The sequence below is a fragment of the Ixodes scapularis genome, unplaced genomic scaffold (assembly GCF_016920785.2).
Source record: "Ixodes scapularis isolate PalLabHiFi unplaced genomic scaffold, ASM1692078v2 PGA_scaffold0__279_contigs__length_252992795, whole genome shotgun sequence".
Lineage (NCBI taxonomy): Eukaryota > Metazoa > Arthropoda > Arachnida > Ixodida > Ixodidae > Ixodes > Ixodes scapularis.
Window position 1 is genome coordinate 11,006,491 of NW_024609835.1, and position 124,966 is coordinate 11,131,456.

Consider the following 124,966-nt stretch of genomic DNA (forward strand, 5'->3'; position numbering starts at 1 on the left):
CCGCAGAGAAAGTAAAAACACAAAAAAATGCTTCACTAAACGCGCGCGTGCACGACTTCGCGGCACCGCTCAATTTCGTCGATACGTGCTCCTACAACGTTTCGTCGAGTTTGTTTTGTTTCGTTCACCACGGGGATTGCATTATTGGTTTAATTTCGTTCGCCGCAAACCTACCTCAACTAAAGCGGACTTGCCCAGGCGACTCTGATACGCCACAAATGAATTGGCGATCGCCGCTTTCAAACCGTCCGCACTACGCGCTGAAACCCTTCGCTCCGCTCGGAGACACTTTAATATTGATCGAGAACATGTTTATTTACGCATATCGGATACGACCATACATTTCGCCTAAGAGCGTAAGCGCGAAACTTTACTCTCGAGGCGCGAACTCGCACCAGGCCTCATGCAAACCGCAACGGTTTCGTCAAGCTCGCATCGCCTTGGTCGCCGACCGAGGCGATATGTGCGGAAAGACGCTTCCGATGAAGCGTCGCAAGGTTGGTCGATGAAACGAACACGGGTACTTTTCGATGAACCTAAGTGGCATTAAAACGCTGCTGCGTCGACGAAACCATCTGCCGGTGTTATATCGTTTGTTTGATGAACTGATTGCCGCCGGGTCTAGTTTTGAAGTGCTAGGCCTCGTTTGCACGCTAACATGGACGAGTACGAGCCCGACCGCGTCAGAGAGCGAGCGCCTATCGTACAGGGTAACCCTGCGACTTTATGAAGTACGTTCTGAAATGACTATAACATTTCTGCTGCTCAACAAGTAGCCAAAGCAATCAAAACTCACCGTCCAATCGGTTGCCACTCCGACTGCATCCGACGAGGCTTCCACCGCACCGCCACAGGTCAACTGGGTCAACCGTCACCTCCAGTTCAAACTCGGGCGCGCGCGCGGCAGTCGGAGAGTAGGTAGCCTCGTCTCCGGCGCCTCCGCGTCGCTCGGATTCCGTTCTCATGTTTTTCACGGCCGGAAACATTCACCGAATATGCGCGTGTAGTCACAATTTCTAAATCCCGGGGCCAAAATCTTGTTTCGCCAAGGCTTCTTTCCAAAATAGCTACTCGAGTGATGCTTCGTCCACTTCATCGAAGGCTTGCGGCAGCCATTATTGGCGAGGGGACTAAAGTATTCGTTAGGGGATCAACTCCAGCGGGAGCAACGAAATGCCCGCGGGACGAACTGCTCGAGTTACCGCTTCTGAATAGAGGGCGCTAGGGTCGCGGGGATGAAAGATGGCGATTGGTCCCTTTGCGCTCCTTTTTTTTAAGAGTGTTTAAATCGACCGCAAAATTCGGTTTCTTAACCTATCGGGCTACGACTTTGTGCAGCATTGCCCACAGATGGTGCATTTTTTTTTTTTTTGTAAAATTTCCAAAGAGCGAATTTACTTGAGGAAAAAATAAAGAAAGAAAATGGCTTAGCTCCTATGGAAACGCAGTGAAGCCACCGGTCTTCAAACAACACGGCACCGTTTGCACGGGAGACAAGAGATGGCGCAAGCGGTCGCGACTCCAACTGCCGCCAACGAACGAGCATACGACGCCGAGAGCCGGCGTCTTTAGCAGACAAGAAACTGCAGTTCCTTGTTGTTACCGCGCCTGTTTTTTTTTTTCTGCGACAGTTGCCGCTTGCGGAACGAGCGCCGCTTTTGAGTCGGAAAACTCGTCTGCTAAAGACGCCGCCTCTCGGCGCCGTATGCTCGTTCGTTGGCAGCGTTCGTTGTGCCATCTCTTGTCTCCCGTGCGAAACGGCGCCGTGCTGTTTGAAGACCGGTGGCGTTGCTGCGTTTCCATAGGAGCTGAGCCTTTTTTCTTTCTTTACTTTTTCCTCAGGTAAGCTCGCTCTTTGAAAATTTTACCAAAAAAAATGCACCATCTGTGGGCGACGCTGCACAAAGTCGTAGCGCGATAGGTTAAGGAACCGAATTTTGCGGTCGATTTAAAGAGCCTGGCCTCTCCTTGAATCACCCTGTAGATTCTATTTTAAAGTGGTGTGAGCTCTGGTGAGTGGAACTAAATATTAACAAGTGCAAACTAATGCCCATGGCTCGTAAGGTTACTTTTACTTCTATGTATAGCCTTAACAACACAACATTAGAGGTTGTAAATTCTTATAAGTATCTAGGAGTGACCCTTAGCTGCGATATTTCTTGGAACCTGCATAATAATTATGTTACCAACAGCGCTAACCGTATGCTTCGTTATCTTAAACGTATTTTTTTATGGTCCCGTCATCATTAAAACTCTTTCTTTATAAGACATTAGTGACTTCAAAGCTTGAATGTTGAGCCTCCATCTGGGATTCCGGAACAGCCAGCATTGCTGACTCTCTCCAATTAAATAAGAACAGATCCGCACGGTTTATTATGGCTAATTGTAATCGTACCGCTAGCGTAACATCAACGAAAAATACTTTATCACAACCCAGTCTCGCACATATCCGAAAAAGTTGTGGTATTTGTCTCTTTCACAATATTGTTCATCACAACAGTGTACTAAGAAATCGATTGATAACTCTTTCCCCCCACCCCATCGTTTGTTTCTGCACGCTTGAATCACCGAGACAAAGTAAACGCTCCATTTTGCCATTTTAACAAATATTTTGCTTCACTTACCCCTGGAGTCAAATGGATGGAATCACCTACTTCCATCACTTACATCAATGGCTGATTGCGTTACTTTTTGTTCAAATGTTCCACACCAGGAATCCCCCCCTTGTTTAACTATTTTGTATTGTCCACTGTTATTTTGTTTGTTTTCCCACCCCTCCCCTCTGTAGTGCATCTGGCCCTAAGGATAAAACAAATAAATCAATCAATAAGGTGGCCCTGAAACTGCATTTCCCTATAAGTGTAGGTTTTTGCAGCAGGTATGAGATAAAGTGTAAGTGCTATTCATGAGAAATTTTCGTCGATAACATTGCCGGTAGCTTTTCCAAGGTGAAGAGTGATGCGAAAGAAAAAGATATGTACAAAAATTGCGAGTCTTCAACGGGTGCTCCATAGAAGGCGCTAGTGCGTTCTATTGTCGTAAGAGATTTTTAAGTGGTCGCTGCTCACACGGTCGTAAGCAGTCGCAAGTACGTGAACGAGTCTTCATACTCCTCTTTTACGGGCACGCCAATGGCCTTCAGATCGAACTTCCTTAAAGAACAGATGAAACAGCGCACGCGGATGGGCAAACCCAGAACCGAGGCCGCCAGGTGGTTTGCCAATTTTTATTAAGGGAGTCGTTTCCGAAGACTTTTAAAGTGACTGTAAAGCATTTATATTTAGATGGTGAAGATGATAATTGTGAATTAGTTCTGACGTTCCAAAGTTTACTCTGTTCTTTGCTCTTGCTAAGGTTCATTGGGAAACGTGGGTTAATGATACATTGGTTTACTTTAACACTTTTGAAACTCCTTATTGAAAATACAACTCCAGGAGTCATGACTTGACATTTTTATGGCTGATGATTGTCATTTCTAGAACTAGAGCGTATTTAAAGTAAGTGTCCGGTCGAAACCGGAAGCACTTCAAGTTGCAATAAAGACGTTTGTGAGATCTTCTGTTCTTGGGGTTAACTTATCTTACAAGCTCCAAGCATCCTAGAAATAAAAAAAAAATTATGCTTGTGCGACGTCTGTTTCTTTGCTAAAAAATATGATAGAAGTTCGTGCCACGCCTCCTTCTGAGCGGAAAGATCTGGAGCACAGAATTCAGCGGAGGCGCCAATAGCGTGACGACGGGCGCGTCAGCCAATAGCAAGCCACCTCTCTCCGAAAGGCAGCTTGCGATTGGCTGACGCGCGCCCGTCTTCACGCCACCGGCGCTTCCGCCGAATTCTGTGCTCCAGATTTTTCCGCTCAGAAAGGGGAGTGGCACGAACTTCAATCACAATTTGTGTAGGGAAATAAACCTCGCACAGGACAATAATTCTTCGATTTTTGGGATGATAAGATCCCCTAGACCTAGAGTGAGTTATCAGCAAGAATAGACGATCTCAGAAACGCCTTTAATGTTGCCAACGATAGCACTGTTTACGCTAGGATGCGATTGGAGTAGTCTAAAATTTAATTACTCATGCAGAGGGGCATATAAAATTCAAATAATGCGCGGACCGTGCGTTTGGAGGCAATAACAAGAATATTCTATTGTTTTCTCGAACATAAAATTTGTTCGGACAATCCCTCTAATGTTTCTTGGTGTTGACTACGAATATTTCCTTTTCATTTACTAGGTACGAGGGAGAGTCGGGTTCTGTTGGCACTTTCTCATAAATCTCCTCAGAGTGTTGTAACGCGGAACTCAAAATTTGTCAAAAAGATTTTTGAAACCTATTTTTTGGCAAATTCTTTGTTTCAAACGTACCGCTGGAAGTTAGATCTTAAACTAAAACGAGGCATAATTTTTTAGACGTTCTCTTTGTCTGTTCCTTCTACTGAAAGTTCTTCCGATTTCTTCCACCGCAGTCTCAGGTGTAATACGACATGATTAGCATAATTTTGTTTTCATGTTTTGCATTAGCGCGTTTTTTTTATTTTACATTGAGTGTAGTATTCACTAAGAGAATGCCCATTGACATAGAAGAATATTTACAATAAAAAACTGGAAAATAGTATATGCGATAATAACCACAATGTTCGAACAAACATTTTTCGGTATTGCTAAGTAAAAATAAAATTCGAAGAGGTGCTTGCTTTGTACACAAACACAACAGAGCTGCAAGGTTGCACGTGAAACTCAATGATATTTTAACTTCTGTTACTTTCGCAGAAACAAAATAGTAGTTACAAAGACAGTTGCATCTTTGCAGACGTATCTAGTTACAAATAGAATAATATCAGAATTATTCCTACTTTTCGAACAGGTTAGTAGATATCCGATTTTAAAATTTTCAGTAGCGATGACCGATTTGTCGTGCCCCAAAGTGTTTTTGGAAACATGCTCGGAATGTTGCAAATCAGTCCTGCTGCTGTTGGCCGGTGATATCGAAGAAAATCCTCGTCCTGACTTCGAGGCAATGTTCAACCAACTTCTCCTGGGCCAGAAAAAAATAAGTGAGGTATAAAAGAAATTCAGGAAAGTCAAGCCAATTTTCGTAGGAAATTGGAAGCAATAAACACCAGAGTAGGCCACTTAGATGAATCATTGAAAAGAGTACAGTCGCATGATTGGGAAATAGCTGACCTTGGGGAAAGTGTTAAAACTATTAGCATCCTTATCCAGTCAGAGCAGGGGCAACTGATTGATCCGGCAGACGGAGGCCGTCGTAACAACTTGATTGTGCTGGGTATTCCTGGGGCCTTTGAGGAAACTGATGCAGACGTAAAAAAGAGCGTGCTGACTGATCGTTTTGAAAACCGCATGGGTGTTAAGGTCAGCACAATTGAACGAGTTCGCATGCTTGGGAAAGAGAGCGTGAACAGGGCAAGACCAATTATCGTAAAGTTTTATGACTATAACGATAAGCTCGAAGTGTTTAGAAACTGCAAAAATTAAAAGTAACCAAAATATCTGTATCTAACGACTATTCGCCGGTCACTTTAAGAAGACGAAAGCAATTATGGGAGAGCGCGAGAAGTGACAAAGAAAAGCGGGTGTATGTAAGGCTTGTTCACGATAAGATTGTGATCGATAAGGAAATGTATTCGTGGGACGACGAAAGAGATTGTAGAATAAAGCTTGCCACCGAGGCGTCAAAACAAGACACGCCTGAATGACGACCAAATAACTTAAACAAGGGTTTGAAGCTGATCAATGTTAACGCGCGGAGTCTTGTAAATAAAGTAGGGGAGCTAGAACACTTGCTTATTCATTACGGTCCTGATGTGGTTATACTTACTGAAACTTGGTTACGTCCTAAGATAACTGATAGTGAACTGCTCCCGCCGAAGTATAAAATGATACGTAATGACCGCGCGGCACATGGCGGAGGAGTTTCTATAATACGGAAAGAAAGCATTGACTTCGTTCGAATACCAGATATCCCAGATAACGAAAGTGTCTGGAGCAAAATAAACTTTCTAGGCGCTTATTTTATCATTGGAGCCGTCTACAAGCCCCGAATCACTCTGTGTCTTTCCTGGAGGCAGTTCAGGATTATTTAACGAATAACATTGAAACGAACTCCTGCGTTATTATTGCCGGAGACTTTAATCTTCCAGAAATGAATTGGGTTGAACTGGACACGGGACAAACTGATGTAAAAAAATGTAAAAGCTCTGAAGTTCTCTTGGGTATCGCATTTGGAAATGGACTTGTACAAATTGTGAGCGAGAGCACGAGGCGGGAATCATTGCTTGATCTCATATTCATTAATAGCCACGCATGAAAACACTCAATTTCAGTGGAGAATGGCCAACCGGACCATACGCTTGTGTTCCTGTGCATGAAAGTGACCTTACCGCAACACAATATGAGAAAACTGCCCATCTGAGTATGGGACTTCAGTAGAGCGGACCACGTAAGCCTTTTGGATCACCTAGAAGTATCTTCGTGTATATTGCATGGGGCAATGGATGTCAATCGTTTGTGGCTTCGTTTTAAATGTATTGTCAATTATTGTTTAAAACACTTTTTCCCGAAAAGAAAACAAATTTGTGCGGAAACATAACCCCTGGATAAACCGTAAAATTATACAGCTAAAACGGAAAATGAAACGAAAGCGAAAAAAAAAACAGACGAGAAATCAAAACGAGGTTTACAATTCTCTCACGGACCCTGAAAAATAAGTTAATTCAAGCAAAGGAAAAATACTACGCAGAAACCCTAACTCAAATCATGGAAACTTCGTTGCAAAGGTTTTGGAATCACCCCGCCCCATCCCGAGATTCTTTAAAATATGCGCAAGTGAACGATGAAATTATTACCGATCAAGGTGAGATGGCTTCTCGATACAATGATTTTTTTTTTCACTCGGTGCTTCGTGACTCGCATTGTAACGTGGCGCCTCTGGAAAGTGTCTCTGTGGAAACGTCTCAGATTGATTTTATCCTCTGTATATCAAAAGAAGCTATTTTTTCTCTTTTATGCAACCTTGATAGAACCATGAAGGCCCGGACAATATTCCTAACGAATTTTTGAAACGTTGTGCAGAATGGTTGTCTGAATACCTGACAATCATATCTCGTGCATCTTTAGATCAAAGTGTTCTTCCCACCGATTGGCTAACCACTAGAGTCACCCCTGTGTATAAATCTGGCAACAGGTATAGTGTTGAAAATTTCCTACCAATTTCTCTTACTTGTGTCTGCTGTAAGATACTAGAGCATGTGTTATCGGCTTGTCTTTTTGATTACTTGGAGAACTTAGTTAATCCCAACCAGCACGTATTCCTGCAGAGGCTATCGACAGTCACACAACTGACAGAAACTATACGCGATTTCACGACTTCGTTGGATGAAAGGGGCCAGACGGATGCAATCTGTCTAAACCTTTTAAAGGCTTTCGACCTTGTTCCCCCTGCACAACCTATCCAGAATCTAAAAGACGCCAGCATAAACTTAAAGGTACTGAGATGGATCACGGCTTAGCTCACCAACCGTACTCGATTTGTCGAAGTTAGCGGTGCCAGATCAGCTATGTTAAAAGTCACGTCGGGGGTTCCCCAGGGGTCCGTGTCGGGAGCCGTATTATTCTTAGGTTATATTAATGACATCGCATACGACTTTGGCCCTAAAGTTACCACCCGCTTATTCGCAGACGACTGCCTAATTTTCTCTAGAATTACATATCATAAAGATCAGATCACTTTGAACAAAGCATTCAGTGACGAACCACGAAACATGCCTTCAACTAATTTGTGCGTGAATGTATGAATTCGTTTTCCACGTCTTCCAGATGAAGTAAGCCCACTAAACTATGCAGGAAAACAACAAATGCTGGCAATAGGACCCTCGTTTACGAGACCGGTTATTCGAGCCTCCAAGCGACGTTATAAAATTCAGATACCATAGGAAACATAATTTTTCCCCAAATCATGCGAATTTTGTAGCTGACCTATTGACCTACAACAAATTATAACGCTAAAAATGGGAATGACGGAGGTGTACGCTGCCAGGTAAGAAAGGGACCTTGTAACACCTGCAGGTAACAGCAAGATTATACGATAAATATCGTTCTGTGCGTGGAAGTGATCTACGTCGAACAACGTCGCTGCCTTGTAAGGGCTCCTTATATATTGTAATGTACCATAAATGAGTGGTGCAAGCGGACGGAAATGCAAACGAACCCAACAAAAACTGTATTTTCCAGGCTCACAAACAAGATTAAAAACGTTGTTGCTTATAACTACGAGCTTGATGATAAACCGTTGACGTTCGTCAGCAATTTTAAATACCTGAGTGTAATCGTGTCGAGTGATATTAATGCCGCGCGCCAAGTAGGCAGCGCGGCCGTAGCCTAACGGTTATCGCGCTTGCCTCCCACTCGAAGGGCCAGGGTTCGATTCCTGGCCGCGGCTACGCATTTTGTTGGCACTGTAATGTGATGTTCTGGTGAATTCGAGAACCGTCTAGCTGTTTCGAGTTTAGAATGTTCTACGCGTCGAACCTTCTACGTCGAATGCTTCAGAAGCCAACGCGTGTACAAAAGCGGCTCCGCCTGTCAAGCAAGGGTCAGTTTCGCCCCAGCGTTCGACTCTGCTGTCACGCCGACTTCGACGCCCGCGACGCTCTGTTATTATCTCTTGTACCCTTTTATTTTTCGGGCACAAGTTCGCCCCATTAAACGTTTCAGTTTCTCCAGTTATTCTTTGTTTTCTCGCATGTTTATTTGTGACAATATTAATTGGATATTTCATATCGACAATGTTGCGAGCTCCGCAGAAAGAACATTGCGGTTCCTAACACGTAACCTTAAATTAGTAACAGAGGAAGTAAAGCTTACAGCTTATTGAACATTTGTACGCACAGTCTTAGAATACACAATTGCGGTGTGGGGCCCATACAGAAAAAAAAAATTGAAAAATTAGAAAAGGTACAAAGAAGAGCTGCCAGATTTATCACAGCCCAATATCGAAGGACTCAGTCTGTCAGTGCGATGCTTACCCATCTCTGCTTGAAATCACTAGCAGAGCGTCGAAAAGTAGCATGACTAAAATTGCTTTATTTGGTACAAACAAATAGTTTCAACATAGACTCACTGCGATATTTAAAGGTTCGGACTACCAGAGGACTTCGAAGAAATTACAATGAAATGATAACGCCAATGAAAGTGCGAATCGACCCTTTTGAATATTCATTCTTTCCATGGACTATAGATGAGTGTCGCAGCCTACCCCAAGATGATTTTGAAGGTGACACCGTTGAGGGTTTCGAAGCCCTCCTGACAAGTATCGCCCAATAAAATAGTACTTAATTATCTTTTGTGTTTTTTGTTTTCTTTGTTTCTTTATATTTTGAATGCGTTCCTGTGCTGAAACGATCATGAAATGTATTGTTTGTTGAATGATGTGTTAAAAATTGGTTGTTTTACCAATATCCCGATTCTTGTAACAGCCTGAAGGCCAACAGTATGAATAAATAAATAAATAAATAAATAAATATTCTACTTCCAAATATCCCGTAACGCGGTTCTCTCTCGCGAAACTGTATTCCATCAGTTCTTGGCCGATGGCTCAGTTTCTAACGCAAGAATAATATTAGCGCACTTCTGGTATGATTTTTCATGCTGCTTGTTGTTTTGGCACCTATTGCTGATGCGAAGACCATAGTAGTGAAATTGTGATTTCACTACTCAGGATCAATGCTGAGTGCAGAAAGCTTAAGGAGTAAACGTTGGTGAGGTACAGGTTCGAATGTTTTTGAAAAATCAAGAAATATGGTGTCAGCGGTGATAGGCTCTATCAAGGTTAGAATGAATATAAATAACAAAGCAAGAATAGCGTTTCGCAGGGAAGCCATTTTCGAAAACAATGTTGATGAGTAGAAAAAGTTATTGTTCTCTAAGAATTTTGCAAGATGGAAACATATTATATGTTCCAGTAATTTACATGAAATATTGGTCAAGGATGGGCCTATAATTATCCACGTCAGAGTTTGAGCCTCCCTTGTGAACCGGATCGACATTACCAATTTTCCAATCAGATGGTACACTGGCCTGACGAAATACTTTGTGAAACAATATGTGATAAAAAAACATCCGGGATTTTTTTTAGTATATATTGATGATTTAGACCTGATACCATCCTACCTCGCTGATGAGAAAATTTTTAAGTTATTAATTAAATCTAGAACACCGTTGAGGGTCACGTCAACGTTTGGCATTGTATTGAAATTATCGCCTTCTGCCCCTTTTGATTTTATTTCTTCACACAACGGCGTATCGCGTATCTCCCTGGCTAAGCCCATTAAAGGAAGCCCGATAATTGCATTTTGAGTACATGCAGATACTTCAAGGAGCCTACTTGATTAGACTACGCTGCCAGATTTGTCCTTTAAAAACTTTATTTACAGTAAAACATGGCGTCTGAAGATGTGATTGCAGATGAACAGCTGACTCGTCTTCTCCTACCACCATCCGTGGCCGTAACCTCCTCCGTAGCCACCGCCGTAGCCGCCACCGTAGCCACCGCCGTAGCCGCCGTAGCCACCGCCGTAGCCGCCATAGCCGCCATGGCCTCCGAAGCTGACAAGAACGCCGTGGCCACCGTAGCCACCGTGACCTCCACCATAGCCTCCGCCGTAGCCTCCACCGTAGCCTCCGCCGTATCCACCTCCGAATCCTCCGTAGCCTCCGTAGTGACCGACGAAGCCGGCGCTGGTGAGGGCGAACAACGCGGCTAGGGCGGCAACTAGGAACTGTAAAAGAATGGAATTGATCATAATTCGGCCGAAAAATCGCAGCACGGACGGGATACGATTTCTGTTCATCTCAATGCGGAGTGCAAGTTCGTCTCCTTCTTTTGCAGGGATTATGATGACGTCAAAACGCCGAGCTCCGATTGGGTCTGATTGAAGGTTAGCAGGAAGACCTAAAAGCAGCTTGCCTTGAGGTCTATACCACTATCCTTCAATGAGAGCCAATCAAAGCTCGGCGTTCTGACGTCACCACCACCACTACACAAAAAAGCGGACGAACCTACCCTCGGCATAAACATCCGTACTTGGCCAGAGTCACACACTCTCAGAAGCTCCTTTGCACATACTTCCTCGCAACCCACTTCTCTCGCTCATTATTAGTCTTCCTTTGATCACTTCAGTTGTTTGTATACTCCAAAAGACGTTTGTGCGTTCAGTCTCCTGCAGAACACGGAGGCAGCCTTTCACGGCAAACAATACCAGGGTCCCAGCGAAATACGAAGATAAGAATATATTAGGCCGAAAAATGCGATGTACGCAGGGCCAATAACTGGCACGTTTCACTTCCTCACTGTCTCTGCGCACATTAAGATTGATATCTAATCGTATCCTCCACTTCGTCATTCAGTAGGGTTCGGTGTGATGGGTTTCCTCCGTAATCTCCAGGAAAGTGAATTCACAAGGTATAAAAATAATAAACTTATTTGGTGCTCTACAATGGCATGGCCATGAATGTGCGGCACTGCTTGCTATTTGTATGAGTTGACATTATCGCGTGATGACCAGTTACTATTTTTTTTTTCGATCTATCTCAACGAAGTGTACATTTTGATACAGATGAGACGGTGCATATTAACGAACATAAAAAAATGACAAATCGGTAAATTATGGCTGGAGAAGAAAACGTTCTACTGAACACTAGCTTTTAGATGGGTATGAACGTGAAAGTGACAACGCAGAGCGCGCGACGAATTGACTAGTTTGTCGAAAGATTGATAAAGAAACACTTGGGCATATGTAACACGCTGCCGAGCTGTGCTAGCTTGATTTTCCTGCTACTATATCAGAAGTGCGAAACTATCACCATTTTTTTTTTTCGAATAGAAAGGGACGGTTTTAAAAGCTGTCGGTTTAGAACTACTGAAAAGCGACATCAAAGGCGAAGTCCATCTTATGTAAATACAACCTCGCAGCATTGGGTTAAAGAGACAGTGAAGTGGGTTTTGAGTTCGAAGTTGACGACGAATATTTGTTTGGAGTATCCTCCCAAAGCTGCGGATAGTTCGAGGTGGGTTTCACAGCGCCAGAAACCGGTAAACCTGGCCGCATAAACGTAGTTCCGGGGCCTACACCCCTTAGCAATGAAAATATGGGGGAATACAGCAATGCTGATAGACTGGAAATGCGAAGGCGCAAGATACGCTGACAGTACACACAGACAAGCATTTACCTATTGCTAAATAACCCAAGCATCAAGGATAATTCTGAGAGTGTAATTCTACGCGCCGCGCGTACTCGCCTTCCCGTATAAAAGATCCGAAGGAAATAACCAAAACAAGGCGTTGAAGAGCCCGCGTGCTAGATGCCATGTGTTTTAGGTGTTTGCTTTATAAAGCAAACACCTAAAACACATGGCCTCTAGCACGCGGGCTCTTCAACGCCTTGTTTTGGTTATTTCCTTCGGATCTCTTCGGATCAGCAGGAACTGTTCTATAGAACAGTTCCTGCTGCACACGCCAGCCTGTTCAGTGAGTCTAGCAAAACTTAAAGCCCCTTCAGGGTTGCAAAAGCAGCGCAAGGTGCGTCCATGCACGAGGCACGTCCAGCGTGCAGCCCTTGGGAAGATCATGGCGGCACAGCCCAGCATTGAGCTAGGGTTTCAGACGCCATATTCTTCCCAAAAGTGGCGCGCTGCACGTATCTCGAGCATTTCCACAACAATGAATGGCGCCACTTTTCCCAGGATAGAAAGGCTTTAGCTAAACTCGCAGCATGTTCCTTGGTCCTTGGGTTTGTGTTGCAAGTGGCGTCATATGCGCAAAAACACGAGGTCCGTGCCTCGTGCAGTGGAAGCAAATGACGGCGCTGCACCGAAATGAATGGCACTTGGAACCGAATTGCGGCACAACACTCGCTCGAGGCACGTGTTTCGCGAGTTTGCACAACAATGGCTGTCGCTACTTGGAAGAAACGCGAAGCGTGAATTTGACCGATGGGGCTTTAACATGCGCGATCAAAAGCGTCGCTGTGGTCGGCCCGCCATGATTGGCCGAATGCTGATTATGACGTCAGGAAAATTTCTCATCGACGAAAATAAAAGGAATGTAAGAGCTTGAATTTTTACGGTGTTAGCAGTGTCGCTTTGAGAGGGTAATGACTTCAAGCTTCCACCATGCTAATTGCAAACACCATAGAAGTTGTTGTTCGCGAGGTAATGACGTCGCGAGAGGGAGCCATGGGAGTGCGCCGCCAAAACATCTCGCCTCTAATACATAGCTTGCACCCGACGTAATCCGCGGCCATGAAATTATTTTATGTTCCGCGAGCGTTCGTTTCGCCGTGTTAGTTTCAAATCGTAGGAAATGTAGTTCGAAGGAATCAGTAAGTAAAAATGACCGTCAGTAGCCAGCCAGTGGCGAGACTTCCAAGCTATGTATTGCTCTGTCGCAATTTTCCATAACCTAATGGCACCAGCTTGCAGCTTCGAAAAATGTTTTTTTCTGACCAAGAATGATCGACAACAATCACTTCAGACTGTCATTTCAGTCGAGTAAATTGTTCTAGTATCGTTTGAAGGGTGAAAATAAAAAAAGGACGACTCAAAAACCATTTTTTCCTCTGGGTGCAGCTTTCTGCAAACAAAGACCTTCTGCTAAAGTGTTATGAAAAAAAAAAAAAAAATAGCTTTCGTATGTTTTCGTCGTAATCGTAAAATACCTTGATTACAAAAAGAAAAAAAAAACACAGCGGTGATATTAGTTGTCTGCGGTGTCACGTGCCTAAAAAGAGAGAAAAAAAATGAAAGCCGCTTACAACTCCCTGTAACGCCGAATTAGAGCGCAGCTCTTGAGGAGGAGGAGGGAAGGGCACTGGGGGGGGGGGGGGGGGGGGTTAAACTAACCAGGGGGGGGTCACGTTACCTTGGGGGTCACGTGACCCCCAATGCCGATGATGTCATCACTGACGTCACTGATGACGTCATCAGTGACGATGACGATGCGGGTACCGATGACGTCATTAGTGACGTCACTGATGACTTCACCAGTGATGATGACGATGACGATGCGAATGTCGGTGACGTCATCAGTGACGTCGCTGATGACGTCATCAGTGATGATGACGATGACGATGCGGATGCCGGTGACGACATCCGTGACGTCACTGATGACGTCATCAGTGATGATGACGATGACAATGCGGATGTCGGTGACGTCATCAGTGATGATGACGATGACGATGTGGATGCCGGTGACGTCATCAGTGATGATGACGATGACGATGTGGATGCCGGTGACGTCATCAGTGATGATGACGATGACGATGTGGATGCCGGTGACGTCATCAGTGATGATGACGATGACGATGTGGATGCCGGTGACGTCATCAGTGATGATGACGATGACGATGCGGATGCCGGTGACGTCATCAGTGATGATGACGATGACGATGTGGATGCCGGTGACGTCATCAGTGATGATGACGATGACGATGTGGATGCCGGTGACGTCATCAGTGATGATGACGATGACGATGCGGATGCCGGTGACGTCATCAGTGATGACGATGACGATGTGGATGCCGGTGACGTCATCAGTGATGATGACGATGACGATGTGGATGCCGGTGACGTCATCAGTGATGATGACGATGACGATGTGGATGCCGGTGACGTCATCAGTGACGATGACGTCATCGGGGGGTCACGCGACATCGGCGGGGGTCACGTGACCTCGAGGAGGTCACGTGACCTCAGGGGAGTCACGTGACTTCGGGGGGTCACGTGACCCCCCACGAGGTCACGTGACCTTGGTGGGGGGCTCGCGCGGTGCATTATGGGACATTTCCCATGATGCACCGCGCGGTTACGCCGACGGCGACGGCGACGGCGACGGCGACGGCGACGCCGACGCCGACGGCGACGCCGCTCAAGCCGGAAACGGGCCCCTAAGAGCTGCGCTCTAAAAAAACCAGTCCCCCGCTTTTCTTACCAGGGTCTTCATGGTGCTGGCAGTGGTGGTTTCTCTCCTCAACGCTGCTGGCAAAGGACGGAGCGGTGTGTTTCGGACGTCGGTGTGCCGCCCTTATATACTCTCGATTTGGGCTGTCGGGAGCGGCGCACGCCTTCTCACCAGCCGGGCCGGCAGCCGCCGCCGCGTCGCAGCCCGCGTAACGATCTTTAATTGGGGCCAGGTCCGCGCGCGCTCAGCGACCACCGAACCCCGAGGAAGCAGGCTGACCCGGCACACTCGTCGCGATAGCCCCCCGGCCCCACCCGACTCGGCCCTCCGCACAGCCACACCACCACCGCACGAGGAATTGTTTGTATTATTTGGATATCTTTTTGGGCTCTGTTTACCGGTTTCAGTTGTTATCACAACAACCACTTTCACTTTGTATCGTGTTTTTTAGTCGTCGTATTTCCTCCCGGGCAGAGAGTGCGACACCGCAGCACGTTTGAGAAGAGTGTGAAGGGTGTTGGCGTTCACGCAACGTATTTCGAACTTTAATTGAGAAAATAGACTCATTAAAACCAAGAAAGGTCTTACACCATCGCTGTCTCGGTTATTTGTTTGTTTTTTAGAATGTCGGGCACTTTATAGGCTCGTTGTCAAATATTGCACAATGTCCTGGAATGTAATACTATGCGTGACGTGAGCAGGTGGAATGTCACGCTCATAGTGACATCGCAGACCTCGGTATGCGGTGAAAATTAATTTTCCAGCGTAGTCGCGCGCCGAGATTCTTTCGTATACTGTTGGGATTTAATTATTGAGTACTTTACGGGAAAGCGGACGGGTACTCCCTTTTTAATAGTCTAGGCTACAGCAAGATCATGCTGTCATCCATGTGTTGGGAATACAAGGTGTACAATTATTTACTGTTAGCTCCCACTTCCGTGTCGAATCATATACTTCGATTGAGCTTAAGCCATTCGCGTACACACAACTCTCAAACTCAAAGGGCAACTCCGGCCAAAACTCAAAATGAAATAAATTACTGGTATCGCTATAGTGACACAAAATACGACTCGCCGCGAGCCCCTGCTCCTTAGCGGGCGGCCAGCGGGTTGCCGATCGCTAAAGAACATTGGGCCGTGACGTCCGTATCGTTCTCTTTTTTTCCTCCGGTCCGAGCGTTGAGCGGAGTACGCTTCTTTGAGCCGCTACCACAGCTACTTCGGCTAGTGATTAGCGCGTTTAGCCGTTGCTTTTATCTGTAGCCCTTGTAGCTTCGGTATAGCCTTTTGTTTATTTGCTTGTGAGAACTTTAAGACTCGTTTTAGCGAGCAACTCGGTGCGCCCAAGACCACCCAGCTGTTCTTCGAAAGATGCCATATGCAACTTGTAGCGCTGTGGGCTGCTCAAACAACCCGCTGCGCAACACGGAGGTGCTTTTCCACGAGTATCCGACGGACCGGAAATTGGAGAAGGTGTGGGTGAACGCTGTTCGACGAGTGGACTTTGGACTTCGGCTTTTACGCGCCCGAGGAAAAAAGAACGAAAAAACAGTCGTGTACAGCCCAGCACACGTGTGTTCGGGCGCCGCGGCCCGCGCCGGAGAGCCTCAAAGCTTCGTGTCTGTTACTGACCCGCAGCGCGAAAGCGAGAGGGCCCCCAGTAACTGTACGTCACTGGCAGCGCGGCGTAAAGCAACGCCGCTCCATCCACGGAGCCCAGATGACAATTTAGGCCTAGCGACGAGTATGGAAGACCACACACACGGCGACAGCCGCCGGGCACGGCACCGAACGAGTTCACTCGTTTTCTAGTCGCTAGCTTTTGGGTATACAAGCGACGAGTACGGCATAGCGCACGCACGGCGGTAGCCGCCAAGTACGGCACCGTACGAGTTCACGGGTTTTCCAGTCGCTAGCTTTTGGGTATACGTACTAAATCTTGCTACATATGCTCGATAACTCCCACGTATACAGAATTAAAGCAAAATCAGCTTACCTCCTATCTGTAGATTGCTAGCGCAACAGAGGTAGGTGCCGCTGGGCCTGCGTACTCGTTGAACGAGAACGATCCTGACGTCACGTTCACATAGCGGCTGATTTCCAGCGTTGCCGGGGCCTCGAGCGGCTAGTGTCGGTTTTGTTGGCTTCGCTCCAAACAAAACTTTGAGGCGTCGATATATTTAAAACTACGCACAATAACGAGGAAAAAATTACACCTTGCAATTCAGGGACGCTGACTGCACTAAAAACAGTCATAATCCCAAAAATCGAAAGTATGGACCGGAGTCGCCCTTTAAAAGAAAACAGTATTAAGCGTAACAGTTTCTTACTCGATATCTTTTTTTTCGTCCCACGGCAGTTTTATTTTTACAGTTTCCTCCCCACGTTTGTTGTGTATTCAAGACTGTCTTTGTACTATCTCCCCTGATTTGGCACGTGAGAGCTTTGAAAGCACGTAATAAACAAGCAAATGATGCCGTAAATTAAGAGTATAAGGATGTCTGAAATATATCACAGCTTTGATAAGATGTTCCTCGAACGGAGGACAAAGATGCGCTTTGAGCACTCCATAGTATGGTTATTATATTGTGCAGTGAACGCCGAAAGTACTTGGAGCCTTTTCCCGCGTTCGATGCAATTCATAGTGGGCTCATTCGATATCCCTGCACCAGCCTGCACCGGTGCAAAAAATGCAGAGAAATGTACCCTTGGTTCTGTCTCCAGATAGGCTGCGCTTGTTAATACAACACGTCGATGTGCACCCCGTGCAGCTGGTACAAGAGGTGCAGATACACCGAACGTAGGTAGTAACTGCACATTTAGAGCTTTCAAAAATATAAAAATAAAGGAAGTGCAAAAACAGTAACTGAACGTTCGTCATGGTATGTTCAGTTCAAAGATGAATAGAGCGAAAGAAGCTCGGTGACTTCTTTTCTTTCTTTTTTTGTTAGTATGCAGCAACAAGGCACAATGCATTCGCAGAGATAAAGAAACATATGTTCCCAATAAAACGCTTTCCAACCGTTTCAACTGTTTTTATAGTCTTAACCAGAGCCGCACTTAGCTTTAAAATTTATAGAGTCCCAGTTATAGGGTCGCTCTTGCAGGTTAAAACGAATCTAAATTTATTCTTTATTTAGTATTTATCTGGGAGATAACGAAACGGGCTTTTTAGACAGGCTTGTAATTTGGATTATAATGTAGCTCACTCCCCCCATCCGTATTCTCACCCGCATACCTCACGGCAGAAATCGTCCCCTGCCCTTCTCACTACATTTTCATCCCTTAAAAAAAACTTAAGACGCTTTATCTAGCTTTCTTGAGTTAAAGCATTTATCGCTATCATCCTCACAGTATAAAAATCTCCTTAGAAACCATCGCGCGTCGGACTTAATTCACACATCCCCGAATGCTCGGCCATGGATCATATCTCATATCTAGAATCACGAGGCTTTGTTATTGTGTCACTTAAAAAAAAATACTACGCAGTTTTATATGTTTTCGAAAGCAGACAGATTCTCATTGTTCCGCAAGGAAATCAAGTACAGTTACTTCGCTCGCCTAAATAGTATTCAAGCACGTTCATCATTATCTAGTCTCAGGAGGAACACAATACTTTATCTCAATAGTGACGCGTTATTTTCTCGGTGATTGGAAATAGTGACCGCGTGAGTCAAAGGCATCCATGACGGTTTGTACGGACCAGATAATTATGTTTCTTATCCTATCGCTCCCTGATTTACTACAGAGGTGCTCGAAGGTGGTGCATACATTAATTGTGAGTATGATTACATGAAACCTCCGGAATAAGAAGGAAAATAAAAACTGTTTTGTTCTCTGGAAAAATTATCGCTAATCCTTGTTCCTCAGAATCATCGCGGAGTCATTCTGGGTTCCGCCGTTTATTACGACCGAAAAATTAGTAACACGGAAAGAAAATCGATTGGCTTGCCCATTCTTCAGTTCATTTGGCCGAAATAAACGCCACAGTGAAGCAAACTATTTTAAAGGTACATGCGATGTATAGGCAAAACAATATTCGTTTTTGTGATTTACTCGAGTGATCCAATCTTTCAAAGCTTTTAGCGAAAGCTTGCTCCATGTTCAGCACCTCTGTAGTAAATTCTATCGCGATACGTTAAGAAACCGATTTATGCGGTCTCTTCAAACAGCCATTAATACCTAACTGGCTCATGCTGTAGCTTGTTGCTGGTATGAAGCCAGACGCGAATGATGTTCTAAGATCAACTAAACACACTTTGATTTTGCTTTTGTTGAGGGTTGCGAGGAACAATCGGTAGGAAGCCTGGAGTAGGAGCGACGCTTACGCCATGTGCTCGCGACTTTACTCTCAAACTTTGAGCATGACTTTAACTGCTTGTCCATCTGGGCCTCATCGTCCCGTACATACAGAACTAATCGAAGTAGACACCAGTTTGGAGCAGCCAACGTTTCTCAAAATATAAAACTAAATACCGGTACTCGTCACTTTAAAGAAAATACACAATTGAATTACGATACCCGTTGTTGTTCGTAGAAATGAAGAAAGTCGTTACTTTGCAACAAAACAAAGTAAGGAGTAACCAGCAACGACGCTACTGTAACTCGTTGCGTCCTGATTTGTGAAGAAGCTCGGTGCAGGATGAATGTAGATTTAAGGTTTGTGTTTCCGCGAACATTGGCAGCTTTAAATACGGGGGCCCCACTTTCCTAACTCTTCGTACAAAATACAAAATACGCAATACATGTATGATAGAATTGCCGGTAAACACAGATGATTTTGTCGAGTCACAGATAAGACGACAGGCGCTGTCGCAAGGGTTGATTATACATATACAAGTATGTGGTTGCAGACACCTATGTATAAGAACTGAACCTTGTCTACTGACAGCTTGTCCTACCAACGAAATTAGGACGATTCCGTACGTGTACGAAAACCCGCAGCGACCAGTGAGGGGCTGTCATCGGGAAAATGTAACAAAAAAACGGGTTAGTCCAAAATAATTCAACGTCCCAATAAAAACGCCAAGGTTTTGTAAATATTCTCTAGAAACTGGGTTGTTTTGTGTTATGATGAGCTGCCGGTCACAGTAACAAGAAATTAAACACTGGATTCTACCCACGGCATATATGTTTGAAATCCCAGGAAGTAACTCAGTAAGCTTATTTTATTAGAAGACGTATTCATTTTAATTTTATGATTATTTTATTTTATTTATCGGGTTTCTTATTTGGGAAACTTGTAACGCTCACCCACGTAGTAGTCAGGCAATGTTCCGAAACAATCCAAATCTATCAGAAACACTCGAGGTTTGGCAGCTCTTTCTAAAGTTTCCGAAATCCGGGTTCAGGCCCGAATCAGGGAGAACGTTCGATCCATCGTTCCCTGGAACTACGATAATATGACAGAGGCCCATTGCATAGAACGCGCCGCATATTTTGTTCTTTGATTGACAGTCAAAAACTCCCTACGGGGATTAAATTTATTCTCAGACCTTCGCTGAGCCGTGTCCGACACCGAGCGCCGGTTTGACTCTTGAAGTCCGAATATTCGCTTTACCTTTCCTTCATCTTTTTCATCAAAAACACCTGGCCCTACAGTTTCAGTTTCAAATTAGTATTTTTTTACCCAAGGAGGTAGGGAGGAAGGGAAGGTTCCTTTGTGCAAAAGGTGAAACCAGTCGCCTGGCGGGGTATCAAGGCCAGGGAAAGTTTAAAAAAAAACAGGGAACGGGCAGTCTCCAGCGGCTCATACCTCAAAAAATACACTAAAAACAATCCACAAATAAATCTTTCTAAATTTATCAATATGCGCACACACACAAAAAATTACACGCAAAATATCCGAGGAATACACTTCTGATTAAGAAGGTACACATATTTAAATGCACAGAAGTTTACAAAATATTAAAAGATAACATTTAAAGATAGCACGAAATTAAAAAGCACCGTTTACAATGTTGTGTCAAAAAGTGCAAAATGTTCATTTAAAACACTAAACAACGCGAGAGCCGTAAAATTGCTGTAAAAAAGCCTCCATCATTAAAAACTTGTCAAAAACTAAAAAAAACTAAACCACTGAAAAAATTGCAAGCTTGTAAATAGCGAGTAAAATCTTTAAAAAAGTGAGACAGAAAAAGGTATGCGAAATTTTTGTTTTAACAGATCAGAAAGCACTCCCTGGAGCAGAAATATTTCACTGTCATCTTAAAGGGGCCATGAATTGAATTTTGGGCTGGGATAGATAATTTGAGATTGAGAAAATAAGATGGTAGAGAAGAAAGGGGGCAGAGACCCAACAGCCTGCATCTCGGTACAAAAATTCGAAAATATAGCGGACAATTTCGTATCTCATTTCCTTCGAAAGCTTTCCGCCTCTTCATTGTGATATCTGCCGTACCCAAAGCACGTCAGTCTACTTTAGGGGCCCTATGTTGCACGTCTTGGACTCCCACAGCGATTAGGGAAAAGGAAGTGACGTCAACAGCGCAGCAAATGCAGATTGGATGTTGACTGATCTCTCATCAATCAACATCCAATTTGCATTTGCTGCGTTGTTGACGTCACTTCCTTCTGCACAGTCGCCGTGGGAGTCTAAAACGTGCAACATAGCGCCCCTAATCACCCATTGGACACGAGCACTGCCTAACTCGGATGTATAAGCTCGTCAACGATCAATGCGTCAATGAATATTTGAATTCGCGTTCGTGGCCAATGAGTGCACTGACGGAAGTTATCGTCACTTGCGAATGAGAAGTTCATGATGTGCTTAAAAAATACGGTGGAAGCTTGGAGTCATCGCACCGGTGCCCAAACACGCCCCGATCACGTGATGTCTGATTTCGCGTAGAGTTGAGGATTAAAGCTATGGAGGAAGAGGTTGAAAAATCTTTTCATGGTTCGTTTAAAAAAACCCTGAAGAGAAAAATAAATGTTTTTATTTTTAACGTGTAATAAGTTAAATTTACGCTTAAAAAAATATAGGGTAATATTGACGGCGCGAGACGCGATTTAGTCGGCAGTCATTCCTTTTCCACTTGTTTTCTCTCTCGACACTTTGGGCGCGTGAAGGAGAGGTGGGTCGGCTTCGCCTTCACGACCGAGATGGTCATTCCGGAATGACTCGTGACCTCATGGGCTTCGCGCGCAGTATTTAAAATATATCTCTCGCCGTCAATAAAGCTCTAATCATTTTTTTTCTGTGGGGGGGGGGGGGGGGGGGGGGGGTAAAATTTATTTTTGACACGCGTGTCCCAACCAAACTGCTAAAAAAAATTTTTTTTTCTTTTTAGAGGTTTTAGAGTACACGTCGGCGCTGCTCGGCGTGTACTACTGCTGTTCGACTGGAGCTTTTCACGACGCAGAACAATTGCTAATGTGAAAAATTGTAGGTTTTCCTTTGCACTAATGCCTCTATAGTGTGTGCTAACCTCTACTTCCATTATTCGCGTGTTTTTGATGGAGATCATTTGATTAATATTGACGCCCCCCCCCCCCCTTCTTCCCAGTACTGACAGGTCGTCCAGCAACGCTATCACTTGGGCTGCACGCTTAATAGCTGCGAAAGTAACCACGCACTACTGATATAACAAGGAAAAATAGACAAACAAATCTCAACAAATCCCTCACTTTTTTAATTGTGAGAGGAACAATAAACTGGCGTAATGTTTCTTCTCATCGTGTTGCTGATGCGGGGACCAGCGTTGTGTAAAGGCCCGTTCACACGATGAACTTTTTCTCGCGCATCTAGTGTCGCGAAACGTAGTTTCGCGAAATGGTTGCGCCGTCTGAACGAGTCCGAAAAGGACGCGCGCATCTAAAAAACGTTGCGCGCACACCTCGCTTCTGGAGCGAGCTTTTGCTGACACTTTGCCGAGTCCTGTCAATCACTCTGAGGGCGCCGCCAATGGCCGCTCAGAAATGCTCTCACGTGGTCTTTGAGGGGGAAGCGAGCTGTCTGAGAGGACCACTTCACTGCCGGTGTTGTAGCCGAGCCAAATCCGAAAAAACCGAAACCACGAACGATGGATACTGCCGGCGCTTCCGCAAGCACGTCAAGCACCACTGAAGGAAAAGTGAGCAGCATATCGGAAAAAAATCCAGCGATGGACGAAGACAATTAGGCCTCATTCACACATCCGGCGTCTCGCCCCGTCCCGGCGAAAGCGCCGGGGGCGCCGTGCCGAAAACGGGACGGTGCGGGGACGGAGGAGTGTTCGAACCAGCGAAGACTTCTCAAAAGTGGTAATACGCTTCATCGACATATACCGCAACCACATGAGAGATACCCACAACGTAGTACGGAAAGAGGCTACAAAAGAGTCATAATATTGTCACGGGTGGTGACCAGAAACAATAGATAAACAGGAAGAAATAAACGTTTAATGTGGCGAACTTGTGCCAAAAACAAAAGAGTACAAAAGATAATAACAGAGCGTCGCGGGCGTCGAAGTCGGCGAAACCGCAGGATCGAGCGCTGGGGCGAGACTGACTCGACAAGGTCGCGGGCGGCCTCGTATCTAAGGTGAGTCACTATCTCGAAGATTCGGCGGAGAAGGTTCGAGCGTAGCGCGCTCGGGGCGAGAATGAACACGCACTTTCTGGAAAAACTAAAGCAGGGAGAAACGATAGAAGATACGTCTGGAACAAGAATAAACGAGAACTTTCTAGAGGTTCGTGATCGAGTGTTGCTTTCTCAGTCCTGCGCGCGGCAATATATTGCGGCATAGAATCCTAACCTCTTCGGCTTTGACGATGTGCACATAGTCCCGAAGGATAAGGCGCGGTTCAAAATGTATCTCGCACACGACTGATGTCTCGGCGAGACGTTTATCTTCTCGATTAAGATTTTTCCCCACTGTAGTCTGCGCGACTCCTGCTTTGGCGCACGAAACAGCGACGGTTTACGATCGCTGGTTCTCCAGCTGCCCTTGTTGACCGGGCCCGACTTGCATCCCGACGCGAAGCAGTGTGTGTGTCCGTCTTTTTTCCTTGAAATTATGACCAAGACGGCAACGGAACGGGGAAAACTCCCCACCACTACACGACAAAGAAAAGTGCTACAGTGCTACATTCGGGCGAAGCGTACCGCCTCAGCTTCGTCGTCTTCTTCGCTCATCGCACATCTGTCATCTGCCAGAAATTCTCCTAGGGCACGGAACTTTGACCGCCTTTACGCGGCCCATTGCAAGGGGGCGCCGCTCTTTCCTTCAACGCACATCGAGGGGCTTTACTTCAACTTTACTGGAGCAAGCTCAATTTCACAGCTCCGCCTGCGACGTGGGCTCAGTGGCGGTCACGAGAACTAGCAGCGCTGCAGTCGAGTCTTGCTTCCGGATTGTCTAGCCCGCCAAGCTTGAATAGCAATACTTGAGCTTGGGGGAGTTGTGAATTCATATTAACACTTCACAGCGCAAGGAAACTGACGCACACAAAAATAAATTTCAAACACCCAAGGAAAGAACACTCACAATGCGCTGACTCTGATCTCTGTGGCGTATTACAACTCATCTTCATCATTTTTTTTTTTTTGCTATTATACACATGAAAGTAAAAAAAAAAGAAAAAAAAAGGAAAAAGAAAAGGAAGCTCTCAACGCAGTGTTAGCCGGCAACGCGCGAGACAGGGAAGCAAGCTCCGACTGCAGCGCCGCTAGTTCACGGGCCTGGGCCACTCGCCTCTGCAGACGAGAATAGGGAGTTGCGAAACTGAGCTTGCTCCAGTAACGTTGCTTGCCACTACATCCTCTAGAACACTGTAGTTCAGGTCTCACGATGTTCTTTACCGTTGTGCTGCTTTCGCTTGTGATCTTCTCTCGCTGTACCATTCCATCCCTTTGCAATCTCGGCGTGAAGCGGCTATGCCGTTATTACGTTCCAAACAAATATGTCTCCAGAGAAGTTCGGATGTGACCATGGAGTAACCTCTAAGTTTATTTCTTTTTTAGCTTATCTTTGCACCGGTTTTGATAATGTGTATAGACGCTTTGCAGCAGCTGTGCATGGACGCCGCCATAACTGACCTTCAGTTTTTGTTTCCTCTTATTTCATTTATTTCACTTCATCATTACCATAGCAGTCCAGGTTATTGCCATATTAGATTCAACTGTGCCCTTTTCTAAAGCATCGGCCTTTGTAGAGGATCGTCAACTACCGTTTCAGTTGCTCGGCATCTCGGTAAGACAAGAGAAGGTCAGCAATGGCGGCTGTAATTTGGCGCGTGTGTAAAGCGTCTATAATTCTGCTCCAGTCTCAGGTTTATTTCACATGGTTGAAATTCTCCAGCTCACCTGCACCCTCACTATCAGTAATGAATGGTATGTAATATTGTCACGACTTAAGGCGACGAGAATGGCGAAAAGTGAAATGAAATGAAAAGTGAACTGAAATGAAATGAAATGGGCGAACTTGTGCCAACCAAAAATAAGTAACGAAAGAGCGTCGAAGCAGCAGAAAAGCAGGCGGCGATTCGGCGACGAATCAGAGAGCGCGAGTGAGACTGAGACTGACTCGACAAGGTCGCCGGAGCTGCTTATCTACCCTGCGTCACTATCTCGAAAGTTCGGCAAAGAAGGTTCGAGCGTCGCGCGCTCGGGGTGAGGATGAACTGGCACTTTCGAGAATAACAAAGCAGAGGGAAAGTTACGTCTGCTGCGAGAATGGCCGGGAATCTTCTAGAAGACCTTGACCAAACGTTGCCTTCTCGGCTCTGCGGGCGGCAATCTGTATGCTCGAAAAATATAAAATTTTCAGCCCTCTCTTCAAACATAGTCAAACGGAGTGAAATTGCACTCTGCGAAAGGGGACGCAAACACGACATCAGCATGACACTACCACGACATCAACTTTTTTTTCTGTGCGGTGCTTAGTTTTCACAGGTGCGATTTGGCCTTTGTTCTCTGAAATGCCCTGTATATCTATATACATATATATATATATATATATATATATATATAGAGAGAGAGAGAGAGAGAGAGAGAGAGATTGATATAGATGTTTTTAATGGCTTGACGCAAGTTATATTGTTACCAGTGTGCCTTTCGCTGCAACAGCCTATCAGTGAATGCTGGGGCCATCATTTTTAATGTGTGTGCATTAGTGCTCTGCACGTCCGTTGACCTGAGACTAGTTGGAGAGCGCGTATTCAAACTTCGCAACGTCGCCACGGGGTAGCCCCACAGTCCCACGTAACACCTATAAACCCAGTATCGCCAGCAACGTCCCCTTTGCCAATTTCGGCGCATCGTACTGGCGGCGGCGTGTGTACCACTGGGGTACGTGTCAACCCCCCCCCCCCCCCCCCGGCCCCCTCGTTCACTCCGCTTCGTCTACGGATGGCTCATCACGAAACAGTAACCCACATTGGGCCACCCGTAAACTCCGTCTCGCGGCGCCCCGCCGGAGGCCCAAGAACGCCCCAGCCCCGCTGTCCCCCACTGCACCTCGCGTGCTATACTCTGTTCACCGTTAAGCTGACACTAGAAGCTCCGCCTTCAGCGCGATCTCGCTGGCTTCCGCAGTGCTTTGGTTGCGCTTGCCTGCGCGTTCACACTTGTGGTAGCAAGGGAAGAAAGCTCGCGCTGAACGCGGAACTGGGTGAGCGGTGTACAGGTGTTACGTCAAGCGGCCAGCGTGCGGGTGCGCGCTTTCGACACCCTCGGAAGCTCCTGTCGGCAGCTTTGGATGCCTGTGTTCGCACACGAGGCTGCGGTTCCGTTCTTCGGCTTGCCATTCCGTTCTTGACGCGCAGTCCTTGCCACCGGGCCGTAAGCGCACGGGGTCGTCGCCCCTGTATGCATAACATGTAAGCACAACAACAAAAGGGCTCTGTCGTTTTCCGCGCATCGCGTGCACGTCATCCATACCCACACGTGACCTGATCGGTCTGTCTATGCTGGAACGCAAACTAAATGATGTAGAAAACTGCATCGGGCACTGATTGGCTATTTTCTCGGGTCACGTGACATGACGTTGAAATGTAGTTTTTTCCTATGCAGTTCGAGCTATTAGCGGCGAGATTAAAGCCCCTCGATATGTTTCCGTTTGTCTTGCAAGTAGCGTCAAATGCGCGAGCGCACGAGGCCCATGTCTCGAGCGGCCCTTGGAAGCAAATAGCGGCGCAGCACTGAAATGAACGGCCCTTGGAAGCGAATGGCGGCGGAGCGCCCGCTCGTAGCACGTGTCTCGCACGTTTCCACAACAATGGTTGGCAGTACTTGTAAAACAACGCCTTTATCAAGGGGCTTTAGGCGAGATGTCTTGGTGGCGCCCTCCTACGGTTCCCCCTTGTGACGTCATTACTTTGCAAACAAGTTCGATGGTGTTTGTAAATAGCACGGTGGAAGCTTGAAATCATTGCGCTCTCAAAGCAACACTGCCAACACCGTCAAAATTAAAGTTCTTTCATTCTTCTTATTTCCGTTGATGATAAACCCTCTTCTGACGTCATAGTCGACGTACGGCCAATCGTGGAAGGCCGACCACAGCGACGCTTTCGGTCGCGCACGTCGCCACTCATTCGCTTAAAATAAAAGAAATTAGATGTAGAACAGAACTGTTTAAAAATTCCTTTTTTCCAAAGAGCATTCATGAGTGGAATGCCCTTCCTGAACTTGTGGTGCCAGAAACCTCAGATGCCAGCTTTTCTTCTCTCCTATCGGACCTATAAAACTACCTCAGTGTGCAATATCCTGTATTGTGTTTATTAGTTATACTTGTAGCGTGTTTTCTGTTAGGTTATTGATTTGTAATGTACTTGCTGGCTGTATTCCTTCTTTCTTGCAACAGATCTTTGATATTGTTTTGCATTTTTTTGTGTATTGGTGCTTTCAAGCACTATGTTTTACTTGCGTTTAACAAGTGTGATGCAACCATATTTTATGTATTTTAACCCCCCTACTGTAATGCCCTCTGAGCGATGTAGGTACTGTATAAATAAATAAAAAATAAATAAAATGATTCAGTTGGCGGTGACGTCAAAATGTCGTCACGATGCACTTTGACGATGCAGTTAACTGAGTGGTCGATACGAAGCCAAAGATCAATCTGCATCGTAAAAGATGGCGACCCTAACATATGCATCTCTACTGTTGGGTTCGCCAGCGGATCGAGTTTTTAGAGGTCACCGGGATGCTTTCGAGACGAGCGATGCGAGCTTTGTGGGAGAATACCGGCTACACAAAGGGGTGACTCGCTGGCTGTGCGACCAGCTTCGCGCAAAGCTCCAGCGTTGTCGTGAAGGGCCCCGTGTGCTGACGGTCGAACAACAAGTCCTCGCAGCTCTACGCTTTTACGCCGCTGGCGGCTTCCAGGGAACCGTAGGGAGTGACGAAAACATTGGTGTTCTCCAGCGCTCTGTGAGTCGCGTACTTGGTGATGTCACCAACGCTATCGTCGATTGCCTCGGATCGAAGCGGCTGTGTTTCTAACAAACTCGAGCACAGAAGGCACTCCCAAAAAGGAAGTTCTTTGAGCGATGCAAGTTCAGCGGCGTTATCGGTAAATATTCTAAATACTCTTACACGATTTAACACGATTGCGTCTTCATTTGAGTGCACCCATGCATATAAGCGATTTGGCTGAGCGAAAAGCCAAGCAAGCAATGGTAAGAGGCTTAAGTTGAGCTACTTCGTTCATACTTCAGGTAGAGAGAAAGAGAAATATGCTTTATTTTAAAGCAACTTCTTCAGGTAAGGCCAGCTGAACTAGAATAAACATACACATAAAGAAAAGACCAAATACACCTTGGGACTAACAACTGATTTTCTTTTTCCTCCTCTTCTACTACGAACCCAACTTGAGAAGAAATATTCTCTTTTCTTCTTTTTTGCTTCCTACTTTACCGAAAATTTAATCCACGAAGGAACATTTTTGTCTTTCTCGTGCAGCACGAGAGAAGTTGCTCTAACGCAGTCAAACAGAGTCAAAAAGTAAAATTTGTCGTTAGTTGTTTATACAGCAGGAGGTTAGTTTGCGTGAACATAGCCACATTATTACCCACTGTAGATAAGCAATTTAGCCAGGGCAGTACGTCTGCTAGACCGGGGTCTTTAACGTGCATCACGCAGTAGTGATACACGACAGCACGCCGGTACGATGCTCATCCAGAACGAAACGGGCAGGGGTGGGGCTCGAACCCAGGATCCCGGGGTTCTGCAGCGCGAGCTTTCGCTCCACGTGCTCCAAGCTGGTGTGCGGTAGCCTACTCTCTATTCTCCGAACTTCCCTGTAGGGAAAAAAAGAGCGATGTAGTTTCAACTCAATCGCCACTGTTCGGCGACGTCACCGGACACGTCACGGTGCAGTTCTCTTCCGATGTAGTTTGTTGGCGATGGAGATTAGGCTCCTCCCACCGGCGACGTCACGATACAGTTTCTCCACCGCTTTTTCCAGCATAGACAGACTGCTTGCACCGAGGAGAACAGGAATTTCGGGAATGTTGATTCCGCAGAAAAGTGCTGAGAGTCTGCATTCGCCCTTTTTTTTATTTATGTAAAGAATACTGCGGCTTACACCTGTGAGCCATAGCAGGGGTGGTTTCATATTGACGTGGTGTGATGTCCTTACGAGCACTTTCTCGCGGCAGAAGCAACTGCCTCAACCAAACAAATCTAGTGACGGAAGGGTTCCCGTTTCGATAGACAAATAATTCCATTCGTTAATTGCCCGAGGGAAAAAAGAATGTTTGAAGACATCGTGCTTAATTTTATATTGTTTAATAGTCCCGGTATGATTTCGTCGAGCTGAACCTCTTGTTCAAAATTATATATTTTCTATACTTCTATTTATTTTTTATATTTGAATATACTTAGAATCAAATATAATCACTGGGCGGTACTGCGACCGCCCAGGTACGTCATCAAATTTTGCGAAGGAGAGTTTGAATGCAAATGATTTTTTTTTGTCCTTGAAATAACACCGCAACGAAGGAGTTTCGTGGCGAGTGGCGTTGCGTTCGAGTATCCTTGAGTCCCACTAGTGCCAGTAAGCTCGTGGAAACTGAAAAACGTTTAATTGAATATTGTTGCACCGCCCCTTCGATCTGGCCGTAACCATTGATACGAAATCCATATGATAAAATAAACTTATTTTGCAAGAGAAATGGAAGAGAAGAATAAATTAAGAATTCAGTACTTAAGTACAAAACGAACGTGTTGGTACCAGTAATTAAACATTGAACGGAAAACCTGATATAAAAAAATTGGCTTGCTCTTTATGTTTATACAGCCTTGATGGAGATGCGCCTCAACGGGTAATCGGTCTCTTAGCTGTAGATGAGAAATTTGGCCAGTGCGGTACAACCGCTAACCTGGGGTTTTTAACGTGCATCACGCAGTAGTGATCACACGAACGCGTGCCGGTACGAAACTCATCCAGATCGAAACGGGCGGGGGCGGCGGGGATCGAACCCAGGAGGTTCCCAGCGCAAGCTTTCGCTCCACGCTCCGAGCTGAGACGCGTTAGCCCACTCGGCCACTTCCTCCCCTAACCTGATATATTTTATATACGGCCATATATGATCATGTAAGCAGTCAAATATGGCCCTATTCCGCCATATATGGGAGAAAATAGGGGCATAATTCGCCATATAAATGGGCAAATACTGCCAGATGTGGCCGTATAAGTGCGTAAATATGGCCATATATCGCCATATACGCGTGCAAATATAGCCCCTGATAATGATATATCGGCCCGTTTCGGTCGTATAAGCAATAAGTCATATGTACTCGCTAAGACTCTAGTTGATTGATCTATATTGCATGAGTCTCATGTAATTGGTTAACTATTGTTAACATCCTTAAAGTGAAGTTATTCCAGGTATTTAGACCCATTAATCAATTGGGCATTTTAAAGATTGAAAGACAAATGAAATTTGGTTGTATGTTTGACGTGTGACAATATGACGAAGTGCGATCTGATTGATCTATATTGCATGAGTCTCATGTAATTGGTTAACTATTGTTAACATCCTTAAAGTGAAGTTATTCCAGGTATTTAGACCCATTAATCAATTGGGCATTTTAAAGATTGAAAGACAAATGAAATTTGGTTGTATGTTTGACGTGTGACAATATGACGAAGTGCGATCGGAAAGCGAGTTAATCAAATAATGGATTTTAGATCGCATCTCGTAGGCACCCGTTTCCGAGTTATGCGGCGTCGGCGTCGCCATTAGTGTAATCGCCCCGCTAAATTTAGCGAGAAATTGAACTGGTACGTATGTCACGTGACGTTAATTTTCCCGCTAAATCTAGCAGTGAAACTAATTTTGTACATGTTTCCCCGCTAAATTGAGCGGGTAAACACGAACCGTTAGCATACTGAAGATGCAAGACGCTTCTTCGTCGTCCCGAATCCTTTTCCCTTCGAACGGCTGCGAAGCCGTTGCGCCCGGAGTACAATACGCAGCATCTTTCAAAAACCGTTCGCGCAGCATCGCATCCGTTCGTTTGCGAGCGTCGTCGATTCATCGTGTGTTGGAAGTTGGATCATGTGCTGTCCGTGGTGTCTTTTATGTGTAACTCTTTTGTAAAAAAATTGAAATTTAAAACGCGAACCTAACAGTGTACGCATCAATTTAAATTTATTGGTAAAAAATATATATACATATTTATTTATCTATTTATTTGTGGACATCGTGCGCAAAAATATGGTCGCGTTAAGTTTTTCATTTAAAATTATAATGTGGGTTATACAGCATAAAACATAGTATCTTCAATGTCGCATCATTTTGGGTCACTTTCGAGCTGGACAGCTTCTTTGGAAGTTCAAAAGCTGGACTTCATAGAGCTGTATGTTCACTCGGTATTGACAGCAGGGTAGACGCTATGCGTGTTTTAGGTCAATCGCGTCTCCGGTTAGGGTCACGTGAGTACAGTCTAGAAGCTGGTGACAAAGCAGGACATGGTACCTGCCTGGAGCCCAAGGCCACTCATAGCATTCACTGCACTGTCAACCTTGGGTACAAGTGTCTAATCTGCTCGTTGTGGTCGTTGATGCCCCATAAGATAGTCCTTTTGTTCGTGCACTCCCGTTTTGGCCTGTCCTTCTCTCCTTTTCTCTCTCTCCCTAAGCTGAAAGCGTGGTAGAAGGTGCTGGTCACGTGGTTTGACGGATGACGCTTTAGCCGTTGGCTATCTCGGAAAGTGTTTCGCTGGACCTAGTTTGGCTTGTGAATTCGCCCTGCGTGGCTGCTGCGGATGTCTGCTTCTGCAAGCGATTGCTTCAAAGAAGCCCAAGAAATTTTTCTGATGCGTTGAGTGTTCGGTTCTGCAAATGGCAGCTTGTGCTACATTGTGTTGAATCCTCACGGACACCTTCCATCTCGTTTTTGTGTTTGAGTGGTGGTTTTGCCGTGGCCGTGTCGACATCTATCTCGGATTACACCTTTCAAGACGCGTCTCGTCAACGTAAGTGCGCTGCAACATACTTCGCGACAACTGGTCGTTTTCCTAAAAGTATTCTTCCAGATTACCTCTAGAATTAGTCCGTGTTTATCTCCTGGCAGCCGGAGAATAATTGTGCAGAATGTTTCGGCATTGGTGCGATTGCGCTACAAGCAGAAAGTTTCGATATGCCGCCGACAAAGTTTTGACCTGTCGCCAAAAACAACAACAACAACAAAGACTCTTAATTACGCGTTCTAAAATTTGATGAGCGGCTTTACGAGTCGATTGTAGAAAGATTATTACGATTTTGCGAAATACTGGTAAACAACGCTAGGTTACCGTCATAATCTAAACCCTGAGATGAGGTTATATCAAATAACGGACAACTCTCATTGACTCAGGCTTTATATTATGATGTTTTCTAACCGGCTTGCCTACATACTTTCGCTCCTTGCAAGGGTTACCGTCTCGCGGACGGCACAAACCGATCCCCTGACGGCGGCGTCTCGGCGAGCTTGCACGCACACGTGGGCCGCCGCCGACCGATCGCCGTCTGACCGGGCTCGCGGCGCGACAATCGCCCATGCTCAGCCGGGAGTTCCGAAGGTGCGCTCGAAGCGGGGAAACGGTGTTATGTAACGAAAGGCAAAGGGCATCTTCCGCGGACGTATCCCTCTCCTGCCGCTCGTGCTTTCTCTAACTTCATGGACACACTGTCTCGCGGTTCATGCCGACGAAATGATGATCGGGATACCGGGTAATTGCTACAGCCGAGCGCGGCACAGTTTACCATTGCTCTCTCTCTGAAGGGTCGAAGAGTCAACCACCAGCATGGTGGATACCGGTGTTCGACGTGCACAACATAGATACCGTTTTTTTTTTTTTTTTGCAGATCTGTTATAAAAGAAGCCGCGAAAGCTACACTTATGCGGTTTGTGCGGGTGAGTTTACTCCCAGGGGACATTACGTAGTTTGCTAATCGTTGCAATAAGTCGGCTAATTAATTAAAATTTATTGTTTAACTTTTAATTGGTGAAAATAGATATATGGTTTCAATAAGAAACTTGCTGAGCGTCGTCCAAAACCCCTAAACCAGTAATTTTTAGAAAGGCATTGAGCGCGTGTGAAGCGCAGTTGTGCGCTGAAGTTACCACTCGTGGACCAGGTACAAGGCTGGGGCTAGATAAGAGACGGAAAAATTGCGCGGGCGCCTTACCGAAATTGCTAGCCTTGTACCTGCTCCACGAGTGGCAACTTTAGTGCACTACTACGCTTCTCACTGGCTGAAAGTCTTTCTGAAAATGACTGATTTAGGGATTTTGGACGACGCTCAGCAACTTTCGTATTGGAACCATATGTCTATTTTTCCTAATTGAAAAGTAGTGAGTTTCAAATAATTAACCGACTTATCGCAAATATTAGCCAGCCACATAATGTCCCCTGGGGCGTATAACTCACTCGCACAAACCGCATAAGTGTAGCTTTCATAAATTTTTTTTAAAAACAAATCTGCAAGAATAAAGGGGGAGAAACACCCTGTATTTGAAGGTTGCCTTATTTGATTGGGGCATATCTGCCCTGATATGGGAGGCAGACATACCCCTATTTGGCAGACCCAGATATGAATATATAAAAAAATTGGGCAGATCTGGCTAAATAAGGCTTATATGAATTGATGTGCTTGATATTGCCAAATATGCCCAATTTTTATATAGCCATATATATATTTTTTTATGTTAAGTCCAGATCTGCCATTTTCGTAAGGGTCACTATTGACATTAAAGATTCCATTAATAAAGCAGTGTAAGTTTATCAGTCTGTTTATTTTCGCCCTAACCTCCAATGGCTGGATGTTGGATTGTTTCAGTAAACATGACGCCGACGCAGTATATCGCAAGTTATCATCTATAAATCTCCTAGCCAGTTTTACATAGCGTACATAGCTGCTGCGCGAAATGCTCACGGATCTCTTCGAAAATTAGCGTGGCGGCGGCAGCGATTTTGGTCCATTTTTATTTATTTACAAAAAAAAAAAGACTAACCGCGCCGAAGTATTAGAGCAGGTAAAGATTTCCCGCAGAGTACAAAACACACAACAATACGGCAGTCCCCGATACCCTGTCAAAGGCTGTCAAAAAATATATAGGAAATGCACGTAAAGGGAAAATATGAAAATCGGGACCACCGACCGATAAAAATTATCCCATTTCATTATCAATATATTAGGCTTCAAGCAACTCGTTTCACTCAGGAATTGTTTAATAAAAAAAGGGATGCTTTTCTTGTTTTTTTTTTTTTTTTTTTTTTTTTATAATCTATACGACAAAATCATTTTTTTAGCTTCCTCGAATGGTTTATCCGACTTGAGACGCAGGTTCGTCAATTTCGCTCAAATGACTTTTGTCAATTTCGGTCAAATTATTAAACACGACGGATAAAACCCTCAGTCGAAATTTTTACTGTCTTAAGAATAAAGGGTAGCATACAATTAAATGTTTCATCTCTGTTTTTTTTTATTTATTTATTTATTTATTTCTGGTTACCCCGCAGCGCCCGAAGACATTATTGCAGGGGGGGGGGGGGGGGGGGGTTATAGTTGTGAAGGTACAAATACACACGTGCATATGTACCATATGTACATATGCATATGCACATATGCATACCATAGGTACATATGCATATGTACTTCCATTTCTATTATCACCCGATACAAATCTTGCTAAACGGTTTTCGAGTTCTGACATTTTTTAGAAGTCACTTCTAATGCGGATCCCACAGAAGACACGCATACTCAATTGAAAGTCTAACCCAACGAAAATAATCAGTTTGCCTTAATTCTTTTGAAGTCTTAGGTAATAAAATAGTATTATGGAGAAGGATTGCGTTTCGTCACAAAAGTCTCTCGCACTCACTTTTCAGTATTCAAATTCAACTCCCGAGTTTTAAATTATTTCGATAATATGTCTAGGTATGATTGTAACACAGCAACATCACGAGTACTATCTACTCTTTTATAGAATACACAGTTGTCCGCGAACAGCCTTCAGGAGGAGATAATGTTCAATGCCAGTGATAAATACAAGAAATCAAAGAGGTCCCAGTACTGACCCTTGCGGCACACGAGACGTAACATCAATAAAATCAGACTTTGCACCGTTAATGATGACACGCTGCTGTCTTCTAACAAGATCATTTTCAATCTATCAGCATACGTTTTCGTCAAGATTTATGGACCTCAGTTTGTGTAACAACAACGGGTGAGACACGCTGTCGAAAGCTTTGCAATAATGAAAAAATAAAAAAATAGCGTGCGTTCACTTTTTTTTTTAAGCAGTTAAAACTAAACCAGGATAAAGTTCGACATGCTGTGTAGCGCGTGAGTGACCCTTCCAGAAACCATTCTGAGGAGGAGAAAAATAATCACTTATTTTCTGGCCGATTTGGCTTGGATTTGTGTCCCAGCTAGACAGCCAGGCCAAGCAACCAAGCATGCTTTATCGCTATGTGGACCCCTACAGAATAGCCTCCCGAATCTCCGACGTCATGTAAAAAGTCGAACTTCTGTAGCCCATGTTTGACCGCCGTCGAGCGTCAACAGACATCGTTCACGTTACTTGCATGAAGCCATAGCCCTTCACACCTTCGCATCCTAGTTCATTCTTCTCCAGCAGCCGAACTTTTCGGTCGAGGCGACCTAGACTTTTCCCCGGGCTAATGCCACGAGGAAGAGGAATGCGGGCTGTCGCAGGTACCGTGGAGCCTCAGTGGTCACGAGCCTGCGGTGGCCAGTTCGAACGTAACCCCGCCATTGTGCAGACGCCTCAACTCTAACTCCCAGTCATCGCCAGAATATCGGGATGTTCAACAACGCAGCTATTCATAGTATGTTCTAAAATCTTGCAGCATACACAGCTCGATGAAATGGGGCGATAATTCTCTACACTCTGTTTTGACCCGTGCTTGCCAACTGGCACTACATGCGCCATTTTCCATTAATTTGGCAACGCATTCCCTTCTAAAGATTCACAAAAAAAAAAAAGATATAAAGTTTGCAGGACACAATCCACGAGAACTACTTTAAAAAATTATCTGACAAACCACCGGGGCCTGTCGTCTTCTTAATATCAAGATCATCTAGGCATTTCTTTCTGCTTTTAACACTGATGACCGCGGGTGACATCTGATTAATTATATTTTCGTTGAGAGGGGAACTTTTTCTGAGTTTAGGGGGCAAAAAGAAACTGAAAATGTTGATTAAAATAGTTAGATGTTTTGTCACTTTCCTCAATTACTTTATTAAGGCATAACATATTTGGAATTCTCATGTCGTCCTTACGCGTCCCTTGTTGTTATTTCCAGAAATCTTTGCTATTTAGTCGCATGCTATCCGACAGTTTTGCTAAATACTCGCGTTTCGCCGTGCTAATGAATTCCTTCCGCGTTTCATTCAGTTTTTCGTGTTTTCCCAGATGCAGAATCCCATGGATTCAATTTATATTTCCGATAACCACCTCTGCGTTTTTTTTTTATAAGCCGTTTAACGGAAGTTGTTGTCCGTGGCTTATGCGTCTCTGCTTTCGTACGTAGAAGGTTTGCCGGAACGTATTTATCAGTTAGTTCTAATACACAATTTTTTAATGTCACACGTAGCAGCTACACTGCTTCCCAAAGCAAGTGGCTCAAGATGATTCAAGCATTCAGTTAAGTCATTTTCTGTGGCTTCAAAATATCCGTCATCGTCCATAAACACTTCTCTATCTTTTTCTCGATCACCGAAAAGCTGAGGGCGCATTAAACTATACTTCGTTTCAGCTGAGGTCCGAGCGCGGCCGATATTATGAGCCGAAGGGCCAATCAAGCAGCGCAAAAAGCGCAACGTCATGGCGCGCTCGCTGCAGTTGATAGGACCAGCCGGTATTCGCGTCTCTCTGTGCGTGCTCCTCCGCCGGCTAGTCTTATCACGCGCAGAGAGCAGACCATGACGTTGCGCGTTTTGCGCTGTTTGATTGGCCCTTCGGCTCATAACATCGTCCGCGCTCGGACATAAGGTGAAACGAAGTATAGCAGTGACCATGTTGTGGCTGCTAATTCCTGGAAAGACAGCCACATCATGAGAAGTTCCACTATTTCACAGGAGCAGATCTTATATGTTTTCGCCTCTATGTGGTTCCCGAACAAATTGGTAAAAACCATAGATAGACACCATACCACCGAATTCAGCAGACATGTACGACGCATACATATGCATAAAGCTTAGAACAGGCGTAAGGCATCTACGCAAACAATTTTTTCATAATATCCGTAGAAAACACCGCGTCTTTTGTTTGATGTATGAGCTGTGTCAGTGCGGCTGGATGCAGCTGCGTATGTCACCGTCTGGTGAGCAGCATGAGCCGATGTCTTATGGTGAAGCAAACGCACTCCCTTGGACAGATTTCCACAACGCTCGATGGCCTCCCGCAACCTCGTCAGGAGATCGCGGTGATATTTCCCTGCGACTTTTTAGTCGTTACAGGCATAATCTGCCAGAAGAACACCTTGGCAGACCTAGAAACGCTCATGATGACCTTCCTCGATGACGGCTGCGTCTTCGCCTTTTTTGGAGGGGGTGAATAAGCGCGATTTCATTGTTTGCATTATTCTTTCGTTTTGCAGTCGCACCGTTGCACCCAGTAATGGCGGTAACGCTTCACGAGTAACGCCATTACCGATAACGAGTCTATTTTTGTTTTTTGGCAACGCATAACGCACTCGTTACCACTTTCAAAACAGTAACGGGTAACGTACTTACGTTACAGTTTCGAGTAACGGGTAACATGCTCACGTAACTCGTTATTTGTTTCTTCCCAAAACTTAAAACAATTACACCTAACTTTTTTTCCTACGTCTGGCAGGGGACTGTTTTTGTTTGTTTTTTACGTTTTCTTTTGTGCATATTCTTGGTGAGCATTTAGGTAAAACCGCAAAATTGATAAGGCAATTATGTTCAGTTTCTGCATGAACATAAAGTTTCTTGAAATATGGCGCTTATCAATACCTGTATATATATATAGCATCAAAACAGTAAAACGTGTTGTTTCATAACGAAATATTTAACGCAAAAGTAACGAGTGTTACTTTTTATCTGTAGCAGTAACGGTAACGCGTTCCATTTGCACGTAACAAGTAACGTATTTGTTACTTTTTTTCTGTATCGCCTACAACACTGGTTACACCCAACACTCATCCACGGTGGTCAGACAATTCAAACTATGGTCAGAGAGTTCAAACAGTGGTCACGGTGAGCTTGGGAACTCTGCAACATTCCTGTTGCAGACTCCTTCCGGTGTTCTCTTTGCATAGGCATGAGCAATCGTGTAATCCACCGGGCGGCGGCTTCCATCGTGTGAAAATCATCTTTGCATTGCGTTAGGAACCGTTGGAACGTGTTGATTGAGACTACGGAGATGTAAGCTTGCCCCCAACGCAAGTAACTGCGATATTATCTAATTATTGTTTACAAACAATAAAACAAACTTTATGGCAGCCTTTCGCATGGTGCCTGATTTCTAACCAATGAATATTCACCTGCCCTTGCATTGCAGTTTTAAAAGGAACCTCGCGGGTGCCCCCAGAGGGCACCCGCGAACTTTTTGCAAGGAGACTTTGCACCTCCAAGACGCGTGAGCTGCCACTACTAGGCTTCCGGCAGGATTCTTCTTTGAGCTCTTCCTGGCAGTTTCGACCAACTTAATGATTGAGTTTAAGTTTAATTTGGCTGCTTTATGTTGATCAGCTCCCATCCCGCTTACTTCTTCAGAACGTATTTGAGTGCCGTAACGCCTCTATTTATGTTCGTCGCGGCTTCGATATTGTTCCGCTTATTTAACTCTTTTTTTTTTGTCCCCGACTGAGGTTCTATCCTTTCTTAATTAAAGCTTTATAGTATGGTAGCTTTAAAATGACACCACACACACACACAAAGAAAGGAGGTATAACAGTGCAACGGGCAATCCGGAACCACCCCGCTTTGCAGATTGATAGCGCCCTCTCTCCGTAAAAAATAACAATATTTAAGTTTGTTTTTCTAAAAATGCACCTAGTGCGCTGGACGTATGCTGTTGAGCATGCGCTTTAAGCATGTTATGATCAGCACTTCATAGTTATAAAACTTGTGCCATAAATCTAAAACAAAATGCGTGTGCACATTTATCTAAGATCTTCCAAGACGAAGTAAAGAACTTTTATTAATAGCGATCATCGTTTATAAGCTGATGACTGACAAAAAATGATAGCGGTGCATTACTGAAACCACTGCACAGCGATTGTAAACTTCACAATCCGAAATGATTAAACTGATGTGCTTATAAACATGTGGAATCGGATGGCTCACCTGTATTTTTGGCAAATAAGGTAAACCTGCTTTATTGTACCAAAAAGTTATGAAAGTCGCAGCTTTGATAGCTGTGTCTATAGGATGGAAATGGCATGAAGAGTCTTCTTTTGCCACAGATAATTTCTGACATCGGTATTAAAACAAAGACAAAAACAAAAGGCTGATATTCTTTTTTTAAATAAGTTAATGTTTCTTTTTGGCGTAGTTTTTCCTGGAGAATCTAAATATCACCAACATTTGTTCACAAAACAACACTAATCGTAAAAAGCAATCGGAAAATATGCAACCGCTCGCCGCCGCCGAATCTCATTGGTTGGTCGAGCCGTGATGTCATAAAATGAGCAGGCGCGAATCTAATTGTATCTGTCGCTCAACTATCAACTGGGAATCCTTTCCTCGTTTTGTCTCCGCTTCGCGTTAAGCTCCTCAGATTCGCTGAGGTGCCTACATCTTCCGTATAAAGATGCTCGTAACTGCTGGATTAGCAACCAATTACTGAAGATAAACTTCTTCCACCAGCCATTTGTTCCGGAATATAAAACTGACGGGTGTGAAAAAAGATCTTCCGTAAATGGTTGCTAGTCCAGCAGTGTGTTTGTCCTTTTTTTTCTCTCTCTCTATCTCTCTCTTCGTGTATCTTGGTACCTTCAGCTGGCATCTTTCAGGAGCATGAATCCACCAACTAGCTCAGTATGGACGATGTACGACGCTGGCTCTGCGAGTCGAGGCGCACGAGCGAGGAACCTTTCGTCACGTCATGTTTCCCCCTTCTCATTTTACTGTTCTTGCAATGCAACTTCAAAGGCGTCTTTCTAGGTAATGCAGGCATGAAACATCATACTGTTTTGCGTTATTCGCAATGATGGGAGTCGGATTAAAACAAATCAAGTGTTTTTAATCAAATTCGAAACCGGATCAGCTTTCCTTTTAAAGCATACCATCAGACGAGGAGCCTGGGCGATTAAGTGATGACAAAAATATACAGAAGCAGGTGTTGCCGAACTCTCAAAATTGGAGAACTCAGAAAACTCTGACGAAAATTTGGATGCGCATGATCGAAAACAGCTCAACCTGTTTTAAATCCCTAAATATGCTTTTCCTGTCAGACCACGTAAATATTTAAAATTTATAAATTATTTTATAACAAAAACGTTAATGCATTGACTCTAATTTTAACCTTTTGCAACTAGCTTTCAGTTGCACAACTTTCAGCTGTACAATTACGTACAGTGGTTTCGTAATTGTACAGCCATGTTTAAACATAAAAAAGTTCGCCGATTGACCGCAAAATGTTTAAAACTCATTTTCGGGACTTTTTACCGTCGTGCACGAAGTTTTAAGTTGAAATATTGCTCTGAAGTGCACCCATACGTAAAAAAGACAATTAGATAAATTAAAGCTTTCTTAAAGGCATAGATGGGACACGTCTTGTTTTAAACAATTTTCCACAAAAAAAAATAATAAAGAAATGTTAGCGAAATATTAGGTTCTTAACAAAATTTAGGTGGGGGTCACGGCCCGCTCTAAGCCCCGCCCACAGATCGGTGGCCCCGCCCATTCCTACCGGATTGGCTTGGATGCTCGTCCGAACACGCTAACAAGCCTAGTGTCCCCCTTTCGCAACGTCCGGTGCGTCTAGTCTAGCGTCTGACACCGCGTGCTGGTCGTGCGAGTAGACGGCCGGCAGCCTCCGGCATCGTGTGCGATTCCACCACCGTCTATCGTCGTCTGCAACGCTCATAAGACTCGTCCAGGAAAGCGGCGTACTAGCGTTCTATCATGCACGAGCCACGCTTTAATACGAGCGTCTGTCAGCGGCTGTCAATATCTAGTAAAAAGCGACCGTGAGGACTAAAACAATCAACATAATTAATATGCAGTCCCTTTAGCTTTTCTTCTCTTGTTGTTTTCTTGCATAGCGTCCGCGAGCAAGGTGGGTCAGCGTCGTCATGAAGACGAATTAAAACACGACCTAAGACTATTCGCTTTAGCAAGCCAGGGGCACTTCTCAAAATTTGAGAGTTAAGTGTCTCCCGAAGCAAAATGACGGAAAGATACCTGGACAAATTAGACGCGAGGCAAACGTCCGATCGCGTCCAGCCAAGTGGCTCGCAAATTCTTACCTGCGTAGGTACCTTGTCGGATGTCGAAACCATGGTCGCAATCATGTTGGTTGCACAATTGACAAAGCAGCGGGAAGGCTTTTACGGGAACTATCATCTTTATTCAGCATCAAGACGCGCAAACGAAGAAATCAAATCCTATCGTGCAAAATAGTTGTTGTTGGACGCAAGGCTGAGGCCAGTCCCGCTACGAGAACAAGCGTTCGCACAGCGCTTCCGAATACGCGTAACTGCTATAGTTGTTTGCTGCAAACTACGTCGGTTGATGATGTCTTCCTCGAAACACCTCTGTGAACTCAAAACGACTCGCACTTATAGGATTTGACGAGCTCAAAGAGCATACCTCGTTGGACGCTCTATAACACGCCGGCAGCCCACGTTTGTTATCGTTTCAAACAAAACCGGAAAAAGCAATCTGGGAATACTTTTGAAGACGATAATGTCTCTATCTAGAAATTTGTTTCTCAAACGTAAAAACGTTGTAGATTAAAATAATATTACGGCACCGAGATACAATTCTACAACCAACCTTTCACACGTCAATCATCTTTCCAGCCAATGAGAGATGTAAGCACGGTGTAAGCACGGGGCGGGGCTTAGCGGGCTGCGACCTCTATCTTTAGCACCTAAATTTTGTCTAGCGGCGTATATATGACTAAAAAAAATTATTTTTCGTGTTAATTTGTTTTAACGCGTGTCCTACCTATTACTTTTTTTAAATATATATATTTTTTTTTCTCATATTAGTGTTTCTTTAAGCACGGCAAATACGGCGCTTTACAGTTCAAAAAGATCTATATCCAATCTGCCTTTTTTAGGACTGTTTCTTATTTGTTCATCTCAGAAGCTCCTGCATACGTACGGTCTGCCCTTGGTGAAAAGCAATGCTTAAACAATTTACTGATTTTGTATGTATATATATATATATATATATATATATATATATATATATACAGGGTGTTTTTTCTTATTCTTCCACATTTGTTTAAAAAAAACGTGAAAGCTACACTAATGCGGTTTGTGCAGGTGGGTTATACGGCCAGGCGGGCAGTAGGTGGGTGGCTAATCTTTGCGATAAGTCGGCTAATTAATTAAAATTCGTTAATTAACTTTTTAATTACTGGAAATAGACATATAGTTTCAATTAGAAACTTGTAAAGCATCGTCGAAAACCACTAAATCAACTATTTTTGGAAAGATATAACACCGGAGAAGCATTTTACGGCGTTCTGTCAAAGCGTGCCATTTGGACGCATTTCTAGATTTCGGTTTCTTATCGGAGCGCATCACCGCGCCCGCGGTCCTACTCCCCAGTGGCTGAGACGCGCAACACACGTGCGCCCTACTTCCCTCCATTCTACGAGGGAGGCGAGGAAGTGGTTTCGCGTCGCGACCACCGGGGAGCAGGATCGCGGGAGCGTAGATGCGCTCCGATAAGAAACCGAAATCTAGAAATGCGTCCAAATAGAGCGTTTTGCAGAACGCCGTAAAATGCTGCCCCGGCGTTATATCCTGCTAAAAATAGCCGATTTAGGGGTTTTCGATGATGCTCAGCAATTTTCTAATTGAAACCATATGTTTATTTTAAGTTATTAAAAAGTTAATCAACTAATTTTAATTAATTAGCCGACTTATCGCAAAGATTAGCCACCCACATCATGTCCGCCTGGCCGTATAACCCACCTGCACAAACCGCATTATTGTAGCTTTCACGGTTTTTTTAAACAAATGTGTAAGAATAAAAAAAAAAACCTTTATATATATATATATATATATTCAGTTAATTTTATTATACTTTCAGTAATTGAAATATACATTTAGTTTACTCTTAGTGAGCCTCGCATTTTGGTGGTGCCCTCTAATAAATACCGGCTCGTCTACTTCCCCGCAAAACCCTCAAAGATCCAATCTCTGCTATCTACGAAATCAGTTCAAACTAATCATGAGGCGGAACATCCGTTTAGACCTAAAAATGAAGTCTGCGCTGTGGCATTACGCGATACACAGCGTCATGCTTGCATTGCGTAATGCCACCGCGTAGACTTACTTTTGAGGTCTAAACAGATCTTCTGCCTCATCATTCGATGAGGTGATTTTGTACATCGCAGAGAGTGGCTCTTACAGTGTTTTGCGGGTAAGTAAACGTGCAGGCACTTCTTAGAGTGCGCGGTCCACGCGTCGACCCATTCTGGCAACTAAAGCGCGCATACTAATTGTGCATAATTGATATACGATTCGTAAACTAATATATTAAGTATACTGCGCAAAGTGCTCCATAAATGTACAAAAATTAGTATACTTTTAGTGTTTTACTTTTCACCGTCGATGGCGATACCCTGTCAACATCATTCGGTGCTTTTGTTCGTTCCTCTAGTCGATATGAACGCCGAGATGTACGTCCCCAATGTGCATGCAGTCTTGGCGGCAGGAAGGTGTCCGCCCGATCTCTCCACTGAAAGGGCACGACCATCGGGGAACAACATACGACCCCCCTTCTGATAGCCGCCGACATCTCAAGAAATGCAGGGTTTGGTTTATTATCTTATCGCTTCTTGCTACATGATTGGTTCTTTGACGTTTTTATCTGCTACTTACTCAATCTCATTGACTGCGGAGTATAATGACATGCATAGGGACTAGCCCTGCCTTTGTTAAGCTGTCGTGGTCAAACAAACTGGGGCAAAACCAAAGATCGGCGTTCCGAGCGCATCGAGTATACGCGCATATATGCTTCTGGGAATGTTATCCCTCTGCCTATCCGTGTTTACGGTCTTTGACTTGTTTGTGTCTGATGTCAACGCTTTGACCAAGGTTGTCGTTTGAAAAGTTTATTTACAAAAAACATGGTTTCTGAAGATGGGGTCTACAAGATGAATGGCGGATCGACTGCCTCGCTCTACCACCAGCCGTGACCGCCATAGCCGCCACCTCCGTAGCCGCCTCCTCCGTATCCTCCTCCGCCGTATCCTCCTCCGCCGTATCCTCCTCCGCCGTATCCTCCGTGTCCGCCGTATCCGCCGCCTCCATATCCACCGCCGTAGCCGCCTCCGCCGTAGCCGCCGTGGCCACCATACCCACCGCCGCCATAACCGCCGTAGCCTCCTCCGCCGTAGCCGCCGCCACCGTAGCCTCCTCCGCCGTAGCCACCGCCTCCGTATCCGCCCAGGTAGCCGGCGCTAGCAGCTGCCAAGGCCGCGAAAATGGTGGCCAGAACGAACTAGATGCGACGGGAAAGGCGGAATAAATATTATTCGGAAATTGTACACCGTTCAGAGCAGCCTAGACTTTAGATGTCCCTGATTGTATGCTGCACCGCAATACGCGGGAAGTCCAATTTAGCTTTTGGGAATTCCACGCCAAACCAACGAAGGGCACCTGGCACGCCCCAGCGGAGGACTGGGGATTCATTTTGACTGCCCGGAGATCTTCCAACGTGCAACCGAAAACTCGGTTACACGGCGCGTTCTCCGCAATATGCCTCCGCCATATTGCGTGCACCTCGGCCGGGTTTTGAACCCGCCAGCTGGAGATCCGTAGGCCGGCGCTTTGCCTCGGAGCCGCCAAAGCGTGCAAGGCGTTTTCTTTTTTTTAACTTTTATTTTGGAGTCGTTGAGTAAGAACAGTCGTTCCTGTTCCGTCGATCGGCTCATAAAATGAAAAGCACAATCGGTATCATGTTCGTGAAGTTTTTGATGAAAGAGATGGATACTTTTTTGCCAAAGTTACTGCGTGTCAACTGGTGCATTATAGCGATTTTCCGTCTAATCAGCAGAATACGTTAAAGGAAGAGATAATGATTGATGTTCTGAATGCATTGTCTAACACTGTACATGCTGGGTCTACTCAGAAGTGCTAAGAATTTACTTAAATATCGAAAGAAAAAAAAAACAGATTTAACGGTAAAAGAAAATGCGTTGCTTTTCTAGGTTGATGTTGATGTCAATTTTACAAGTTTCTATCTCGGAAGTAGTTATTCACCATGTCGAGATTTAATTTAACAAATAAGGGGGTTTAAAAGCGTGAGGAATATGCTACCATCATCTGTAGACTTGGTCCATGATATACAAAAATAGCCCGCCACAACTTCTTTTTTTTTTTTTCACTTCGAGGTATGAATTTCGTAATTAAAAGAGCCAGATTTTACGTATTACTTTTGTTAGAAGGAACCGTTTGCACCAACGTTTGCCCACAAACGATTCAGCACTTATGCGTGTTTTCGTTGTAAGTTAAGTGGTGTGGTCTATAGCAGGAAAACGACTACTGGCGATACAGCCAAAGTAAAAATATAGCGTACGTGCGTACACAAAATCCTCTGTACGCGTGCAAGACTGATATGCAGCGAGAAGCAAAGGGATTTATGGCTGTCTGAAGGGGCTATATAAATTCGTTTCTGAAGATTTTGTACAGAAGTGGCAAATAGAATGTTGACTTAGGTTATAAAAATATAACTGAACGAACTTACCTGTGTAAAAAGATAGAAATAAAAAACTCAAAAGGTCTGCCAAAAAAAGAAAACTGTCGAATTTTCGCAAACTTGGCTGTTGCGAAAGTGTGAGTTCGCAGGCGGCCATGGCGGGCGCTTCCTTTGAGCCAGAAGCGATGCGCTGTTTCTTCGCGAATTATCGGTGCGTGATTATCTTTTTCTACAAATAAAACATATAACAATGAAGATAATACGAAAACAAGAAAACAGATGTGTTGCCTCATTTTTTCAACAATAATTTTCGGCCACATTTCGTCATTTGTTTTGCACTCTCTGGTAGTCACCGCGTCTCTTTTCTTGTCTGCAACCTGTATTCGTGCTGTTTTGTTGTGCAAGTCATCTTCATACTGCGCTTAGCTCCCATAGAGCGAGTGAAGTTTGCTTCGGTTCGGGGAGTGCCAGAGGACAAAAGTGGTCTGCCGCAATTTTCGGGCGGAGTATTGATGGCGACCTCCGATCTCCCCTACCATTCTACGCTGGGTGAGGCGTCTGAACGAGGAGGGGAACCTCTGAAACAAGCCAGCGATATCAGTACTGTCCCCAACCTGAAACGGAAAAAGACGGTACTCTGCGCCTTCGCAGGCGACTCCCACCTGTCGATGCGGGCAGCACTACCTCCATCTATCGGCTGTTGCAAAAATCAGACGCTTTTTTTAACAGACGGACGCCGTAGTTAGGAATTTTAAGTTATTGATTGTTCATTTCGTTATCAGGTAAGTTAGTTCAGTGAAATTTTTATAACATTAATGAACGTTCTTTGGCCAAGCCTGTACAAAATATTAGCTCGATACAACCTTTCAACCAGTCATCGAATACATTGCTTCACGCTGTATACCTCATATAAATATCGGAGGAATTGGTGACGGGTTTGTGAACTCACCCCAGCTAGGAGCACGAGGAGCGAAAGCTCACGCTGCAGAACCCAGGGATCCTGAGCGCAATTCTTACTCCCGCCCGTTGTGATATGAGAGAGCCCCGTTCCGGCGAGTGGTTGCGTATTATTACTGCGTGATGCTCGTTAAAAGCCCCATGCTGGCAGTGGTTCTACTCTGGCTAAATTTCTCTTTTACATTGGAGACATTATACGGCCACCGAGGCTCACTAACTTACCGCTCTCTATATATACAGACAACACAATTACTTCACCAAGATATAACTGTGCATCGCGCAAATATCGCAAGCACATTAAAGCGGCAATGGATACTTACAACATTTCAAATATATAATTGACAATCTGTACCTCTTATAATAATCCCTTCTTTTTCCCTCTTCCATATTTGGTAACTTGCTTTATTTTTTGGGGGCTCGATATTTCGCAAATTTGGCAAAGTGTGGGTTCGCGAAATATTTTAAGGGCACTAAATTTCGCAACTGGGAGAGGTAAGAAATGTTTTCGTTATTATTGGGTGATTTGTTCATACTCCTGATCAATATTTTGCAATGTTTTTTTTGTTTTGTTTTGTTTTGTTTTTTTAAGTCTCGTATTTGGCAAGAGTTAGGCCCTCGAGAAAAATTTTGTCGTTTACAGTAAATGAAAAAAATGTATTCAACATTGAGATAAAGAAGTATGAAACATATATTTTTGTACTCTTCAGATAATACAATGAACATTACGTTTTCATTAGTGTCCAAATCATAATTATTCATGGGCATTCCGCAATGACGCGGTAAAATAACTTCATCCGTCGTCAAAAAGCCGCCTACTGTGGTGTATAGGATCTTGTTATCAAAGTGCAATATCATTGGTTGTTTAACTAGATCTAGACATATCAGCTGGGGAATTCAGTAATGCAACACTTATGTGTCAGCTTTAAAACAACTGCACACCTCTGTATTTTTTTTTTAGAAAGAGGTCAGGTCTGATGTCCCTCGATAGCGTGTATCGTCCTGTATAAAAAAAACCCAAGCAACGCTCCTGACAAAGAGTGCTTCACGGGGAGAATACGGAGTCTTCTAGTTCAATCTTCTGCTGTACAAAGCAATTCGCTTACTAGACCCCGCACTGTGTGACGGCAGTTGATTCTGCAAAAGCCTCGCTACTTCTAAGAAGCACGAGGTGGCTCAAGTGCCTCCCGGCTTAATTTAAAGGACTTAGCTAAATTTCTGAACCTATTGATACGAACTTCGTGTTTTATCAAAGTTCTCTAGCCAATCTCCCTCTGCACCTGATTGCACACAGCCCCTATTTGTTAGGGTTCCTTACGTTACTTCTGAAGCGTCGGAATAGCTACGAATTGGACGGATCTGTTTTAGTTGCGGCTACAATACACTCCGTAAGGATGAGGGGCGATAGCGCCTGTCTCCTCGGTCGCTTACCATACTCCTCATGATTCTGGTATCTCAGTGGTCCTGGAACGCTGCTGGCAAAAGGACTGGATGCTGCCTCGTGGTGACTGCGGCTCTTATATACCCTTTCCAACGGTTGCACCGGGGCGTGTGATGTCGCCCTTTCTCGCCGATTCGACGAGCCCTGCGATAAAAGAGGAGCGATCATTAATTGGGGCAGCCCCCCTCCGTTTCCTTCCACAAAGCCCACCAGCACGAGACCCGGGCGAAGCACGCGATCCCGCCACAGCCGAGCCTGTAGAGTGCCCTCGCCACCCGCGATGTCCTTTTTTCCCTTTCGGACTTCCTTCTTGGCAAACCTCGCGTCTTTCTCAATCTTGTTCTGCGCGTGGTGTCGTTTCCTAGAAGGTTACAGGGCATTGCTTCCGCTCTCGGCCAGGCCGGGCAGGAGCGCGCCGAACTGAATCGCCATCTCGACTGTAGTCGCGTTGCGGTCGCGCGGACGCCCCCGTGTCCCTCGTTGATCATCTCGGTCGCTCGTTAAAGGGATACTGAACCGAAATTTGAATTTCGCAAAATAAGACTCTAGAAGCGTTGAACGGGGCTCTACGAACTCCGAAACATTGCTCGTACATCTATATCTCAAACGGATGGCTGCACTTTTCGAAAAGAAGGGCGCGATCAAGCGAGGCCTCTGACATCACTGTCCTCCGGGAGAACTTGAGAATGAGGGGGAGCGGCCTCGCTTCTTTCCTCCTCGCTTCGGTTCACCAGCTCGACACGGGACGTAGTGAGGAGGAGAGGGAATAAGAATCGTGACGTCCCTTGCCTTGTCGGCCTCGTCGGCCGGGTTCAGTCGGGAGCTTCTTTTCTAATAATATGGCGATCCGTTAGAGATATCGCTGTATGAGTGATGTTCTTGGGTTTTGCATCGTCCGGCGTATCTGTCCAGCCTTGTTTTGTGAGTTCGAAATTTCGGTTCAGTATCCCTTTAACGTCGATCGGAGGACGCAGGGGGAGGCTTTGTGGACACTGTAAAGCGGCAGAAGCTTTGGTCACGCGAAAAAGAGGACCAGATAAAACACGTACTAAAACAAATCCATCAAAAAACAACCGCATCTTTACGTCGTGAATGATGTTGATTGGGGCGAAGCTCTGGTGGTGCTTGTCTGCGTAGACGCTGAGCCGCAGCATGCCGAACCTTTTATTGTTTTCATCCATGTCACGCTGCGGTCAAATGCTCACATGCGTCGTTCCATACCACACATTCTCTTTCTGACATGGATGAAATCGAAGGAAAGGCTCGGCATGGTGCGGCTCACCGTCTACGCAGACAAGCACCACCAGAGCATCGCCCCAATCAACATCATTCACCACGTGGAGATGCGGTTGTTTTTTGCCCTACACGAGCACGGGAGCACGTGCTCGTGAGCACGTGAGCGCGTGAGCTCACGAGCAGGAGCACGTGCACCCGACGGCGAACAGACATACGGACATGGATAGTCCCTAAGCAGCTTCGCCCCTAAAAAAACATATATATATATATATATATATATATATATATATATACATACATTATTAATGAACTCTTTAATTGTTGAAAATAGCAGGGTGTCGAACCGAAACCGAAACGAAAACCGGAACCGAACCGGTATTTTTTTCCGGAACTGAACCCGAACCCGAACCGTTATATTGTTATCGCGATGAACCCGACCCGAAACTGAACCGGAAAAAAAATAACGGTTACCGGCTCATGTCAAAACGGTTCGGCCACGCGCTGTTGACAATGAATGTGCTATCAATGCCATTTGTTTTTTAAGTGCCGTCAACTGACACACACCTCGCTTACATATTTTTCTTTGTAAAAAAAAAATTAAAAAGCTGTGCAAAAAAAAAAAATTGCGTCATGGGATTTTATTTTCCTACGATCTCGTAAATCCTAAATGCTGCTGTGTGCTCATTTCATAACACGTTTTTAGAACGCGCGAGTTCTTGAAGCTTGCTTCCATCGGAATGAGAAAAGAAAAGGCTGTGGAGTTTGATAATAATGCATCCGGTTTCGAATAGGCACTTAGAAGCTAACATATTTGTGAGACAGCGAACTCTTCTATTTTAATATTTATCCTATTACGTCCTTCTGGCGTTGCGTTCGGTGAAGTGTTTTTCATATTCCGTATCTTGTTTAATGAATACTTCTTTAAGGGTCTAATTTGAGTTACCAAAGGCTAGTTCAAATAAAGAAAGCTGTATTTTGTCCCCACTGTTCCTTCAATCGCTTACACGCCGAGGTAGCGGGATAGTTAGCGAGTTCTACTTGTAAGTGGGTTTGTAAGGAGGTCGCGGATTTTACAGCTACTGCGTCGGACCCAATTAGATGAAGTCCGAATGCGTAAACGTCGGTGAGGTAACCTTTGAGTGCACATAAAGAAACCATTCCTGGTAGAAGTCCCTGAGCCTTACACTACGATGTATCCCGTTTCGTAAGTGCTGATTTCAGATGTTTTGTTTGTAATTTATTTTGATGTTGCAATTTGTCATTTATAATTTCCGAACCGGTTCGCGAACCGGTTCAGCGCCCCGAACCGGTTCGCGAACCGGTTCGCGGATCGAATTAATCGATCCGGAACTGAACCGGAACAAAATAAATTTACCTGAACCTGAACCGTAACCGAACCCGTATTTTTTTCGGTTCGACACACTAGAAAATAGACATATGGTTTCAATTAGAAACTTGCTGAACGACATCCACAAGCACTAAATCAATCATTTTCGGGAATACTTTGAGCGCGTGGGAAGCGTAGTAGTGCGCTAAAGGTACCACTCGCCCAACAGGTACCAGGCTGGGGCTCTGATAAGAGAAGGAAAAATCGCGCGGGCTCCTTACCGCACCGGTAGCGTCGCTCCTGCTGCTCGAGGGGTTACTTTATCGCACCACTTCACTCCTAAAGTGCTCAAAGTCTCTCTGCTGATGGTTTTCGATAACGCTCAGCAAAATTACAATTACAACCACTTGTCTATTTGCAATAATTAAAAAGTTAATTAACCAATCTTACTTAATTAGCCGACTGATTGTTAGGGTTAGCTCTCTCTGCTATGTATAACTGGCCGCATAACTAACTCACCTGCACAGACTGCATAACCACAGCTTTCATAACTTTTTTTTTTAATTAGTGCCTTGAATGAAAAAAAATTCCTGAAGTTAATGTATTCCAGGTAAAAAGATAATTTTCTCGGGACCGAATTACTCGTGGTGGCGGACGTCCGAAAATGCTTTACACTCACTACTTAATTCCCTAATTAATTGAAAATGACTAATTAACTTTTAATTTGTGAACATAGACATACGGTTCCAATAGACCGATCTCAGCAAGCGTTCGGCGCATGCGTGACGCCGCCATAACATCGATTCATAGGAAGCAGACGGCAGTGCACAAAAGGCCTCGTGCCGCTTGTGATCGACGCGCGCAGAGCTCCAGCGAGATTGTCGCACGAGCAGAAAAACTAAAGTTCCCTCGATGCATTGCGGCAGCTGTAGCGTGGTCAGACTGCCTGGTGAGATCGGTCTATTAGAAACGTGCCGAGTTTCGTCGAGAACTACTAAATCTGCAATTTTTAAGAAAGACTTTAAGCGCGTGAGAGGCGTAGTAGTGCGCTAAATTTACCACTCGTCGAGCAGGTACAAGGCTAGTGGTTACGGTGAGAGCCGAAGCCTTGCTCCACTAGTGGTAACTTTAGCGCACTACGACGCTTCCCACGCGGTCAGTCTTTCTAAGAATTACTGATTTAGTGGTTTTCGATAACGCTCAGTAAGTTTTAATGGGAACCATATGTCTATTATCAGTAATTAAAAAGTTAATTAGTCGTTTTAATTCCTTAGCGAACTAATTAGTAAGTATCGCGCATCTTCTGACGTCCTCCCCCATGGTTTCATACGGTCCCCAGAAAATTATCCTTTTACCTCAAATACACTAACTTTAGGAATTGTTGCAACTCTTACGTGAAACACCCTATATTTATATAATATATAAATACAGGGTGTTTTTTTTTTTTATTATCACAGATTGGTTTAAAAACTAAACTTGAAAGCTACACATGCGGTTTGTGCGAGTGAGTTATACGGCCAGGAGGGCATTATGTAGGCGGCTAATCTTTGCGATAAGTCGGCAAATTAATAATAACTCGTTAATTAGCTTTTAAATTAATGAAAATTGACATGTGCATGGTTCAAATTAGAAACTTGCTGAGCGTCATCGAAAACCACTAAATCAGCAATTTTTAGAAAGACTGAGTGCGCGAGAAGCGTACGAGTGCACTAAAGTTACCGCTCGTGGAGCAGGTACAATAGTGGTTGCGGTAAGGCGCCCGCGCGATTTTTCCCTCTCTTATCTAGCTAGCCCCAGGCTTGTATCTGCTCCCACGAGGGGTAGCTTTAGTACACTACTACGCTTCTCACGCGCTCAAAGTCTTCGTGAAAATTACTGATTTAGTGGTTTTCGACGAGGCTGAGCCAGTTTCTAATTGGAACCATATGTCTATTTTCATTATTTAAAAAGTTAATTAACGAATTTTAGTAAATTATCCAATTGATCGTTACGATTAGCCCCCTATACTATATCCCCTTCGCCGTATAACTCCCTCGCACAAACCGCATAAGTATAGCTTTCATGGCTTTGTTTAAACAAAATCTGTAACGAACAGAAAAAAAAACACCCTATATATATACAGGGTGTTTCAGAGAACGCAGGCCAAATCGCTCCTGTGAAAACTAAGCATCGCACAGAAAAAAGGTTGGTGCCGTTTTGGTGTCTGCCAAAGAGCCCATTCAGAAAAAATAACAACGTTTAGAATCAATAGTTTTTTAAGCTTTTTAGAAAGTAACTTTTCATTTGTTCCTTTAAACGCCATAGTTTCAATTAGAAACTTGCGGGGCATCATCAATAACCCCTATATCGACTCTTTGTAGACAAGTATAAAGCATGTCGAGCATTTTACAATGTTTCAAAAAATCCTTCAATTCTGACGCGTACTTTGGTTTCGGATTCTTATCCAAGCGCATCTTGGCGCCAGCTGTCCTGCCCTCCGACGGCTGAAGCGCAGAACCAAGGCCAGACAATTCGCTACACTTCGTTTCAGCTTCGGTCCGAGCTCGGCCGATGTTATGAGCCGAAGGGCCAATCAAACAGCGAAAGAGGCACAACGTCATGGCGTTGTGCGTCGAAGGGCAGGATTGAGGCGAAGTAAAAAGAAAAGAAAGAAAAGGTTTGACTTGAGCGCGCTCCCACGGTAGGGCGGCGGGTATTAAAGCTAAAGAGGCGTCTACGAGATCTCCGACACTGCGGTGGGCACAGGCTCTGGGACGACCTCTTCGGTACTAATTGTGGGCGTCCGCTCTCCGCGACGGCCACCCCGCCTCCCCTCGGGTGCCGCACGCCGCGGAAGAGAGGGGAGAGGGGAGCAAGGAGCAGATCACGGGGCAGGGGGACGCGGGGGAGGGGTAATGCCTCCCGGATAGTTGCAAAGCCGTCGTCGTACCGGACAGTGAATTAAAAATACAAATTGAAAAGATAAAACATTAAAATAAAAATAAATACAGAAGCCTAGGGTCAAGACCGAGTAACGTTGTGTGCAGCAGGACAGCATGGTGCGGAAGGCACAGATTTGCTTCGGCTTTCTATGAAAAAATATAATCTTAAAGGATCTCGCACATGAGTGGGTAAAATGAGGAAAAGGGAAGGGCAGCGTGTACAGAAGCGCGTGTGGAAGGCTCACCGTTTCGTACACACACACACGCACACACACATACACACAAACACAAAAACACAAAATATACTTATACAAAATATACGGAAATATACTTAAACACGGTAGACCAACAAGTGTATGTCAAGGTAGAGGAGGTGTCTGCAAAGTGTTTTATGAAAAGATTTGTGGATTATATTTTAGTTTGCTTTGTTCAGGAAGGGTTGGACCAAGTTTTGGAGCAAGTAGTAAGGGCAGCGGCGCCAGAGTTGAGATTCACGTTAGAGAGGCCGAGGGGCGAGGTCCTGCAGTTTCTCGACCTGCGTTTACATTTGGAACGAGGTCTTTGTTGGGAGTATGGGAAGGAAAACCCAAAACCGGTTCTGTCAAAGAGTAGCTGTCACTCGAAAAATGTAAAAGCCGGGGTAGTCAGCTCTTTGATTAGTAATGCTTTGGTGAGATCATGCATGCATTTCGGACCGGAGGCACTAAAAAACCAGTGGGAAAGACTGGTAATGGCAGGCTATGGGGAAGAGTACATCAAAAGGCAGATTGCCCTACAGTGCAGGGAGAAAAAGGGGAAGACGCAAGAAATCAGGAATAGGTACGCTGTGGTTCCGTATTTTCACGAGGTGTCCCACAATCTTAGAGCATGTGCAAAAAAATATGACGTGGATGTCGTATTCAGCACGGATTTTAGGTTAGATAGATTGACACCTTTTGAAACGGTTCAGAGGGGCTGTCAGAAGGCGCATAGGGAAAAGTCGGTGCCGTGTAGCGTAGGCGTGGTGTATGAGGTTCCTTTGGCGTGTGGTTTTAAGTATGTAGGCCAAACGTCTCGGTGTTTGAACGATCGTTTAACAGAACAGAAAAGGAATGTTAAAAATAATGCAGCAAATTGGGAGTTAGCTAAGCATCTGGAGGAGTGTAGAAACTGCACAACGGATTGGTCTGGAACGGATGTAGTTGTTAAGGAAACCAACGATGTTAAAAGGGTAGTAAGAGAAACAATTAGGATTAGATCGTTGGGAAATTGCATTAGTCAACCTTCCACGCAAATAGGGCACCGCTGCAAGCAATTTTTATAGTTTTAAGTGTTTTTTTTTTCTAGTCATCCTGAAAGGCTTCTTTGGTGTGTATTGTCTGTGGTGTGTATTGGAGGGTATTGTCTGTTTTCTATAATTTTGGAGGTGACCGGTTTTGAGTGGGATGTTGTTGTGGGCTGTTGTCCTGTTTATTGTGAGGACACAAAAGGGTTGCTTGAAGTCTTTGTGAGGCATATCTGCTGCTAGAACCTTTTCACTTGGAAATGTTGGGAGTGTCCGCTTCTTTTGTGATAGAGTGGAACCTGTAAAGTCACGGGGCAGAGGACAAGTTGTATGTGATTGGTTTATGACGACGAGAACGAACTATATAAGAGGAGGTTGTTGAAATAAACTTGTAGCTGAGTTTGAGACCTGTCTGTTTTTTCTGTTACTTCTGCTCTTCTAAAAAAAAACCAGTCTCAGGGTAAACGACGAAATGGTTGACTTCCACCAGCTAGCCTGTACCTTGACTCTTTTCTCACAAAATAATGATCCAATTCCAACCGCAAATACCGTGCCACTTTGTCAGGGTGAGCATTGGTGTTCCTTGTTAATTTTTAGACAACATTTTAATCGCTGCAAGTGTTCCTGGATTTTTATTTAGTCCTTTATCGATCGTGTTGAATCGGCGTATGAGATGCGATTTGCGCTGCTCCCTTTCGCGGTCTGACTTAAAATCCGGTTTCAAGTATTGCTACCGAAAGTTTTTCGAACGAATGATGTGGAAGGCTAAGGTGTTTTGAAAGAGGTAGGCTTGGGAGCGATTTTGAATGAGATTTGCGATTATTAAAGCGTTTCCTGAATGCTGTCTTCGTTTGCCATATATATTGCATTTTGCAGACACTGCACTCAAGCGAATAAACCACATTTGAAGAGTCACACGTCAGGTTCCCACGAATTTTTAAGGAAAATTCCCATTGTGTGCTGCTAGCGCTGCTAGTATGTTGCATGTGTTTGCAGACCAGACATCCCAGTTTCATGCACGGCTTGCACTCGTCATTTGACAATGACGAATTCAGTCGAGAGTTTAGAAGTGAAGGCCCGTTCACACTCTTGCGACCGAGTAAGACCAAGAGAGACCGAATCCCGGACAAAAGCTCACCGGACAAAAGCTCACCGGACAGAAGCTCATCGGACAAAAGCTCACCGGACAAAAGCTCACCCATTTTTTCACAGACCCGGACAAAAGCTCACCCATATGTTCACAGACCCGGACAAAAGCTCACCACGAGAAAATTTCATGTTGGTCTTAACACGAGTGTGGACAACTTAGGTGCATGCGTGCGACACAAAAAGGCAACGATAAATTAAATCTGACAGGCGCATGGTTTGTTGATTTTAATAAAAACAAGTTTATTTATCGATTGGTTAGAAGCGAATGCAGTGCCCCACTAGCTCCAGCAGTCTTGGTAGATATCGATGTACATCAAGCCCTCGCAAATATTTCTAAGACAATTCTGCAGGTGCAGAGTAATTTTTCGCACCCGCTTTACGGTGGGCTCACCTCTCCGGGCTTTTGTCAATGCCGTGGCAACGAGCGCCTGATTTTGCTGTAGGCATTCAATCACCCTCAAGACGCTTGGATGGGCGTGGCCGACGGGCTTCTGGAACCCGGTAGTCTATCTTTCGCAGGTGAGCTTTTGTCCGGGTCTGTCAAAAAACGGGTGAGCTTTTGTCCGGTGAGCTTTTGTCCGGTGAGCTTCTGTCCGGTGAGCTTTTGTCCGGTGAGCTTTTGTCCGGTTACCGAGAGACCAGGCCGGTTTCTAAGCCTCTTGCGACGCCTTAAGACCAGCTCCGCTGCAGCGGAGGTGGTCCTAAGAAGTCGCAAGAGGCTTAAAAACCGGTCTGGTCTCTCTTGGTCTTGTTCGGTCGCAAGAGTGTCTTAGGTTACGTGATCGTCTGTAGACCACACCGGGGGCGGACGGAAACGCACGTTTCAGACGTTCGCTTTATTCTAGAATATTATAGTGCCGTCTTAGTATACCGTTTACATTACGAAAGTTCGTGCTGTAAACTAGACATAGATTCGTGCGTTGTAGGTCGGGTTTGGGGGGGGGGGGGGGGGGGCGGTTCGGGATTAAGTCCTCGCGGTTAAATTGTTTAGGTTTTTGAATTGCGTCGTCAATTACACGTAATGAATATTTTTGTTTTCCAAGCATGGTGATTAGGTTCTGGGCGCTCGCATCAAATTCTTCCTCTTTCGTGCAAATTCGTTTGAAACGGTGGGCTTGGCTGTAGGGGACGCTGTTTTTACAATGGCGAGGGTGGTCGCTCTGGTAATGAAGATAATGTTGTCGATCTGTTGGTTTACGGTAGAGATTTGTGGAGAGTTTACCATTTTCAATTTTTACAGTTACATCTAAAAAGTTGATGTCCGTTCGAGAGTAGGCGTAAGCAAAGTGAATGTTGGGGTGTACAGAGTTGTAACAGTCTACGAAATCCAGCAGTTCCTCCTCGCTGTGTGTCCAAATGAGAAAGATATCGTCTATGTATCTCTTGTAGAAAGTTGGCGTTAGGGGGAATTCAGAAAAACGTTTGGACTCTAGCTTTCCCATAAATAAGTTGGCATAACTGGGGGCCATCTTAGCGTCCATAGCGGTTCCGCTGACTTTCCTAAAATATTCATTATTAAATTCAAATGCATCAAGTTCTAAGACCAGCCTCGTTAAACAGGCAATGACGTGACTATCCGGGGTACCTGGTTCCTTATGAAGTTCGTACTTGTCAATTAGAGCAGCTATTCCGTCGTCGTGGAGAATGTTTGTGTATAGAGAAGAAACATCGAGAGTGACCAGATATGCTCCCTTAGCTACGCACATATCCGAGATTTCTCCTACAAACTGGGTGGTGTCTTTGACATACAAATCGAGAGTTGTGGGAATATTGCGTATTAATTTGTCTGTAAAGCAGGAAGATAGGTTCGGTCATTGTACCTTTGCCTGGTATAATTGGGCGCCCTGGGTTACCAGTTTTATTAATTTTAAGAAGCATGTAGAAGCGACCTGGTCTTGGATTTAGTGGTTTCATCACATTATGTTTATTAAGGGTTATGATTCCTGTGTCCAAGAGATATTTCAATTTTGACGTTACGATGCGTGAGTAGTGAATCGTTGGGTCCCCCTCAAGACGCTCATACAACTTTGGATCATTAAGTTGGCGGTATCCTTCTCGAGTGTATTCGACAGTGTTGAGGATCACAATTGCTCCCCCTTTATGAGCTGGCTTTATCGCTACATCGGACCTGGTTCCCAGAGTTTTCAGGCAATCCCTTTCCGAATTTGTTAAGTTCTACCGTTTTCCTTTCCGCTTCTGGTATTCTCGCATTATGTCTCTTTGTACAGCGGCTATGTAAATATTGAGGCAGCCATTGCGATGAGGTTTCGGCGTCCGATTGCTCTTTCGACGTTGTTGCGTGTTCTGAGAGTTTGAAGGCCCCCCTAAGAAATATTCCCGCAATCTTAAATTTGTTGCAAAATTATAAAGGTGTCGGAATAACTGGGATTCATCAAAGAAGCCTGTTGCTGAGCAAAATTTTAGCCCTTTTGAGGGCAATTTTTCTTCGTTGGATGATAAGGAAATTTCAGATAAGTTAACAATTACGGTGTCACGTGGTTCGGTGATGTTTTGTTTATCAGCTGTTTGCTGTCTGGGCGGTTGGATATTGCTACTATATTTATATGGCGTCAGCGCAGGTAGTGTGGGGTTAGGAACCTTGTCTCGTTCGAGCTTACGTAGTTTGGTGGTTAGGATACTTCGGTACTTCATTTCTTCAAACGCTTTTAAGGTTGTTATGTGTCGTGTCCGGCGCAAAACTCTTGTCGACAAAAACGCGTCTGGACAGCTACCGCCATCTATAAGCGAGGGTGGCAAACACACAACCAGTATGGTTGCCGCCATCGCTCGTAGGTGGCGCCAACCTTTCCAGCTATCATACTCCGTTGTGGCGGAATCTGACCATCTGCCACTTCTCCCACCGAACAGGCGAACCGACTACACGAAGGTGTTCCTCCTCTAGCGACAGCGCTGGGCTTCTCGACAACAAGCGAGAGAGCCAATACTACTGAAGGCTTTTGGAAGACCATCGAGCAGACGAAAAGACGACTGGAGGCTTGGTGGCATTATACACAACACAGGGGGCGCCGAATTTACCCCCAGGCTTGGTCACGATTAATCTGGAGTCACTAAATAAAACCACGCTTTCAGAGTACCGAAACTCCCAAACTACGCTTCTGAAAACGCGTCAGGCGCCGCCATCTTGGGTCCACGCGCAGATGGAGGAGTGACTGTAGCTGAGTCAAGCCGAGCTGTAGCCGTCGCTTGCGCCAGCTGCCGTAGCCGCAGCTGTGGCAGCGAATCAGGGTCGTGCTGTTCGTATCTCGACGTAAGAAGGAAAAAATGCTTGCTGAGCGACGGACTTCAGCATGCGCACGCAGTAAACAATAAAACAGCAGCAGGCATCGGATCGCTGGACCTAAGATGATGGCGTTGAAAGAACACGATGATGATGATAGCGACTCACGTGACAGCCGCTGTCTAATGATGCCGCAGCGAAACAGAATATTGTTGAAACGAGCGACTGTACTGTCGGCAAAATGCCAAAGAAAAGGAATGCTGTACTCTGGAAGCGTAGCTTATTTAGTGACTCTAAATTAATCGAGCCCACCCGTTATAAAGGGAGCAGCCGCATCATCATCATCATCATCATCATCATAGAAGAATGCATCTAGTTGGGCGGCACGTTGGTGGGAATTCATCGTAGGAAACAGCGCAAAAAACAGAGGTTGGCGGTCACAATTACTGATCTATTGTTACACTTCACTGCACTGGCAAATATTCCAGCACATCCGGGGCACTCGTCGTTTCATTTAATTGCCTGACCAGCTTCGCGCAGTCTAAATATCACACCCGAACTTTTCTAAACCTGATTTCGTGAAAACCAGTGAGGCGTGAAAACGTTATTTGAAACTGAAACTGTGGCGGAACATGAAAACCGGACTTCGAGCTTTGCTCACTTGGACTTAAAAAAAAAATCGAAAACCTTCGAAGTTTTTTTTTTTTTTTTTCGAATTTAGGATTAAAAGAGAATCGAAACCTTCGAACTTTCCGAACTTTATGTAGAAAGAAGTTCGAAATCTTCGCATTTATCGAACTTTAAGTTTTTAAAAATTCGAAACGTTCGAAGTTTTCGAAGGTTAGATCCAAAGAAATTCGAAACATTCGATTCTCTTGAATTTCAAATTAGGAAAGTTCGAAATCTTCGAATCTATCCAACCTCCAGTAAACAAATATTCGAAATAATCGAACCCGAACTTTTAGAAACCGTGAAAGCTTGGAACTTTTCGAATTCGAGACCCCACAATTTTGGAAAGTTGCGAATTTTTCGAATTCGAACCTCCCTACGGTCGAAAATATCGAAACTTTTCGAAATCGAACATCAGTTTGGTTCGAAAATATCAAAACCTTTCGAATTCGAACCTAGGGTGGTTTGCGGCATCCCTAGTTTCGATATGGATGACCGTCGTACCGGCGGGCGGTCGTGTATCACAACTGCGTGGTGCACGTTAAAGACCCCAGGCTAGCGGTTGCACCTCACTGGCTAAATTGCTCATCTACAGCTGAGACACCAGACGCCCACTGAGGCAGACAAACTTCCGGCTGTATAAACATACACACAACAATTTGCTTTAGTTTAGGATGGGTCGGCCGCGCGCCCTTTCGGAGAAAGAAGGCTGGCTGCGGAAGGAGCGGCGACGTACGCAGCAGCGCGAATGGGTCCGTAACCGCCGCAAAGCCGCTGTCGCCTCGACTTCCACTGCGTCCAGCGCTTCAGATTCCCTTGCCAAAGAAGAGCACATCGCTCGCCTGGAAAGCCGCCGCCGAGAACAGAGCCAGCGATGTAAAGGGCGCCGGCGGGCCAACGCCACGGTCGACAATCGTGCCACGGAGGCCAAGCGCAAGCGCGAGGCCCGGCGACGACTGCACTCCACACGGGCTGAACAGTTCTCGGGTGCGACGGCGATGCTCCGGAGATAGTTCGTTGATTACCCGTTTGGCGTCACGTGCGCCGTGTGCGACCTAGAGTTCCTCGATATGCTCCCTCGAAGGGGGAGCAGATTCGCGCATTTGTTTTCCCCGCGCTGCCACGCCGCTATTCCCCGAGATCCATCATGTGAGGCGCAAAGCATCCGGCGCCGTGCAAAAGAGCCACCTTTACGGTCGCTCCGCCGACGTGGCTCGCGCCCCGGCCACGGTGTAGCCCCGGCGTGTGTTCCCCTGCTTTCGCCTCCTTCTCCTCTTTTTGTGTTTTCCACGCGCGGCGGCGCGGGCGGCGCCGCTATTCTCCAAATTCAGTCACGTGACGAGTAAAGCATCCAGGGCGTGCAGGAAAGCCAGCGCTACGGCCACCCGCCGAGGCTGAATGCGCAACTCTGCTACCTTAGCAGAGTTGCGGTCGAGAAGCGCTATTATGTTCTCCAAGTTTCAGTACCAACTCGCCAAGAATCCGCATTACCTTAGGCAGCTTTATATAGGAACTCTAGTCCGACCGACCCTGGGTCGTCGAAGACGTATCCACGATCGGCGGCGTGTCGGACGAGAAGAAGCGGGAAACGGGCGCGTGCGCGTTTTGGGGGTGCATCGAGTACAGCTCCGCTGGTCTTCATTCTTCACGAGAGTGGAAAGGCTGAACGTTTTAAACTTAACAAATTTGTTTTAAAAAAGCCGTGAAAGTTACACTAATGCCGTTTGTTCAGGTGAGTTATACGGCCAGGGGGACATAGTACATGGGGCTAATCGTAACGATCAGTCGGCTAATTAATTATAATTTGTTAATTAACTTTTTAATTAATGAAAATAGACTAAGGTTCCAGTTAGAAACTTGCTCGGCGTCATCGAAAACCACTAAACCAACTTTTTTCAAACGGATATAACGCAGAGGCAGTACTGCGTTCCGTAAAAGCGCTCAATTTTGACGCGTTTCTAGGTTTCCATTTCTTATCGGAGCGCATCTCTGCGCCTGCGGTCCTGTTCCCCAGCGGCTGAGACGCGCAACACAAGTGCGCCCAACTTCCCTCCTTGCTACGAGGGAGGCGAAAGGTGGGCTTCGCGCCGCGACCACCGGGGGGCAGGACCGCGGGCGCAAAGATACGCTTCGATAAGAAAGGGAAAAATAGAAACGCGTCCAAATTGAGCGCTTTTTTAGAACGCCGTAAAACGCTGCCCCTGCTTTATATCCTCCTAAAAGAGTTGATTTAGTGGTTTTCGATGGCGCTCAGCAAGTTTCTAATTGAAACCATATGTCTCTTTTCATTAATTAAAAGTTAATTAACATTTTTTATAAATTAGCCGAGTGATCGTTACGATTAGCCCCCTATACTCTGTCCCCCTGGCCGTATAACTCACCAACACAAGCCGCATAAGTGTACACATCGCGACACAGCGCGAACACGACATCGGCGCATTTTCACATTTTACTTCTAAATAGTATTAGCGAGCACGCAATTTTGTCGCTTACATTATAGAACTAAATGAGCTCTTTCCGTAGCAATAATAACTTGGATGACATCCCTCGGTTTCAGAGAGAAAAACTGGAAAAAACCGGCGATCGCTTGCTCGCGCTAACAGAGAGAGAGAGAAATTAGCATTTATTGAAAGGAAGACAGCGAGGTCAGCCAGCGCTTTGTGCCGGCTTGCTACGCTGTGAAAGAAGATGAAATTAAAAAAAGAAAAGGAAATAAAAAGAAATAGTATAGACAAAGATAGCAAAGATACGAAGAAAGAAGCTAAAGAGATGAAAAGAAAAAAAAAGCGCACGCACACAATACACACACACATACAAACTCACAAAACTGTTATGTTGGCAAGTGTTGGCTCACTTTGCAGCACACTGGACTGCAGTTCCTTAAAGTGTTTGTTGAAGATGTGTCTTCTTAATGAAATGTAAAAGAGCTTCAGTGGCCTTGTAACTGTCTGCAGTGGAAGGCCAGGGTCCAAACAGAAGCTTCAAGTCCACCTGGTCCTCTTCCTTTAATTTCAGGCGAGTCTTCAGTGCGGTCCTTTCAATACTGTAATCCCCGCAGGCACACAGGACGTGTTCGATGTTATGAATTGTTCTACACGATGAACAATCAGAAGATTCAGCTTTGCCAATTTTATGAAGATAATATTTAGTATATGCAACATTGAGCCGCAGACGATGTAACACGGTCTCAAGTTTCCTTGGTAGTCCTCGTGGTATCCGGAATTCGAGTTTAGGATCAATACGATGAAGGCTGTAATAGTGATATTGTGGATTTTCCCATAAAGATAGTGAGATTTCATTTCCGATACATTTAATTAAATGATTGGCATCAGATCTTGAAAACGGAATAGATACAGAAATTGTGCTCTCGTGGGCGTCTTTAGCGGCTCTATCGGCGCACACGTTTCCAATTATCCCGGAGTGGCCCGGTATCCACTGCAAGATGAAGTGATGTCCTTGATTCGATGCATACTGAATAGCCTGTAAAATATCATGGACTAGTTGTGAGTTAATGTTGTCTTTTCTTATCGAAGATAGAGCGTACAGCGCAGATCTGGAGTCGACAAGTATTGCCCAACATCGTGGGCTTTCAGTGCCCGCGTGTACAACAGCTGCACGAATAGCTGCTAGTTCTGTCGCTGTTGATGAGGTGGCGTGGCTTAGTTTAGCCTTTATGTATGTGGCTGTGGATGGAATGTATACCCCCAGGGCTGAAGATGTGGGAATTGTAGAACCATCGGTGTAGATATGAGTAAATGACTCGTAAGTTCTTTGAATATATTCGAGAGATATCTGTGTAATTACCGGGGAAGGAGCTGAATTTTTTTTAGTGATTCCTGGTATGCTTGTTCTTATTTCCAAGTGAGGGTACTTCCAAGGTGGATATTGTGGAATCGCAGCTGCCTCAATTGAACTTGGCATATAGTCTTCTAGTACCATAATAACTTGCGCAAAGCCAGATGATGGTCTATATTTGACAATGTCTACCAGGTGGTGTTTATACACTCTGGTTTTGTGTCGTAGATGAGCTCGCAGTGTTTCTTGCGTCCTTAATATTGCGGGAGATTTCGCACGAGATTCCGCCAGAGTTCCAGAGGTGGAGGTACATTTTGGCAATCCAAAGCAGGCACGAAGTGCTTGAGCTTGCACGCTTTCAAGTTCTTTAAAACAAGACCGTGAGACACGTTGCATGACTGGCAAACTGTAGCGCATAAGACCGACAAATAGAGCGTTATACAGAGCCATCAGCGCCGATACAGAGCATCCCCATCTGGTTCCACTGATCATTTTGATTGTATGTGTAAACGAGGTGAGCTTTTTCTTTAACCGTTTAATATGGGGTCCCCACGTCATTTGCCTATCGACGCGCTAACAGTGTCGCGCTCTCTACCTTTCACGTCTTTTTTAAAACAAATATGTTCATTTCAAAACAAACACCCGGTATATATATATATATATATATATATATATATATGTGTGTGTGTGTGTGGGGGGGGGGGGGGGGGGGTGGGTGGGTGGGTGGCTTGAGCATTTGCCCGTCATCAACCGTAAAATATTTTTTTTTTCGCGTAGGATGGAGATTATTTGAATTAAATAAGCTGGGCCTCCGATTAAGAGTGTGGAAGTCGGTCACAATTCCAGCCGTTCTTGCGTTCATGTTGTGCCACGATACACTCGGAATATCAATCAAATACCTTCCTTTAATCATCTTTGTCAAGCGAAAGGGAGAACTGTTGCCTGCATCACGAATTCACGATAGAATAATCACGCGGTGTCAGTGCCGCAAAGGCGTCCACTTCCAACGTGACAGCATGAGGAAGGGAGCGTGGTAGGGATCGCCTTTGAAGAACCAACTAGAGGAATACCACTTGACTGGCGTTGCAAGTGCTTTGCGGGGAAGTGCACCGGCTGGATCGTCCGAGTGTGAAGTGTTCCCAAGTGCTAAACTTGTTGGCAACTGGATTGAACATCTTCGTTGTTTAACGAAAAGTTTAGTTTCTCCGCAAGCTGTTTAATATTCTGGTGCCAGATCTGACGATTGCTTGTACTTTTGTAATCAGCCTGAGGTCTTGTCTAAAGCGGCTTTGTATTTGAGGAAAAATACTTAAATTGTCCTTATCTGGCCTCCAGGGTCTCGAATATCCAGATCATTTTTCAATCTGGTACTCGGTGGCTGGAAAAAAATCATTTTCAAAGTACCGCTGAAGCCACACTTTTTCGGGGCGTGACGTAATATTAGGAGTTTTAGGAATCTCCGCTCTCGCGCATCTTCAGCGCCTATTAAAGCTATGCACGCGCACTCTCCCTATTTTCGAAAAGGTTAGAAAAATACATCTGGTGTCAGTGCGGGGGAATATACACCTTTCCATAAAAGCGTTTCAAGGCGCCTTCATTGCTGTGTTTGTGTCTTATGTACAGGGTGTCACAAAAGAAAATTTACACGGTCTTTTTTACCGCAAAAATAAACTAGGCATCGCCGAACGCTCATTCTCCGCCCAAAGGTAGAGCTAGAGGTCACAACCAGATGCCAAAGTTTCAGCCCGATCCGATAAATTAATCAAAAGTTATAAGTGATTTTCTGAAAAGTTCAATAGGAAAATGGAGCCCATTTTTGCCTGTTTTCGGTTTCTGGTGCCATAGAGCCCCATGTGTTTGAAAACTACGTCGGCCGCCATTTTCCCATTGAAATTTTCAGAAAATCACTTATAACTTTTGATTAATTTATCGGATCGGGCTGAAACTTTGGCATCTGGTTGTGACCTCTAGCGCTACCCTTGGGCGGAGAATGAGCATTCGGCGATGCCTAGTTTATTTTTGCGGTAACAAAGACCGTGTAAATTTTCTTTTGTGACACCCTGTACTCGCACTTTCTGGCTATCCGCAATTGAGCGCGAGCGCTGGGTGGACTGTGATTTAGCACGTGTAGACTGATTTTTGTAAACAGTGGAAACCTCTATACCTGCCAAGCTTGCAATAGACCTGTTGCTATATTACCCAAGCATCAACGAGAATGCAGGGATTGCTGTTCCACGCGCCGCACGTGCTGGCCTCAGCAGTAGTAACTTTTCTAAAGCAAACAGCTAAAACAAATTGTACCTTGCACGCGCGTTCGTCAACGCCTTATTTTGGTCATTTACTTCTAATTTTGTGTACGGGGAAGGCGTCCGCGTGCGGCGCTTGGAACACCGATCCCTGCATTCTCCCTGATGCTTGGGTAACATAGAAAATGGTCTATAGACGTATTGCTAAATTATCCAAGCACCAAGGAGAATGCAGGGAATTGTGTTCCACGCGCCGCCCGCGCACGCCTTCCCCGTATAAAACATTCGAAGGAAATAACCAAAATAAAGCATTGACGAAAGTGTGTGAAAGATACCTTTTGTTTTAAGCTTTTCCTTTAGAACAGTTACTGCTGCAGGCGCCGGCGCCGCATGCGCACGCCTTTCCGGTATTAAAGATTCGAAGTAAATGATCAAAGTAAAGCGTTGGCGAACGCGCGTGCAAGATGCCATTTGTTTTATCATATCCTGCTCTATACTGAAAAAGCCTGGCAGACCACTACGAGAAGCGGCCGCCGAAATCGAAAAGGTAGAGCGGCAGACAGTGGATGAGAGGAGAGGCATGTAACGGGCGCCCCGCTGCGGCGAGACGCCGAAACACACTTCTCCCGAGCGATGGAATGTCCGCTCGTGCTCCTTGCGCTACCGCTTCTTTTCTCGTCGGGTTTGAAAACCAGGTTTCGGGTCCTCGCCGCTGCAAAAGCTGTGTGCTGACGTCCAGGTTCCCCGAGAAATGCTCTGTGCTACCAGATGCTTGCGCTCCAAATCTGCGACCGGACACTCTATGGCTTTGTCATCGAACTGCCAGGCTTTGTGAGTATAGAGGAAGCTATGGTTTTAGGTTTTTGCTTTAGAACAGTTACTGCTGCAGACGCCAGCACGTGCGGCGCGTGGTACACCGTTCCCTGCCTTCTCTTTGATGCTTGGGTAATTTAGGAATAGGTCTATTGCACGCGCTGCCCACACGAGCGACACGTGCTTGGTGGCTGAAAAATCTGGTCATGACGTAACGACTCGTCAGAGGTATTTTTTTGTTTCCTCGCGTTTAGTTACATCTTCGGGGAAAACGAGCGTCACGGGATAAAAAGACTCTAGAATTCAAGACTAACTCGTTTTTTTCAAAAACCTCTTCAGCTTTTTTTTTCAAGAAGTCGGCGTGTGTATATTGACGATGAGCTCGGACCGTCTATAGACCTTTCCGGAATATCCCAGGAGACCTTGCAACGAGGGGAATTGCGGGGCTGTTTGGATGTACGTTAGTGCCGGCTCTAACGCTTGGTATATTCCGGTAGCGGCACGTTTCATTCTTTTTTATCATTAGAAGCTCAGAACAAAAATACAAATAAAGCGAACGGAAAAGAAGGTCATCACACAATCTATTTTGCTTTCCTTCTGCTTTCTCTCCGTTCTGAAATCACGAACTGTTAAACCAACGTCAACCTCGTCATCGCTTCTCGAATAATTTCCCGTGCCGCACATCTGAACGTCACGATGCGTAAAGCAGACGCTGGGGGCACCAGATATTACCGGAAATGTCTATCATTAGTCTTCTTTTTATGAGCTCAACCAAACAAAAAGCGATTTGTAGTGCTCTCGTGTGGCAACGCTTTCTCAGCAGAACACATTGGCAACTGAGACGGCAGTAGCATTGCGACACTTAACTACAGTGTACTAGAATACGGGGTACTGTGATTGGAGCGGCGCGACTCGACAATGGGAACTTGCGAGGCTGCGCGTGTAGGCAACAATGGCGGCGCTGCAGCCGACAGGGCAGCAGAAAGTCGCAGCAGTCCGCACGTGGCGCCTCACGTGCGTGGACAAGCGGTGCAGGCGCAAAACCTAAAGTCCCTTCATGTTTCAAAAGTAGCGTAAGGTGCGTCGATGCCCGAGGTACGTGCGACGTGCGGCCTTTGGGAAGATTATGGCGCCACAGCACAGCACTGAGCTAGATTTTAGACGCCATGTTCTTCCCAGAAGTGGCGCGCGGCACGTGTCTCGAGCATTTCCACAACAACGAATGGCGCCACTTTTCCCGGGATAGAGGGGCTTTAGCACAACTACCACCATAAGAACCCTGCAGCCGATGCGTCGGTGTCGACACCTATCGTGATCTACACCTCACGCCTCACGCGAGCCGCTCCGGTCCCACCACTACCGCGTATTCTAGTTCACTGTAACATAACCATGTGCCATTTTCGTTTGCTCAACCTCAGTGTCAGAGCGCTTCATGAGACAGTGTGCAGAGGACCGTAGCTGAGAGCATAGTCTATAATAGAATCAAGCTAGACGCAACTTTTAATTTAAACAAATGCATACGCAACAAAAAAAAAAAGAATTATAGCATCTTGATCATGCTGACGAAGACTGGTAAGCGCAGAATGCGTGATAGGCTTTCCAGGGAGGAAGAAAGGTGCATCTGGGCGTGCGAAGCGCGAGACCGCGAGCGAAGCGCGCCGTGCGAGTAACTTCGTTTCTGAATGATCGGGCCCCCCCTCCCCGACCCGTGGATAGCTCAGTCGGCAAAGCTAGGGTGCCTTCATGTGCGCTTCGCTTAGGGTGGAGACATCTGGCCATTTTGTCCCACACTTTTATTTTTATTTTTTGTTCAGAAGCGGGTGAAAGAGCGTGTCCCTGCACGCGTTTATGGCGCTGACTGTGCTATGGCGACATTTTGTTTTCGTCGATTTCTTTGTATTTTCCCCGTGAGCGCGTGCTGTCGGTATCGGGTACTACAAAGGGTGGCATCACCCTAAACAGAAGGACATTGAGGCACCCTAGGCAAAGCAGTTGGCTGACGATTTCATATCCTGCCGGGGGTTGAAGTCATGTGGTTTCCTATGGGCGCAATGACTTGCGGTGTCGTTACATCGAGTTGCGAGGCCACGTGCACCGCATCACGGTTGCTTGCTATACTCTGTCCACCCTGAAGCTGAGACTACAGACAAAGCTGCAAGCGCGAGCTAGCTCGCTCTCCCAATTTTGAGACGGGCTTTTCTAGCGCTAGCGCTCGTTCTGCGGAAGAACATTGCAAAGCTGCGATCTCGTGCTCTCCTGGTTGGAGTATTGGCTGCAGTCTCAGCTTAAGGGTGGAAGGAATATAGCAAGCATCCGTGATGTAGCACTTTACCTCAAAGCGCGAAGACGTTTGCTCCTCTCTGTAGAAGAAATCTCCGTCGTGAGTACACCATAAGAATAGGAAGTTTCCGTTGATCTTACACCCCGAACTGCGGGGCTTGCGGGCGCGTGTTCAATTCGTGCACAAAATGGCGGCATGCACGGGCCCCCACTTGAAGCGCAAAGCTCCTGTGTACGATATACAGGCTTTCACAAAAAAACATTTACACGGTCTTTTCTACCGCAAAAATAAACTGGGCATCGCCGAACGCTCGTTCTCCGCCCATGGTAGAGCTAGAGATCACAACCAGATGCCAAAGTTTCAGCCCGATCCGATAACTTAATCGAAAGTTATAAGTGATTTTCTGAAAATTTCAATGGGAAAATGAAGCTCATTTTTGCCCGTTTTCGGTTTCTGGTGCCAAAGAACCCCATGTGTTGGAAAACTCCGTCGGCCGCCATTTTCCCATTGAAATTTTCAGAAAATCACTTATAACTTTTGATTAAGTTATCGGATCGGGCTGAAACTTTGACATCAAGTTGTGATCTCTAGCGCTACCTTTGAGCGGAGAATGAGCGTTCGGCGATGCCTCGTTTATTTTTGCGGTAAAAAAGACCCTGTAAATGTTCTTTTGTGACACCCTGTACAAAACATCCCTGCCGGGGATCTTCAGAATAGGATGTCTAAAGGCTTTGCGCATGCAAAGAAGTGACATCGTTTTCATACTTTGATCCATAGCGCGGCTGGGGCTCGAAACGTGCGCGGTCAAGACGATGCTGTTTCATTGCGACGCGAAGTTTTTGGCTACGCTGTTCCTCAAACTCGCTAATGAAATGAACAAGACACGTGCGAGTCAAGTAAATTTGTTTCCACACTAACCCTGTTTGAATTTCGGGTGGCAGGGATTGCTTGGTCTTTTAAAACAATGATGAACGATTATTTGATTTTTCACGTTTCATAAACAAACTCGGTCGTGCGCCGCGACGACCATTCCTTTCCCACTCTAGGCCCCTATTTTTTTCTCCGTTTTTTTTTATATTTTAGCGTAGAGTTCTGGAGAATGTGCGGCGGTTTTCTCGGACACCGTTAAATTCGCCGTTTCCAGAAGGCAATCCCGCGGTTCCGCCGTCGCGAGTGCAGAGCGTGAATACTGCGGCGATAACGCCAAGAAACCGGAAACATTTTGGAACTCGCCTCTGCACTGGCGACCCCCCATCCGCGTCAACTCACGCGTGTTCACGCGTGAAGAGGCCAAAGGACAGACTGGTTACGCCCGGCTGGTAACAGTTTCGATATTGTTATTTTCCGGAGTTTCGTTCGGGTTTTACGGCGCATACTCACGAAGGAATGCCATTCAAGGAAGGTTAGCCCCGAAGGGAGGGGGGGGGGGGGGGGGGGGTATTTTACGTCGGTTTAGTTTCGAACAGGTAATAAACCGCTATAAGTAAATGGCTGACTCGAGAATATGACGTTTTTTGTTTTTTTTGTAATTCCACTATACATATCACTCCTTTAGGCGCCTGCGTGAAGCCTGCCCTCAGGTCGCTATACAGCGCTCTTCACAAACGAGTCCCCTTTTGCCTCCAGCAGGGATGTGCACTGCGCGTGCGTAGACACCAGATTCGCGTCAAGTGGGGCGTGTGCGCAAGCGCCGCTCCGACAGCAGTGCCCGTCTCTGACGTCCTGACGTCGCAGCCGCGAGTTGGTGTATATACACCGGCGTCAGCTCTCTGACGTCTCACCGGTGCTGTGGCGCTGCTGTCGGTACTGCGCATGCTCAGACGTTTCATCTCACGCGGATCTGCGCACGCCCGCACCTGGTGTAGGCAAACGCGGACTTGTTGGTAAACGGCGTTTAATTAGGTATATATATGTCGGTATTTCTTCAGTCAGTTATCCATTGGCAAAGCCAAAAAACTTTGCCATTGGTCCGAAAGGATTGCCGAGAGGTCCGAAAGGACTGCCGAAAGGATTACTGGGAACATCCTGTACGACCAAGGCGCCCTTGAGGCGACTGAGGTCACTCAGGCGAGAGGCTGAGAGTGGGTAAGCAACTGCTCTACCATCTTTCGCTCTCTCCATGTATAACGCGGTGGATGTTGCGCGAGCGAGGAGTTTACGGGAACTTCCAATAATGCACTGCGCATTCAGAGCTCAGCCTTTTGGATTTTTGCAACTGGTCTGCTCCGCAGCCTCTGACAGAAAGTCGTACCCCGTTTTGTCATTGAAACTGCATTATGGTTGCAGCATAATACCGCCTGCCCTTCTCAGTGGTTAGGCTCATTGAAGGATGAATAACGATGATATGTGGTTCGTGTACATCGCTGTGCAGCATACATTCAGGGACAAATCCGTAACTTCAGAAACATCTGAAAACGACCGTGGCTCTCTACCGGTTAGGTAATAGGAAGCGTGCGACAAGGCAGTGGCGCCGCGGTGCGGCTCTTGGCAGAAGCAAAATCATCCTGTGTAGCAGACAACTTTTTTTTTTTTCAATGAATGACAGCTATTTGAGCACAGCGCGATGCAAAACGTTCAATGCCATACTCGCCGCTGTTTTTTTTTTTTTTTTTATATATTTCTTTGTTTACACGCGACCCGAAAATTAAGAAGTCAGGTCCCCAGATCTATAAGCGCCGGCGAAAACCGCCACGATCGTCTCAATTTCACTACGCCTACCCGATCCGCCGGCGAGCAAAGAACAATATGATAATTAGAAGAGCGAAAATTACTTCTCATGTATACTTTATCAATTATTGGCACTGATGAAAGTTTTACCGTAGATATTCCAGGACTGTCCAGCTCGCAAACGCTTTGAAGGGGATATTCCAGTGCGGATAAAAAAAAACAAAAAAACATGCATGGCGGTGTGTTTCCGTCGTTCCTAACTATGGGGACACACGATGAAACGTGAGAACCGAGCAACTCCTCCTGCGGGTCGAACGACATGAAACACGTACAGAGCAACGCTGGACTCGGTTCAGGTATGGGTTCCGGCGCGCCCCCTTTGTGTGTCTCTCGCTCCCAATCGACAGTTTTAAAACAGGGCGCTGCCCACGCTTTGGGAGCAACTTGGGGTACCCGAAGAGTTGGAGCCCCCTACTCGAAAACTCTCGCGTATCCGTTGACTGGCACAAAGAAACAAACACTACTACGATTGCGCAGCTTGCGTCTTCTTTGACAACCAACATTAAAATGCTTTTCGCAAAAAAAAAAAAAAAGAGACAAAACGTTTGACAGTGGTGCCTGTTGCTTTCATAAATATGTGGATATTCATCGCCGCGCTATTGCATAAATGCCTAGCAGGCGCTGGAAACGAATAATCGCATTATCGAATACCTCCCTTTGCTTCATGCATACTTGTCACTGTATTTTGATATCGAATTCGCATCGATGCCCCAGTTGCGTGACCAGATCCCACTGGTATAGACTGATTTTCTGTTTCACTCAAAAGGCGGAAGTTGAGGCGACAGTTCAACGTTTTGCCGCGAACCTAGCGATTACATCGGTACTCTCAAATCACCCAAATCGGACATACGGAAGACCCCGGGCGTTTATCAAAAACAAAATCGATTTGAGTGATTCGACAGCTCTGTTTGCCTATCGTCTCGACGGAGAATTCACGCTGTTTCAGTGTGCACTTTTAAAAGGGCCGGCATGCAGACTGCTCCGGGACACGCTTGGTGCAGCAGTCGTTGGCGCCTCCTTCGATCAGTTGAACCATCGAGGAGGGCAATCGGCACCGAGCTCTAAGGGCACGCTGTCTGGGTGACAAAAAGATGTCCTCCCTTTTTTGACACAGAAATCAGCATTGGAGTTCGATGAATTTGAAACCAATTCTCCCTTTTATCGGTTCGAGGGATTAAAGGAGACCAATAATTGGCATTTCAAGTGCACTGCGGTGTAGTATACACTGATTATCTTCTGAGGGTGTTTCGTAAAATCACAGCAGTTGTATCGAAGGCGTAAGCTCTCTACAAGTCGACTACCCCGATTCGCACACTCGGTTGGTCGATCACTGCGACCTGAGTGCTTCAAACGAACGGCGAAGCACCAGGGAAAAATAATTTGAAATTGAAACCTGGCAACGACAATAAGCAAAAGAAACGTCGAAGCACAATCAATGTGAATAAAAAAAAAAAACAAAAAAAACGGCAGCAGCATACTGCAGCGAGAACGGACGGATATAATTGGCTAGAGCAGGAATAAAGAGCGCTTCTGGGTGAGCGTGATTTGTCGACTCCCGACACGATCCGATAGCCTATCGTATGTACGTAACCACCGCCATTGTTCCAAAGCAGGGCTGAGTTAATCCTTCAGCATTGTTAGCTGGAAGTCAGAGGCGTCAGAAAAAAAGGGGGAGAGGGGGGGTGGGAGCGGTTATGACCGCTACGCTTAAGATATTTCTATTAAACGATGCGGGGAATAAAAGCAAACACCCCTTCGCCCATTTCGTGCCCCTCTTCCAAAGATTTCCGAAGTCTCTGCTGGACGGACACTGTGGGTCGCAGTGATCGGCCCTCCTACCACGTGTTACGAAGGTAAGTGGGTGCGCAGGCATTTCGCTTTGGAGTGTAGCATCCGGAGGCCGCTGAACGCATGTCCGCACGAAGCAGAACCTCGCGAGCCTCGTCAGGGACACGCGCCGGCGGGAGAAAACAGTATTACGCACGAAATGAAAGGGGGCGGAAGGGGGGCGAAACCAAAACACCGCAACGCGTGAGCGCTTGTGCTCGGAAAACAAGAGTGCTGAAGCCGCTCCGACGTGGGCTCGGGCGACACGCGTCTGGCGGAACACTGGACGCTGCAGGATGTCGATGGTGGGAGAGGGAGGGCCGGGAAGAGGCGTCTTGCCCACCACGCAATGCCCAAATCAAGCGGAAGCGACGGATGCATCGACTTTCGGACGTGATCTATGCGGGACGCTAAGCGTGACTAACCCACATAGTCGACGCGCGCGCGGCACGTTGTCTCCTCTTTGCTCAAGGATTACAACTTCCTCTCGCGTTGCTGCTGCAGCAGGGGGGTTCTTGGTGGTCGCGTCACTCTCCGGCTGCGCGCTTTGCGAGTTAGTGCCCCCTCCCATTGTCGCCGTGGGTTGGCCTGCATGGGCCGCAATAGGCAGCCACCCGCGGCGATGCACGACGCACAGGCTTACGAATTCTGCTCTTACCTCGGAACCTGGAAAGAAACCTACCGGAAAGGGGAACAGCCGAGGTTTCACTACAATGATTACCCAATTTCTTCCCCTCACAAACCTTAGTGAGCGAAGTTCGACTCCTCCCAAAGCGTCACCAACTTCATCTTTATTTTTTGGGGAATTTAGATACGCGTATCAGCATCCAAGATGCATTATCCTTTCATCAGATCGTCAACATTTCAAACCCAGGAGGAATAGTTTGTTTCTTTGACAACGAAATGTCGTAAGAATTCACACACTTGCGAAGGCTTACGACTGAGTGTATTTCGACCACTTATGATCTCTTAACCTTTTGCCTACCGCAAAAATAAAAAATAAACTATTTGAAAACACCGAATATTTTTATATGCCCTATAAATTTAATATTCAATACAAAGGCCAAAAACAAATGCCAAAATGTTTATTATATGAAAAATCTTTGAAGACACTGCAAAAGAAAAAGGAACTAAAGTTCTGCTTCACTGCATTACAACGAACAGTTCACATCGCCTCGCACATGAATGTTTAGGCCGGGCGTAGCAGTACTGCAGACAGTTCACATCACATTGCACGCAAAGTGAACGCAAAACATGGAGGGGCTGGAGGGGGATTTTTTACATCGATTCTAGTCCATGCCAACACGCCGACACAATGTTCTCCCCGAAATCCGAGTCGTGTAAGCTCAAATCCAAAAACTCAGTTGCATTGCTCTCACTGTTCGATGAAAGATTCATTTCCTCGTCTTCTGAATTTGAAGAGACGTCACGATATCTTTGTTTTCGCCCCAATTTTGAGGCAAGAACGTTGCTACGAACGCCGCGACCAGAAGTTGACGTCGCCATTTTTAAATCCCCTGCTACCTGCGTTGGAACAATTTTCTTGCAAATTCAGAAATTTACCAGGTTTTTATTTTCCGTGAAGCGCCATCTATCCACGGCAAAGCTCACTAGAAACACGTGGACTAGCCCAGTTCGTCCATGGTGGCGTATTGGAGCCCGAATCAACGTGAATGAGCCCAGCTCGTCTTCGGGGGGAGCGGTGCAAACAGTGTGGATGAACTCAGGTCGTCCATGGTAGGGAAGGGGTGAGACGAAAGAACGCAATGGCACCGTCTATCGGGTTGCCGTGCAACAGTTACGAGTTATATATCATGATACTGTTGTTTTTTTCTCGCGCGCGGTTTTTACAGCGGAGCTGTTAAGGGATAGTTTCCCCGGGATCGTGTACGTCCGCAGAGAAATGTTGACACAGCACTCTGGTTGCCGCCGTCGCTCATAGATGGCGGTAGCTGTCCAGATTGTTGTGTTTGACGGTTGTCTGCTTGCCGCCGTCACTGATAGATCGCCGTCAACCTTTCCAGCCTTTCCACTCTGGCTCGCCGACTTGCGGCCGGCCATTACTTCATTCCCACCATAGTACAGCTTCGCTGGTCTTCTTTCTTCACCAGAGTGGACAGGCTGAAAGCTTTTTTTTTATATATAATTATTACTGATTTGAAAATTTTATGACAATGTTATAAACGACCATTTCTTATAAGTAGTGCGTTCATTTGATCACGAAAATACTAAAGAAACGTCGCTCTGGGGAAATGCAGTTTCAGGGCCCCCTCATTCATGGCGCTAGCGTGCGAGCCTCTTCTTTCGACGTAAGATATCATAAAAGGTCGTAATGCGCACTCGGTCATGAGCATTTGCATGTGTGTAAACGAGCCTTTACGTGCCATACTTGTTCTTTCTTGAGATGTAAAGAAATATAGCTTCATCGGGGGACCGGTGCATCTCTTAAGCAGACGAGGGCCGCCGCTCTGAAACGCATAATAAAAAAATAAAAGAGGAGGGAAAAAAAAACAAGTTTAAACAGAACCAAGTGCTGACTGTCAGCGCTTGAGACGTCCACAGTAGAGAGCCCTAATGTCCTTCTGTTTAGTCATACTATAGCCTCCTCTATACTCACAAAGTCTGGCAGTTCGACGACGGAACTAGTGAGTGCCCGGTCGCAGATTTGCCGCGCGAAGATCTGGTAGCACACAGAATTTCTCGGGGAACCTGGACGTCAGCGGACAACTTTTTCGACGGAGAGGACTCGAAACATGGTTTTCAAACCCGGCGAGTAAAGAAGTGGTAGCGCGAAGAACGCGAGGAGCACGAACGGACATTACATCTCTCGGGAAAAGTGTGTTACGGCGTCTCGCCGCAGCGGGGCGCCCGTCACGTAGCTCTCCTCTCATCCGTGGTCTGCCGCTCTACCGTTTCAATTTCGGCTTCTCCTGGCGATCTGCCAGGCTTTGTCAGTATATAGGAGGCTATGGTTTAGGGCGATGACATTCTTTGTAGTTCCCCATACCGACAGCAAGCGCTCACAATAGAAAATACAATTAAAATTGCCAAAAACAAAATGTCGCCGCAGCACAGTCAGCTCCAAGAGCGCGTGCAAAGACCCGCTCTTTTACACGCTTCTGAACAAAATGAAAAATAAGTGTTCGTAACAAAATGGCCAGACAGTATGCCCTAAGCAAAGCGCGCACGGAGGCACCCTACTCGACACCACCCTCGTTGCCACCTGCTTAGCGCGACAGAGTTAGTACGCGCAAGCGATAGCCGGCGTACCAAGTATTTTTTTTCAAAATTGAGATGTCGTTATGAAGCAACCACGGAAACCTTAAGGAACGCAGGGTTCCGTTCACGTTTCCTGCCCCGTGATTTGCTCTCTGGCGTAGGCTAATTCTCATTAGCAGACGCCCCGTGATTGGCTCTGTGGCGTCTACGGTACGAAACCGATAGATGCGGTGGGAGGGCGGACCTCCCTCCCGTCTGCCTGGAGAAGGAGAAAAACGTCTCATTCCTCTCCTCTAGTGTCCGCTTGGGGGCGCGTCCGTAGAAACAAGAAAAACGCGCCGTTGCTCCTTTTTCCGTCCTTTTTTTTCTTAGAGTGCATAACGCCTGTTATCGCATCCCACTGAGCGCTCAGCTATTTACAAAGAGGTCCCAGTATCGAAACCCGGTGAAGGCGGAATTTCGCAGCTGCGTTCCAGTCGCCTTGAAAGCGAAGTTCGCCCGTTCTATGCTGAATATTAGAGAGTTTTAGTATTACGTGTAGGAGCAAACGCAAGATCTGTGCGTTAGCACATGGCTACGACGCATGCGCGTCCTTGCCATGTCCCAATATAAGACCGTAGTTCTGGCTCCGCGCACGCGCAGTGTCGAACACAATTGCACAGTGCTTTCTTTCGCTCGGATACAAAATTATACTAAAACTCGCTATTAACAGGAGACAAATGCTCTGTGCAGAGTAGAAAGTGTGGATATATACATCCAGATATACATCCTAACCAGCTCGCCTGCATATTTTCGCTCCTTGCATTTCGATCCGAAGACTTTCTCTCGTTTTCAAAGCGTGCCGGAAAGGTAAAAAGAACACAGCAGCTTTGAAACGTGTTTATTATTCTCATGGCAGCGCGGGCCGAGCTACTAATCGCAGTTTTCAAATAATGTCAACGCAGCTGAGCATCACGTGAAAGGTAGGGGAGTACTGTCGGCTCTAAGCCTTTCGAAACTTGAATTGATAATAATAATCACAGAACCACTCGCTTGCGCAAGCCATAATACCTATAGCTGCTCTCTCAGCCAGGGCGAGATTTGATACCTAACGTACGACTAGAAACACTTTTTAAGGACTCGCGCCACTCACACAAACAGTGGTGAAGAAATGACAAGGCGAACAATTCGTATCCCTGCCCTACAATGCGAGCAATAGTAAAAAAAACCACCCACTTTTTTCTTTTTCCTTTCTCAAAGTGCATCGTTGTTGAATTATGACACCGAGCACTCTCCCCATTCACTGCATTAATAAAGTGTATCGTTGCCTAAAAATCGGGCTTTGTTTGGGCGGCAAACAAAAATCGACGCTCATCGTGTTATTGGGACAAAACCCGCAGTGGGACCATTTCTTGGAGCCTGCAGTTGCCTACGTCACGCTCGTACCTTCGAACAATGCCGTTGAATGAAAGCGGAAGCCTCGTATCAGGACGTCCAGAATCCAATCTAATCCGTCCTTTAGACGACTCCCCAAACTCCAGCGCAATTTCGCCGGGAGACGGGCGACAGGAGCGAAGCCCCACAAAGTCCGGTGTTTGTCCGCTCTCGCGCGGTTCACGCGGGTCACTTTAGAGCCGAGTCCATGCACGCGTGGCACATCATTGCAGACTTCCTGTCCTGGCCGGGCCGGAAGCCCAAGGCGGGCGGGAGTGGCCACCGCCTCAAAGAACGCCGGGTATTTACCCTTGCGACCCAATTTTCGGGCCTCGGGGAATCCCGGCGAATTCCTGAAACCCGCCAACGCGGCGCTCTGTAACGGCGAGGCGCCCAGGCGGACGGTCACGTGGTGCCGCCAAAGCAATACCCTGGACCCGACCGCCCGACGAGAAGGTGCATGCTTCGTGGAAAGGGTGTTCGAGGATGCTAATTTTACGCTTTGCCTGAAAAGCGATCATCATGCGATATTCTTCACTCTAAAAAAGTCAGAGAGTTCACTTTCTTGCGGAACGGGGAGGGAGCCAGTTAGGCTTAACAACGGAAGGGTACCAACGAATAACGGAACTCAAAGTACGATTGCATCTCAAAAAGGCCATGCCCGCAGAGACAATGTGAAATTGAAGCGCCTATATAGCTTTACGTCACTGCTCACATCTCTATTTTTTAACCCAATCATATTCGGACTTTCGTGATTCGCTGGGATCCTTCCACTCGAGTGCAAGTTTCATAATTCTCTAATGAAAATAAAGAGGTATTTTGTCGCGTCTATACGCACAAGCCAGTATTGGCTTGATGTGGAATTTACATTTGAACTGTATTTTAAGAGCAAATAACGATTGTTTTGTATTGTGGGGTATTATTCGTCGTGATTGGCTGCCTCGGCGTTCTGCAGGAAAGTAAACTTACATACGTTTTGGGCTGATTGAGCTGAACGGCTGGAGATGGACAGCAGCTCGTGAATCTTGCGCGGATTCAAGCTATGCATGTGCACTCTTCGCGTCCCCTGAATTGCACTAGAAAAGCGCTGGGCATGCGTGGAAACAGCTTGGCGAGTTTGATAGTCCCTCGCGTACGCCGTGCAGAAAGCTTTCGAGTTTCTCGCATATTAAAAAAAAAAAATTTCTAGAAAGCATTTGCAAGTAAGTCTTTACTGAATTCACGCTTATCGGAAAAAAAACGTCAATGTGTGTAAGCGCAATAGCAAAAAAACACACAAAGTGGGCTGCGACTGACAGTGGCAGCTGTTTCTTTGTTGAAAAATGTGGTTCGGGAGATTTTCTTTTGGTCCGTGTGCTTTAGGATATGATTCCAATTAGAAACATGCTGAGCGCCATCGAAAACTACTAAATCAGTAATTTTCATAACGACCTTGAACGCGTGAGAAGCGTAGTGGTGCGCTAAAGTTACTACTCGTGGAGCAGCTACAAGGCTGGGGCTCTCATTACAGACGGAAAAATCGCGCGGGCGCCTTACCGCAACCGCTAGCCTTGTGCCTGCTCCACGAGTGTTAATTTTAGTTCACTATTTCACGCGCTCAAAGTCTTTCTGAAATTTACATATTTTGTGGTTTTTGATGACGCTCAGCAAGTTTCTAATGGGAACCATGTGTCTATTTTCACTCATTAAAAAGTTATTAGTAATCTTGAAATAATTAGCGAACTAATTAGTAAGCATTGTGCACTTTCTTACGTCCGCCACCGCGAGTAATGCGGCCCCGACAAAATTGTCTTTTTACCTGGAATACACTATTTGGAGGCTTTTTTTCACTCTTACGTGAAACACCCTTTCTATATGATATATATATATATATATATATATATATATATATATATATATATATATATATATATATATATATATATATATATATATATATATATATATATATATATATATATATATATATATATATATATATATATATATATATATATATATATATAACGAAAGTGGAGGAGATCCAGGAAAGGCCTTTCTTTACTGCACTGACGTTTCAAGCGGGGACCGCTTTTCTTCAGGGTGAATAATTGTGAAATGTCCTCTTCTTCTTGTTGATGTTTGTGTGGAAGAGGAAGAGTTACTATGAAGGGTATTCAAAATATTCAGAACAGGAGCAAAAAATTATCGTAAATCTTTGAAATTAGTAATTATAAACAAGGTTAATCCAAATCAATAAAACGAAATAAATTGATTTGTAGTATTTGGCAAGTCTTACTTCATAGTTCATAAAAAACCGCCACGGCACCCTTGCGCTGTCTAGATGTCCGCTCTCGAAGCGGTGTTAATCCCGAACACATCCTCATTGCTACTTTTGTGTGCGCTCCGGTTGCTCGGGGGTGATTGTGCTTAGGAGCTGTAACAAAGACTGTGCCAAATACTACAAATCAATTTATTTCGTTTTATTGATTTGGATTAACATTGTTTATAATTACTAATTTCAAAGATTTACGATCATTTTTTTGCTCCTGTTCTGAATATTTTGAATACCCTTCATAGTAACTCTTCCTCTTCCACACGAACATCAACAAGAAGAAGAGGACATTTCACAACCATTCACCCTGAAGAAAAGCGGTCCCCGCTTGAAACGTCGGTGCAGTAAAGAAAGGCTTTTCCTGGATCTCTTTCGTTTTACGTCCAACCGGCCCGTTGAACCTTCTTACCGTATATATATATATATATATATATATATATATATATATATATATATATATATATTGTGGGAGCCGGGGGTGAAAGACGAGGCATAGAGCACGTGACAGGCGGCCGGCGGAGAAGACACGTGCTGGCACGAGACAGTGCGTACTGAGCGAGGCTGTTGCTGGACAAGGAACGTCGAAGCCAGGCTGCCCGGCCTGGCCCAGAACGAACCCCGGAGCGGTCCACCAGCGAGGTCTGGAGCAGGACCGGTGGAAACGGCGAGCCCGGGCCATATGACCTTAGCTACGACGATCCCGGGGTGGTTCTGCAGCGAGACTCGGGCATTGCCCGGGACAGCCAGCCTACGCAGCGCTGGCCTGGGAAAGGCGATCCGCAGGCCTGGACACGGACCCCGACTGTGAGCTCTGATCGACGGGCGACAACAAGGGTCGACGGGCCCGGACTACCGGCTCTCGACGACGGGCAATCTACAGGTACAGTAAACCCATTCGCTGTCATCTCGTTGCTGTATGTCACTTCCTGAGTGACGGGCGGAGCGCATACCGATCGGGCGGGATTATTATAGTGGACCTCTGTAAAGAAATCCACAATATATATATATATACGTATATATATATATACAATTATATATATTTGTAAGGCGCGTACGAAAGAGTTAGTTACGAAGTCGCACTTCGAAGCGTTGCATTTAGTGAGTCGACGTTTCGGCCTGCGTCAGGCCTTTTTCGAGACTTTAAGGCCTGACTGAGGCCAAAGCGTCGAATCCCGGAATGCCAGCAGTGAACACCAGGGCCGGTTTGCTCATCTTGCGGCTGCGGACGCGGCCGCGGCCAGGAGGGATGTTTACGTCACGTGACCAGCTCCATGGGGACAAGGAAGTACCTAGCGTCCCTGCCTAATGGCGTAGAGATCCGCATCGCTTCAAGCACAAAAGCCTAATTTCGCTCGCAGAAACTAATTGGAGGGACTTTCAACTGGAATCTAATTGACCTCTCCTTTATACTGTAGGAGCGGCAGGTAAAGTTACGGCCAGGGAGGGCGAATAGGAGCCAAAATAAAGAAAAAAACCTCACGAGATAAAAGCGGTAGCAGTATTTTTATATACCTCCGCCGGCGCCGCGCCTCGCGCTTTCTGTTGTGGTCGAGAGGTTAAAGCGCCGGTACTTGTCGTCGCGGCGTGAAAGTTCCGAGTTCAAATCGCGCTAGGGGCTTCTTTTCTTTTTTTTTTTTTTTTTTTTGTATTTTGCGCGTGTCTTATTTTTGAACTGTGATCCTTTTTGGTAAATCATTCACTTGCACTACTGCGCCTTACACTCTTTTACTGTTAGTCCCACCTGTTCAATCGAAACACCGGGAAGAAGAAAAAAAAGATCAACGCAAGTTAACGCGCTAATGCAATCATTTCGTAATGTTCATTAAAAGGAAACCAAACTAACAGCATCAGTATGGCTTTCACACAAGCGGAGCCGAAACAAGCATCCTTTCCCCAGCGTTTACAATTTTATCTGTTTTCAAATAACGCTCTTGCTGCGATTCCTTTCAATAACAAGAGACGCCTATTTAGGACTAATAAAACTGCAGTTGTAGCAATTAAAAAAAATAAAAAAAATAAAACAAGCAAAAAAAAAAAAGACTAGCAGCTGTGGATACATTGATTGAGCGAAATCCTACAGGCAAGGGGTCAAACGTCTGAGAAAGTAGTAAAACTGAACTAAAAGAGATCATACTTTTCCTTGCATGGAATGAGATAAAAAGTATATTTATACTCTTTACATTTTGTTGTGGCAATCGTTTTGTAATATTAACACATTACTTGTTGAATTTTAGTTAGACTAGCAGACGATCACGACCAAATGCAAAAATGAATCAGGCATCGACCATCGCAAGCCCGCTCACTCATGCAAACACCTTAACTGACTTTGGATCAAGAAATGGAATTAATTATAATTAATTCCATTTCTTGATCCAAAGAGAGAGGGTTTGCGATGGTCGATGCCTGATTCATTTTTGCATTTGGTCGTGATCGTAAAGTATAAAGGGGCGGTCAATTAGATTCCAGTTGAAAGTCCCTCCAATCAGTTTCTGCGAGCGAAATTAGGCTTTTGTGCTTGAAGCGATGCGGATCTCTCCGCCATTAGGCAGGGACGCTAGGTACTTCCTTGTCCCCATGGAGCTGGTCACGTGACGTAAAAATCCCTCCTGGCCGCAGCCGCGTCCGCAGCCGCAAGATGAGCAAACCGGCCCAGGGTAGCTAAACTCGTCGACCACAACTTTCCGCCGAATTCAGAAACCTCACTCGAACTACACTCAAACTGAAGGGCCCCTCCACTTCCTCGAGGAAGGCGCGAGGGCCGGCGGTGGCCAATCGCGAGGACGGATCCGCCGTCGCGATTGGCCAGCGCCGGACCTCGCGCCTTCCTCGAGGAAGTGGAGGGGCCCTTCAGTTTGAGTGTAGTTCGAGTGAGGTTTCTGAATTCGGCAGTTTGTGTCCAAAAGTTGCGGAACGCGCTAATTGGACTCTCGCGATGCTGACGTCAAGCCGAGCGAGGTGTCAATCATACAAGCTCTCTCGGTGCTCAAATTCCAGCGAGAATGTAAAACACAAAGTCGTAGCGAGCTCCACCGAAGCGCGTGCGAGCAACACCGTGGTGCCAGCCGATTGAACGGCTGCACTGATGACGTCTCGCCCGAGTGTCCCTACATCCCTACGCCGCGTCAGAGTCAATGATGCGTAGATTGTACCTAGGCGGCCGGTAAATACTCTGAACTTTCTCGTCGCAAGATCGTCGTTTGTGGAAGTTATTGATGACGACAAAGTGACGTTTCACAACTTTGGGAAGGAGTTATTTGAGGCCAAAATCTTTGCTTCGGAATCGAGGCGAAGATTGAACTTTGTGATGTGGAGCCGTGCGCGGTGTACGCGGGCGGCTTTATAGAGCTCATCTTCCGCCACTGTCAACAACGCCACCAGGGTCACCCACAGGCGGTTTGTGTAGAGACGTCGGTGATGTCTGAGAGATGAGGGGAAACGGGGTATAAAAAAAAAAAAAAAAACCCGAAGAAAGGGAAATAAAAAAAAAATTAAAGACGTTTACAAATTTTTGTAATGCGAAATTGGAGCTCAACTCTTGAGGAGGAATAAGGGAGGGTACGGAGGGGAGGGTATGCCCCTCCTCCTCCCCTCTCCCTCTCCTCCCCTCCTCCTCCCATTCAGTTTCTCCGCTAAATTTAGCAGGGAAAAGGACACCACATGACAATCTAGCGGAGATGTGAATTGGCGTTGAAGTCACGTAGCTGGGAATAGACCCTTTCTGAAAGTCAGTCTACCCACCTTGTGCAGAGCCAGACCCGACGCTCTAATGGCGGAACTACACCGTTTCTCCACACCAGAAAAATCGAACGTCTTCGAAAGCATAAAGCAGAAAAAGGAAAAGATGTTGGCCGTTTCCCGTCACCTTCGATACACGAAATCGAGGGTGCTTGATTTAGTCGCGCTTGATCTCCTATCACCGCCATTAGAGCGGCAATATTGGAGCTTTTTGGACTGCCACAAGAGGACTCTGACTTTTGAAAAGGGTCTATTGAATTGGTGTTGGAGGTCATGTGACGTCAATTTCGCGCTAAATTTAGCGGGCCGGTTAGGCCGACGGCGACGCCCACGCCGCGAAACCCGGAAACGGGTGCCGAAAAGCTGCGCTCTAAAGAACGAATTAAGGTACGACCAACACACACACACACACACACACACACACACACACACACACACACACACACACACACACACACGCACACACACACACAGACACACACACACACACACGCACAGACACACACACACACAAATAAATAGGAGTCTCAAGAAGGGCCGTAGAAATTGTTCGGGAGAGAGAGAGAGAGAGGAGGTGATGGTGGTAAAGAAGGAGGATATTCCTTTGCCCTAATATTTTATTATAACTCTGAAATGCTATGGTGGTTCGGGTCTGGGGCGATACCCCCCCCCCCCCCTTTCCACCCTTATGCCCCTTGCCCCCTCTTTCGACGCAACTGGGGGAGGGGGGGGGCTAAATCTCCCCCTCCCAATCCTCCTGTTTCGACGACTCTGCTTAGAGGTGTTCCAATGAGCAATGACGAGGAACAGCACAGCCTGCAATTTTCGAAATAACGGTTCAAGAGATTCTGGAATTAAAACGGCCCGCGTTCCATGAACTCAAGAATGGCCATGACAGACTGTCAAGCGAAAGACTCGTGCCAGGGCACGTATATAGTGTGCGGGCGCGTCCAGTGACGTCATTTTATAGTTGATACCTTTGACGATGGAGTCAGGATTATCAGTTGTGAACGACAAATTTGATGGTGCGTGTTCAAATCGACGATGTCAAGTTTAGTGCCCTTGCGTTCTTGAAGCATCACCGCCAATATTGAAAACCTGACATTACTTTTATTTCTTTATTTCCGTTGCTAAACATACTTAATCCCAAACTGACTGATCTTCGAATGTCTACCATAAGATGATTTTATCCCGCCGATGAAGGGACAACTGCCCGGAGGTGAAATTCGCCCGAAAGTGGACAACGGTAGTCGGCTGGTTGTGACCTAGCCACGTCGGGGTACACTTTGGTCAGATTCGAAAGGCCGAGATAAATCAAAAGAACGGCAGGGACGCTTTTTAGAAAATTCTGCTTTATTGGCGGAAATAAGAACGATACCAGACTATCAACTTCGACGGTGTTGATTTTAAAATGCAATTCCCAAGCATCCATCGTGCTTTTTAGAGACCATCAAACATGACGGTCGCAGCTTGTTGAGACGTCACACGTATGAGCCACGGTCGTCTCCGCGCGCTCTCTAGTGCTGCTCTTGTTCGGTGCCTAGGGAGGCGTAGGGATTTTTCGTCCCCTCAACGAAAAACGTCACGAAGACAGACGGATCTGCGGGTTTGTGAGAAAAGAAAACTTCGCAGCAATCTTTCGGCTCCTCCTCCAACTATGTCATAACACGAAGAATATTTTTGTTGACGAGTTTAGCGACCCAGTATGCCACTCTAGGCTGATCGGATTGCATGCGGAGTCGTGAGGCCCTTCTTCGGGTTGAAGACACAGTTTCGATTCAGCGTCGTGTGTGAAAACTACGTGACATGTGTGTGCGTGTGTATGTGTGTGTGTTTCTTTTTCGGACGCCATAGATCAGTGTGATCGAGCACTGTGAAGTCCGTTCTTCACCAGAGAGCGAAGAAAGAAAGGCCGGCGTTTCGGATAGCGGGCCCGCCGGGAGATCGGCACGCGATAGCGCCTCGGCACTGGGCCAGACACTCATGCGCGCAGACTCCGTCTTGCGGCTTCGCTGCAAAAACATTCCGCGGAACAATTAGCGAGTGAGTGGCAGCCGGTGATCAGTTCTTGCCGGAAACGCCAAAGTGCGACGACTGCAGGATCGGAATCAAAAGTCGCACCGCTCAACAAGCGTGCTCCGAGCAACTTCGACAATTGGAATACTAACCTTCTTTTTCTTCTTTCGGGAGTGAAGCCGGTTGTCGCGACCTCAACTCCTAACAATGGAGAGCAACGAGAGTAGTTTTTCGATTCGATTCGTCATCGCTCCTGTCTTGCTTGTCAAGGCGCCCTCTCCACCAATACAGCGCTTGCAGACGTCTGGCACGTGACGATTACAGTAACCCGTTATTCTACATTTCTCTTTTGTAATAACTAACGATAATGAATGTGTTACCTATTTTTTGCGAACGTGACCTACGAACGTGGTGTCTTTCGGCCGAATAACATGAAACAGTGTCTATGACTCACTTTATGTGCGAGCGAAGCCGAAGCTGCAATCACAACGATGTTACCCTGGACGACGGTTTTACTCTAGTTGCACTTTTCGCCTCGCGTTATTCTCAGTCACGTGGGTTCCGTATCTAGTGTGCGGGGCGAAAAAATAATAAAACATTTCAACTCGGAACGTGGGAGAAAATATAGGTGAGGCCAAACAAGAATGTGTGGCAATCGCGCCTTTTCCGTACGCACCTTCCAGCGGTGTGGACAGATCAAAATGGTGTTTTACCGCATACCCAGAAGTGACGATATTCGAGATGGCTGCGCCCTTGTGGAGAAGGGGTATTCGAGTCCTGTGCTTGGCGGGGAGGCTGGAAGCCCTGAGCTAACTCTTGCAGACTCTTTTTTACGCCCGCACCTCGAAAGAAACAGAGTATGGACGATTGCAACCAGGGCGACTCGCCGCCCCCATGGGTCTGCTCGTCCGGACAAGCCCGTGCAATCGCAAGCTTGTCGAAGCTAGCTACGTGCTTAAAGCACTTATTGTCAACCTAGGCTGTATATATGATATATCTTCACGTCGGCACCGTCCAGTATTCTAAATTGTACGGTAACGGGAAAGGTGACGCGTTATTCGAGGTAAATAGGAAAGTGCAGATGTAGAGCTCGTGTAGACTCGTTTCATTTCTTAAGGATACTTTGTTGCCTTCGTTCAGAACGGTGTGAACGCCTGGATCCATCACGTCTGCGTTTTGACCTGCGTGTCTCGACGCAGGCGTTCTTGCTACCAGGGTAGGAGTGATCCTCTCAACTCCTTGATCGAACGTCCCCAACTTTCTTGGACATCAAAGACTCGGAGCATGCACTAAAATGAGAATTTCAACTGAACAACAACATACATCGGAATGTTCCCCTGGAATATATTAGATGGCAGTCATAAAATATTGATAAGCAGTAATAGCACTTTTGTATGCGTGTAGTTGTTATTCTACAGCCATACGTTTTTTTAATGAATCGTATTGCATACACAAAATTGTCAATTTCTGATTTTCTTGAGAAAAGATCGTAATGTTCTCGAGGACTGTAATTGACTGGGCCTCAGAACGCCAATCAATTATAATTTTGATATTTCATTGAAAACTTTTTGAATCCACCGTATGTCCCAGAAAGTTGGCCAAGAGGCGCGCCTGTGTCCCTTAGTTCCGTGGGCATGGTCCCGCCTTCACAGAGGATCGCCGTCGGACTCGTACATAAAACAACACCACGTAACAGGCACCGTTTAGAATCGGATTTCTAAATTCACTCTCCTCCGTAAAAACCGACGTTTTAGAGTTTTTTGGGATACTCCCGTGCTTTCACACGCGTTTATTTCTAGTCTGGGCGTGCGTGCGTGCTCGTGTATATTTTTGTGAGCGTTTTCGCGTGCGTTTGTGTATCTGAGAGTGTTGTACTTTTGTGACTGTAAGTGTACGTGCATATGTTTGGGCATGCGTGGACGTGTGCACGTACGTGCGCATATGTGCACGCGAATCCTCGTGCGTTTGGACATGCATCTGTGCGTATTGGAATATGTGTGTGTGTTCTGTGAGCGCACGCTTTTTGTATAGATGCGTTTGTGTGCGTGTGTGTTTATGATGCATTTGTGCGTGCCTGTGAGCGAGGACGCGTGACATCGGGCGTTTCGATTTCGACGCAGTCCGTCGGGAGGAAAGGCGACGAAAGAGCTCTCGTTTCCGGCGACTCGCGGGTGGACTGATTTCGCGGCGGCCACTTTATCCTCAAGTTCAGTGTTATCAGCCCCGGGGTGGAAACTAGCGGCGTGTTTGAAATTGCGCCGCTGCGGTTCGCGAGGGAAACTTTCTCTTCGCACGAACTACCCACCGATTTACGCATAATACAAACACGAAAGGCGCGGTCGTGCCCAATTTTTTCTGCGCCATTATTTGTTTCTTATTATTATTTTCTGGGGCGGTCACGCGGAGGGGACAGTCTTAAGTGTCGCCCAGCAATGAATTACGAGTTAGCTCGGGTCGGTTCGCGCAATGCGGATGCGTTTGTCCTCAAATCCGTACGCGTTTTATTTCTCTCGCTCTTACCGCGGGCAGACACTGGGGCGTGACGCGCTGTTCGGTGAGTACGCGCGTGTGTGTGCGCGCGCAGTGCGCGTCGTCCCTGGTTTCGCGTGGCGCAATGCGGTCATTCGGGGGGAAAACGCCGAGCGTTGTTTGCTCAGCACGCCTCGGGTTGCGCAGGGACACGGCAATACCACGTAGAAGACAAGGCCTGATAATGACGTCATCGTTAGTGGATCCCCGACCCGCCTCGGGGCTTTGTTGTGAGACGCTGAACGACACGCAGGCGGCGACGCTGGCGCGTTCTAGGAGGAGCTTCCTTGACACACTGGCGATGACGTTTGTGGGATGGCAAAAAGGTGGCCTTGTCTACTTTACGTGGTATTGGACACGGCTCTGTACTCTGCAGCCCCCGGCGTCGGTCTCTGCGTCTGTCTCGCGAACAGATGGCAGCCGAGATAAGAGTCGCGGCTCTCTGTGCTCGCGCAGCCGCGAGCCTCCCCCCGCCTGTCGATTGTATAATGGATTTACGGTGGCGGACCGCATTTCTGTTTCCCCGTGTCTGTTGGTTTCTGCCCAGTTGGCGCTGCGGAGAGAAAAGTGGACTTCCTTCCGCCGTTACCGCCGTTGATGATTCGATAAGAGGAAAAGAAACGAGCGAGGCGAATTTGCATAGCCTCTCGCTACGGACTGTTGGGGCGGTTGTCCTTTGGTTGCGGTGGTGATTGCTCCAGATGCACAGCGGGTGTGCGGTTGGGAAAGCGCCCGACTTGAATCTTTGTCTCGGTTCGTACGCATGTCTGCCGCGGAAAAAACAAACAAAAGAAAAACATTGTCACGCTCGAAAAGTTCGGTCCTGATGAAGGAGTAGCGCCGAACAGATCATCATCGGACGTTTTAATGCGAGACCGGGTCCCGGGGTAATGGATGGGAGCTTGCGCTCTCGAAACTTGCGTGGATTGTTTGGAATTTGACATTTGATTGAGCGGGAGATTAAAGGCGCAGTGACAACACCGAAGCCCCCCCCCCCCCCCCCTTTTTTTTTTCTTTGTCTCACGCGTTTCAGAATTATAACATAACCCCCCCCCCCCCCCCCCCCTTCTCTTCCAAAAAAAAATTAAGCGCGCATAAGACATTTATGAGCGTTACAACGTGTAAACTTGTTTTACGCCGGATTTTTCTATCTTTTGCTTTTGGTACGACGTATTTGACGAAATAGTTAAGAGAAATCGCAAGCTGCCTTTGTTGTAACAGTTAATAATGGAGTGTATGCACTACGCCGCTTCTTTAAGCATTTTAAAAAGAGAACGCGGAAGAAACAGAGGCAAAAAAAAAGTATTCCGTCTTTTCTTGGCATGTGGTTCCTCTCAATACGGCGGCTTTGGACTGCTTAAACAGCTGTGCTGTGAATAACCGAGAAATTAACGGCGACTCTCTTGACCAGACATTTCCATGCTACAAGTGACCTTCACACTTTAACATGGATGTTATCAATTACTGGGTGAGGTTGGGTTTGGTGTCATAAAGTTATGTTTGATCGAAAGAAAAGTGATAATTTCCAACAAAGGCGAATACGGAGACGAAGACGGTGCGAAAACGATGCGAAAAGTGCACGTGATCGCGTTACGTCACTTCCGTTTTGAGGCACCAAAAATCAACAAGGACGCATCCGTTGGTCGTCGACCACACCAACTCGAGTTGGTGCTTCAAATTTGAATTTAAAATTATTTTTTTACTGCAATTAGATATGTTTTTTTGTATGCTTTTTAGTTGTTTTTGAGAGTGATTATTAAACGTCGTGCCTGACAATCCTAACAACATGTGGTTTGGATAGTCCGTATGTCTATATGACTCGCGTAATTTTTCTACCGCCTTGTAGCTTTGAGGGTTAATGTACCTATTTTAGTTTAATTTTAGGTCCTGAGTCGCTTGACGAGTGAATTCTTTTCACCGAACAAAATTTAAGCTGATTTTGTTTTCGGGGGGGGGGGGGGGGGGGAGGTTGCAGCATCACCTATATAGATATGCAAGGCATTCGGAAGAGTTTTCTCTTTATTGGTTTTGTGGGTTCACCGTGTAGGAAGCAGAGATAGAGTTGTGAATCCTGACAGAGCCTCTGCCCCCTCAGAAGCGGATGATTATCACATAATGTTGGAAACGACAATTATACGAAACAAATCAAAGCGAAAACGTAAACAACTAGAGAATTCATTGCGTAGGACATAGAATAAATAAATATCCGTAAATTCTTACTTCGTTCGGGCAAAACCTCCTTGTGAGCCGAGGAGTGCTATAAAGTAGTTTTCAGTCAACGTTTCAAACACCTCCTTGCATCAAATGAAAATCACGCTATCCAGAATGTACCGCATCATTTTTCACTCGCGCAGTGGACTGTGTCAATTCCTGGTCGATCTTCTGCTCTTGAGGCAAAAAAACAAATATTGAAGGGTACCGCACTCGCAAGGGCCGGCTAACACACGGTAACCATGTCGCCTACTCCGCACCTCGCCGCAACCGCTGGTAGTACTGCACTGTACGATGGTAACAGCTTAGACAACACCGCACGACCGCACGGCGTCCATTTGCAACCCATGGCCCCGCCCAAGCCCCACCGCGTGCGCAGACCTTTGCCGAACCTTTGCCGAACTTTGCCGAATCTAAAGTGCGGCAGATTCGTTTCATCACTAGACTTTCCACCGTCTCTGGATGAGCCCGAAACCCCGAGGGGCTATCGCACGGCGATGGGCACGCAGTCGCAGTGGTAGAAAGGCGCCCCGCTCTCCGGGGCCTCGCTGCGATGGTCACGCGGCCACTGAGACCAGGTGGCCGACGGAGCACGATACCGATTTCCTTTATCGTCGCTTTAATTGGGTGTCGCAGTGGTGGTGTTTTTGTGCGTTTTGCAGAAGACTCGGGGACTTCTTAGGGTCGACATTTTGTGTGTTTGTTTGCGAGTATATCGTAAAGTTGCGGTCACACTACTAATACATCACGCAAAGGCTGGCTGCAGACATGTCTGAAGCACGCGTGAAGAAAGCATATGCTTCCAACATGCGTGAGGCGTATCCGCCGCTAATTCTTCCATCGCGTCTGCCGGTGACTCCGTGTCTGCTAAAGTTATATGAAGAGCATAACTGCGGCTTTAAAGTAGGACCAAGACACGGTCTGAGGATAGTCTAGTAAATTTTGTCTATTTTTCCTTCGGAGCCATTCTAGACACAACCTTATTTTCAGCAAGAACAGCGGTGGGGCTCGAAACGTTTTCCGCCTTGAATTTGGTTACCGCGGCCACGAAAACTATAAATTGTCAACCTCTATCTCTCTCTCTCTATATATATATATACACGTAAACAAAACAAAACCGGAAATGGCATTTCCTAAACAAAATTAATGAGGGCAATTTTTTTTTTTTACTGCCCATATTGGTTTGGGAAGATATGGGCGCCGGAGCCAAATCCACCGCGCATGAAAGAAGGAGCGTCGCGGTAGAGATAGCCATCCGAGTCCCTGCGAGTCTTAAAACCGACTGCCGGAGAGGCAAGACTCGCGAGCTCTACCTGCTCGCTTCCCTCTGTCGCATTATTTGTTGCGCGGAGCTTTTCTTCGCGCACGAAGGAAAAAGCCGCGTGCAGAATTGACTGGGAGCACGGACGGGTAGAAATAAAATATGGGTCGCGTCGACACCTCGTTTTGCTTCTAATCCTTTAGCTAAGTTCTTGCGTTGTTTTTCTGCAGATATTTTATGGTTTTGTTGTTATTGTTCTTGACTGCACTCTTTCGGAAGCACCTACTTCCACATCCCCCTTCCCCGCGATGCATTCGGAACACCAATCATTGGTCTTCTTTTAAAAAGTAACTTAGCCAATGAACGTGTCTCTCGGTGTCGCTCCTAACTGTCACGCAATCTCTCTGCCAAAATGGCGTCCCCTATGTGCGCAGCGTAAGCAGCATGACCATCTTCGATTGCATTTTTATTGATTTGTTTGTTTACACTCTCTGCTTCCTTTTCTGGAAAGGTGTAGTAGCCCTGGATATTCGGTTGATAAAAATATGAATATAAAATGTAAAAAAAAAAAAAGAGGTTTCATTGGGACAAAAAAGAATTTTACATTTAAAATTATCAAATGATTTTAAGAAACCAAAATATTAAAAAAAAAATTTTTCGAACAAATTATACTTATAGGGTAAAAAACACGCACGAACGAGGCACGTTATTTGTCCTTCAGGAGCCTCTGCTAGAAAGCAAAGCGAGCGGTAAGTGGCGCATAATCACCTGGTGCATACACTGACACCGAAGTCTCGCTGCCTTGGAAGTTCTCACAAATTCTCATAAATTAAAAGCAGTGCAGTGCCATTGCCGCAGACAGTGAGCAGCCGCACACAAAACGGGGTAATTCTTTCACACCATATTACTGATCACGAAATACCGCAGGCTCCTGTAAACCGTGAAAAGAGCGTTGCTTTAATATACTTCACAGATACGGCATTCACAATTTCAAAAAGCAATTTATTTCAATCTCTTACAGTTCCAGGGTAACTGTATATCGTACTAAAATTAATTCCAATGTTTGAAGGGTTTGAGAAATCCAACGTATATTATAACGTGTTCACTGTATACGTATACCGGAGTATGTATGTAAAAAGCACCAAAATGTAAATCTAGTAAATTGAGATTTTGGGGTGTTTTGCAAGCTTCTCTGTGCGCTACTTGATATCGGTAACAATCGTGAACCGCCAAGTGTATGAACACCAATTGTGCTTAATTGCGAAAGAGTAGCCGGTGCGGCATTCAGTATATAATTTTTATTCTTTTTTTTTTCTCTCAATTATTAAAAAAAAAAGGAAAAAAAAAACGTAGTTTTATAATGTGACAATGCAAAAGTTTATCCTAGAGCAACACCGCAAAAGTTTTGGAGGCATTTGGCACCAGCTGTGAATTCGGTTTCTGAGAGCAAAACGGAGCGAGGAATTATAAATGACAAGCGAGAGACTGCAGTTCAATTCACCGAGTTCTTTGCAAGCGTATTCACAAATGACGTTAAGCAGTCCGTAGAGTCTAGGTCACCTTCTGAAATTCCACGGCCTGATGATGACCTGCAACTGCCAGTTGAGGGTATTTTGGCTTTGTCGCTTGACTTAAAAACTTCCAAATCCATGTTGCCGGACGAAATTCCAAATTCTTTTCTAAAGCGATATGCAGAATGGACGGCACTGTATCTACACTTAATTTTTAAAAAGCCGATTTTGACTAGCACTGTACGATATGACTGGAAGCTCAGCAAGGTAATTCCAATACTGAAAAGGGGAGATGCTAAGTCAATATCCAATTACAGGCACATCGCGTTAACGTCTACATCATGCAAAGTTCTTGAGCATATCGTTTCTAAACATGTCCGACAATTTCTATTATCAAATAACGTTCTCAGCCAGTACCAGCACGGCTTCCGTAATGGGCTGTCAACGGCCACGCAACTTGTAAAAACCATGCAACATTTCTGTGTGGTATCGGATCGTAAGGGACAAACAGATATCACATTTTTAGGCTTTAAGAAGGCATTCGACAAAGTCAATCATAGAAAACTCTTAATTAAATCGATTTCCATCTTGGGAGATAATAAGATTGTTCGGTGGAGTGAGGCCTTTCTAAATAGTCGTCGACTGTTTGTAAGTATGGAAGGGTTAGCTCGGATGAATGTGTTGTGAACTCGGGTGTTCCACAGGATTCTGTTCTTGGTCCCTTACTGTTTTTGGTTTTTGGTAATGACCTTATCGAAGATTCACCTATAAAAGCCAGATTGTTGCCGATGATTGTGTAATCTATACTGAAATAAAGTCAGTTAATGATCAAATTATGCTAATTGAATATTTGTCTCAGATAAATGAATGGTGTGTTAAGAGGCAAATGTCGTTAAACTTAGACAAGACAGTATGCATGAGGATAATACAGCCGTTAGAATATGTGTATATGTTGCACGGAAAAGCACTAAGCCGAGTGTCAGAGTTTAGATAGCTTGGTCTTACACTAGCCTCAAACCTAAGTTGAATGTAACCGGAAAAGCTAATAAAAGACTAGGATACGTCAGGCGCACTCTTAAACTCGCTTCCTCAGAAACAGAACTCACAGCATACAAGATGCTAATAAGGCCTTTATTCGAATACGCGTGTGAAGTCTGGGACCCGCATGTTAAATATCTCCTATCAAATCTGGAGCATCTTATAAAAGGGCAAATCTACCACTCCTTCAAGTGCGGAGGACGCAAAAGCGGCCTAAACTTTTTTATAACATTATGAGTAACCTGGTTCTAGTAAATAAGCAACAGTGCATTAATGAGAGCATGTCGCGTATAACCCGCGACAAGCACACTCGGTATGTGGAAGAAGTTTTCCCAGGACTGTTTTAGGTACTCGTTCTTTTTGGAAACAGCGCGAGAATGGAACAAGCTACCGGCACATGTCGTGACCGCTGGAACTCGAGAAGAGTTTAGTTTCCTTGTTTCAGAGATTTCTGACAGAAGTACCTGGAGTTGTGATTTCATCGTTGTGTTGAATACGTGTTATTGATCTGTGCATTCTGAGCGCGTGTATTTTTTGTGTTTTTCGTGTTGGTGCAAATCCACTCCTATCTTGGTCCTGTGTAGGACCGATAGTATTTCAAATAAAATAAATAAAAATTAGAAGTCGTCATAAGAATAATGTTCTGTAGATGCTAAGGCGTGGTAGATTCATTGAATTTATCGTTTGCAACTGATGATAAGTAGCCGCAATCACAACCATTCAGGCATAGCCTGGTAATAACGCCACGGGCAGTAGCTATGTGTCTTCGACGAATAACGACAAATTTGATGGTCTGTGGAAAAAGCACGTTGGAAGCTTACAGTATGCATCGCGCTCTATAGTGGAACAACGTTAATTTCGCGCCTTCACATTACGTGCGTTTCTTTTTAAGTTTATTTAGAAAAAATAAATGCGCGAAAGTCACGATAATGCGGGGTATACGGGTGATTTATACAGCAAAGAAGGCATAATATAGAGGCTAATCGTCGTGATAAGTCACATAATGAACTAAAGGTTAATCATGATGTAACACCAGAAACTGTGGTGCGCAAAAATTATGAAACTTTCAAGTCGAAGAAATGACAAAAGTAGGAGGACGTCTATTGAGAAGTTCTCCTACAGTGGTCTTTTTTTTTTTTTTTTTTTTTGCAAAATGAAATTTTTTTCAGTTTTTTGGCACCACAGCTTCAGGTGTTACATCCTGATTAATTACCACCAGCTTGCTCACGATTTTTCCTTTCAACTAAAAATTGTTAATTAGATTTTTACTCGGTGATAGCGAACATATGTTTCCAAGTGGAAACTCGTCGAGCGTCATCGAAAATTACTAAATCAGTACAGTTTAGAGAGACTTGGAACACCTGAGACGTGTGTCCTGCGATCTGTGAAGTGCCGTGTTGCGCTGAAACTACCACTTGTTCTACAGGCACTGGCTGGCGGTGCGAAACACGCATGATTTGAAACGTAAATACCGCGCCGGTGCGTCGAAGTTGGATGCACTTTTGGGACCTAGAAGTGCAATGCACGTGCACCAAATCTATCGTCAATTGACTGATTTATAGTGGCTTTTAATTACACTCATCAAGTTTTTAATTGAAATTATGTTTATTTTTTACTAATTAAGAGTACACGAATTTTAGTCCATGAATCGACTCGCAGTAACAGTCACCTATATTATGCCCTCTGGTCGAATAACGTTCCAACACAAATATCATTAGTGTACTTTCACCGCAATATTTAAAATAAATCTGTAGAGCATATGAAAAGCCCTGTAATGTATATATGTGGATGAAAGTCGTCAATGTAAACTTTCATGAACAGAAGGTTAGCGCGCAAACGAGCTGGTGGCAGTTGAACATAGTAAAACAGATGTGTTTGCTCGTCCTTTCTTTTTCCGAGTCTCGGGTGTTTTTCCTAATCTCCAGCCGATGTTGGAAAGGTGACCGCAGTCATGTTCTCGGTTGAGCGCGTCAATCAGACTTGTCGACAACCATTGTTGACCCAGGTGCATCCTATCACTCAACAGCTTCGATTATCAGGCGTTTTGACAACAGTAATATTGAGAAGAAAAAAACGCAACGTTCAAGCGTCCTATACCAGCGCTACACTTTACGGAACGTTTAAGGTCATTTGTAAAGTATATAAGCTCAAAGGGTTCATTCCTAACTACCATACGAAGGACACTCCGACAGGAATCAAAACGGCGACCAAGTGATTCCTTGCCGAATGTCATACAAACGGAGCTGAGAGGCGCAGGTATTCGGAGAACAACTATACGCAAGAGCAGGTGCGCAAGGAGCAGCTGGGTGATTTCAGATAAGATCGACCAAAGGGTGGCTGGTCGACATTTTTAAATCAACTGATGTTTTTATATGACATTGTCTAGTGTCTGGTATAAACGAATCCACACTTAGTTTTGACCAGAAAAAAAATTTGGAGACAAGAAAAATCGTAAGGCAGGGAGAGGTGGACAGTTGCAATAACGCGCACTGATGGAGGGGGCAAGTTTGAAAGTGAATAATTAAAACAATAAAATTAGGAGAATTTTAAAACTTTTTACAAACAAACTATGGGTACAACTTGCTTGTAATATAAAGTAATCATATTTATTAAAAATTTATTTAGTTTCCTACAAATTGCCAAACATGCCTACTCGAACGACAAATGGCAAATTTTGGAAATCTGTATCTCATGAAATAATTTAATCATTATTACATAACTTGCAGACATTATTTTACTAATATATGGCTATTATTGAAAAAATAAATAAGGTATCTGAGTGATACAATAGTTACAATATATTTAGGCAAACATGGGGAAAAAAATCAAACAAAAAAAAATTCCAATGCGAATAAAAAAAAAACACCACCCTCGATTTTTTTTAAATTTAGGTAACCTGTTATACTCTATTTCGGCATTCATTTCCATTAAAACATGTTGCATCATTTTATTGAGAAAGAAGATACAACTCCCCAAAGTAGGGTCCTTTTTCAAAGCCTACACTTAGCAGTGTCCTATACAAGAAGTGACTCTGAGTTCCAGTTTCATGAAACTTGCACAAATCTTTTATATTAATTTATTCAGATGAGGTCATTGATAAAAAGAGCGATCGGTCACACAGTAAAAGGGAGGAGAAACTATATACAGCATTTTACATAAGCGTACAAAGTGGTATCATATTAGGGACTAATGATTTAAGAAAAGATGATGCAGTGTGAAGTTGTACCTTCCGGTATATTTTACATCTAGAGTAAAATAAATAACTTTACTTCCACACACAAAAACAAAGATATAATAGTAAGATATTTAGGTTGGCTGTGTATTTACGATTACAAACAATTTCAGGTGACGGATGCCATAGTGCCTAACTGGAGCAGCTTCGATGCTCTCGGTGTATGAATGAATCGTGGCAAGCCGATATATTTTATCCTGCTCGACGATAACATTTTGGGATTTTTTTTATAGTGATCAGATAAAAATTATTAGTAACCACCAACAAAAACAGTAGGTTAAATACCCCGTGAAGAAAAATGTGATAAATAAGATGTCCCTGCATTCAAAATGAGCAGTCCTTGGGAAATCAAATTCGGCACTTTACGCTAAGGTTTTCCTCGCTGTACCCATTTAATAAAGTTGCCTCCAAGCAGATCCGACTGTCCGTGCTACATATACGTCACAGGTCCCTTCTGTTGATGACTTGCTGAGCCGCCACGCGTGCCAAGACTGAATGCCAGGGAAGGCGCGCACCGTCAGCCACTCTTCTTTTTTTTTGTTCACGATACCGAACCTCATTTTCGTCCAGATATACAAGATGCACGCCTTTCGGTTTCTTTGATAGAACGCTCACCATTGTCCTGGCCGTCTGAATTGCGCTTACTGAACGTTCTCTCAGGTTGTTCAGCGTGGCCTGGTGCTTCACGAGTCCGCCAACTCCGTCACATGCATTTTTCCCATGTCCAGATGCAGAAAATAACCACTGGGCTTGTGGGCAATCGTCCTTTGCAAATTGGTGAAGCTGGTAGCGATTCTTGAAATGACTGGCGGCGCCGTCACTTACGTACGTCACGTACGAGTATACCGCAACGTTGTCTTCAACCCACTCCTTCACTTTTTCTAGAGCCAAGCAAGCGTGAGCGGCGTCGTGACACAGGTCCTCACTGATGATGGCAAAGCTGTTTGTAGATTTTCTTGTCGTCACTACACATGTAAATATCGAAACTTGTTTTTTTTTTTTTCCAGTGATATGCTTGCACTTCGTCAGGAAGCACGATGGTCCAGTTTTCAGCAAAGTCAAAATGAAAGACAGTGCTCCCGCGTTGCATGCACTGTTTTTCATCGTAGATCGCTTTACCTTGCGTTTGCCGGATATGGTTGTGAAGTACCCAACTTCCAACCGTCACTTGGATGACTTTTAGGAAAGTCTCAGGTTCCAAAGTTTTTTTCACAAGGTCGCCCGACTCCCATGTTGCAAGCACAATCTCTTCATCCTCCGGGATATCAAGTTCCTGGAGTGTAAGAAACTGGCCTTTTGGGCAGTGATCACAGTCTCCTTGAAGGCACAGTTCTGTTGCTGGGTCGCACAGAAATGCCGAGTTCATTTCACCAGTGTTAAATGTTGAGCCTGTAACGTTCTCTAGAGCGGCAATACAAAGATAATAATTGGCGCAGCGCACACAAACGCACACTTCCTGGTGTGGAATACATTGGACTCATCTAGGGCGCAACGAATAAAATTTCGTTAGCCCAACGCCGGAATCGGGATGCTTGTCTTTGTATATACGGAAGGCCTCTCGTATTGAGCGTGTCATGAAGCGCTTTGGCACGAACGTTTTCTCTCCGTTGAGCATGACAGAGATGACGTCCTTCTGGTTGGGACTTTGGCGCGAACATTGTAGCTCGTCTTTCGTGAAGTACTCTAGGGCAGCAGACAGGTTCTCAGGGCTCACCTTGCACCTCGTGTAAGGATCCGGCTCATACCACACGCCATGCTTTTCCTTGAGTTTTCGGGATTTACTGATGAGGTACATTGAGGCCTGTGGAATCATCTTTTGAACCTCATTCTTCGTCAGTGTTGACGGCAGGAGTGTAAGCAGTTGACAACGTTCCCGGAGAGAGGTGGCGGTTTCAAAGGCCTGCCGAAAGTTGTCCACCCACTCAGTGCATGTGAAGCATGTTGGTTCGGACGACCCCGATGGTGCGTCCCTGTCGTACGCAATACGTAGCCTTGAGCGTATATTCTTGACAGCAACCTGCTCCAGTTCTGTCTGCTTTCTCTTGACATAGGCAGGCCTGTCCCGACCTCTTACGACGCTTGGTTGTCTCAGCGGCGACACATCTGTAGGTAGTATGCTGCGATTTAGATCTTCAATTGCTTCTTCAGCTGGCACAAATATGTCAGGGCACTGCTCTGAGCTTCGCATCGAGATCTCCTTAGTGATGTGCATGAAGCAATGGTAGCACAGGTAGTCCGTCGCACTCACCTTGGTGGAACAGTCAGGCGGAAGAATTTGCTTCAACGAGTTTAGGTCCAACTCGCCAACACTTCGAAAATTCCGCTGCTTTGGTATAGTCTTTTTGTGTTTGCAAAAGTAATCTGCACAAAACACTCGTTCGGAGCTCCAGGACGTCTTCATAATGTATACATAAATATTAGAAATTAAACCCCAACTGATGGCATATAATTGCCAAGTGAAAGAACTACTGGGTGCACAAGTAACGTCCGAGGCTGAGGAGCTCACTCACTGCAAACGTACATTTGAAAAGAGAGGTCACAACTGAGGCTGTCGGCAAAGCTTGATCCACGTCAAAGGAAGAAAGAGGGAAAGTCTCCAGACAAAAAATTGTGGTCAGCGGCCTTCGAAAAAGACTTTCCGGAATCGCACTGTCGTCCCTCCACGCGCTGATATGAAAGCACCCGAGCTTCTACCACGTGGTTCATGACAAAGCCTGAGCCATGTCGGCGACCGGTTCGCGAGGGGTTGGCGGTGGGGTTACGTTGATGGTCACTCGGATTAGCCCTTGCTGTACTGAGCTACCGCCTGCAGTGCCTTATCGCCGGCTGGTGTCAACAACGAGAACACAAACACCCTGTCTACACCAAAACTACAAGCGTTCACCGCACACGCGTCGCCGCCGCTTTTAAGCTTTTGTGAAATTGCTTTCTTTTGCCGCGGAGAACCGCCTTATCTTAACTACGCGCCTGAAATCCTTCCAGGCGGGCGTACACAATATCAAGCGTTTCGAGAAATGCCCGTGGAGTAGAACTATGGGAAAATTCGGAGCCCGCGATGTCGATATCGTCGCCGTTGTGTTAGTACGCCGTCGCGTACTGCAGTCCCCCGTTGGGGGAGGGGGGGGGGGGCGGTCTTACTACGATAACATGGCGACAGCGTTTACACTCTATGAAATTTACGCGAGGCTCGAGTATTTGGGGATAATGCTGCCGGTTGGTGTGCCCCTTTGTGCCTGATATTATCACCCGTGACGCCAGCGAGTGAGATGGCGACAGGCATGACTGCTCAGTAAACAGGCGTCGGCGGCCATGTTTTGCTGGTTGAAGCGAACCCCCTTGTCCTTGACAGCGAGCGGGGAAATGCGAAAAAAAGATTGTATCGGCCGTTTTGCCAGAACTAGCGACGAGTGTCGTCTGCGGTTTCCGGCAACTATTTTGCCATAATCGTGAGCTTAGCGAGGAAATGATTTTTGCTAGCCACAGAACACTACCACGCAGAAAGGGAATGCTTGAACATGTTTTTGTTCTGGATATATATCAGGGATATATATGAGAGAGAGAGAGATGAAGGTAGAGCGGAAGAGGGAATAGCATATAGTGTCGCAGGAGAATAAAGTAAACAAAGTTCCTAGTGGCCGATGGCTGCATGATCTTTTCTCGGATCACTAGTCCGTAATATGATACCTTTTTGTACACATAGTTTCTCCTTAATTTAAGTGTGTGAACGATTTCTTTAGTTATCATTGGCCTCATCTGAATAAAAATATTTAAAAGATGTGTGTTGGTTTCATGAAACTGGAACTCAGAGTCAGTTCTTGTATAAAACACTGCTAAGTGTAGGCTTTGAAAAAGTACCCTACTTTGGGGAGTTGTATCTTCTTTCTCAATAAAATGATGCAACATGTTTTTAATGGAAATGAATGCCGAAATAGAGTATAACAGGTTACCTAAATTTAAAAAAAATCGAGGGTGGTGTTTTTTTTTTATTCGCATCGGAATTTTTCTTTGTTTGATTTTTTTTCCATGTTTGACTAAATATATCCTAACTATTGTATCACACAGATACCTTAGTTATTTTTTAAATATTAGCTATATATTAGTAGAATAATATCTGCAAATTATATCAAAATGATTAAATTATTTCATGAGATACAGACCTCCAAAGTTTGCCATTTGTCGTTCGAGCAGGCATGTTTGTCAATTTTTAGAAAAATAAATACATTTTAAATAAATATGATTACTTTATATTACAAGCAAGCTATACCCATAGTTTGCGCCTAAAACGTATTAGAGTTCTCCTTATGTTATCGCTTTAGTTATTCACCCTCAAACGGGCCCCCTCCATCAGTGCGCGTTAATGCAACTGTCCACCACCTCATGCCTTACGATTTTTCCTGTCCCCAAGTATTTTTTCTAGTCAAAACTAAGTTTGGATTCGTTCATACCAGACACTAGACAATAACATATAAAAACATCAGTTGATTTGAAAATGTCGACTAGCCATCCTTTGGTCGATCTTATCTGAAATCACCCAGCTGCGCCTTGACCTCGAGGGGTCACATGACCCTTTGACGTCACCTGACACCATGACGCCGCGATACGTCAGACGGTTACGTGACCTCGTGACGTCACGCGATGTCATACACACAGCATGTGCCGAATTCAATCGCAATATATCCTATACGTCGCCGAGTTCATGGAATATCTGAAGACACGTTTAATTTTAATCTGGCCGCCATGGAGCTCCACCGCGACCGGTACTTGGCCGGCTCTTCTGGTTCCGCATTTGTCCCCGAGTCCGTTTAATGAAGGAAAAAGGCGGGGGCATTACCGGCGTGTTCCGAAGCCGCCTATCCGGAAGCCCGCTAGCCTCGGGGATAAAGCGACCGCGCCGACCTCAAGCTCCTAATCTCGATGCGCCATCGCCGCGTTGGAGGGACGCCGGGGGACACGCGCCCGGGCCCCGCTTACCCACTTGCAGGACTGCTCCCGTTCAACTCCTCGTGGGGCCAAAAAGAAAACGAGAAACATCGCTGCGTACAACAAGATCGCCCGCTGCGGGCCGCGTAGGGCTTTGCGTCACCGCGCGGAGGTCTTCATCCACTTACGCTTTCATTAGGGAAGTTGTGAAGAAACACCGAACGCCCGAGCCACGTTTGTTTTCATGCAACCGGAGGGTATATGTGTACTCTCAAACAACATGGCCCTGCATTTTCTTTTTTCCCACGGAGCACTCGAACTGCAAATCAGTGAGCGCGATCTACGAAAAGAGCTCACTGAATGACGAGGGCTGTGAACAGAAAAGAAAGTTTGACCTTAAACTGATATCTGAGATATGTCCCTTGTATTCTCAAAGCAATGACTATGCTGCAAATAAGAAAATAAATATAATTTTTTTTTTCTAATGTATTTTGGTTAGCTATTTTTCGCGGTTGTGAAACCCACACCGGGAAGGGGGGGGGGGGGGGGGGGGTTGAAAAAACATTCGCATGCTCTAAGTAAATAAATAGTAAATCAATTACGAGAAAAAGCAGCCCAAGAAAACGACGGACCCGTGGAAAATACGGAAAGAGGAAGCACTGACTTACAACTAAAATTTAACAGGAAAGAACAAGAAGGCCGCGAAGTATCCGAACAATTCCCCACAGCAACGTCACCAAACATCGCGCTCCCAATGGCCGAGATACTCTATCTTCTTCTGATACAGGGCCACAGAGAGCGCACTGACACACGTTCCCTCCTTACATCGTGATACTTAAAACGCCTCCGTTATCTCCGTCGTCCTTTTGTTGTTGCGTCGCATCATTATTGCTGTCTCTTCGAACTTAGGGGCGCACTCACACCTGTCACAATGAATCGCCAAATGACCGGCAGGGGACGATCCCAGAGATAATGCACGCTCCCTTAGTTGATCATTTCACCCATTTCCCATATTGTCCGATATACTGTTTACCGCACAGCAGCTGCATTGTACACACAATGCCCACCTCACACGCTTCAAATTGCTTTTTACGCTTCCTTTCGCATCGTTCCGCGTTGGCTACTCCCCTATCAATTATACCACACTGCTCATCCAGTTTCTTGGGAGCGGAGAAAAGAACCGGGACCTAATGACTCCCCGCCATTTCCTTAATCCTGTGGCTGACCTTGTATACGTAGGGCACCACTACCGGTCTCACTCTCGGCTCTCACTTCCCAGGGACCGCAGCAGCCCCCCGAAGCCTTTTCAGCAGTGATTCACCCACTCCTGCAAGGAGTACTAGGGGATAGCCCCGTTTTTCCAGCCTGGGACCTGAAACCCTCCAGCATCCTGTGTGGACAAGACTTCGTCAGGGTTGAGCGAATAGTTTTTTTAACCTCCATGGAGTGGTTGGAATTGTAAGGGTGCAGGCACTTCTTTGATCTGGGGGCATTCCACCAGGATACATGTGATTGCTGAAGCGACAGTGTAAGGTCCAGAAATTGCAAGTTACCATTTAAAGGATCCTCCTTTGTAAAAGCTAACACCGTAAAGCAGGTCCTAAATACCGCCTGCACCCCCCCCCCCCCCCCCCCCTCTCATTTCTGAGACATTTTTGGTACCCTTCCAGTGGGTGAGACACCTCCAAATAATCACCTACGTATCTGAAAATGCGAACAACATCGCGTTCCAACAATCGTTCAATCTATCTGTCGCACATTGATAGAGCAATTGAATCACTCTGTCATATTTTGACAGAGGCATCGGTTAAAGGCATCGGTAACTGGAGCCAAAAGTATCAATTTAGAGGTGTTTTTCTCAGTGAAAACACATAAGAAGGGTAGCTGCAGCTTAGGGCGATTGTGACGCAAACAGGATCGTGGCAGGTACATTTGGGGTCATACCTGTAGCGTCACCTTTCGCGGTTAATCCTTCAATATCTCCTCAGAGTGGAAAGTGCGGAATGCGTGGCACATTATCTGAAAGACGGATACCCTGGCTCGTGTGATGTGGTGTCATTCGACATAGTAGAACTATCTTATTCGATTCCTAATTAAGGATTGTTGCTAGCCGTTGCAAAGTCTGAACCCACCGGTTCAGACTTTGCAAAAGAGGACCCTGTAAGTAGTAACTTTGCAATCTCTGGACCTTATATTGTCGTTTCAGCAAGCACGTGCATGCTTGTGTTATGCTCCCACATGAACAAAGTGTCCGCCCTCTTTCAATTTCAACCACCCTAAAGTGGTTAAAAAGGGTAGAGTCTGTGCCTTTCTCCGCGAATCCTTGACGAAGTCTCGTCCACACAGGATGGTGGAAGGTTTTACGTTCCGGGCTAAAAGGCGGGAGAAGGGGGCTATCCCCCAGCACTCCTTACAAGAGTGGGTGAATCACTTCTGAAAAGGCTTGAAGGAACTTCTGCGGTCCTAGAGAAGTGCAAGCCGATAGTGAGACCGGTAGTGATGCCCCACGTACACAAGGTCAGCCACAGGGTTAAGAAGGTGGCGGAAAGACGACAAGTTTCGGGACTTTTCTCCGCTCCCAAGAAAGTGGAGAGGCTGTGTGGTATAATTGATAGGGGAGTAGCAAACGCAGAACGAAGCGAAAAGAAGCATAAAAAACAGTTTGTAGCGTGCGAAGTGGGCAATGTGTATAAAATGGCGCTATCGTGCGGTAAGCATTTTATTGGGCAGTAGGGCAAATGAGTGAATGATCGAATGAGGGAGCATGCATTATCTGGGAAATCGTCCCCTGCCGGTCATTTGGCGATCCACTGTGACAGGTGTGAGTGCGCCCCTAAGTTTGAAGAAACAACGATAGTGATGCGACACAACAACAGAAGGACGAGGGAGTTTACGGAGGAGTTTTACGTATCACGATCTGTGAAGGGTACGTGTGTCAGTGCGCCCTCTGTGACCCGCTATTTGAAGAAGATAGAACTTCTCGGCCAATGGGAGCGTGGTGTAGTTATGTGGGTGTAGTGGATTTTTTGTGTGTTTTTCGTCCTTCGTGTGTTTTCCTATTAAATATCATTTGTAAGTCAGCGCCTTTTCTGTCTCTACCCCTACTGGTCCGTCGTTTTTTTTTCCAAATTTTTTTTTGTTTTTTGTTTATCACCAATTTACCCGAATTTCTACGCTTCTATACCTCAGTTACCTTCATCTTTTATCACCTCAACGACTGCTGTCCCGCGTTATGTTTTTTTCAGCTGAAACAACGAGCTCTGAGTACGTCGTGATCACGTGAAGCGTAATCCGTGTCGTACAGCTTGTTAAATCCAAACCATTTTCCGGTTTATTTTTTTTTATATTTTTATTTTTTTTTACTTTACACGCGGTGTTTGGTGTTTGCCGTCACTGGCGGGAACTCTTTAGTAACCTCGCACGAACGATCAAAATCAAAACCGAGGCGGGCGGCAGTCCAAGCATATGAAATTCTCGAACGTTGCTAAGTGCACCGCGGTCAACTTGAAGCGCCGATCATCGGTCAGCCTTTAGCAGTCCAAAAATTTAGTAGACAGATCGGTATCATGCTCCATCGAGCAATACAATGTCAATCGCGAAAAAGCAATGGACGCTTTTGCGCCACTGAGACAGAACGACCATCGGTGTGCGACACAACTGTCCCCTCTGATAGGCCAAGCTGGTTAAAGAGAGACCAATGATTGGAACTTCCGGCGCAGACGTGGGAAGAATACACCTTTCCAGCCCTCATCCTCCCCCTGCGGAAAAGTGCCGAGTCACTGGGCTGCGGGACAAACGCCCGGCGTCTGGTGTTCCGCAGAAGAGAGCGACCACGCACAATCCCGAAGCGTGCCGAGGGCAAGTAGACAAAGACGACAGAACGTAGAAGACGAATCTTGGAATGGTAGATTCTTGCAAAGCGCACGACGCTATAAAGAGCAGTTCTATCGTTCGTCCTTACAATAGGAAGCCAAAAAAAAAAGGGGGGGGGGGGGGGGGGGAAGGCGAGGTACGCGTCTATTTTAGCTTTAAACCGGGACCGATGCTGTCACGAAAAAAGCCACTGAATGATGACTCCGCGGACAACCATCAGCCAAGGAACTAATGCCGCGGGATTGGTTTTGTTGCCGATGCTGCGCATAGGGCGGAAACAAAATGGTCACAGAGTTGATCGATTCGCGAGCAGAGAGTTCTCTGGTATAATAAGATTTCCCTATTCCGGGAGTGCAGATTCTCCGGACAACCGCGCGAACCTGATCGTAGGCCTCTAGCAGAGGTGAACTAGCGAGTGGATGTGGATTAAAAATAAGCATGGCAATCTAACTCACCATCACCGTTTTAGGGTAATAATCTAATGCCTAAAAAATTCCTTATTATTATTTTTAATCAGTGTATCTTATACGATTGTGACAAGGCTCAGGAATTAAGGATGTCAATAACTATACCTGTAGAATGTATAGATTATTGATTTTGTAAAACAAATTCCTGTTTTATAAGTGTAGTTTGCTTCGGAAAAGGACAATATTTCCATCTTTCTTTTCATGACTTGGTGATTAAGTTTACGGTACTAATTCGAATGTGATAATGCAGTTTGTAGAACTTCTTCCGGGAGGAAACAGTGCGCATGTTTTCACAAATGTGCTCAAATTAGGAACAGAAACGCAGAGTCGGACCGGAGCACTAGGCCTGATTTTCGCCCCGGCGCGTCGACTGCTCAAGGGAGCGAGCTCTGTATTCGTAGCTCTGTCCTCGTGCATTTTATTCCCGCCTTTCTCCTCTTCACATTTCGTCCACCAGGCTACGCCAGGTTTGCCTCCTCTGGAGGCAAGAACCGGCGTCACCTCCTCAGGAGTTGTGATTTTTGGGTACTATTAAAAATTGCGCCTTTTTAACCATTTCGTATGAAAATGTGGGCATTCGTACGGTGTACCTAGTGTTTCTGCAAATACTTTCGAGAATCGCTACGATTAGGAAAATTGAGGTAAAAAAATCTTTTCGGGAACAAGCTGCCAGCCACGATGGATGTCCGGGATTGCAAAATAACACATTAATTAGAACAAGAATTACCGAAAACTTACTAGTCAACTTTTTAACAAATGAAAATAAACAGATGATTCCAATTGGAACCGAGCTCAGGGTCATCAAAATACCCTAAATTAGTTAATTTCAGGACGACGTGAAGCAATTACGAAGCGCGGGGGTGCTTTAATGTTACCACTCATGGTGCAAGCGGAAGGCTGGTGATGCGAAAACCCGGATGATAAGAATATCACCATTCTTTTTGCATCGCCAACGCAATCGTCTACTGCAGAAATAAAAAATAAGAACGAAAAAGAAAAACGTGAACAGTTGACGTGACGTCTAAGGCCCATCCACTCCGGTGAAAAAGAACGTGGTTTTGACATGTCTACAAAGAGGCTTCTTTCTCATCCAGCCCTTTGGCGGAAATAATTGTTAAATATAATTTGGAAAACCAAAAATACGAGAAAATTTGAATGGGCAGACTGACCAGCACGTTTCACGCCTATTTGAGGCTTTTTGTGGACGGAAAAAGATCCCGAATAGAATCCTTCGCTTAATTACACGTATACAAAAAACCTAGGACTATTTGGAATATTTCGGGTGTTTTCTAGGAGTACAGGTTCAACCACAATATCTTGTTCGTTACCGTTATACTTTAGGGTAGCTGGAAAGGAACAAATGATTCGCAGCTTAATGTTCTGTGAAATCCCAATGCCGCGGGCATTCACAACCCGATCGTTCGACAACATTGTTGGTCCTAATGTTCTTTTTTTTCTTCTTTTCTTTTGCGTGGTAAATATAATTTAGAAAAGAGGGAAACAAAATAGCGAAGTGACGGTGTTTTATTAACTAACAAAATTTTGTTGGGTCAGAAGAACAAAATGAAACGCGGGATACGTTTTTACGTTTCCGAAGCCAGGAGCACATGCTCAGAAAACAAGTTAATATTGCACGAAATTCGGAAAATGCAAACACAGTTCCCAGCTGATTTAAAAAATAAGGTAGTTTCTAAACACTTAATTTGATGATATATGGGTAATTTCGTTTCAAAAGCGCACAGGGAAAACGGGCCATGTCTCAAAAGCTTAACAATAAAAATATATAGATATAGGCTTTGAAAATTCTTTACTACGACAAAACTGGAAACCGTTTTTGCGTCTTGGTTCTCGAGTTTTTTTGGTTTTTTTTTTTTTTTTTTTCATTTCTGAAGAACCAAATGCGTATTTTGGTATATGAGCAATCGGCAGAGGTCGCGTATTTGAGATTTTCGCCAGAATCAGATACTTTCCGTTTAACAAAAAAAAAAAAAAAAAAAAAAGTTTTTACGTGTTTGTTTTTTAAACCACAGTAAAAGCGCATTGAAACAACAAATAGTAATCGTTACAAGGAATCTGAATAGAGCTTCGCGGATAGTGATGTGTTCTTATTAACACCCGACCCGCATCTGCGTGCCTTGCATCACCATCAGCATAATATTGGTGAACTTAACTCAATAAAATTTCAGCACTAAAATTGCAAAAGCAATTTGTTTTTATGTTATTAGTTTACTTTTCATCCCGTGCGTTTCTGCAAAAGAAGCCTCCACATAGTCACGCATATTGTGCCTGTTTTTCTCTCGCACCATCGTACAAAATAAAACATTGCTTCTTATAATGATTTATGTGAACACTGACCAAATATGGTATAAAGCTTCGCGTTTCTTGTTTTCTTTTTTTACTTCAAGTTTACTTTAAAATACATTCATTTTGTGGCTTTTTCGCTAGTCTAGGTTTAAATATTTGATTTGACTGCAATATTAGTTTCCAAAACTTAGACTAATTTTGTATTTCGATAAGAAGGGTTAGATATGAGCGGCTGATTAAACTTTATTTGGGATCGCATATAGTAACACTTAAAGGTAAGAATGAAAAATTCCCCGTAGCCGCTTACGAATGTTTAAAATAAATGTCGATCATTCATGACCGGTTAGAGCAAAGTATTACCAGTGTATGATTGTGCGTTTTACAAAAATATTACCAATCGCTCCAGCTGAATGGAGCTAGACAAAGACGTGCATCATGCTTGAAACTTTTATCAAGTTCTGGTCAATACTTTTTGTCAGAACGTAAGAGGCGGCATTTTACCGCTACGGCAGTTTCAAAACCATGAAGACAGCGTAGAAAGCAACCTAATGATGAGTACATTCGCAGTAAAGTGTTCCCCGTCGTATCATTTGTGCGGAATTCCTAAAAAGAAGTACGCATTTTGCTATATTTGCAAATGCACGCATTCTAATCAATCCGGAGTCCCCAACTCACGTACCCTTCGCCTTTTCATTTTTTGTTATCGGCCATCTGTTCCAGTTTTTCTTTTTGTTTTCTTAGGAACGTAACTTACAATACATTTAGCCACACACTTATTGGTGAACTTCGGTGCCAAATAATTTCTCCGTAAAATAACGAGGGACACAAGGGTGAAAACTATAAACCATATCTCGCTCAAAAGATTGGCAGCCAAGAGGACAATCCTCGACACGAGGCTCTTGACATTGAATGATCGCCTATTTAGCTTGGAAAAAACACTTGGGTCATGGTCTTCAGCAACAGGACTGTCGAGACAGCCCAGATACTACATTCAGCTTTTTCAAGCGCTCTTAGCTAAGTTCGTCGCTTTGAACGATCCCTCTCTCACAGACCGACCTAACCTGGAACATGAAACGATGTTCCCTGGAGCAACAACCATTATCACCACTACTAATTTTGATTTCTTCGTCCCTTTCCCTCTCTTCCTTTTTCTTGAGGGCTCACCTCACCGTTATGCACTCGAAACACAAATCATCGGCCTTTTTTTAGTCAGCTAAGCCAATCAGAAAAGAGCGTGGTTTCTCGCTCTAGTGGTAATGCATGTTTTTTAGTGCTATTAAAGAGGGTGACGCCTGTTTTGCTACTCAGGCTGTAATGACCATTGGGCCGTAATATCGGTCGTCTTTTTCATTGGCTAAGCGGATTAAAGCAGCCCCAGTGATTGATATATCTAAACCAATTTCCGGTGAGTGCGCATGTAGAACCTTCCGAGAGTTCACGAAGTGTAGCAAGCCAGCAAAAGCATCACTGGTGCCACACCGCTCCTCAATAAAGGCATAACAAAACGCACGCATTCAACGGAAGATGTTCCTTTTTGCTGACCTGAAATCCGCAGTGCTCAGACGATGAAAGCAGCCAAGTTTCTGTTCCTGCGGAGAACTGCGGGGAGTCTTTTTGTAGCCTAGGCGTCTGACGTCAGCCTTGTTGCTGTCACCCTATCACGAACCCGTCGGGCTAGCAACAAAAAAATTGCCACGCACTTGTGAACGGTATCATCAAGAGCCATCGAAAGCAGCGCCTAGCGACAAAAAAGAATAAATAAATAAATGAGCGTGTCGGATGCTCGATGATACTAGGGTCTCTTGATACTGTGCACCGTTCATTACGAGTAGCGACCGCTGTATCACGTTTCAGCTTATATCTTGGCAGCGGGCGAAACTCCCACTCTCCGTTCCTATGAGGTACTTCCACCGAAAGAGGGAAGCACGTGACAGCGCCGCATAGATTTGCCTGGTTATGGTGAAAAGAAGAACTGCACTAATGACGAGGCATATTTCGAGGCGAAGAAAAAAATGTTTTCCGGTTTATTCTGCATATCACCGCCTGCCCTGCTTCTTTTCATAGACATTGTACCGTCCTGCCATTTGGAGGAGAAAAGAATGTCGCTATCTGTAAGAATAACAATAAAACATTTTACCTGCATAAGGACGTTTACCGAAACAAGCCCCAATGAGGAAAACAAATTGTTGGGTTTGCTGGGGTGAAAGAGCCTCAATGTCAAATGTCGTATCTGTTTGTGGAACGCACTGTTCGCTCATATATTTTAATCGTGTAGCTATTGCCTGAGTCTAAGGAAACGAATCGATGGTAGCCCGAAGGACTAGCTTCCGGTGAACCGAGGGAGCCTTATCTGCACGTCTCGAGATAAGATGCAAAACCTGCCGACCTTCTCAAAGAAGGCAGACTGAAAACATCGTTCGCAAGGGACACTTGACCTCTTGACCGGCTGCAATAGGAGTTATCAAACGTGAGCTGATTTGTGATCTTGGGAATTTCGGTGCTTGGGTTTGTTGGCTTATGAAGTACACTGCATGCAGTAAAGTCTTGCCCTCGCGTCGTGTAATCAGTGCGTAAATTGTGAAATGCAATGCGTTGAAGTCCAAGTAATGACTGAAGGCGATCATGTCCCATCCTAACGAGTAAGACAGCGAAGGCGTGAAGTGCGAGGTCCTGGCTTTCCGTACACGAGTGGACACGTATTAAGAATGATGTTTGGAGATAAAATGAAGCATTTTGTACGTATTTGTTTTTTCATTTCCTCAGCTCTAGCGATCATTCCATTGATACTGTGTTTCGGTGATTGTTTTTTTTTTTTTGTTTTGTTTTAGCGCTTAGTCAAAACCGGCAAAACTTACTTGCGGCTGTCTTTTTTTAATGAGAAAACAACACCAGGCCGCACGCCAGAACGTTCTGGCGTGCGGCCAGTGGAAGAAATGACTAAGGTGTGTACATTTTTGCCTTTAATTTTTTCAAAATACCAAAATTAGCGTTCTGACTTGGATACGCTGTCCGTATGGCGCCTGATATTGTTATTGGGTGAAGAATTCCAGAGTTGTAAAGGACGAGCGTGTTGTTAAGGGTACTGAATATGAGGAAGGCAGAAAGGGACGGACAACAACGACAAACGACAACTTCCATTTGGAAGTTGTCGTTTGTCGTTGTTGTTCTTGTCTTTGTGTCTTCCTCATATTCAGTTCCAGAGTTTTTGACCATCGTCAAAAACGCGAAAGCGGCGAACACATACGAACACGCCCGTGTTTGCCTTCTGTCTTGTGTTCGTCTTTTTAGCGCTTTTAACCTTGCTTCAGAACCTTCCTCACCAACTAGCCGAACAAGTATAGTTCCAGAGTCTATTCACAGATCTGACGAGTTGCTATTGTTTGTTTGACCTATGTTGTTTATCATTTGATAAAAAAATTCCAAGTGCTTTACTTCGTTTAATTTTAAGCCGAGACATTGTGACAGTACATTATGCATATTTATCTAAGTAGTGCGTAACATAACGTATTTCAAACATCTGAATAACAAGCCAAACATCTTAACAACAATACTTTTGTATATGTCTTGAATTAACGCGCTATTAAATACACGGCCAATTCCTGGTGTTAAAGCTAAAGGTTTAAGAATATCTTAATTTCGTCGTAACGTTGTTTTTAACATTTTGGACTCTTTGCGATGCGCCAGCTTGGCAGTCAATGCATTTGAATTGGCTTCTATTACCGTTCAAACAAAGCAGTGTTTACATATTTAAAACCAGGCATTTATCGTGCTGACATAAGCCCTCAGAATTGAAAACACACCCCAAAAGGCTGCTCATGCAAATACATTATTGATATATAAAATATTGACCAGCTTATTCTAGATCGCGAAATTGATTTCCGTAATATTAAGAAATGCGACCTACTGGGACATTTGCGAAATATGGAGCGATCAAATTATGCTTGACTGCTGTTACAACAGTGTTAATGCAGTTTTTATTATTAATATAACGACAATAACTAAAAAAATAAAACAAGCTTCTTGCAAATGTTCATAAACAAGTTCTTGCAAATGTTGGTAATGTGAATAAAATTAATCTGACCTGAAACACATTTGTCGAGTGGCCACGGAAACTTTTTTTTATGCGTATAGAAATAAAGAAAAGTAAGGGAAAACATGAACTAGTAAATGTTTATCACAAGGATTAGCACCTCGAGACGGAAGTCAACCCGGCATCATGTCGCCTGAGCGCCTTCTTCGTCAAAGTGCATTTAATTGGTTATCCGGGATATGTTCGGAGCATTATGCATGTCCACAATACAAAGGGAACAGCTCATGTTTAATTGACCTGAGGCTGGGGTAGAAGAGCAACATCAAAACATAGATGGGACAGAAAATAGACGAGACGACGTCGTCCTGTCCATTTTTGTTTTTGTCCCTTTCACGTTTTGAAGTTTCTCTTCTACCCCAGTCTCAGATTAATTCAACAGGGTTAATATTCAACAGCTTAGTTGTGCCTCAGACAAGCCACAGTTACTAAATTTTCAATATAGGAGGGTTTGTACGCAGTCAAACAAGCCAGCACCGCGCTTGGCAGTTAGCAACGAGAAAGGGGGAATGTGAGGCAGACGACGCGCCGGCGAGGTGCCCATTGTTGCGCTTCTTTGCCAGTGGAGACGCTGACTATCGTCCGACTGCGGCGCCTTCTAGACATGTGCTCTGGGGCTATGGAGCAGACTTGGGAATTGATCTGTTACAAGTAAAGGATTACTTGTAATCCGTTACTTATTAAGGTAATTTTGTAATTTACACGTTATTCTTTTGCGGCGGTAATTTGTAATGTAATTTCGTTCCAGATATTGGTTAGGGATTACTTTATTACTCGTTACTTTCTTTTAAATAAGAACATAATAAGAAACTGGAGAAATATGAGTCTGCGACCACCCGCTAGACCAAAACCCCAAAACGAGTGCTCGCGTCCATGCATTTTTCAGTAATGCATGCAACTAGAGCCACTAAATAAACCACGCTTCAGAGTAACAGTACTTACCCATCCTGTGGCTTAAAATGCTTGCGAGTTACCTGAAGCTTTATTTGCAATCACATGAAATGCTTTTCCTTCATCTACAACTGTTTGCACAGTTGGCGAAAGAGCAAAGCGAAATTACGTGAGCTTCGTAACACCGAATATAATGCTGAGGAAGTCGCACTTTTGAATTATGACGATCGGCAGTTGCATCCCCTCTTCACAAGCACTAAGATGGCGGCACCCAAAACAATATCGGGAAACAGAGTGCCAATACTCTAAGCGCAGCTCATTTAGTCACTCTACATGCAACTTTACACACAGGCGCCACACACAGAGTCACTCTACATGCAACTTTTGACGCTTTACACACGCGCCAAAATCCAGCCGTCATTGCTGACCTTCTCCTGTCTTACCGAGATACCAAGCCACTGAAGAGGGCTTTGGCGAGCCTCCACAAAGGCAAACGCTGGGGAGAAGGACACGGTCGAATCTGAAATGGCACTAACCTGCCCTGCTGTGGTAGGGATGGAGGCAAGTGATAAAAATAAGAGGTAAACAAAAACTGAATGTCGGTTATGGCGGCGCCCATGCACAGCTGCTGTAAAGCATCTATACACCTTGCATAAATAAGCTGACAGTGCGTCAAAGCTACAGGCACGAGACCGCAGCTTTCAGACGTTGCACTCATTTTTGAAAGGCTCGTTTCGAAAAGGAGCTTTCATTGATCGGTTGCTTACATTCGAACCTCCTGGCGGAGGTAGACGCTGCTACTGATCACGCGCATCGCTCTCTGGTGATTTCAGGGCATCATTTCCGGAGGCCGTAAGCTAGCGGGATGGCAGGTGCGGTTGCAGCTTTCGCTGCCTTATCAGCTTACAGGTTGGACGGAATGCACCTGCACTCTTTCCCTTAAATACAATATTTTATTTCTGCAAGGACTACCGTAATGCGGGCGAAATAGAAAGTAGTGCTCTAGAGCAATTTCGAAAACGTCAAAATTGTTTTCATTGTTTTCTTGCTAAGTGTACGGGAAAAAGTAACGTGAATGTGTTTTGTAACGTAACGAGTAAAGTAATTCGTTACTTCTCAACGAAGGTAATTTTTAAAGGTGATCTATTACATCTGAGGCTCCGTAATTCGTAATTGTAATCCATCACATTTTTCAAGTAACGGACACAAGTCTGCTATACTGAAGGTAGTGGCTTTCCAAATGGCTGTATACCATTTCAGCAAGAATGCCACAAGGCAGCGCTTTTCCAATTCGATTCTAAGCAAGTCTTTGTTCACAAATGGGTGACAGACAATCCCCACTAAACCACGGCTCTATGTAATGTCCCTAAAACGTTTCAGCACCGGGAATTTCCGTCAATCAGCCGGCTAATCTGCGAGCGGCACCAGAAAACTGCTCGTGTCCACGTCGGCTGCCGCACCACCGCCAGCCTCTTGGTAAACCGGAGCGCTCTCCGGTTTTGACGTTACTTAGGTGGGGTGCGGGTCAAGAATAAGGGCGCAGTAAACCGGTAAACATACCAGTGAGAGAGGCACGTTACAGGCCCCATACCAACAAAAAGCCGCCAACCCGGATGTGGCACTGCTAAGTCGGCCAAGTGCTTTCTAAAGTGTGCCAGAAAAGGCGTTCCGAAAGAACAGCGATCATTCGTCTCCGCGAAGAACGGACATGGGGAGAATTCCCATCTGGACACGGACTCTTCATGACCGTTGCCCGGAGCTCCCGTCACCTTCTCCACTAGCGCCCAGATAAGTGCACAATTCGCCGCTAACCAAGAACTGGAGACAGTGCCACAAATAATCGTTTTCAGAAAACATGGTCTACTGAAGGTCAATCAAATTTACTATTACTCCAGACGATATAAATAATCAGAATTTTAGAGACAAAATCAGACGAACTCTAAAATACGGACAAATTATGGTAAACAGGCAAAAATATTTAAGGTCGCCAAACTCCTCAGCAATATTGACGGTCTAATGGTTTTCAACTTGTCTTTATTTTAATTTAAAAATAAAGCGAAGGCGCTTTGGTGGGAAGTCGCATTGCTTTCTGATCCTTCTTTCGGCATGAGTCATGTTCAGACTTAATATTTATGGTTTCACACGTGCTTCAAAGCTATCTTATAAATGACATTTTCTTATTTATTCGACTACCAATCTATTCTTAAAACCAAGTTTATTTTTATTTTTGCGTAGCTGATATGTATATGTTATATATTGTTTTTCTTTTGTGTTTGTTGTACAACGTGGGAACACAATATATATGTGGGTCCGTAAAGCGACGTGCTTATTGACTCGATATGCCAACACTGTTTGCCCTCGATAAAGTCCTAAGTACCGACGCTGCCTCGATGTGACAAGATCACCGGTCGGACTTCGCGCTTCCTGAATCCACAAATTCACGGAAGGGGAAAGAGCTCCGTGTATACTCCACCCTTCAATGGTTAATGAAACAAGATTGGGTAGGAATGTTCATGACTTTGCAGAGGAACACTGGTCCTCTGGCCCAAGTATACTCGCCCATACAGCCACTGCTTCAGAAGCCCCTTTTTCGCGGTGAAATTGCACGGATGAAAGGGCACGATTAACGCGTAGCGTTCAGCAGCTCGTATCGCAAAGAAACCGGCGTCGGTGGCGTACGCTAAAATCCAGAATTGGTCGATAGGGTCATGACGTCGCAGCAACATGACCCCGCGCGAGAGTTTTAAACAACCCGCAACACTCACGTGAAACGTGACGTCACGCGTGGAATCAAAGGGATTAAAAACATGACACGCAATGCGAATGAGAGGTCGCCGTAGGTTTGAAATGATTTCACTTTATAAAGTAATTCATTTGGCTGAAAGAAAAACTTGAAGAATTTTAGGTGGGATTCGAACCCGCGTTCCTTCGGTTACGAGTCAGACACGCCACTGACGGGGGCCCGCTTGCACGTCTTGGGAATGAGTGGGAGTTTATATCTTTGTGTGTTTCGCTATCGTGTTCTAGTCTTAAAGGCGAAGCTTAACCTTCCTTCAAGTTTTGCTTTGAGTCTTGCCTTCGGAAAGTTGGAGGACGTACTTGTGGGATCGAAACCACCCACCCGACGACAGTCGAGCGCGGCTTGGGCAGGATAACTGCCCGAGTACTCGACTTCGGTTAGGAACAATCAACGTCTCGGAGGACACGCGTGTAGCGGCTCGTGTCCTACAACTGTGGTGATCAGAATGCTTGAACTCCAACGATGCCTGGAGCACATGCTTTCTACTTTGCCAACCTCAGCGCGTTGCTATGATTAACAGAGCCAACTCCAGGCTTGCAGCGTCCCTTCCAAGCACGCGCGCTCGTGCAGTGCAAGCACGGTTCAGGGCCACTTGTTCGCGCTTTTAGCATCGGCTACGTCTGAACTGGAACACTGTAGTCTGAACTTAAGCTGGAACCAAGTAAGGCAGCTGGCCACATGGTCGCTGGTTCTTTCTCCAAGTTGAGGGGATGAACGATGGTCATACGTCTCGAATTTTTCGGCGACTGCCATTGCCTGGAAAGAAACACCAAAGTCAAATTTATTCAGGTATTAACGTTACGGAGTGATTCTAAGTGGGTCGTTTCTTCGGATATTTCCATATTCAAATAAAAATTTACATCATCATCATCATCATCATTTCATATCGAACACACTGGTCAGGGTGGGTATTTGGAGTTTTCTCAATTAAACGTAAGTTGTTGCCTCTTGTCTAAAAAGAAACCGCCTTAAAAAATTGAAAAAATGTTTTCGTTTCACGACAATTTTCTGTGTTTGATTTTTGTGCGAACTTCTCCTACCTGTTATGCACATTGAAAAGCTTAAAATATTTATAAATCTTTTTCGTGTACCTCTAATGTATGCCGAGTATTTTTTGTTATACACTCGAGGAACTTGCCAAGTTTTATTACCGAGACAAAAAATGCCGACGTACCTTTGACGTTCAGGTGAGGTATTTGGAGCCCTGCATCTCCACGTTATTTTTAATTAGAGCTTAACAAATACCCTCCTCGTGTAGCCTTATTCGTGGCCTATAGGCTTATAGTACTTGTGTTTGATTTATATTCACGAATTATATTATATTAATTTTCAGACTTCATAAAAATCTGAATTTTGTCAAATTTTGACACGATCTAACTTTTAAAAAAAAAACTTTTTTTAATTTTTTTTAATTGTGTTTTTTTTTTTTTTTTTTCTTGTGGCGTGATCTAAATTTCCCCATCTTTGTTCTGTTGTATTTTCGCTAGAAGACGTCAAACAGACATTAACACGCCCGAATCGGCAAAACGGCAGTTTCCGCAAGTTGGTTTCGTTGCAAGGTTTAGTCCTTCAAGTTTCTGACTGAAAGCGGTTGGTGCCGCTTCAATTAGCGGAGTCGATTTAGGGGAATATTATAATTCGATTCTATTAAATATGTATATTATTGTAATGAAACAGATTTGAACTGAAAGTTTGTTTTAAGAACTAGTATCAAAACGCAAAGCCGAAGTTTATAAGTATGATTCTGCGTTTTCAACTTTTTATTATGGCACACGAAAATTCTGAGTGTTCGACTTTTATCTTCAGCCAATAAAAGTCAGCAGTTTGCAAATTTCGTCCAGCAGTTTTTTCATACATGAGACCATATTCGACTAGTGCCTTAGATATATGATGACGCGTGTTGTTAAAAGGGGGCCAAAGGATTTTTTTTTTGTGGCGTTTACGCACAAAAGTTACAACAACAAAAAAGATAAAAGCCAAAGTTGTTAAAAAAATCTTTAAAAAAAACAGAAAAAAAAAAACAAAACAAAAAAAAAAAAACAATGGAGTTTATAAAAGTGGCAGTCTCGAAATTCGGAATTTCTACGATGAATCATAATCGCCACTTTTCTTTTCTTTTCCCCTTCAAGTGTTTTTTGGTGTTTATCGGATTTATTCGAAAACGCAGAACCCTATACTTATAGGGAGAGTAAAAGCCAACTGAATGCATAACCGGGCATAATGATATACTTGAAGCTTGTTCTGCCTTTGTACGCTGTGGGTCCCAGAATTCAGTCTTGAATCGGAAACAGTAGTGGTTTATTAATAACATTAGGAACAATTAAGAATAGGCCGACCTCCCCAATCGTTCGCCGCATGCGTGACGCCGCCATATCTTTAGTTCGCAGGAGACAAGCCGTAATATCGCTCGTGCCGCCTGATGCTCTGCATGCGGAGCTCCAGCTGCAGGTTGTCGCACGTGCAGAAAACCTAAAGTTCCCTTGATGCTTGGGTAATTTAACAATAGGTCTATTGTTCCGGAGTAGTTCTTCGCGCTGTCTTTTTCGGAGGAGTACGATCTGTAGTCACTAGCAACATTTCAGTTTTGTTATCAACGTTACCGCAGAGAGGAAATGAGTTTTGCGGCTTTTTGGTTTAGATTTCTGTGTGGGCTCTCTTGTTGTGCTTGCTTTCGTTCCTCTCGTCATGACCGACTCGACCAAGCATACTGCGGTGATGACATCGTTGCAGCCTATTTTAGGAGGTTTAATAAGGCGCAGTGAGAGCGAAAGCAGCGACAGCGACGAAGTTGTCAAAGATTCCAGCTTAGTGACGTGACGACGAGGCAGCCGTTCTTGGCGACGTGTTTGCCGAGTCGTTCGTCTTGCCAGCGAAGAGGCCCAAGATATCAAGTTACGTCGAAGACGTTGTGCGTGCCTATTCAGATGAAGAGCTACGCATGTCGTTTGTTCGTTGTATGGTCTCTGTAAAGTAATTTGAATAATTAGAAAACAATACGCCAAATACTCCTTTTGCTGTGGCTCTCTGGAGCTAAGGGTGGTTTTTCAACGTAACTTTGGATATAAACCGCCCTGGAGATGCTTGAATAATTTACGCGAAAAATAAAGGCCCGTTCACACTCTTGCGACTGCTTGCGACCTCTTAAACCTGGGTTCCTTAAAACTTCTTAAACCAGAGAACACACTGGCGCCATCTATTGGGAAGCAGTGTAAACTCGGCGGTCCGGCATATTTTGTTTTATTTCTCGCGCAATATCCTTTCTTTTTTGGCTCGAAAAACTTTTGTCAATGTTATAAACGAGCCTTTCTATGGGTATTACGCACATTTGACCTCGGAAATCCCGCAAAACCTTCGCTTTTGTGAAATGCAGTTCTAGGGTCACCGCATAGATGGCGCCATTCTAGAAACATTTAAGAAGTTGTAAGAGATCTCGTCTCTCTCAGTCGTACTCGGTCGCAAGAGTGTGAACGGGCCTTAAGATGACACTTTTTCTTAGACACCAGTTTTGTTCCGATAGGATATTTTTTAAACGCGAAAAATGGTACAATCCGCCATCTCTAACACCGACATTAAATTGCAAACGCTCCCCCTTGTTTGATTTGAATTTTGAAGCACGTGGAGCGAAAGCTCGCGCTGCAGAACCCAGGGATCCTGGGTTCGAGCCCCACCCCTGCCCGTTTCGATCTGGATGAGCATCGTACCGGCGTGCGGTCGTGTATCACTACTGCGTGATGCACGTTAAAAACCCCAGGCTAGCGGCTGTACCGCACTGGCTAAATTGCTCATCTACAGCTGGGAGACTCGTCGCCCCTGTGAGGCAGACCAAGTTCTAGGCTGTATAAACACACACACAACCCAATTTTTTGAATTTTCAACCCACTCTTATTGAGACTCTCTAGCTCGACGAAGCGACAGCTGCCGCCATCTATGAGCCGCGGTGTCAGGTAGCCGGCTCACGTCTGCTCTGTTGCCGATAGATGTCTCGGCCCATCCGCGCCTTCTATTCTTCATTCAAGAGGGCGGCCTTGGGTTTTGGTTCAGACAACCGTACAGGAATTACACTTCCTACTAGGCCTTCGCAATAGACTGCCTCGGCGCAACATGCAATTCATACCTTCAGCTGTTTCTGGAGGCAACCTCATAGTTTGGGTGTAGAAATTTTTTTTTAACGAAGTAAGTTACTAAAAAAGGAGGGTCTAAACTATTATGTAATTAAAAACTGCTATAAACATTCCTGTTTATTGTGTGCCATTTTTTTTTTCTCTATATGTATACTTTAATCGTCCGCAACTTTAGAGCAAGTGTGACTTTTCATGCTGCTCCCAGGATGCCAATAAATGGGGCTGTCCTGCTTTGAATTCCGTGCACATCGTGAGAGGACGTTTCCAGACAGGTGTCGCCAGTAGTAGTAACCTGTTTGGCTTGCTTTGTCGTGAGGCTTGCTTGCCTCAAGAACGCCAGCATTGAGTGGCTTAGTCAGAATCTCAAGCTCTCTTTGGTACAGTCTATAACCGCGGGTGAAGAAAATAGAAGACCGCATCTTTAGTGGAAACCACCAATCCTGAACCACGCGGGATCGGTGGTTCACGATGTTAGCTTCGACTGACGACACTAAACCTGAGGCACGAAAAAAAAGTACGCGAACGCAAGACGTTGCGTGCGTGTGTTCTTTTTATGCGTTTTGTTTCTTCCACGTCTCAGGTTTGGTGATGTTACGTAATCGCCACCTCGCCTGCGCTTTTCTCATTTTCCTCTCTGCTGCACTCGCGAGGCCGATCAATTTTGGCCAAATTCCCTAACATCTTAGAGTTATACAGCGCCACGTAAAGTTCTACCCAGTACACCGGAAGTATACGAAATAAAATACATTTCAGTCTTTGAAATTCAGCGAACTCAATTATACGTTGGGTATTGTTGAAGCACACTTCAAATACGTCATTTGTATATTTTAAATGGCGCTTTGCGCATGGATACGAGCAGTTGCGCGCCGAATGAGGGCTGGATAACTCCGATCACGAAATACCCACACAGGATCCTGTGCGGATATTTTAAGGGTCCAACCCACGCTATTCCAGCTACTTCTGACCCGCTTCGTCCCACCAGAGTACTCGAAGATTGTGGGGCGCTTCCTTTGGTTCCTCTCCCAAGAAACGCATTCTCAATTAATGACCCAGTACGGCTGCTGGGTTCTACGTAGGTGTAGCATCCGCGGCGGTGTAAGTTCAAAAACCGTTTCTTTCTCCGGTTATCACCCAACCATCGTAATTACTGATCGCAGCAAAGAAACGACCCGCAGAGACTTTACATGTTCATAATTCCCGCGAACCTGCTAAATTTCTTTGAACAACGGTTTCAATGGCGCGCATGAAGTTATGACTTGATCTGAGGTTTCATTTGCACGGAATTCACATTTGCACGAGCCTTTCATTTGCGAGTGAGGCACTCTATCGGGCTGCGCACTTACGCAGGTAACCTTGATAGCGCTGTACCAGAGTTGTTGTTGGACGCATGAAACCGACTGTAGATCAGTTCGCCTTATACGTTGACTGCACGTTGCGGTAACAATTAAAAAAACTTATTTTGATTAATTAGAGATCAAATCAGAGAAGGAAAAGCTTGGGCTTTGTTTGTTTTCAAGGAGGTGTCGACCCACTGTACTTGGGGCAAGCAAGTAGCCAGGAGTTTGTTTCGGGGGGGGGGGGGGGGGGGGGGCCTTACCCATGACCAAATGCTGTATATGAAGGGGAGGGAGCAGAGGAGGACCCATGCAACATGGAAGACTTCGGGGGGGGGGGGGGGGGGGGGGGGGGCGGGCTTCATGGGCCTCCTTCCTGGCTACGTGCCTGGCTTGGGGTCAACTTTCTCTTGCATTTTAGAGGAGGTAGCGCTAGGCGATTGATCGATTAACCTTCCGGTTAATCGATTAATGCTTTAATGACGTTCAGACTTTTTAATTGGTTAGTCTGTTGAATGTTGGTTATACAATTTTGAGAGAAAAAAAGTGAAAATGCTTTATTTCCTACTTTTTACGGACTCATATGCCGTATTTACTCGAGTAATAGCCGCACTGTTTATGAAGAAAACCCGAGGGTTCGGTTTTTCCGCGGAGCACGCGTATCGTCAATCACCGCAATCGACAGCATGATTCCGGCGGTTTACAGGACAGAGATGACGTGTTCGCGTGAAGATACCATCTGTGAAGATTGCATTTGTACGGAGTATCATGTTCACGGTCTAGTTACTCGGTAGGTTATTTTTGCGCAACGCGATGATTGGCTGTATGTGTGCTTTGCAGGAAAGAAGACGCAAGCGCCTTGTTCATAAATAGTGCGGCTATTACTCGAGCAAATAAGGTGTTTCAACAGCTGCACTCTAGTATTCCAAACCACTTTAACGCGCGCCATGATTTAATCCAGAGCAATTATTACTAAAATGTATCGTTAAATATATTTTAGCTAAAATAATTTACACGTGTTTTTTGTTGTTTCTTTTTGGAGGGGGGGGGGGGGGACGTTAAAGCGTCAAGTTGTAAATTAAGCTTCAGATGCCACCAAGGATGGCTTAGCAAAAGTATGAAAAAGAAAAATGTGCAGTTTTGACACTTTCTAGATATTATAGCTGATGGTCAACGCAACCGATTAATATATTAATTAGTCGATAATAGGGTACCAATTAATCGGGTTATGATTTTTAATCGACGCCCAGCCCTTGTGAAAAGTGAGTCTGTACAAATTTCAACAACGAGAACCCATAGCATTGACTTCATTGCATCAGAAAGTTGCCTCCAAGTATAGTGTCTATCTTTCCCGTCTGTTTATTTTCGTGTTGAATTGTGTGTATATGTGTGTGTGCGGGGGGAGGGATGTTCCGTGTGTCTTATTTTTCTATATTTGCCTATCAAATTTCATCAAGTACGTAACTTGGGACACTGACTGTCAGTCAGGATTTACCCTGGTGGAATGCACCTTGATGGTCCACCAGTAAGTCCCC

The 124,966-nt window shown here is 45.3% G+C and overlaps 3 protein-coding genes across 3 annotated transcripts; all 3 read right to left on the bottom strand.

Moving 5' to 3' along the window:
• Nucleotides 1–10,429: 10,429 nt before the first annotated feature.
• Nucleotides 10,430–11,091, bottom strand: LOC121836166 (keratin-associated protein 19-2-like). The gene is made up of 2 exons (XM_042290973.1): nucleotides 11,077–11,091; nucleotides 10,430–10,792 (listed from the first exon to the last, which is right to left on the bottom strand). Exons 1-2 carry the CDS (start codon nucleotides 11,089–11,091, stop codon nucleotides 10,502–10,504), a joined length of 306 nt encoding a protein of 101 aa, XP_042146907.1. The 3' UTR covers nucleotides 10,430–10,501.
• Nucleotides 11,092–44,665: 33,574 nt separating this feature from the next.
• Nucleotides 44,666–111,904, bottom strand: LOC115308316 (glycine-rich cell wall structural protein). Its single transcript, XM_029966185.3, has 3 exons — nucleotides 111,741–111,904; nucleotides 48,653–48,806; nucleotides 44,666–45,070 (listed from the first exon to the last, which is right to left on the bottom strand). The coding sequence occupies exons 2-3, from the start codon at nucleotides 48,662–48,664 to the stop codon at nucleotides 44,750–44,752; spliced, it is 333 nt and encodes a 110-aa protein (XP_029822045.1). The 5' UTR covers nucleotides 48,665–48,806; nucleotides 111,741–111,904; the 3' UTR covers nucleotides 44,666–44,749.
• Nucleotides 63,317–65,123, bottom strand: LOC120849047. The gene is made up of 2 exons (XM_042290980.1): nucleotides 65,118–65,123; nucleotides 63,317–64,834 (listed from the first exon to the last, which is right to left on the bottom strand). Exons 1-2 carry the CDS (start codon nucleotides 65,121–65,123, stop codon nucleotides 63,347–63,349), a joined length of 1,494 nt encoding a protein of 497 aa, XP_042146914.1. The 3' UTR covers nucleotides 63,317–63,346.
• Nucleotides 111,905–124,966: the final 13,062 nt, after the last annotated feature.